Source organism: Ceratotherium simum, chromosome 11 (assembly GCF_057802395.1).
Source record: "Ceratotherium simum simum isolate JZ-2026a chromosome 11, ASM5780239v1, whole genome shotgun sequence".
NCBI lineage: Eukaryota > Metazoa > Chordata > Mammalia > Perissodactyla > Rhinocerotidae > Ceratotherium > Ceratotherium simum.
This window is the reverse complement of record NC_141910.1, coordinates 38,855,938-38,977,833: the sequence shown is the minus strand read 5'-3', so window position 1 is coordinate 38,977,833 and position 121,896 is coordinate 38,855,938. Positions and strand designations below refer to the sequence as shown.

Sequence of the window (121,896 nt, the reverse complement as noted above, 5' to 3'; positions counted from 1 at the left end):
TCAAATACATGAACGTACAATTACATATCGAACGCTATACTTTCCAAAAGTTTATGGTGACGTTTACTTCTCAGAATTAGCTGTTTGCTTATAATTTGTCTAAAATGTATTACTGACTGCTACTATAATTATACTCTCTATTTCTATTTATTTCAATTTCACTATATTTCAAAGAGCATTCATAAACGCACCTAGAATATACAATTATTACATTTTGAATATTCACATTCAAAAGGGGAAGCCAACACAGTGCTAAAGATATATGACTTGATAGTTCTTTGTTTATACATGTAATACAGTTAACAGCCCCAGCCTGCTGTTCAGAATGCTAGATGAAGGATTTGTACCTATTTCCTCTGCCCTACACTCACATTTTATCAGAGTCAACATACAAGGCTCGCTTGGAGTCACTTCATGCAAATGAGATTGTACTCTCAGTTTCCCCAAAGATAACAGGGAAGTCCAGATCATGCCCCAAGGGTATGCTACATCTTAGAGACCTACTTCAATGAACATCAATCAAACTTAGCTCAAGTAACTTACGGTTGGCATAACAGCAAAAAATAAGGCCTGCTTCAGTGGAATCACTAATGGAGTGAGCCTCATGGCAAATCAGACAATATCAAAACTACAACATGTACGGGTCCTGCACCCGAGGAGTGCACAAAGGAAAGCTGCGTTAAGTACTCTAGGCTGGACTTGGAACTGGCCAAGCCCCCTGATTCCTTAGGGCTAAGTCTACAAAACAGAGATGAATAAAAGCATGGCCAATGCCACGATGACATTTCTTTCTTGGCTTCCCTCCATCGACCCTCCCTCTTACGCCATCTGCGGGCTCCAGATGCAGGATGGCTGGTCCCACAAGACACAGGTTAGCAGCACAAACAGCAGGAGGCTGGCTTACTCCCCCAAGGCAAGGTCTCCCATCAGGTGAACAGTGGGAACCAAGTAAGTCGTCAGTGAATCCACAACAGGAGACACTGGTTTCAAATGGACAAGGAATACACCCAAATGGGGATAACTCTCAGATAAAATATTTTAAACTTTTTTTTAAATTAATTACCTAACCCCCAAATAGGCCAATATTACATATTAAGATACTTTTGAATGGTAAACTGTTTTGACTACCCATCTTAAATTCTTTTATAGTAACTACTTACAACATAGATATTAACAGGCATAAAAGTCAATTTAGGGATAACTTCTATAAAAGTGAATAGAAACCAAGATTTCACTCCTTCATATATTAAATCACATATTCATAGGATATGAGTATAAAGTAACAAGCCCAGTGTAGGGTGTAGCTTGTGCTGACAAAGATCTAAAACCAAAATGAGAGGAAATGCATTGCTCTACTTCACGATCCAAGCCATGACTAAGACTCAGTTTTAGAGACTTCCATGAACAGAGGCTCACGGAAGCCACCGTGCTGGAAGAGAAAGCATGGCGAGGAGCCTCCAGGGCTGGCAAACGGCACCCTGGTCAAGGGCAAGCGACAGTCTCTTTGAGTCTCTGCTTCTCACTGGAAAAAGATGAGCGCTGGATTTGATGCCTTCTAGCACCAACATTTCACAAAACTGGAAAGCCATGCAGGGCTTCACACATGTAAAGAACTGTTATATTATAAATAGAACATTACACATGAGAAAGCTCACTGAGCATCATTTTGCCCAGCTCCAAAATTTTTCAGATAAACAATATTAACAAGCAAGTCTTAAATAAAGGAAGGACCTTTTTATGAAAATAATAAACAAAATAGAACACGGGACCTGAAGAGTCAACTGGGAGAACCACCCTGAAAAATTATGGCTCCACACATCAGGAGCCTCAAAGAAAATGCTGTAGATTTATACTGCAGGCAAAACCAAAGAAGTCTAGTAACTAAGTGCACACAGTTCTTGTCAATAAGATGCTGAACATATCATATATTATGAATAAATAAAAGTACATAAACAAGTAACTTTTCATTTATTTATTTTGTCCTCTCAAATACATTAAAGAATAACATTTTAGACACAGAATTACAAGTACACACAAAACAAAGTAGTGGTTGCTTGTTTCACAAAGGGTTTTCCCTTAATTCCTTTAGCTGCTTTGCATAAAATTCAAAGCTTTCCTGTTAAGGAGACAGAAAGGGAAGGAAGTTACAGATAAAGTTACCAGCAAGAGGTGATGGTACAAAACTTAAAAATAGTAAAGTACTGCAAACTGGTAGCAAAGACTGCTGGGCCCACGGCAGTTGCTGTCCCCTCAAGCTTCAGCACTCCTTTCTGATTCATGAAATCACCAGTTCAAGGGCCCCAAATTCAGAGTTAAAGCTAGCACCAGGCGCCTGTGCTGTGTGCAGGCATGTGCGTGTAGGTATTTACACCTGGGTTTGGAAGGCTGAGGTGTTTGAAATAAACACGGTACAGTGACTTTTTAGTTCAATGACCCAATAAAAAGAAATTTTGCCCATACAATTTTTCTTATTAAACACAACAAAATAAAATAAAATTTCCTAGGCAACCTACTGAATGAGAAAAGATACTTGCAAATCATATATCTGATAAGGGGTTAATATCCAAAATATATAAAGAACTCATACAATTCAATATTAGCAAAATTAGCAAAAAACCAAACAATTCAACTAAAAAATGGGCAAAGGAACTGAACAGAAATTTTTCCAAAGAAGACATACACATGGCTAACAGGCATATGAAAAGATGCTCAACATCACTAATCATTAGGGAAATGCAAATCAAAACCACAATGAGATATCACCTCACACTGTTAGAATGGCTATTATCAAAAAGACAAGAAATAACAAGTGTTGGTGAGAATGTGGAGAAAAGGGAACCCTTGTGCGCTGTTGGTGGGAATGAAAATTGGTGCAGACAGTATGAAAACCAGTAAAATTAAAAATAGAACTATCATATGATCCAGCAATTCCACTTCTGGGTATTCATCCAAAGAAAACAAAAACTAATTTGAAAAGATAAATGCACTCCCATGTTCATTGCAGTATTACTTACAATAGCCAAGAGATGGAAACAACCTAAATGTGCATCAATGGATGAATGGATAAAGAAAATATGGGTGTGTTTGTGTGTGTGTGTGTGTATAGAGAGAGAGCGAGGGAAAGAGAGAGAAAGACACACACACACCGGAATATTATTTAGCCATAAAAAAGAATGAAATCTTGCCATTTGTGACAAAATGGATGACCCTGAGGGCTATGCTAAGTGAAATAAGTCAGAGAGAAAAAGATAAATACTTTATGATCTCACTTACATGTGTAATCTAAAAAAAAACAAAAACAAAAACAACACACAAAGGAAACTCAGCTCATGGATATAGAGAACAGATTGGTGGTTGCCTGAGGCGGGGGTTGGAGAAGTGGGCAAAATAGGTGAAGGCGGTCAAAAGGGACAAATTTCCAGTTATAAAATAAGTCATGGGGATACAAGGCACAGCACGGTGACCATAGCTAACAATGCTGTATTGCATATTTGAAAGTAGCTAGGAGAGGGGATCTTGCAAGTTCTCATCACAAGAAAAAAAAAATTGTAACTATGTATGGTGATGGATGTTAACTGGACTTACTGTGGTGATCATTTTTGCAATACATACAAATATTGAATCATTATGTTGTACACCTGAAACTAACATAATGTTACGTCAACTATACTTCAATAAAAAAAAATTTCCTAGATGAAGAAATAAAAGCCAACGTATCTAAAATGAACAACTAATTAACGGTCACATAATATACTTGGCTATTGAAACACAGGCCATTAAATCCTATTTCAAGTCGAAATGATGAGAGAACCGCCCCAAGGACATTTGATAAATTTATATCCATAGCTGAAGGTCTGAGACTGACCTTCTACTTTAAACCTCAGCCCCAGAGGGCTATGTTCTCACACAGCCAAATCAAGGCACGGCTGTTCAGTTCCTGAAGCCCTTCCCTGAGGGTTCTTCACAGAGATTTAATCCACATGTAATTAAGTATTCGACTTATTTTTTTACACATTATTATGAAGCATTCATAAATCCGTGGAGGTATTTTTTCCCCTTAATTAAGACATACTCACAGGGGGTTCAGTGAAAGGGACAGACTCTCCAGCATTCTTCAGAAAAACTGCATAACGTTTTAGAAACAGATCATTCAATTTTATATTCTTTGCAGTCAAATTTTCATATAGCGCTTTAGCAGACGCGACATCATTGTCCAACACTGAAGGAAAAGATATTAATCATAGATAAACACAATCTATCTTCCTCTTTTCCCAAAACACTTAGCTGTTCAGGGACTCCTGGATCCCTTTATCCCATGGCAAACAAATACTTAACTACCTTTAGCAAAAGCCACATTCAGAATCTACAAGCTCCCTCACTCCCTCCCCACACTTCTCTTTCAGCATTATTCACTATGAAAGAGAAGGAAAATGACAAATATGGCTATTTTAAAAGACCCATGATAAAGTGACCACAAACTGAAGTTCTCAAACAGACTGTGCACACACCATTCAACCCTCTGCTTAAAACCACACTTTGAAATCAAGCTAATTCGGGGACTGCTGTGGTGAGGGGCATGTCAGTTATGTGCAAATCTATATCTACATCAATATCATCAGCTAAACAACACCAAAAAGACTTTCAGTATATTCTCCTACTGTAAAATAAGCAAATAGGAGGAATATAGTTAGCTACAATGACAAAAAAAAAATCTATATACATTATCAATATACATGAAAACTATATACACATCTATCTAATATGAACAAGTTATACTAATATTTCACTTAACTGGATGAAGTAGCCTAGAAGTTAAGTTTAGCTGGCTGTCCACTTATAGCTGATTCGCAGAAATTTTGTTTTTAAAAGTTTGTTGAGATTACAAGGGCTCTGCTAACAACGGCTGTTGGTAATCCAACTCTCTAATTTTGCATTAGATTGATATCTAAGCACCTAACAACTCATACCCTACACTGACGCCGAAGAACCAATCCCACCTCTAGCAGCACCAACATGAGGCTCCAGGATGGATGTGAGAAGTTTAGGGATCAATCCAAGGATCTCCCAAAAGGTAATGAAGATGAATCACTCACAAGCTCTCACTGGAGTTGAACAGATCTTCACAGTTTGGGTGATGTCAATTTCTTCTGTGTAAATCCTTTGTTCCCCTCCCTAAGGGACCAAATCCTCCAGGAAACTCAGAAAACTCTCCCACCTTCCCTTTCACTACTTCCTGATCTCCCTGCTCCTTTCCTTCGCAATTCCCAAGAGGGATCACACAATTTAGTAGTCATTTTGTGCTGTCTGACATTATTTCATGTTATTTAGTTATTATTTAACATCTGCCAATTCCCCAAATGGAACTTTGAGAGGGTTTGTGATTATAGCTCTATTTTAAAATACATCATGTTCCCCTCATAAGGGTGGAAAAATGGAGACCCAATTTACTAATTCGATGGCTGAGTCTGTTGTCCTGCCAATAATAAAATCAACAAAGCAATTCTTTAGTTATATCCGCCCCCCAACTGAGCAAATGAGTGGGTGGCAGATGGACAGGTGATCACAACTTAGAAATGCTAACATTTATCTTAATTACTGAGGAAACTTGAGACTGGTTCTCTTTCATATGTGATTGCCTGGCAATCAAGGAACAAATTGTTTAAAAGAGTGGAATTTCAACCGTGACTTAAGGTAAAACCTTGGGGTCCACTTTTTAATTAAGCTTTACTGTTTCAAAGGAGAAGGCAGGCAGGCAGGGAGGGTACTGAAGGAGCAAGAAGGCAAGTTAAGCAATAGTCTCCAGTGTGCACCTATTTCATGTTCTATTTTAGGTGGCAGAGCCTTAGGAGACTGGACTGGTTCCCAATATGTAAATCCAAGTGAACTTCCAAATCTTTCCAGGAGCCTGGGATCCTACTCAACATACCCTCTGAAGACGATACTTTTTTATGTTCAAGTTACATGAATAATTTCATATTTTTCTTAAATATAGTTTTAAAACATATTCTAAAACTAAATAAATTATTGTATCATAAGTAATTATCTGACATTTAAGATTACTGCCTTTGAGCTGAAGACTTAGTAGACTATGCTACAAATATTTAAATCATTTAAATAATACAGTCAGATTCAACTTATTACCATAGCTTTTCATGATGGAAGTGTATGCTTCTTCCTTTTCAGTTAATTCAGGAATCAATTCTAATAAAGATTTCAGAGTTGGTGCCTAGGAAATTAAATACAGGTAACATTACCACAACTCAAAAGAACAGTGAAATATAAGGTCCATTTATAAGTGTTCTATCAAAAAATCTTGATAATAATTACAACAGAACTGCCTATTCAATGGACTATTTTCCCTTCTGTATATCTTAGTATTTGATGTCGATTTAATAATTTATAGCCAAAACAAACCAGCATTTTTCAAAAGTTAATGGAATGCCATTTATATTTCTATGAATATTTTTCTAAAATATTATAAAGATTGCTTCTTTTGTGAACTGGTAACCATACCAAGAAGTTATGTGATCCCAAAGGGTAAAAGACATAATAACTGTATCTCTAGGTGCCAAAATTTTTAGATGAAATGTGAAGAATTCAGTCAAACATTCCGAAGTTTTCCCTACTCGGTATATAAACAGAGCATTTCAAGGATCTCACTGGAATTTTTACTTGATTGCTTTCAGGGGGTATCTAGACACAGTTATGGTTTTATTTCCTGTAGTGAATACACACCCGCCATACCCCTAATGAATAACCACTGAATATTTCCAAACACACTCCAATATTGCTGGATAAATCAAAAGATGGATGTTATATACATTTATGCCCTGTTCCCATCTCACCAAACAAAGCTAAATCTGGCTTAATTATTCTAATGTCAAAGAGCTAGATACTGTAATAGGAATTTTTAAAAACTCTAACTCACTCTTTAGCATGTTTATTCAGTCAATCTATACCTGGACCTGCATCTTTCCAGGACATCCCGCAATTTAAAGTCTCCTGGGCAGAATGTTCTAAGCAGATATATTACTGTACATTTCCTGTCCCATCTCCTGAGCAAGGCAGTAGGTACCTGGCACAGCCACACATGTGAAGTGACAGGTGCTTTTTAGATTTCTTAAATTTTTTAATCACAAATCTTAAAAAATAGTCTCTTTGAAAGGAAAGAAAGGGCAACTAAATACTCTTAAAAATTATTTGTTGTAAATAAATACATGACACAGATAAAAAGTGCAATCAGGTAAATTAAACAAAAAAGTGTGTGTACATGGCGGGGAAGAGCATGGAGATTAAGGAAAACCAGAACTCCCACCCTGGAAACAATCTAAATGTTTCACATAAAACAAACATTACTATTGGCACTAAGTTTGAAACTTCATAATGTGCCCAAATAAACTAAGAATGGGCTTTCTGGTGCTCAACAGGTAAAACTGGATCTAAAAAAATTTTTTTTCAAATATGCTTTTATTCTTTTTTTAAAAACATAAAAAATAGGACTAGGTCCTATTTTACACACAGACACACACACACACCTTTTAGCGTAAATAAGGTAACTAGAAAATGAGAACATTAATTTGTGGCACATAACAGTTATAAAGCCAAATGGCTCATCTACCTGTTGGTTTATACCTGACAAATGGTCAAAAGTAGCCACTTGATGGGAGATGCTCTGCAGTGGTAAGTGCTTCTGCACTGTTGAATGTACCAAGTGACCTAAGCAACAAGATTTTTATCTTCCATTTCTAAGGGCCCTTTCTTGGGGCTCTTACTGCACAACTACAAGCATAGAGAATTCACTGCATAAACTTGCCCTTGTATTTCCAGTACAACTAAGGAGCCAGAACTGACTCTGTAGCAACATCTGAAAAAGTAAACAAGCACAGACAAGCAAGTCTGCAATCTCTAGAGTGTTTTTAGATAAGGTCCTGAACCAACAAGCTCTCATGTGACACTCAATACCTTTGAACAAGGCTGGCTTACAGCACCACTGACTTGTCAGCAAGTAAAGCACAGTACCTTTCCTCGTCTCCGAGAACTCCTAATACAGAACACCACGAAAATTGGGGTTTGTTCAGCAATTGCACCACATCTCTAAAAACAGAAACATTATTCAATAAGTGAAAGTTCTTGATAAACAAGCAGACCAAGGTGAATATTTCCAATTAAGAAAATTCACAATAATACAGTAATGTATCATTACCAACAGGAAGGCCTAATAGTCCACCAATTTTTTAAGGCAAGAAAAAAGAAAACAAGTGCAAGCTATGCTAAGCTTTTGTGAATGCTGTCCTTGGCATCACAAGTATAAAGTTTGTTTAAAAAGAAAAGGGAAAAATTAAACTAATGCTTCAACAACCACAGCATAAGGTTTAGGACTGCAAAGAAAGAGGAAAAAAAGAAACACTATTCCTCTCCAATTATACTGCCAAGCATTCACAAGTGAGCTAGGGATCATAAGGTTAATTATACATTTAATAAGGTGTCAGGGAGATAACTGCTCGTTTCTTTATAAAAATTAAAATGTACAAAGCAAGTTCTCTTTAAAGTATAATTACCTACACTTATGCATACAAAAGGACTGATTTCAATCTCTCTATTTTATAAAAGGCTTTCATTGCAACAGACAGCCAGTGCTTGAGAAAGAGACAAAAGTTAAACTCAAAAAAAAAAGTTTATATGACAGACCAGATAAATCAAGTGTCTATCCAATCTTAGATGCTATAGTAAAATCAAATATGGCAAGACAGTATTTTAGTTTACACTCATCATGGATGTCATTCTCTTAAGTTTCTAAAAGCACATTCCTTTTTCAAAGATTTAAAACACTGTCAATACTAAAATGAATAAGATAAAAAGAACTTTTGGGGACACACAGAACATTTACATTATAAACTGATGTTTTCGACATCTGTGAATAAAGTATTCTTCACTACAGCGAGAATAATCTTTTACTGTTTGACAAGCAGGTAAAGGATGGGTAAAGGGTTTATCATCTGAACCTCTGTCTATTGAAGGATGAAAACGGAAAGACTGCTGCTGTTGCATCAACACTCAGCTGTCATCCAGAGCCCCGACAAGCGGCTGTGGGTAAATGGAGCTCTGAGGGCAGCAGGCAACATCCCTGCTGTCTCCCACCCTAGGCTGCTGTCAGTTGTGTTCTCTAAGAGCCTTGAAAGGTTATAGCTCAGAACAAGCTGGGAGATGAAGGAACAAGTGCCACTTTCTAAAGAACTATCAAAATAATGTGCTTAAACTGAATGAATACTATCACATGTATAATTAGATATACATATACCCCTAGTAGGTACACTTAGATACGTACACACAAAGATAAGCATTAGAGTTTATTCCTTTCAAGATAGAACTTTTAACACTAAAGGCAGCAACATAAAATAATGAAGATTCCTGAAATCCCTACCCTAAGTTGCCTTTTCTGTTAAACAAACAAACAAACAAACAAAAAATTCTCAATTAACTGGAATTTCGCTCTGTCCAGGAACAAAAGTAAAAAAGGCCTTAGAGGCAGTGCCAATTTATACTTTTTACAAAACTGTTAACACAGAGAAGAAATTTCTTAGGAACTCCTTTTAAAAGTGGCTTCGATTCTACTGTCAAACTAGATGAACTTGAAGGATCCAAACTAGAGCCGGAGCAAATGGGTACAGGTTCACCTCCCGGATCTACGACTTAGGATGTTTTACACCTTGAGAAAATGTGAGTGAACTAATACTATTTACTCTCAGACATTGGTCCCAGGCTTCAATGTGACACAGGGAGTCTACACAAACACAGCCGTTGGCGGGATCACGGTGACTGTTTGACTGCCACCTGCTGGGAAGGGGCTCCCTGGCGGTGCCTGTTTGTGTACATTGCCAGTGGCAGCTCTGATCACCCACCGTTCTGTTGGCACTTGGCGCAGCTTTATATTTAGTGCTGTTAAAATGGCATGAATGCAGTTGTCTCCTTCCCTGAAGATTGCTAATTTAACTGAGAGTGCGGGCCACAGAGACCTGCATTTGTCATTTAACGTGTCTGTGACACACCAAGTGAATGGAAAGCAAATTCAACTCCTAATAAACCTTGAATAAGGCACTGAGAATGTCTGAGTATTCAAGTGAGAAGCTGTACTTGAAAAGCAAACATTTCCTACTTTTTGTTTGCCAACTGTGTTGCCATGGTGATGCACAGTATTTAGAGCATTAGAGAAATTAAAGTAGGAAATCAAAGGAATTGTTTTGCATTACCTATCTGCACAGAAATATTGGTCATTAAATCATTTCAGCAAAACACGTCTTCCCCAATCCACCTTAAGTCTAAGGACATTTCTAGCCTGATTTGGCATCTTTAAAACCAGAAATCTACAACTTACAATCCAGTCCTTGTCATGCGACCTTGATTCACAGTGAATTTAAATGTGCTAGCAGCACCACACTTCATTTCCGGTATCCTACCACACACCTATGTCCAGTAATTTCTCAATTTACTTCTCACAAGCCACAAGCCCCACTGCTCCACGAGTGGTGGGTCATTACCTGTAGCAGAGCTCTGGCATCATCCACCTTGCCTGAATCCACAAGCTGAAGGAAGAGATCGGTGACAGGTTTGTAAACTGCAAACTGATTGGCCAATCTCTCTGCCATGATGCTTACTGAAAAAACAACAGGTAAGAAAAATCTTTCGTTTAAATAGTGTTATAACCCATCCTCCAAAGAAATTGAGCCCAATCTCGCTAGAGAGAAATGTGCTTCTATGATCTTTAGCAAGAAGAGCTAACTTACTCTTTTCAACTGCTGGTTCCAGCTGCTCCTCTATTACTTTTCTGAATAAGTATGCCAAGCCAAAGTACTGGGGTTCCATGGTTTGATTCCCTGAAGTAAGCATATTTTCAATGTTTTCTATTGCAACATCTATGTTATTGCTGTAAAAGAAAGGAAAATAAATTATAAAGAAATGTTTGCTTTTGTGTTAATATTGCAGGCAGTTTTAGCATGAGAACTTACTTTGCGATTCACACATACAAATACTTAAGGAAAAAAAGGAAATACATTTATAATTAACCGGATTAAAAACACTATGCAAGTTGAACCCAATCACATTTAGGTAGCAAAAGCAATCACTAGGTGGTTTATACTACAATAATTGAAGTAGGTGCTGATTTTAAAACACTGCTCTAGAGACAAGATCAAACAACTATGTATAGAAGAATTAATGATGATAACTTAAGAAAATATTATATCTAAATATTTAATTTGATTTTTCAGCTCTTTGGATATAAAATGAAAACTTGCTTAAGTACTATAACTTTCGCTTTATAATCTACAACTGGTCACTCCTGCATCAAGTAAAGATAATATATAACATCTCAGGATTCTTCAAAATGTGATGATGTCTTCAAAAGGTATATTTTCATGTCTCTCAACCCACAGTCACGACAATTTTTTTTTCCAGATATTATACAACACTTAGAAAATATTCTGTGCCGGCCCCATGGCGTAGTGGTTAAGTCCGGCACACTTCACTTCGGCGGCCTGGGTTCACAGGTTCGGATCCAGTTGTGGACCTATACCACTCGTCAAGCCATGCTGTGGCAGCAACCCACATACAAAATAGAGGAAGACTGGCACCAATGTTAGCTCAGAGCTAATACTCCTCAAGTGAATGTTGCTCACCAAGAAAAAAAAAAAATTCAACTTATACTAAAATTCTCAGAAAAAAGTATCTTCATACTTTATGTTCAAAAAAATCAATTACATGGCTTTATTTAACAAGTTAGAATAAAAATTATCTTCATGATTATCTTTTTGGTTAAGGGACTCTTTAACTGACACTTTACAGTTATGATATGGCACTCCAAATCCAAATAATCAATTTTATCTTGAAATTATGACCTAAAACATAAGAATTCTCTAACTAAAAATGAACACCCTGTTATAATAAATTTTTCTTACAGGTTTTAGAGAATTATTTAATAGTGATTAAAAACATTCTCCACATCATATAAAATTGTAACATTTTAAAATTCATCCAGATCTTACTTGGATAATTTCCTTGATCTTCCAATTTAAAATAATCACATTTTCTTATTAAAAGGAAAGTTGAAAGCTCTATTTGGGGAAATAGTTTTAAAAGGCAAAAACGAAACAAACACAACTCTTCTCTGCCCAAAGAAATAAGAACAAAAAACCCTGCAAAAACAAACGCTACATTTTAATATCATGATCCATTAAACATATGTAAGATGAACTACTAAAGAATATATTTCTTCAAGAGCAGGAAGTGTCAATTCTCTAATTACCTCCATCAATCTTTAACTTGAGCAAAGTACTGTGCTAGTGAGGTTAATAAAAATCAAGTTTTTATTTGCTTCTACAGTGGTGATTCTCGACAAGCAATCTAGAGATGGTGGTAAAAGAATCACCTCTAACTCCCTCCCTTCTTCTGGGTGTGTGTCGACAGGAGTGGATGGGTAGGAGTAGGAGAGTGGGGAAAATGGAAATTTCTATTTGTAGCAAGCTTGCTGGGCCCTCTGTTTCACCATGTTCTAGTAGAGTGTCACCCTCAAGTGTTGCTAACAATCAAATAAACTCATTTTTCACCTCTGTAACAAAGTGTTTTGACAGTAAGGGTCTGGCATGTATGAATGAGAAAAGTTACCAACGGTGGAGCAAGTTTTACGAATTTGAAAGATTTTACAAATGTTGTTTATTCTAAGGTTTAATTGAAAGCTAAAATACATTTTGTAACATATAATTATTCCCTAATAAGGAATAATCAGCAAGTGGCATCAGTATTTCCTGAGGTTTCTAATAGCCTAAAAAAGTTTTTAAAAGGTGGTATTTGAGATAATGCTCCTTCCAGTATCCACTGGAGGAAAAGAAAGCTTGAAAATACTCACTTCTTTATTTGTGCCAAAGCAATGTTATTGATGAAAACCATATTTGAAAGTCCAATGGACTCTTCGAGTCCATTTACCATCTTCTGAATCTCTTGTATGCTTTCCACATCACCTTTCAAGGCACATGCCTGAATAAGGCGGGTCACTGCTATCCTGGAAGGTATCTGCTCCAGATCCAAGGCGGTTTTTAGCGTTGTTAGAGCCTCTACAACAGAACAGCAGGCAACAGAGTTTTTCTTATATGAAAGGTACTGACTTTAATGCATTTTGAAAGCCAGCTTTTAAATATGAGCACCAGATGGCTATACACAAAAAGTTATCAATAATTTATTCCAGACTACAGAAAATATTAATGCTTTATGAGAAACCTAAAAAAAAAAAATGATTTATTTGACTATAAGATATCAGAGACCAGAGAAATTTCTTCTTTAAGTCACAGAGAAAATACAAATGCTACTAAGAGAATGTGGGTTCCATTCGGGAGTAACACTTAGTGACTATTTTCAAGGAAGTTGACAAGTTCAGAGAAATATAAATAAGAAATAATTTTAAAAATTAAAGAGTTTCCAAAAATATGCGACTTCTACCCACATTCATACTTTCCCAGGTTTTATTACACTCCAAGATTACATGATTATCAGGATCTTCTAATATCCCAAAGATTCTTTCTTAAAAACAAAGTCTCTCTTTAATCTAAACAGGATCGATCATACAGGAGCACCCAAACTGTCACATTCAACTTTCACACTAACAAATTTATTTCACATGATTCAATACCTTGTAGATATTTTCTTGCACTCATTTTTCAAAGAAAATAAAGCTCATCAGATTCTCATGGATACAGCCACAGGAGTTTTTTGTTTTTTTTTTGTTAAGTATCATCCTTACAAGTACTTGATTATGGATAAATATGGAATATCCTTCTGATTTACTGACTCGTGCAAGTGTAGTGAAATCACTGTATTAAATAAAGTGGTGGATTGGAGGGAAAAGGTAATACTTAGCATAACAATCACCACTATCGCTACCAAAGAAACCTTCATGGCTTTAGAGCAATTAAAGCCACGTAACTCAGACAAGACTAAGACTCTCAAAGCAGCCTTCCAAATAAGATCAGTCTATCCTTTACAGAAGAATGGGGAAAGGGTAATAATTAAACAGTCTATTAAAAGTGATACAGTAAAAGATAATGAATTCAGTGTTTATTACTGAATAAACAATTTATAATTAAATTGATTCTTAAATTGGGAAAAGGGAAAATAGGTAGTTTTAAAAGGCATAGTCGGGCTGGCCCGGTGGCTTAGCGGTTAAGTGCGTGCGCTCCGCTACTGGCAGCCCAGGTTTGGATCCCGGGCGCGCACCAACGCACAGCTTCTCTGGCCATGCTGAGGCCGCGTCCCACATACAGCAACTAGAAGGATGTGCAACTATGACATACAACTATCTACTGGGGCTTTGGGGCAAAAAAAAAAAAAAAAAGTAGGAGGACTGGAAATAGATGTTAGCTCAGAGCCGGTCTTCCTCAGCAAAAAGGGGATGATTAGCATGGATGTTAGCTCAGGGCTGATCTTCCTCACAAAAAAAAAAAAAAAAAAGGCATAGTCAATAAAATTTTATAAATACACATGTACATATAGGAGACAAAAGAATGCTATTTATACTATCTTAATATAATCTATAGAAAATAAGTTTGATAAAATCTTGTTAACTGGTGGTCATACACAGGTAATCAACTTCGGAATATGCTTATTAAGCAAGAACACTGTCAGCTAGGGAGGATCTTCCCACCAGTGAATCAAAATAATAACCAAAATAAGACAACGACAGTGACCACAGGTAACTGGCATTGTTGGAGCTTTTACCACACTTGTAGAGTAATTACTACGTGCCAGGCACAGTAGTAAGAGACTACCCTTCTGAGGTAAGTACCAAATTTATAGGTGAGAAACTGAGGCATGGAGAGTTTAAGTAATTTGCCCACGGTCTTATTGCTAGACACCAACCCAAGAATCTGACCACCCCGGAGCCTGCATCTCTGGATGCAAGTGTGCGTGAGCGAGTGGAGGATCGAGGAGAACAGATCATTTTACTAGGAGCATGGGACCTTGGAACCTAAATCATATTTCCATGCAGAACTTGCCTTCTATATAGTTTATGACTTAAGAGACACCAAAAATGGTACCCACCCACATCCCTCCCCCGAGTCCTTTTTACACTATCACCTAATTTACTTGTAATATTGATTATATTGCAATGGTGCCATGTATCAGCTATTAATATTCCAGAACACTATTAGCTTATAAAGTTAGATTAAGATTGAACTGGCTTTGTTTTTCTTCCTGCTTTAGATAGGATTGAGAATAAGAAACCTGAAAAAGAGAAATGTTAAAAATCAGGAGCTCTAATCAGCCATGGAGTGTACGTGTAAGGAGATGGAGATAGTGCCAACACCATGCCCACCCTCGCCGACGATCACTTTAACAACAGGTTAGTTTGTGGCGAGGCACAGGAGGTGGCATGTGGGGATGGAGGGGTAGTGGTAGTGGAGGAACAGTGAGCTAGCTCGTGGCTCCTGCTCTTAGCCCATCTCCAATTGAGCTGAACAGCTGAGAAGAACAGATGTGAAATCATATCATAAAGTTTACTGCAGTTTTCACAGGGTACCTAACATACAGTAGCAGTGAAGTTAAATTCAGTTCAGATTCAGCTCAGAAATTAACCCCTTGAAATTAAAAAAGTATTTTATTCCTGTCTCCACATCTACAGAAATATAAGCTATTTAGGAAAATGAGCTTATCTATATGGGGAGCAAGTTTAGTTTTTCAATGTTTTAAAATTGTTTATCATTTCTACATAAAATATCAACTTGACAAAAAACCTTTTTTATTGAAAATAAAATGAAAGCTTTTAAATAACCAGCCCTACATCACTCAATTATGACTTAAGGCTGTCCAAAAAGACTGTCTAGATGGTCTGGCCCTTCCTGTGGAATGCTGAGGTAGAAATTTTGCAAAGGGAGAAATCATCACTTACATACTCAGTCCTAATGAATTAGGAAGACATCTAAAGACCGGCACATTTAGGTATTAGAGGCAACGTTAAGGCTGCACAATTAGCACCTCTCTCTCAGGGACGTGATTTCTGTTTTATAAACATGCACGTGAGGAATAACACCACTATTACAGACTGAGGAATAAACAAGGTAACATATTTAACAGTTAGAGCTTTTTCAACCTTGCTTAAAGATTTCCTAAGTGGGTTTTGTTGTACTGGCAAAACTGTGGTGTTACTGAATTGACTAATTCAAATGTAAAACTAAACATGAAATGATGCTTACCTAAATTTAAGCAATTCATCATTTTTCCCCTCGGGAGCTCATTCACAGACCCCTAGATCCAAATCCATCCCTCCGCAAACCCATAAACAGCCTCCATCCCAACCCTCCCCAAAGTCATCTCCACGTCCTTCTGGTCTTATCCTCTCAATATTAATTTAAAAACGCCAAACAAACACCATATTTTATTGCTGTTGGTGTTACGAACTATTAAAAAAGTATTAGATTAAGTTTTAAAAATCAATATTATAATCATTTGGTGCATGATCCCGCACATTTAACACTCAATTTAACTCATTTGCTATCTCACACACAACCAACACAAAACGCAAGAAACAACTGCTGGGAATTGTTTCAGATGCTCTAAAGTATGTTAATTTCCAAAGCAAAATGACTTGTGCTGTGAATTTTAACGCACTTGAAAGCCTGTACTTTCTCTCGTTCTGGAACACAAATTTTGCATGTCTGAAGAGCTGTGATTCATCTTAAGAAAACCCATCTTGTGTTAAATGGAATGGAAACTGGACTAAGTGGTCAAATGACAAGTACATTCATATTCACGCTGTATTATAAATGCATGTACAGTAATTTACGTCTCTCAGCTACCACAAAAGGCTCTTGATAAGCAGGTAATTTGCTAAATGGACTCCTTTATCCAAGTATTCGAAGGGCGTTACAAGAAAAATCTGCAGAGGCATTAATGTGACGTAAAGGTCAAGCATTGTGACATACCTTTCAAATAATCCCGCCTAACTTGCGTTATGATGAGGAGGCTGTTGGCAGCATCGTTCAGTGTGAAGCCCTTGATGTGGGTCTCAGCACTAAAAGAAGCAGACATTTAGAAAGGAATTACTGACATGCTTCTGATACGATAATAAATGGTTGAGCACCAAGGTGAAATTATAAAAACTACTGTTCGTATGTTAAAAATATTGCTGCAAAATATCGACCTGAAGACAGCTTTTGTGTTATCCTGTCAATGGTTATAGAAGGATAATTTTTTTTTGCATTCTGACAGATGACAAAGTTGGAAATGAGCAACAAAAGAAACAAAGTACAAGATTTTTTTTAAACAATCGGTTCAGATTCTTGAATGCTGACATATTAGATGACTAAAATAACTGCATGCCCTGTATTGTTCTGCTGTATCCTAAGCTGGATACTTTTTCCTCTTTTTTCTACATTCACCATAATTATAAAATGTAAAACTATTCTTTCGGCAACAAAAATGAAACATTTATTTTCAGCACTGTATATTTTAAATATAAACTAACGCATATTACTAACACCATATCATTTGGTTGATTAATTTTCAAATTTCTGTCATCTAGATAGGTACAGTTTTTAAAGGTGAACATACTACAGAACTAAAACCACTGTTACAATAAAATTAAAAATTTCCCACAACAATCTTGTCTCAGCCTTAAATTCGAAACGAACCTCACCCCCCAACTTTTTAAAACTCAAGAGCAACAAATCGCTTTATTTATCACTAAAACCTACAGGATAAAAAAAAAAGAAAAACACCCTCGCCAGAGATGATTTCTGTTTGCTACATTGTTTGCACATCTCCCGTGATGAAATTTCAGCATCCTTAATGCCCCCAGCATTCATCTCCGGATTAGGAAATCTCCACAGGTCAAAGGAGCAAAAGCAGTTGCTGCCATTTGCCTTATCAAGCTCAGTGATGATCTTGCTGCCAGCCTCGGCCCGCCGACATGAACATCTAAGCTGAGCAGATTGCGAGGAAAGCAGGGTGACTGCGAAATTATTCTCATCAATCCCAAGAAAATCCTCCAAAGACACCGTGACATGCCCACGCTCTCAGTCACTTTCAGCCTCTGAGGTTCGCCCCTGTAGTCCTGGGCGGTACAGGATTTTCTTATCCCCCGACCGATCCTCTTAATCCCACCAAAGCACCCATTGCTCAGTGTGACTTTTTTCCTTTGTCCCATCTGTCAAAGCTCTTAAGTCAACAACTCGTGCACGAGACTATAAACTGCATAAAATAAAGGATTTACTTTCTCAATCTTTAGCATGATTAAATAAACAGTAAACACTACTAAAAAAAGCTCACTTCTTATGCAAACATTATTACATGTATTATACCATGTTTACTTGAAAATACTACCTAATATTCATTAAAACCATGAAGTAACACAACTTCTCTTTTAACTGACAATGTTTACACTTATAAACCTTTCGAAAACCTCAAAACACAGAATATTTTCTTTCAATAATCTGTTCCTATCTCAAGAAGCTGCCTATTCAAAACAAATATGAAAGTGGGCATAAATAGCAAGAAACAAATTCTCCCCAGATTATATACTGAACATATATATTTTAGATACGTAGAAACTGACCAATAACAACCAAAATGTATTCCAAATTGGCAAAAGGTGAAAAACCACAAAAAGTTACTAGTAGAGATCCTTGCATTGGACTCATTTGTACAATACAATAAAAGAAGTTTACTCCTAACCCATACTTTTCATCTTTCCTTTTGGAAAAAATCTAGTCCAGAGCTGTCAAATCAAACTTCCTGTGATAATGGAAATATTCTTTACCCATGCTGTCCAACAGAGTAGCCACTAAGCCACATGTGGTTATATGGCTACTGTGATGAAGGGGTGGAAATCTTAATTATCTTTAATTTTAATTTATTAATTTAAATAGGCACATATGGCTAGTGGCTATTGGATCGTACAATACAGATTCTAGACATTTTCTTTTCATTTTTAGAAGTGCTAAAATAAAGGAAAAAATTACAGAGGTAAAGGGGTCTCAATCTTCTAACTTACAATCAACTGTGAAACTTAATCTGTCTTAACCAAAGAGGATAGCATTACAGGGGAAATTTCACATTAGAGATTTCAGAGCAATGACCGGTCTATGGATTGTACTTACATAACATGCACATAGGACATTAGTCGGTGTTTATAATTTATCTTACTTTGAATAACAAAAACTGGCCAATCCAGTAAAAACCATCTGTGATTGATTTAGCATTATTTCTAGATAGAATGAAATAGGACGCTAGTAGGGACAAGAGAAAATGAAGAGCTATTCTTAAAAGGTAAAGCAGAGCTATTGTTACATGATTCTCAAATGCCCTAAGAACAGTTTATTGTTATCAGAGATTTAAAATAATTTATATCCCTTACTGCTCTTTGAATAAGCAATTCCCCTCCCTTGAAAGAATTCACCATATTTAAATTTTTATTTTGAAACACGAGGAAATGTTGTAACTCTAGCTAAAAATCAAAGAAAGTTAGTCTCTTTAAAAATTTTTAAAGGCAGTTGTTACTATTACTTTTGACGTTCCCTTTCTTGTTGGGAAGGTTAAATGATCTTGTTAATAAAATTGAGGAAATCTCAGTAGAGGTCAAGTGAATCTGCAACACTAGAGACAGCACAGGTATAGCTAAAACAAAGACTGCATGTTTTAGTTCATAGGGAAAACTATTGCTCTTAAGATTGAACAAGTGGCATCACGTAGGTAATTCTAACAACCCACTGCTTTTTATGGACCAAGTGTAATAGTGCCAGAATAACACTTGGGGGTACAGTCACTTGCTACAGTGGCTCATTTGGTCACACCATATTATACAATAAGGACGCCTATAAAAAAAAGCAACAATTCTTTTCTACTCTGATCACTGATACAGAGCTGGAAGGGGGAGAGAGGATTTAGTCTAATACTGGCAATGAACTAGGAAATGAATCCAGAGAAGCTGGACGACATTCCTCCAGAAACACAGGTAATTAGGTGGAAAACTGAACTCCAACTTCCACTTCCGAATTCCCCGTCCAGAGTTATTTTCAAAAGTACCCAATGTAGATCTAACCCAAGATACAATTCCTCATAGTTAGATATAACATTTTAGTGGTTCAAGGGAAAGGATGTACATCCAATCCCCAGATTAGGTGCCTCTGGGCACTCTAAGGCTTTGCATCTAGGATTCTCTTGGGCCCACACAGCCACATGAGGAAGGCAGCTACAAAACACTCCAGGAAGGACACCACAGCTAAGATGAAGTGCCCTCAAGAGTACAGAAAGGTTTCATGAAGATCTAGAGAGAGAGGGAAGGAAAGAAGATAAACCTACATTTTACGGGTTGTGGACAGAAGGGGAAATAAAAGGCCTTTCACACAGTCAGACATAGTAAGAAATGATGTTTTACAGTACATACCAGTGCACAAATATATACATGCTTATATAGCTGAAATAAAACTTTCACAAAATAATATCTTTACTACATGAAGTACTTTGATATTTTCTATTCTATTTCATTTAAGAAAATGTTGTTTCTGTCCCACTAAAAAGATTCCATGACCCACTAATTGGTCACAAACCGCAGTTTGAAAAACTACTCTAGATCAGTGGTCTTCAATGAAAGGTACGCACACTGCATGAATGCTCTAGGGTGAGACAAGAAAACATTTAAACCTCTATTTTTAAATCTTATCTTCTGAAAAATTGCTATTTTTTGAGTATGTTTTACAACACACTTATGTGTGATACATTAGTACAATAGTACAATTCACTATTAATGTTATGTGATCAAAATGTTTAAGACGTGATTCTTCAATCACCTGGGGTGTTTAGTAAAATGCAAATTCCTGGGCCTCACACCAGATCAGCCCAATCAGAACCTTTGGGGTGGGCTATAGGGAATCTTTTTATGCTACCAGAATGTAAGGCTCACTGTTGTAGAACAAGCCTGATTAAAATGAAAAAATTATCATCGGTACTTTTGGGAAGTATTTCAGAGGTCTTTGTGACCAACCTCAGTATTAAAAGTTTTTAAAAGAATTTTCCTTCTTTGCTTCTACCCCCTCACTTACTTATACCCAATTCTGAACACAAAATGTTCCTCTCTTTTTTCTGCTTTTCTTTCCTCTGTTGCTTCAGAACATCTTTGATTATTATGGATAATGTTGGAATAGGGTTTAGATAATAATTGTCTGAGAAAAGTAATTTTAGGGAAAAACCCACACCCCTTGATGACTTCAGTGGTTACAGATGACAGGATGCTGTTCAATGTCAAATTTTCTTTTTTTTTTTTAAAGATTTTATTTTATTTTATTCCCCCCCAAAGCCCTAGTAGATTGTTGTATGTTGTATGTCATAGCTGCACCTCATTCTAGTTGCTGTATGTGGGACGCGGCATCAGCATGGCCGGAGAAGCGGTGCGTCGGCGCGCGCCCGGGATCCGAACCCAGGCCGCCAGCAGCGGAGCGCGCGCACTTAACTGCTAAGCCACCGGGCCGGCCCTAATGTCAAATTTTCCAAGTCACTAATTGAGGGGGCACTGAGTATTCTAGGGATAGGAAATTTAATTAGCAACTGAGTAAACACACAAATGAGACACAGAATACATTAAAAACCTGAACTTAAAAGTCTTAGTATGACTGTCCTATATCAAGACATACAAACAATGATTCAAGACCATGAAGAGAGACAGATATATATATAGTGTGTGTATTTATATAAATCTCCATATATATACTGTACTTATATTTATATTGGACATATATGCATATAGATGAATATATGTACTCTGTGTGTGTGTGTGTATATATATTTCCACAAATACACTCATACACATTTTTCAAATGTACTGAAATACAAACAATAAATATGGCCCTATAGTGCATAACTTTAACATAACACTAGTATTAACACCAAATCTTCCAGCAAATTGCAAGAATGGCAAGCATGCATTTTCTATTCAGGATTCTAGTATTCCAAAAGTGCTGTGACTTAAAAATTCTAAAAGCCAAAAATTAGCCAAGAGAGATTATTTCAGAACTCACAATATACTAGGAAGTGGGTGACCTTTGCCAATGAAATAAAGCTACTGACTCATCACCAGAACAAGCATACGTTCCAGAACAGGTGTCCTTGATCTACTCCTTTCTAGGCCCTTTCTTATTAATAACTCAACTTTTCAAGATAACTCCTTGAGAATAAGACAACAGAGTCAGTTAACTGACACACCAGGTAAGAAAACTTTATTCTTATTCTGATTTACAAAGTACTTTACTCTAGGGAACTAGCCAGAGACAAAACCACTACCACCACAACCAAACAGATTAAAAAAAAAATCCAAAATCAAACAAAAAAACAACAGAAGGGGAAAGACAAAAGGCATTTACAATGTGCTGAGAACCTATATTTTTCTCTACTTCACTCTATCTCCTTCAATACCTAGAAGAAACCCTTGATGTATGTTTTATTAACATCCCCTCATCATATAGAAGAAAACTTGAGGCTCAGAGAGAGGAGGAAATTTTCCCAAGGTCATAGAGATTTCAAGTAAGACTGAAACCCTTGCTGTCTTCATTACTTCAGGCTGCTCCCATCACAAAACGTACATGGGTCTAGCTGCTGAATAAGAAACACGATATAAAAAAATTACTTTCCCGTATATGGACATCATAAATAAGTTGCGAGGTTATACAAGGTAAATAAAATGTACTGCATTGCGCAGAGCCAGTAAAGGTTGTATTTTTTATAGTTTAAAAAAAAACCCATAAAATTAGAGAACCATTTCCTATGATTTTTCTGGGTAGCTGAGGATAATTAAGCAACTGCTATACAACACATCATCAGAAAAATCCTAATGATAGCCGACATTTTTTTTAAGTGAGAGGTTTAATAAATGGACTAATACTTACAAATCTTTTACTTGCATTGCTTGTGTAAAAGTATCCTTTGTCAACAGTAATTTTATAAGACTGGTATAAGTTTCACTGTTAAACACAACGTTTCGCTTTTGTGCTTTTAGGAAAATATGATATGCATCTATGAAGAAGAGAAAAACAACAAAAAATGAGATGACATTATTCTGAAATGGCAAAAGGAGGGAAAAAAACCCTAAAACCAAGCCCCAAACCTAAATATTTGTTTCTTTTAATACTCACCCACTGTACCACTCTACAGAGACACACACTGACCGAGCAAGTAGATGCTGTCACTCTTCTAATCTTTAAAAAACAAAGTGACAGTTTTGGAAACTACTATTTAATCCAAATGGATGGTCCCTGAAAGGGCTTCCTTTTAAAATTATGTTTTATACTAGCTTTCTAAAGTCAATAAATTATTTTCATGCCAATAAAAGCAAAAAATAGCTCTTCTGAATCTGTTCGTTAAAAGATGGTACCAGTTTCAAAATAAATTGCAATATGTGTGCTAAAGTCCAAATAAACCAGAGGTATAATTTAGATTGAGGGGAGCAAAAGATTCATTTTCAAGCAATCTTTAATCTATAAGTGGGTGGTACAATGGTTAACATTTCAACACAAAAGCATTAAAGTGAATATAGCCTATAATTCTAAAATTAGGAGATCAAATTATTTGGCTTCGACAGGACTTATACAAAAACATACAATTTTCAAATATACAGATATCTAACAAGTAAACTAAGCAACATTTGTTTGACTGATTAACAGTTTTATTTCACTTGTTCACAATAACTGTCAGTGAATGAAAAGATGTTACCAAAAGACAAGTAAGTACACTTTTCAGTCACTTACTTTTCTCAAATAAAACTGCCTGGCTATAAACATCCAACTGAAACTACAATCCACTCTCTGGTGTGTATAAACAAATTACAGTAAAGATGGGGCACAAGTGAACTATCACGTACAACCTCCTAAGGATATAAAGCTCAATGTAAGGAAATACAGAACATGCACCTAGGAATGAACATAATATTAACGCTCAGAAGAACATTCTGAGCTACTTTAAAGGTTTCTGAACAAGCAGAAATTACGCTTGTATATACAAGTTAGGGGAGTTTGCATTAGCCCTCCAATTAAACTGCAGTGACAGTATCAAAAACTTAAGTTATCCTTTCAAGCTAAATGCAGAGAAAACGAGAAAGAAAAAATATGACATTAATAATTGCATCTTAACTAAGAAGAACAGACAGAATCTAGCATTCAATACAAATGCAATATATTTTCCTTTTAAGGGAGCTAAGAAGTTAAGATGTAATGCAATTATTGTCTACTTCCCAACAAGCATATATAATAGTTCACCAGTTTGCTGAATGAAAATATACAGTAAGCACAATTTGAATATTTCAGATCAAGAAAATAATCTAGAAAATCTTACTAGTTGTTTTCTAAAATTGTAGTCTTCACATGAAATTGGTATGGCTGTGTTTACTATTCTCTGTTTTTAAAAAAATGCTATTGTAATGTACCAAACTCATTCATTCACCACAGATTTGTTTCTGGTGCGAAAGTTACAACATCCTTTTGAGTATACTGAACTATAAAAAATTTGATAAAGTGCTAATGCAAGCCATTCAATTTTCAAAGTATTCATAATTTGCTAAGCATTCAAATCATGAGATATACACAAAAGTAACTAAAAACTCTGAAGAATTAACAGGATGAAACCAATTTGATAAATGTAAACTATATATTAAAACTAGAATCGGGGTATATCTCTACATCTATAACAAACATTGCATTATATTTAGTTAGTTAACTGGTTAAATGTTTTTATTTAAATAAAAACAAGAATTTTAAAAAGGCAATATATTAAGGAGCTCTGGAATCTTTAAACACAAACTATATACTAACCTTATATTCATTTCAGTCAAATCAAAATTCCACTAGAATATTTAAACAGTATTGATAATGATAATTTTTATATTTAGGTTTAACAGATATACGGTAAAAGACTCAAGGATTTTTGACTGAATACGCAGCAAAGGAAAATAACTCAGAAAGAATAAAAAGTTACTCTGCATGATAGAGAAAACATAAGAGCTTAGCTTATTCTTAGTTCACACACTTTGTCAGTGTCACAAAATTTCTAGTTAAGTCAAGAAATTAAGAGGTTCTACAAATTTCTAAATTGATTCTTTTCTATTGAACAGAGCACAAAATTGTCAATGTTAAAATGAAAAAAAATCTGCTGCATAATGGTTAAATTCATATAGTATACATGAAAATCCACACAAAAACTGAAGGAATAAAAGACAACGGTAGCATTCTATGCAGAAAAATTAACAAAAATAAAGGAAACAATAGTAATACATGATTTGGGGACAGAACAACGAAGTCTAAATGAAAATAACTAGAATGCAATAGGCAAGCTTGTAACAGAGGGTTCAAGATGGTCATAAAAATTTTCAAGTAGTCATAATAGAGGTAGGCATGCCTTCAGGAACGTTTACCACTAGAGAAAGGGAAGAAGGGCAAGAAACAGAGCTCATGTCCTGCCTCCGACCTTGAGAGAGAACGCTCGATCATTTCAACACTCCCTAGGATGGTGGTTAATACCCTCATCACTTTTGCTTTCAAAGAAAAGTCAAATATATAATAACTATATTTGCCAAAACACATTCATGATCATGCTATTTTCAAAGAATAATTTTTGAGAAAATACACACCTCTTTTAATTTTTATTGTGAAAAATTTCAAATGTACAGAAAAATATAAAGAATAGTGTAATGAACCCCTCCATATACCCATTATCTACATCTGATAAATAATATTAACATTTTGCCAGATTTGTTTTATCTTTGTTCTTTATGGCTTAAGTATTTTAAAACAAACTACAAAAATATTGATTTTTTTCCATCTCTCAACACTTCACTATAGATCTCAAAATTTAAGGATATTTTCCTATAACTCATAATATCATTATCATATCTAATAAAAAAGAGAGTAATTTCTTAATTTTACCTGCTAAATCAATACTTAAATTTTTCCAATTGCCCCAAAATGTTCTTGTAATTTAAAGAATGAAAGAAAATAATTAATATATACAATTTAAGTTCCAGATCTATCCTAGAGCACTTCTAACTCATCGGGCTTAGACTCCATGCTGCTATGAGAAAGAAGACCCCAGTGGATCTGTTTACCTTTGCTTTTTTTCGATCGGCAGGCATTCAGTAGATCTTTCTGGATATCAGTTTCCTCAGGTGAGGGTGATGAAGAATTCAGAGAACGTTTTTCATCCTCATACCACAACTTAAAAAGAAAATTATTCAGTTAAAACAAAAACTGGTAACAGTGATCTTTCCAGTATAAAACTGGGCTAATCTATGACCTGAAGTTACACTGATAAAAAGATCTTTTATCCTTACACTTAAAAACAAATTACCTCAGGTACATCAAATGGAACCTCCTGATTACTGTTTCTAAGGATTTCTGCTAATAATCTTAACGTCTTCCCACGAGGAATAATATTCTCTTCTTGCATTTTATTCCAGACAGCATCAGCTCTTTGCCAGTCACCATTTACTTCTGCAAAATTGGGTTAAACAGAAATTAATGAACATACTAAGTAGAATTCATGAAACTATTTAGAACTTTTTCTTATTTGATATTGAAGGAAGCATTACTCCAAATATTGCCTCCAGGGAAAGGAACAGGGTGACTGAGGACCAAAGGTGAGAAGACTTCTTTCTGTGTACCTTTTTGTACCTTTTGAATTTTAAACCATAGAAATTCTTACCTATCAAAAAACAACCAAAAAAACCCCCACACTTTATGAAACACTTTTGAAATCACGTTGACGAAAATCTGTCTTTTTAAAGTAACTGAGAAATTGCCCACTGCTGAAATCAAAATGAGAAATAGGTAACAATTCAACTATGCTCGTTAGCCTTTGGAAAGATGATGGATACACGTATATGGTATGATACACAGCTGAAGGTCTACAATGAGCGAAAGTGTGGAAATGTATGATTTTCTTCACAAGTGACAAATCAACAAAACATTTTCACTTAGTTGAGTAGGGAGAATTCTGTCTCTTCTGCTGACTTGAAGAATTTCTATGACAATGTGTGATAGATTTCTTATCTCAACAGATAATGCCATAAGACTAAGTATTACAGAGCAACAGGAGGTTTATTGGAAGGAAATAGGCAGATTCCCTCATACTGAAAAATCTAGTTCCTTCTATGTGGTAACCTAGTCTTCACAAATAGCAAAAACCTAAGAATCAAGACTTTATTTTTAAACATTCCAATGGGTTTTGAAAAGAGAAAAGTCAAGTCATTTAATTTAATAAATTTCTGCTTGTGAAAAACTAGAGCGAAACATGAAAAATGTCATATGACATTAAGTTCAATACAACTATTAAGCACAAAGAAATACTGCTTTAAATGTGTTCTTTTTTAAAGTTTGCAAATATGAATAAGGAATATCTCGATTGCATATGGTCAGCTCTAGGAAGCGCTGTTTGTTTCAGAGCACAAATGTTCCAGAAAACAGGAGTATATTTGTTTCTCAAAAATACCAAAATACTAAAACAAATGGGATTTTCCTAGATTTCTGCCCCTTAAAATTGAAAAGCTAATTTGATAACTAACGACTCCTGGAAGTAAAACACTCACAGAACAAAAACAAAACATTCACACACTGTCAAAACTTACAATCAAGAAAAGGTAATAAGTAGGAAAATTTCCCCAGGTCATACATAGATTGTAGCCTGAACTCTAACACAGAATATACTAAAAGGTAGCCCAAATAGTAGAAATTAATCTAAAGTTCAGAGTGATTTTACACATACTTAAATAATAAAATCAGTCTAATCTTTAAATTTACAACAAAATTTCAAAACAAGACTCTCATGAACTAATTATGCTTTTTCTTCATTAAAATGTTCTCATGTAATGTAAAATTCAAGAATAATTTTTCAAGTATGTGAATGCATAAAACTATCTGATTAAATAAATTAAAAACAAAAACCCAAGCCCCAGAATCTTTAATTGTGTAGAAGGGGAAATATGGAATACTTCTGTTCCCTGCCAAAGGGTACTATGGACTGTGGAAGACAGAGTTAGGGGAGGTTTCCAAGAGCTGGTAACAGCACTGCTAAGGCGCTTTTTAAAGAGATTAATTTTTAAGCTAACGTAACTATTCCAAACACTGAAGAGAAGGTGGGTGGATGATGTACAACTCGGTGCCTTCAGACTAAAAAAACTCTGGGAAGATAATTTTCTTCTTTTAAAAAAGGCACAAAGTACATGAAAAGCTTTTACTTTGGGAAGACAAGATACTACAAAAATTCAAATGGACTAGCAACTTATAACAAGAAAATATTTCAAAATACAGGTGAGAATTAGACAGTATATATAGCATGAAACAACTCATTTACATATATATACATATATATATTTTATTTTTAAGGGAAAAAATTTCTTGGAACTGTACCTAGAGCACAAAATACATAAAAATGTGAGGTAATCAAACTAGTTAGTGTGCCAGAATCTGCGGCTGCGTGAAACCTCAGACAGGCACAGACAGGCCAGGCCTTTCTTTCATAATATCCCTCTGGGACTTAGAATTCCTCTACCAAGACAACAACAACCATACTTGTTATTTGAAGAATCAAAAAGCCACAAACCTGGGCTGTGACCAGGGAATGGACACTCTGCCTCTATAATCCCATCACTTTCCTGGAACTCTTTAAAGAACAAGAGTGACTACCAAATGATCTCTGAGAACTCTTAAGCTATAAAACCAAAAAACTTTGACACTATTAGTGAATTTCACAAGAACAGACACAGTTGTGGGGCTACATTTTATAGCTATATGACTAGCGTGGAACAATAGTTGGCGCTTCACACACAGTCTCGCTGGTATTAAACTAAGAGATTCTGGTTCAGGGTTTTAATTATAAAGCTGATAAGTTTTTACATATTACTGATAAGACAGGGCAATTTCCAAATTCCCCATTTGTCAATCAGCTTATATGGTCTCTAAATATCATGCCCCTCTAAGATAAGCACTACAGGTCTGAGACAGGAATTATGCCACATAAGCCTGGACTGACTTGTTTCGCCTGGAAACAGAACTATAGAAGGCTAATGGGGTGTGTCAAATGATGTAGGAGCCAATGTGAAGGAGTTCCCACTGCCAAAGATGGGACAATTTGAGCACCAAAAAGAATAATGATTGCAACAAATTAAAACACAAATACAAATTAAAAAAAAAAAAAATCAACGATCAACTTTGGAGGCGCCAAGGACACCAGCACTTTAAAACTGGTAATTAAAGGGAGAAAAAGCAAGCATTTATCTTTTCCTGTGAATTTATTTCATATTAAGTAAAAAAGAAAGCCACAGGACACAATGTAGGGTATGAAACATACAGAGTATAAGACAATCAAAATAATAGGTAAAAAATACATGGATACCAATGGAGAGACAGAGAATTGGAAGCATGGCCAATTGACACGTTACCTCTGAGGGATGGACACAATGACAATTTCACATTTTGCTCTGTACACTATTGTACTGCTTGAGTCTTTAGTAATTTAGAATACATTCACGTTTTGTTTGTGTAATAACGGAGGGGAAAAAAAGAGCACACCGTGTGAAAAGAAATGCCAATGGCCAAAAGTACCTGAAGAACGTAGCACATAAATAAACTTCTGAGGTAGAATAAATGCTAAGGTTGTAAACGCCAGGTTTTTAAAAATAGATTTGAAGAATTTATGAATGTAAGGCAGCTCTATTTTTGGATAGAGTACCTTATGTATAGAAAGAATAAACTATCTTTGCTTTGTACATGTAAAGAAGAAGTTGAAGTGTTTAGAATATAAGAAAATGTTAGGTAAGAAGCTAAAAATATTGTCATTCAGAAACAATAGCATATTCCTTTTGCAGGTGAGGGAGCTGTTTCATTCATGTAACGTTTGTTGTAGGTCTTAGTAGCTAATTTGGCAGACTATCACAATGAAAAAGGTCTAAATGTACTAGAAAGGATAGAACTGAAGTTTGAATTATGACAGATTCTTGTAACAGATCACCTATGAACATCATACTCTATAGAATTAAGTAAAAAAACGAAAGCAGATCCAATATAGCTAGTATTTAAAGGGTGAAAAGAGTTATACTTTCTATTTCTTAATGTAGATAAGTTACATGAATGCTGGCTGTCGTGAACCATTGAGCAATGTACCTTTGTTTCGTGCATGTTTCTGTAGTACAGTGTAATCATGACAAAATTGAGCGTGTGTGTCAAAGGCGCTGTTCTAAATCAACAAAGCAAAACTGCTCTTCAACAAATACCCCAAAATAATTAAGGCAACCCGTTTGAAGGGCTAAAATTATATCACGAAAAAGAACGAGCTCATAAAAAATTCCAGTAGTCAAACAAATTATTTTCTCAGAAACCCACAATCCAAAATATGGACTTTTCAAGTATAATAGGACCACATTTTATATATCATTCCATACCATATGTTCCTTTTCAAATAAATTGAGTCCACAGTGCTTTATAAATTATTTAGCATATTTAACTAGTGGTCCAAGTCAGAGGGCAAAAAAAGAAGAGAGGGGGCCGCAGAAGACGACAGCTTGCTTTTTCTTTTGAAAAAGAAGGATTAGGGTTATCACAACCACACTATTTACAGCACTACAGAAGGTGGGAAGTATATAAACTGGGTTAAAAAGTATACTTCCCTTAAACGATTCCTCAGCCTCATAAGAAGCCACCCTCACGCTATAGAGCGCCTCAAAATACTGGGCTCACATATAGAGCAAGAAATTGGAGGGAGGTGTCCAACAGAACAGAGAGGGGATTGAGGAGAAGAAAATGGCAATAAACCTCAGAGACTACTTATCCCTAAAGGAAATTTTAAGATGAAATTAAAAGTTGTTTTTCTTTTCAAAAAAACGACAGCAAAAGGTCATCTGCATAGGAAAAAGAAGTTTGTGAGGCTGCCACCTCCCTCTGTCCCCTGCAAGACCACTGTACCTTGTACGTTCTTACAGTTGTTCTCTCACCCTGTATCCTCAGCCTGGGTTAGAGTCTAACTCTTTCTGCAGAGCATGCCTCTATATCTGCAGTGCCTACCTAAATGGCTAGCACAGAAAGGGCTTCAGAGAGATTTTTTTCTGACTGCAAGTTTATATAGTCTTCTATGGGAACTACTTTAAATGTGGAGACTCATTTGGATACATAAACTCACTATTTTTTTGTTGAAGTTTGCATAAAATTAGAATTTAAGCATGAAATAGTTTTTCAAAAGGAAGAAAAAGCGAAGGAAGGGGGAGAATTAGCACTCGAATACAGGTTATAATTCACAAATTAAGGACTAAATGCCTAAAACATAAGTTTTTAAATTCCAAACATTCAATAACAACTTCAGTAATGTGTGCCAGAATTTGACCATCATTCAAGCCCAAGTTTTAAGAACTACCTTGTGAAGTGTGTAGTTCAATGCAACCAACAACTGAAACGTAAATTTTCTACCAAGTTTTATTTTACTTACACCATCAAGATGTAAGAAAAAGCTTCCAATGATAATAAATAAATACAAGTTCAAAAAGGCAAGTGAATTAAAACTTATTCATTGCTGCCTATGTTTGGTGAAGAAAAATTTCCCATGAGAAAAAGAGAACAATAAATCTAGATCAAACATCTAAGAAGAAAATAAAAAGAAAGCATTGTTCTTCTCTACCCAAATACCCTAAAAGAGACTGCAAAGTTCCCAGACGTGTAAGCTGGTATAAACATATTAGAGCACTGTTTGATAATAGAGATAAAAAATTTCAGAAACATCAATCACTTTTAACCCTGAATACAAAAATCAGTCTAAGGAAACAATTAAGAATGTGAACAAAGATTAAGGTACAAAGATGACTAATGCAGTGTTATTTTATAATATGGAAAAATGGAATCTAGTCACATGTCTAGCAATAATAGATTGGTTGAGTAAATTCTAGTATATCCATTTAATGTCATCATCTGTAGGTAAAAGAATGTAGAAAAATGTTTGTCATATAGAACTGAGTCAAAACTATATTATAATATGATCATATTAAAAATAAATAATTTAGCAATGAGTTTGTATATCAATATGAATTTTTCTGGAAAAAGATCTACACAAAGGAACATGTCGATGGTTACCTATTTAATAGAAGTGACAGATAAAAAAATCTACTAGAGGATTTAAATAAAAAGAATAGTCTCTCCTCAAAAAATCCTATTAAATTCTGTGGCTCTGATGAAGATTTTGTTCACCTTCTCATTACTGCAGTAAGAATATAGGAAATTACAAGGATTGTACAACGTCTAGTGATATAATATAATATTTTGTGATAAGTTCATTTGACAATCCCTGGAGCTTCCTCAAAGCCTGATACTCCTTTCCTGCCACTGCCTTCAACAGCATAAATGCCTCAAAATGAAAACATGAGGAATAGTCAGATTACTTACTATATAGTTTCAGAAGATTGTAGTATAGCTGGTCTCTATCACATTCAAATAGCTTCTGTGTCAGCTCCACTAATTTTTCTAGAGTTTCCACCTTAAAAATAAGATTAACAGATGGATCTAGATTGTGTAAAGGAAATATTTTATAGTTGACAAATCTTAGTTGAATAATCCTTCAAATTAGCTTTACCCAAAGGGCAAATTAACTTCATTTCAAAAGTTACAGGGCTGAGCACAACAATGTGAATGTACCGAACGCCACTGAACAGTACACTTAAAAATGGATAAAACGATAAATTTTATCTTATATGTGTTTTACCACATAAAAAAAATTTATTTTAAGTTAAAGGGCTAAAGGACTCTTTGGAGGCAAGAACATAACATGAACAATTACCTAGTTGAGGGAACCTCCACAAAGGTGCATTTTGGAGAATTCAAAGATATTTGGGGTGGAGGACTCAGTGAGCATATCCTATATTTATTAATAAGAATACTTCTCCACCCAAACGTTATAGTCCTGTTCCCCTGTGGCTTTTACTTGGCAGGATATGTGTAAAGATACCTGCACTGGAGGAGAGGTAACATAGAAATTCTACTGGGCTCCCATCAAGTGACTCCTCTGGTCACTAAGGACTGAGGCAGATTTAAATTGTCAAGGAGACAAGGTTAGCCTGCTCAAACCAACAACTAGGATAAATCAAGCTAAAATCTTCAGGGCTCAAATTAAAATTTTTAGGGACTCTGCTGCACCTCAGGAACAAAACTTAAGCTATTGCTTATATTTGGAAAACAAACAAAATAACACTGCTTCTTAATAATGCTGTATCTCCTGAAATCCCCAAATGCTCATATGACATACAGGACATTTACTCTCTACTCACAGTTTGAAGTGCTTGAGACCAGAAATTAAACACAAACCTGATTACTTGAAATACATCTATCACAAAACCACTGAAGTCTTGTAGACCGAGCTCTAATGCCTGGAGTCTGTAAAATACAATAACCAGACAGCACACAAGGTAAGGCTTTAGCTAAACGTTAACTTTACCTCAAAGACACATAGTTTTCCTTCTAATGAATTTGCTGCCTCCTTCCCAAACATACATACTAAAAGAAACCTATAGCTTAATCCCACAGTTATCAAAGACCTGTAGGATTAGATTAGAGCATAAAACGTAACCTATACTTAACCTGTGTCTAGAACATTCGGTTTTTTCAAAATGCTGTCTTGCAGGTCAATTTTCATTCCATAAATTTTAAATCATTAAAATGGCTAAGCTTTCTTTAGTTCAAAAAGAAACCTTGAAATGATGAACTAAATCAACTCCAAAATATGTCAAATTAAATACAAACATATATTTCAGAGATCCCAATAGATTCCATAAGCAAAAATTATTAATAAGTTACAGACTTATTAACAATTTAGAACAACAAATTAATGGTTTTTATTTTTAAAAGAAACATGTTTTATAAAATTTAGTGCTAAGAGTATTCTAACTACCACAAATAATTGCTTACTATCTAAAACTAAATGTTTAAAGAGCTAAGTACTTAAAACAAGCCAAGTACTTAAAATTAGTTCATAGTCTTAGTTTATTTCAATAATTGAGATGTATGTTACATCCTTAATTAGAAATTACTACGGTTTAGTCAATAACTCTGGCTTCAAAGCAATTATTTTACCATTTTGGATACTGAAATAAAAGACAAACTGCTTCACACATAATTCCAAGGATTTGTCATTCCAACTATAGTATTTTCATCATCTGTAAGAGGGCTTTACCACTAAATACTACATTTCAATCACAGCATTATGAGGAGAAAACTACATGCTCATTAGCCCCGGCTGCTCCAGTCTAGAGGAGGTACCTTGACTGCTTTCTCCACTCAGTTTTGTCGACTAAACCAGGTACCCCTTGAATCTGATCTCTTATTTATAAATCCTCATTATTTTTTATTTCCTAAAACAATATTGTAAAATGTTAAATTAAGAACTGAAGCAGAAACTAACATCTCAGAGCTCTGGTAGAATGACAGAAAAATCAGTAAAGTAGAAGATAAGTGTTCTCATTCTAACCGCAAGTATCCACATTTTGAGATACAAAAAATAAATGTCGAATAAATTAATTGTTGAACTATATTCTCAAATATCATTAATATTTACATTTGCACACAACTTCTACTCAAGGGTTTTCTCACATTATCTGTTTTGTTTCACATGCATTACATTGAAAATGAAACCAACATTAACTGTATACAAAAAGCCCGTGAAAAAATACTAGATAATCCTCTTTAGAACACAGCAAAATGTAAGGGCTACAATTCACTCACAACTTTCAATATTATTGCTGATCCAAATGCCAAAGATCTAAATAGCACAACTGTATGACAAACTCTTCCTTTTCGTGGCTGATTAATCTGCCTGTCACTGACAGGACAGGTGATTTATACGGCAGATATTCCTATGTTTCATTTTGAAATTGAGAACAGTTTTCACATATAAACCTCAATCATCAAAAGAACATCTAGGTCAGATTAACTAAATCTCCTAGGCTTCTGTAATAGTCTACATTTCTGGCTTATCTCTTAACATCTTATTGAATTTTAAACACTACGAGTTGAAAGCAAAAACAGAAAATGTAATAACAACATGGAGAAGAATAGACTTCTAATTGGGATGTTGAATATAACTTATCAAAAACCAGTTAATGCTTAATTAAAACTCACCTCTAGTTTTTTCTGGTTTTGCTACATATAATTTATTTAATGGACAGTGAGGATAAAATAATTATTTTAATTAAAAACCTGACATGTTTGTTTCCACCTGGGTTACTGTGCTTCAAACCACACTTCGTGCAGCTCCAATTTAGTACTAGGTTCAGTTGTATAAGAAAAAAAAGTAATCCAAAACCAAAAATAATTTCCATTACTTTAATTTCATTACATTACTCTGATGTAAACTTGCTATTATCATAACAGACATCTATGTATACTAGTAAAAATAGATATCAAGTAATTACTACCTTTAACGTGAAAATAAAGGAAGATTCTTCTACTTCAAACTCTATCTCAAGAAAAACCATCTTAAATTTAACTCAAATAGAAACATTTACCTGTTTTGATTTTTCTTACCATTACTGCAAGAAATGGAAAATGGAAAACAAACACACAAACAACCACCCTAGCCTCATGTCCTCTAGTCAGTACAGAGGGAGGACAACCCAGTGCATGACAGGGCGGCACAAACAGAAACAAGAACCCTATTATTTATCCCCACAGCTAGGAGAGCAAGGGAGGAAAAAGGGCTCATGGAACTTATTAAACCTTCAATATTTGTCCTTTTCTCTAAAATCTGCAGAGATAGACTTAAAGACCATGTCTAGTAAGGAGGAAAACATGGCTGAGCAAGTCAAACTAACAGTCTCACTATCATAAACTAAACACAATCCACTTACCCAAGTGTTACAGGAGATACTCAGGAAACTAACTCATGGGAAAGAGGGTATGAATTGGCATGAGAACTGACATCTCTTGAAATCTGGGAGGTCAGGGAAAAAAAAATCCCTTATGTATATCTATAAGATTCCCTCTGGCTTATTAAGGAAGGCAAATTAGGAGAAAACCCTGAATTTGATCTGGTGAAGAACAAAGGGAAGAGTAACAAAGATTGGGAGATCGCTGTAATCCAAACTTTTGGTCCTAAGCACAAAGCCATAAAAAGAAGGGTTTCACCCCCTGACAAGACAGCAAATATACTCTGGCTGCAGCAGGACCGAAGGATAACAGCAGACAAGAAGAGAGGAAAAACTCAAGAAAGTAATTTTGGAGAAAGGGTAAGTTGTTTCGGTGGTTCAGATATTGAGGGGTCAAGAGATCATGGAGGTCATCTTGCAATATAAAAAGACATCAAATCAATACGTTGTACACCTTAAACTCACACAATGTTACATGTGAATCTTATCTCAATTAAAAAAAGAAAAGAGGGGGCCGGCCCGGTGGCATAGTGGTTAAGTGCGCGCACTCTGCTTTGGTGGCCCAAGGGTGCGCAGGTTCGGATCCCAGGTGCGCACCGACACACCGCTTGTCAAGCCATGCTGTGGTGGCGTCCCATATAAAGTAGAGGAAGATGGGCACGGATGTCAGCCCAGGGCCAATCTTCCTTGGAAAAAGAGGAGGATTGGCATCGGATGTTAGCTCAGGGCTGGTCTTCCTCACAAAAAAAAAAGAAGAAAAGAGAAAGAGAGATCATGGAAGTAGGAATGGCGTAGAGGAACCAACAAAAAATGTGAAATCAGGCCCAATTTCAAATTCCATGACCAATACTAACAAACCCAGCTCCACACACACTCCGAACTCAAGTGTCTTTGCCCTGATTACTTCTCAAACTTGTTCTGTGAGGCTCCTATGAAGATGTACAGGAAAATCATTTGAGTGTATAAAAGTGGTACCAATATTAGTTATACTGTTTAGCTTGTAATCTAGATCTGAACCTCAAGGGAAGAGGTTAGAATATGAACTGCTAACTAAGTTTAAGGCAGACATCTTACTGATCTTTATTTTTGTACCCCAGGACTTAGCAGTGCCTGGCACGTGGCAGGCACTCCGTAAGTGATTACTGAACTGCTCAAAGGGCTGAGAATAAAATTAAATAATGTATTTCTTTACGGAAACCTTTAATATGGTTAACATTTCATATCATTATTTAACTTTTCATACTTGTATGTATCATCTCTCCCTGGACTTAATGTCCAGCCTTAAAACACAAAATGAATTATCCAAACAGTGTTAATTTATTTAAATGACCTACAACACTTCCTTCCTGGGAGGTGACTAAAGTACCTTAAAAGATACTTGACTAAAACAATGAAGCCATTTTTTTGTTCACAAAGAAATACCATCTTATTTTATTATAATTTCTAGCAAAAGGAGTGTGGGACTAGAACTCAGGAGGCCTGGGTTTTAGTCTGAATCTCTGCTACTATGAACCATAAAAGAGGTATCACCTGTAAGCACATAAAATTTCTGTCTTTACATATCAGGGGATTTAAAAACAGTAATGACATTTGACTCACTTCTGAGAAACGATCCTAAGTAAATAATCTGAAAACCAAATATGCCTTTATGTAAAGAATTTTGATGATTACTTATAATAGTGAAAATTTTGCTCAAAGCAGAAATGGGCAAATAAACTTTAGTTCACTTATACAATGGAATGACGTGGCCATTAAAATTAATGCTTAGGCGAGTTTTTAATTACATGCAGGGAAATGCAGAGACAGTGACATGAAAAGGTATTAAATACATTAAATACACTATATCATTCAATTCATTTTAATTATATATAAAAGAAATATGCGTTGAATAAAAGGACAGAAAAACCACAAAGATGACTAGATAAGTAATGAGATTAATAGTGAGTCTTTATATTTGGCATATTTTAAACAATAACATGTGTAAGTTTTACTTGAGTCTATACACAGGGAAAAAAAATCAGATTGGTCATCATGACTGGTAAGACACAATACACTTCACAAAATATATTTACCTGATATTATTATGTAAGGTTGTAAGAATAATTTGTGAACATTTCCCCAACGGCATATTTCATTAGAGATTGTGCCAGAGGAATGCTGGAAGGAACTAGGGAAAGTTAGCCTGCAGAGCATGAGACTGCAGAAGAGAACAAAAGGGATGACTTCAACACAGGAAAGAACATCACATAGAAGGAAGGGAATAAAACTAACACTTACTAAGTGTTTAATAACGTCCCAGACACTCTAGATGTGACCTTAGTAGTGTTATCTGATAGACTCCTAACAGACAGAACAAGGATAAATGATGGAGCACTTTCCCGCCTCAGGGCCTTTGCACAGGCAGTTCTCTCTACCTAAAATGCTTTTGCCTCCACTCTCTATGTGGCTGGCTTCTAATTCATCCTTTAGTTCTCATCCCAAACATCACTTCTTCAGAAAGATCTAGTCTGAAATAGGTCCTTTTTCAGCACTTTTCTCTTACAGCAATTCTTGCATTTTATAGATTCATCTTTTTAAGGTCTATCTCTACGACTAGACTGGAAGATGTGATCAATAATTATCTGCTGAAGGAAGGGAGGGAGAGAAAATTGGTCAAACTGGGAAACCACTGAAATGTTATCAATTACCTTAGTTAAAGGGTTTCATTCAGGAAGTTTCAGATGAAGAAATCCGCCAATGCCAACTCTAAGGGTTCACAATGGGAGATGCTGTATCCGATCTAAGCCAGAGCTTAGTTTATCTCAAGTTAGAGCTTAGATGATCTCATGCCTCTATTAATTCACCCTACCTTCTGCTAAGGTCATTATCCTTCAATTATTAGATATCATTTAAAATGACTGAGTAGGGCCGGCCCCATGGCTTAGCAGTTAAGTGCATGTGCTCCACTACTGGTGGCCCGGGTTCGGATCCTAGGCGCACACTGACGCACTGCTTCTCCAGCGATGGTGAGGCCGCGTCCCACATACAGCAACTAGAAGGATGTGCAACTATGACATACAACTATCTACTGGGGCTTTAGGGAAAAAAAAGGAGGAGGATTGGCAATAGATGTTAGCTCAGAGCCAGTCTTCCTCAGCAAGAAAAAAAAAAAAAAGGATTAGCATGGATGTTAGCTCAGGGCTGATCTTCCTCACATAATAAATAAATAAATAAATAAAATGAAATGACCGAGTAAAGTATCTTAAAAATCACAACCACTATCCTAATTCAGATCCTATTAATCTCACTGCCTCAAACCCCTTTTAATCTATCGTATACACTTCTGCTAGTATAAGTTTCTTTTCAGCACTGCTCACAGTCGATTGTCTTCTGAATGAACTCCAACTTGCTTATTCTGATAATCGAGGGTCTCTGGGAACAATCTACCCTTACAAAATATTTCTCTACAAATCTTACACCCAAGGATAAAAGAACTATTTAGAAAATCGGAAAAGAAGTAAAATCATCTTTGTTTGCACGTGATACGATCTTATATATAGAAAATCCTAAAGAGGCCACCAAAAGACTGTTAGAATGAATCAACAGATTCAGGGGGACTGCAGGAGGATACAAAAGCAACATACAGAAATCAGTTTCATTTCTATATAACAATGAAATATCTGAAAAAGAAATAAAGAAAATAATCCCATTCACAATAGTATCAAAAACAATAAAATACTTAATAAATTTAACCAAGGATATGAAAGATCTGTACACAGAAACATAAATAGAAGACATAAATGGAAAGATATTCCATGTTCATGGATTGAAAGAATTAATACTGTTAAAACGTCCATACTACCCAAAGCCATCTATAGATTCAAAGCATCCCTTTCAAAATTCCAAATAGCATCCTAAAATTTGTATGGAACCACAAAAGATCCCAAATAGCCACAGCAATCCTGAAAAAGAACAAAGCTGGAGGTATCATAGTTCCTGATTTTAAACTAGACTACAAAGCTATGGTAATCAAAACAGTATGGTACTAGCATAAAAACAGACACATACGCCAATGGAACAGAACTGAGAGGCCAGAAATAAATGCACGCGTATATGGTCAACTAATATTTGCCAAGGGAGCCAAGAATACTCAATGGGAAAAGGATAGTCTCTTTAATAAATGGTGGTGGGAAAACTGGATAATCACATGCAGAAGAATGAAACCGGACCCCTATCTTACATCACTCACAAAAATTAACTTCCAATGGATTAAACACTATAATGTAAGACTTGAAATCATAAAACTCCTAGAAGAAAACACAGGGAAAAAGCTCCTTGCTGTGGGCCTTGGCAACGATTTTTTGGATAAGACATCAAAAGCACTAGCAACAAAAGCAAAAATAAACAAGTGGGACTACATCATACTAAAAAGCTTCTGCACAGCAAAAGAAACAACCAACAAAATTAAAAGGCAATCAACAGGGGCCGGCCCCGTGGCGTAGCAGTTAAGTTCGTGTACTCTGCTTTGGCAGCCCAGGGTTCGCAGGTTCAGATCCCTGGCTCGGACCAACGCACCACTTGTCAAGTCATGCTGTGGCAGTGTCCCATATAAAGTACAGGAAGACGGGCACGGATGTTAGCCCAGGACCAATCTTCCTCAGCAAAAAACAGGAGGATTGGCAACGCATGTTAGTTCACGGCTAATCTTTCTCACCAAAAAAAAAAGGGGGGGGGGCAATCAACAGAATGGAAGAAAATATTTGCAAGTCATATAGCTGATAAGTGGTAAACATCCAAAATATATGAGGAATTCATACAACTCAGTAGCAAAAAACAAACAATCCAATTAAAAAATGAATAGACACTTTTCCAAAGATGATAATATAAATGACCAGCTCTGGGAAATGCTAATCAAAACCACAAATCACCTCATACCTGTTAGAATGGCTATCATCAAAAAGACAAGAAATAAGTGTTGGTGAGGATGTGGAAAAAAGAAAACTCTGTGTACTGCTGGTGGGACGATAAACTGGTTCAGCCACTATGGAAAACAGTATGGTGGTTCCTCAAAAGATTAAAAATAAAACTACCATATGATCCAGGAATCCCACTTCTGGATATATATCCAAAGGAAATGAAATCAGGATCTCAAAGAGATATATGTACTCCCATTTTCACTGCAGCATTATTCACAGTAGCCAAGACACGGAAACAACCCAAGTGTCTGCCTATGGATGAATGGATAAAGAAGGTGTGGTATACTCATACAATGAAATTATTATTCGGCCATGAGAAAGAAAAAAATCCTGCCATTTACAACAACATGGATGGACCTTGAGGGCATTATGCTAAGTGAAATGAGTTGGACAGAGAAAGACAAATACTATATGATAAAACACTTACATGTGGAATCTAAAAAAGCCGAACTCCTAGGAACAGAGAGTAGAATGGTGGTTGCCAGGGGCTGCGGGGTGGGGGAAATGGGGAGATGTTGGTCAAAGGGTACAAACTTTCAGTTATAAGATGAACAGGTTCTGGGGATCTAATGTACAGCATGATTATTACAGTTAACAAACTCTTATATACTTGAAAATTGCTAAGAGAGTAGATAAATGTTCTCACCACAAAAAAAGAAATGGTAATTATGTGAGGTGATAGAGGTGTTAACTAATGCTACTGTGGTAATCATTTTGCAATATATAAGTATATCAAATCAACAGTTTGTACACCTTAAACTTATACAATGTTATATGTCAATTATATCTCAATAAAGTTGGGGGGAAAAAAGAACTGTTTAGAGACTTCCCTTTTCTACTTCTTTGCTCTACCTCTAATACACTTCCCAACCCCATCAAACTCCCAAATGTTAAAGTACTGCCACAACTATCAAGCCCCACCTCATACCCCATTTTCTCCAGAAAGTCTTGCCTAATTTCCTACACTGGAAGTAAGTTCCATTCTCGAACTCTCAGAACTATTTGTACTTTTCTTACAGCAGTTAACACTTCTCAGTCTTATACAGCAGTTATCTTCACACATTAATCTCAAGTTCAAGGAGCTTCACATTAGCTCCTTGAAGGTTGTTCTTAAGTCTAATTTCACTTTTCTCTCTTACTCTCTTTTTTTGGGAAGAAAATAACACTTTTTCTGAATATAAGAATACCTACGCTTATTATAGAAAATTCAGAAAATATAGAAAAGTATAAAGCAAAATACAGCTATAATTCCACCCTCTTGCAATAATCTACGTGTAGAAATAAAATATAAGACTATGTTAAAATGTATTATACATGATACACGTACACCAACTCATTTTAAAAACAACATGGGTCATATTATACACTGAATCTTGCCTCTTCTTTCTTCATTTAATGTGAGCATCTTTATAACTGGTTTATCTTATTTCCCACAGTGCTTCAAAAACAAAGAAGCTTCATTGTATATTTTCTTTGGAAATTCAACCCTAGTGAATCTACCCACTGATAAGACATTATTGCATTTTGGGGAATGATAAAAATGTTGCACAGTATTTATAATATTCTTTCATATGCTGATACAGTCCCAGTTTATTAATTTTCATTACTTTTTATATTTTTAATAATCCTTAGAAAAATATACGAGAGAACTCCAGGTCTTGAATTTTAATAGTGAAAAAAGCAAATTCCCACTTTAACTTCAATTAACCATAAAAAAAAAAAAACAACTGAAAATGTGCTTCAGTATAATCTCATATATTACATACCTTGCTGTCCTACCCTAGGGTACTGCAGGGGTTCTGTAAAGCTATTCTTTATCCTTTAAGCAATTTGTACACATCTAGTATGAAAATTCTGTCATCAGTATACAGTCATTTCTAAATGATTACACTCAATGATGTCATACACTGGCAAAGCTTTAAAGTAATTAACAGGCAGCCTTCTCTTGCCTATTCTTGTGACAAGCATGTACCTTATGCTAAGCATCATATGGTGAATTATGTGAGGTAAAGAAGACAATACAATCCCTACCTTTAAGGGGCAAAGAGAATTAATATTATTACTATCATAATCCAGAAAACATGTAAGCTGCTTTACATACATTCTGTGATTGAAGCTTAAAGAAAGATATTATATTTCCTTTTATAGATGAGGAAGCTTAGAAAGGTTTAGTAACTTGTCCATTATCACACTAGCAAGCAGACGGCAAAAAAAGAACTCACTCTTGGCTCTTCCTATTACGTTTTGCTTATTACATAAAGAGAGGCACACGATTTCCTAGTGTAGAACGTCTCACAGCTACTATCTGAAAATGTGAGCTTCATTTCTACTCTGATCGGTGCCCTGCTAATACTGCTACCATGCATAGAGAGCAGGAGAACTCAACAGGCAGACAGCTCCCCTCATTTTCAAATACAGCGTGCACTTTCAATGAAAGAATTTATACCACTTTCTAGAAAACACAAATGAAATACCTGAGCTACAGAAGCACCTGTCCAAGATAGCAAGTCCCACTGCCCTCTAGACAGGAGGATAGATTGAGTTATATGACAGAAAGAGAAGAAAGTTCTGAATTAGTTTCACAGTTCTCCTTTTTCACACTAGACTTTCCTCTTCTCTGAAAAACATCAAGAGAAAGTAATAATTTTCTGGGTTCTATGCCTACATCTTCAATTTCATGATAAGCAGTCATCAATATACAAACAACGAGGCCAAACACCACCTTTGTGTCCTGTCCACCACGGGCTCTTTTGGAAAAAGACATGAAGTGATGCCAAAGTATGATCTGAGAGAATGTGATTATTGATGTATTTATTTTAACTATATTAAATAATTTTTCTTAAAGCGAGGGGTCCATGTTCTGTGGAATGTTTTTTTTGTTGTTGTTTTTTAGTGGACACAGAATCATTTAACAGTAAAATTAATCACAATTTGGACAGACTTTACAGATGCCCTTTGACTTATCAATTTCAGCAAGCAAAATTTCAATCAAGCCTAGATAAAATATACTAATCCTAAATAGGCCAGGTTTGTCACCTACCATTTTCCATAAGCTGCTTACCATAGTAAAAAAAAAAAAAAGAGAAAGAAATTTTAAATTAAATGCCAAACAGTTGCAGACAGCACTTGTTTGGCTGATTAACTTGTAGACAAGCATTACAAATAAATCTGAGCATGGTCTGCAGCAAATTAAATTCCACTGCTTTTAAGAACAAAGAATTCCTTGGCAAAGAGGATTAGCAACTTTATACTCAGGAATGCCAGTTTAATTTAATTGTTCCACAATCCAAGATTTAATATGCAAATATCATTTTGATATATAACAGTGAATTTAACAAAGTGAAGAAACAAATTCAATATACAACCAGGCTGCATTTTCTGAACTGTAATTATATACAATAAAGAACTGGCTGAGTTTTTCCCCCCATTATTGGGATTGAATTATATTAACATGAATCAGAACAAGTGTAATTAAAGGTTAAAAATTTTAAACATATTCTAATTAAGAGTCTAAATAGCTGTAAAATTAGAATACTGTAGGTAAAAATCACACCTCAATGATCTTCTTGGCCTCTTTGTAATTTCCTGTTTGTAGAAAGGCAAAGAAGAGATCATAGAGCATTGTCATTTCACCTTGTTCTTGGCTCACAAAGTCCATTGCTAGAGAGAAAAGAAGCAAATATATTAGAAGAAAAAATATAAAGAAACACATTATCACTTGAAGTTCTGGACAAATACAAGAAAACTCTAAAATAAATATTTAGAATAACAAAGATTATAGCTGTATCAACTAATTTTCTGTCATATTCCTTATCTAACAGCATACATCTATGATATGAAGAACCTAATACTAGCTTCAAAGAGAACTGGTGAGGATAAGGGTAAAAAATCCTCATAAAGGCAGATCACCAAGAAGTAGAGCAAAAAATAATATAGGGAGTTTCAAAATGAACACTTATTAATATCAAGGACATTTATAATACTGAAAATGTACTTGATATTTTTCTTTGCAATTTAAAAGTGTAACAAAGCTTCTCTGGATGTGCTTGCACTCCTGTTCAATCTTCTCTTCACAGCAATGCAGTAAGATTAAATAAGCAAAAGGGGAAAAACAAAACAAAACAGCTACACCAAGATATTAGAAGGTGACTAACCTTTCTGAATTAGATCAGTCTCGCCTTTCTCTATCAGCTTACACAAGACATCATGAATCCTTGGTAATATTTTATACTTCTTATGGCAGTCAATGGCAACTTCAAGAGCAGCAGGTACGTCATCCCTTGGAAACAATCAAAATATTAACAATGAATAAAATATATCTAATTTAGAGAGATATACAATGACCAGTCAAAATGTACACAACTGAGCTTTATTTAAGGTAAAAAACCACGAAGCCAAAATGGAAAAAAAAAAGTAAGAGAAACAATCCTTATATACACAAAAAAAAGTCCAGAGTACAGACATCATTAGCAGTTCCATTTTCCCTGCTTCATCTTTTATTATTTCGATGGCTACACGGCACTTTTTTTAAGTCCAAATAGAGGAAGGCATTCTTTGAGATTATTATAAATAAAATCCAATTTTATATCATAAATTGCCACTAAGAATGCATTATTTCTTAAAACAAGGACTACTATCAAATATTTCTTCCAACTACTGATGTGTTGTCCTCAATAATTCCAGATTTGGAAAACTTTATTAAATGTCCATCAATAGCTATCAAGGAATTTTCAAGCACTTTCAACTTTATCATATTTTTTATACTGCCTCCTCTCCAGGTAAGGAGGAAATAACTTCAGGATATATATATACAGAAACTTATTGTTACTAAAACCAGGATCTTCTTATGGTTAGTGAATTTTAGGAGAACTCTGAGTAAGTTTTTCATTAGACGGTAAACTTTTAAAAATTATTGCCAATTATAAAGTCAAGGTTTCTCTTTCTTATGTGATAATAAATTAAAATAAAAAGATATTTTCATTAAGTCAGAGTTTCTTAAACAAGAGTGTGAAAATATACATTCTTGTGGGTCCTCAAAAACTACTTTTTCCTTTAAAAGGAAAATGACAGTATGAGAAATATGTAAGACCTTGGAAAAGCTACAGAGATTATGTGATCCAATTCTACTTGCCATCTCCTTTATTTTTAACTAGATGAGGAAATTAAGGCATGTAGAGACTGACAGATGAGCCTAAGGCTACTAGGTAAACAGAGGAAGGGGACTGTCATCCGGTCCCTGGACTTCCCACTTTCAGTTGAGTACATCTAATTATACATCATGCTCTATGAAAAGCAGTTGTTTATTTAACCTAACGGGGTGCTACAATTTGGAATAAGAAATTAAAGATTTTTGAAAAGTATGAAATGTATAAAAAAGAGGCATGGCTACAGACATGCAGCAAAGTACAACTAGTGACAGTTAGTGATAATCTTTGTGGAGAAAACACATTTCTCTCACACGCAACAGTTTTCAAAAGGAAGGAAGCTTTTTTTTATTTTCTGCTGAAGCCCTAACATTTTGGTCCATTATACAAATGTTATTTTGCCCTAGACTGAATTACTATTTTATCTAGATTAAGATTTTAAGATGTACCAAAAAGTAAAATACCATGAAGAAGCGTTAATTTCATTGCACTAACACTGACACAGTGAAAACGAGCCTATCCTGACAGAACTCTACCTTATCCCCTTACTGAGCCCTGTTTACAGTGCATCTTCTGGCACCCCACAGAGTCATTTGAATTTTTGTCATTTGGGGTGAAGACTAAATTACAGGTTAATTTCAAAATCACAAGTAGATGTTGCAGGCTAGATTACTGTCATACAAGAGAAATGCTATAGTAGCTACCACATATGATATAAAGCTTTACATAATCAGTATTTTCTCTTGCTTCAGACACACGTTCAGTTATTACCTTTCTACAATTCCATTTCATGGAAAACTACTAAAATATTTTTAAGAGAAAAACTAACACACACTGGTTTTCTTAAAGCAGTATTATTTGCTTTTTCAGATCAATTCTCAAACTACAATAGTATTGTCTCAATTGTATTTCCCCTACATTAGGTCAAAGCTATCAATAAATGAATGAATAATTGTTCTGTCAATCAAAGAGACACGTTAATAGTCTTTGGTCTCCAAATATATACTTCTGAAGATTATACATGCTCAGAACAACAACAGAAAAGACAAGAATAGCAAAATGGAAATAATTTATATATTTGTTAGTAATTTTAAGTACCAATGCTACTGCTCTCAGGTTGCCAAAAAAATGAATTAGAAATCTATAATGAAACATTTTGTACAAAGTGTACTGACAGAAATAAACTGATGACTAGTTGGCTCTTTTTAATCCCTATTGTCTACATTCTGATTTGAGGTTGGATCATATCACTGTAAAATAAAGAGATAAAAATGTCCATTCCTCATATAATTGGATGTCATCATTAATCTTTCCTAATAAAGCTTGAAAATTTGAGTGATGGAAATGAAAAAGTACCTAAAATTCACACTGCTATGAAAATAGTTGTATACTCATAGGACTTTCGAATTTCAATTCCAATTGATAAGTACTACATGCAGCTCGGCTGCAGCAACACGATACGTTTCTAAAAGTGGTGATGAAAAGCAGATTATCACAACGGCTGAACTCAAGGACCTTTGGGTTCCCTCTCAGTTCTAATACTCTAATGTGAGGTGCTACAAATTTGAGCTTATTAGGTTCATCAACTCAAATGTTTCACACCAGCAGAGAAAATCATCATGTGAAAATACCACTTTTATTAGGCAGGATAAAATCAGTAAGAGCAGTAAATACCAAAAGGTAAGAGGTAGAAAGTGCTTTATACCCAAAATGTGGGACAACATTTTACCAATTAGTGTACCTCTAGTTTCTGTGACCTAAAATGATTCTGTGATTTCCTTTGTACACTTTAAAACACTAGAACTGATTTAAAACCTTACTCTAAAATAACAATAATCCTTTGAAGAAATCTTGTTGGTAACATTAATTCTGGATTCCTAACTTTGATTCCATGCTTATTTCAGTATATATGCATAATTCCTAAAGCTTTATATACAACAAATTTTTAAAAGTCCATTCCTGATAGAAATTTAGCCACTGCTTTCACAAACCTCAAATAATACTAAAAGAAAAATCAATTCTATAACATACTATTATCTCTAAAAAAAAAAAAACCCACTGTGATATTTTCAATGACTAGATCCCCCCAAAAAATACTTCAATGAAATACATAACGTAATTTTCATGAATAAAACTACATATGCTAAGAAAAGCAATCACTAAAAAATATTTTGATTGATATAAATTAACTTAATATAAGCTTTACCAAAATTCTGTGAGCCTATGAATAAAGGCAGAACAGAAGAAAGGAAGATTCTATAATTCTGAATTTTAAGAATACGCCTACATATAATAGGCTGAGTCCAGTAAGCAATTTGAACACTTAAAAGAAAGCTTTATTTATTAACTTGGATGGACTCACTTGGAGCATATTAAAATTCATTCTAGAATCTCTAATTCACTTTTTAAGGGAACATGACTGTATATAAAACTACTACAAACTGTAATTTTGCATTATTACTTGGAGGAACATCCAAAAAAGGCACGCTTGAAGCTCATATAGCAAATCTGATGTTAGTCTTGGGTTCCTCTTACGAAATTTAAGTATGCTATAATATCACTGACAGAAAAACAAACATTGGACATACATTCATGAGGCATCCACTGATCATAAAAGTATCTACCTAAAAGTACCAGGAAACAAAGTACTCCTAACTCAAATTCCTCACTATATACAACTATAAAATCACAAATTTGTCTCATGTGATCTTGAATGGTTAGAACAAGACCCACCAGTGACAACTATCTATTCACCTACCAGTAGCTTTAAACTTAGTCTCCTTACTTATAGTAAGTAACTTTCCAATCCTGAGAGTATACTTAATTTAAACAACAAAAATGACAAATATTGATTCTTAATTGCAATAAGGGACTTAAACATTATGCACAAAGTGTTAGTGAAGTGGCAATTTACCTAAAGGGCTTACTGACTGAAAAGGTCTCAAAATCTGAAATCACTAGAGAAAAGAGGAGCTTTGGGGAAAAAAAATGTTTAAAACAACGGAGGAAAAAAAACCCCTCAACACTCTAAAAACAAACTATTCTATAAATCTTCAGCAGATATTCAGTGTGAAGAGAAATCAATTCAGGAGAAACCATCGTCGTCACAAAAATTATTCTGTTAAGAGAACCAGCCCTTGAAAAAGCTAAATGTTTTTTTCTGTTCATCATCTATAAATGAGGAATCTTCAAGGAGACTGGTGTTGCAATTACAACTAATCCTCCCCAAAAAATTAACTGTGTTGAAGGCTTTGTAATTTCCCTAGGTACAATTTAGCTGTCACTTACTTTAAAATTTACTCAAACACGCGTTCCGAACAGCACTAACTTCACATGTCAAGTGCTTTCCAGCCAATTGAGTTTAAACTGGAAGTCGGTGTTAAACAACTGAATGATTAGACAAGATAGCTCATTTCCCTGCTCTTTTGTTCAGAATAAAATGCCACATTTACATTATCAGGCTCAACAGGATTTTCTGACAGAAGGAGAAAAAATCCTACTGAACACTGTCCGTACTAAGCACATGAAGCCTGTCATTTACCAATCATCCTTCAAAAAGCAATAGCCATGAATGTAACTTAATTACGACCCAATGATCCTTGAAGAAAAATCATCTTATCACTGTCCTGTCCCCCTAGGGCAAATGAACTACTTTTGTCCTTTGGCTCTGATGATGCTAAATTCTTAATTGCAATAATGGAGTAAAAGGAGTCAAACCTCCTTAATTTCCTTTCAGCACATAAAGAGTTTTACTCTAGAAAGCAAGCATTCCCATAAATAATAAAAGTATCCAGTACAAATGAAGATGCTAAAATTGAAGGGAAGTGTATATGACAGAATAACCAGCTTTTTAAATAGTGTATTTCCCATTTATATAACATATTAAAGGGTTACAGTGAGTTTATAAACTTTAGGTTCATCTTACAGAAATCGTGAACTTTATGAAGAACTCAAGATTAACTTAACAGGAGTTCTGGAAGGATTATATATACAAAGTCCACGATTCACTTAAATGAAATGCATGTGGGCATATACAGATTATAGCACAAATCAGCACAGAAAAATCCTTAATGGAAAGCAGAAATTAAAACCTTTTTGGTCATTTGCACTAAATAATCCAGTTAAACAGCTTCAGATATTTTTCATATGCAACGAAACCAAAATGGAACAGCTAGAAAACAAGTGAATCTGAAACGGCATCATGCAAATTTTTATGCTTTTAAAGCTAATGACCCAGATTTTATTAATTTCATTTCCTTTACCATTGTATAAAGACTAATCAAAAGCTCTTTTAACCTATTTTAAAGCGTTTCTTTCTTCCTTAATATGGAGGATCATCTTCCAGAATCAGGCATGATTTCAATTAAAAAAAAACATTTTTTTTTTTTAAAAAGTAGTTACAAAAGAAAATGTTTAAAATAACATTCATTTGGACTACATGTAGGCATGTGGCTTATGGAACATGAAAATTTTGTTCAACTCTGCATTTTTCTGTTCAAGTATTATCATTTTGTTAATACAAAAGCAGATTAGTTTACCAACTTTTTAATAATTTTGCTAATTTGTTGTTGTTTTGGATTTCCCTTGGCAAATGAATAAAAACAAAATGTATTATTTTCCATACTCATAAAGCTTTTTATACCCTATCCAAGTAACAAACTGACAAAGTATTAATTTCTCCTGTGTTTTATCCAATGCTGGAAAAGTCAGTTCAAAATTAAGATCTACTGAATCTGAAAGATCATCTTTCTAAGGAATTCAACTTCATGGATTTGTTCCAGAACTACAATATGTGTTAGCCTCTTCAGAGTCTTTGCAATGACATTCCAAAAAAATGCTCGTCTTTGAACGAAAGGATGAAGATTTTGTACCAGGTTCTGAAACGTTTTTCATAATTTTATCTCAAGTTTGAATAAATAAGGCTCATTCTCCAGATGAGCTCATACCTGCTGAGGTCAACTACATGATGTTACTGAAGATTAAATATATTTAATCAAATCAAATACATGTGGACTTTACGGCAGGCTAGCGTAGTTAATCCTAGTACTGCACTTGTCATGATTCTGAATTAGTTATTTTCCATCAGTTGGGGAAAATACAATTGAAAAAATGTTTCAAAGTCAATTTTTTCCTCCAACTTATCCCTGACTAGGAGTGCTACTACTGTCTTCTGCAATTTTATAAACATGAAATTGCCTTTATCTCCTTTTTATTATTCTCATGACTCTAAAACAGTCAACAAACCTTATTATGATAGATGAAACTGAAAGATCTTGTCATGGAGACCACCTCTGCAAGGCAAAGATAGCCAAAAAAAAAAAAAACCTAGGCAAATAAAAATAGAAGGTAATAATTTCTCTATGTATCTGAAAGTACATAGAAATCATAAAAGAAAAGATACTAATTTAGATTTCTGTAGCCCAATTAACAGGGACAGCCAAATTTTACAGAGACATACAAATCTCTGACTATACTGTATAATCAGAAGCACAGAGCATGCTCCAGGTTAACATCTGAATCCCATGCTATTTCCCTTTTCCCTTGGGTAAGCTCTCCTTGGTTCATGAGCCCCATCTGCAGACCTCTTTCAGAAAACTTTTCTCTCCTCTTTCTTCACAGTATTTCTATGTGTAAGATACTTTTCTATCATGGCCTCGTTTTCATTGTTAATTATTTTATTTTTTGCCCAGTAGTGGAGGAGGGCCTAATTCTTCTGGGCACCAGGCCCATTTCTTTCAAATCCCTATGCAGAGAGCTCCACATACAATTTGCAGAGATGGGTCTTTCAAACAATCAAAAAAATTCTAGTAGGAAGCATATTAATTATAGGATTTCTATATAAAGTTGGCTGTGAACATGAGAACTCAGTAACACAGTAATTGTTTGAATCACAATTTCTTTAAAAGGATGTAATGCTGAGATTGTGGAGGTTAAGATTTGGCCAATCATCAAACTGCTTTTTGATTGAATGGCAAAGGAATTATGTCATAAAATATGTATATGTGTGTGTGCATATTTATGTATACACATTTTTTAACACAGAACTAGTTAAAAGAGAGGTTTTTTATTCTCCCTTTTAAATTCAACACTAAACCATTCATTATATTCAATTAACTATACTCCCTAATAAGTAAAGAAAAACTACCAGAAATTTGGGAAGAATCTGAGAAGCGTTAAGATATATCTTTTATTTTTTCTCCTGGCATTGATAGGGCAACATCCACACTGAAATCAGAAAATCCCGATCACAAAATATGCAGATTAAAAACTGCATTAAGCCATGGAAAAGATGACAAAGAAGTAAGATCTAAGAAATTAAAAACAAAACAAAAAAAACAGAAAAGAAAAACAAATGCAAAAGGAAAAGATAATAAAGTGTGCTTAATCATCTTACTAAAATGTTTCACTCATTACAAGAGGGTAGGTTGATTTTATGATTTGCATCGCAAATAATACCTTTAATTCGGCACCAACATGAGCATTCCAAAAGCAAAAATTTTCAAACTCCGTAAATCTTTCCCTACCAACAAAATTCATCTTCTTCCCACAAGGCACAGAGACATCTTCTACAATATTTAGCAAAGCTAGCATAACTGTATTGGTACACGCAATTAAAATAAAACACCATATGGAGAAAGGAGCACTGAAGAGATGCTGCTACATTATTACCTGAATAACAGTCATGATGCATCATCAAAAGCCCCAGAGAATCCTTCTTTTTTTTTTTTTTTTAAAGATTTTATTTATTTATTTATTTTTCCCCCAAAGCCCCAGTAGATAGTTGTCTGTCATAGCTGCACATCCTTCCAGTTGCTGTATGTGGGACGCGGCCTCAGCAGCGGTGCATCAGTGCGGTCCCGGGATCCAAACCCCGACCGCCAACAGCGGAACGCGCGCACTCAACCGCCAAGCCACGGGGCCGGCCCCAGAATCCTTCTTTCTTACATTTATTAATAATTAACTCTTACAAGGCTCAACAATGGGAAAAACTAGATTCCATTTCATGTAATATCATCACATTCCCCACAAAAAAAATGACCACAGACCATTCCACTGAGAAGTAATCCATAGGACCACAGGGTTGCTGGTGATTTTAAAGGTCACCTAGTCCATATAAGTCCTCTTATTCTGTGGCAAATAACCTCCAAGGCTTCCACGGCACCACAGAGTATTTATGAAGTATAATCCCAAATGATTATTCTCATTCTTTTATGCCAACATTTAAAATTCAAAATTCAATTAACTTACTTTTCCAAATAAAGAGTGACCAATGGGGAACTTATGGTGGTGGATGGTTTCGCTAACCCTAGAGTCACGATGGCTTCATGCAACTGTTTTACTGTTTCAGTTTCACCTCTTAAAGCTGCACCATTTAGGATGTGGAAAAAGGACAAGACTGTTGCATCTTTGATAAGAACATCCTTCTCTTTCATCTCCTTTAGAATGTTAATAGCATCTACAATGAAGTAACACAAAAGACCCTTAGGTAATTTCATGTAGGGAAAACAAACTGCTATTAAAACAGCATTTCAAACCCAGCAGGAATGTAAATTCTAGTGTATAATGCCGATTTCAAGTTAATTACTACTTGCATTTCTAAACGAGACTACAATTATAAATCCACAATAGCATGGTTTTATCATTTCCCTGCAACTTTGACTACAAATTATAGATAGGGACTGTGTGCCCACTCTGCACCACATAACCCTGTATGGTCTGCCCTATAGCTGTAAGATCCTACTAAATGGATGCTTTTATCGTTCAGAGCTAACATCTGCTAAATCACACCATTGTTTCTTCAGCAGATGGCTTGTCAGGAGGCCAGATAATAAAGATGTGTTTACACTGTATATACAGCCAGACTAATGGTCTGATACCGATAGGGCCTGTTTGCTATGTCGATACTAATTAGCCAAGCAGAGCCAATGAAAGCTTTCCAAAAGACTGCATGTTAATACATTAGATTCATTAAGCTTCATTAGGAAGGCAGAAACAAACATTTTAGGATATGGAAAAAGTGCATTTTTATAATGTTGTTCATAATTATTGCACAGACAAAATGTTTTGACCGCTTTACAAAAAGTGATTTTAAAAAGGCAAGCTAATCCTTAAAAAGAGTTTTCTGTGTTAGAAAGGCTTCCTAGCAAAAAATTCAATGTTCAAATCAAATATTTTCTCTATACATTTTTCACTGTAAAAATTTTTTAAAAATCTTCTCTAGGAATAAAAGGAAGAGAGGAAGGCTAAAAAGAAGTTTCAAAATAAAGCACAATGAGAAAGTTAAGAAACAAGCAAATAGTAAGACTATATTATCAAGTGTAATTAATTATATTAGGCTCACCATTACCTCAACAATGAGAAAATACAAGTATGCACATCAGCTATATAATCAGCTAGGCTTTTCCTGCAAACTTCTAAACAAACACTTATTAAAGTATACATTTTGTTAATGTTATTAAAAGTTAAGACAAAGACTACTGCAAAATTCATGTTCTTAAATAAGGTTATGTTTATAGGTTTTATGTTCAGCCTTCAGACATTCTTAAGCAAAAACAAAGCCATTAGTGCAGGCATATAAGCAAATTGTGCCATAAGTCATGATCTTCAAGCTCAATCCAAACAGCAATGCTAATAAAAACTAGCTACAGAAATGCAAAAAGCAGTGAGCTGTGCAAATGTAAATGACAAGCTTGCCAATCCATTAAAACTAATGGCCTACACTGTCCAAGCAGCTCTGGTTGGATTCACATGCAAATTTGTATGCAAAGTGTTCAAGCACTTTGCAGGACATGATATACCATTAACATCAATTCACATGTTATTCCAGTGGCAAGATACTTGCATCATATATTTCCTTTACGTGTTGAGGCTTACCTTGGAGCTTGCCATGTTTTCCCAATACTTTTACAAGGCCTACATACTTGTTGGTGTCAAGGACAGCAGATGAATCTAAACGGTCACTAAAAATTAAAACCACATTTACGTTAGGTTCAAAGCTGATGAACTATGAAAAGGACTGCAATATCCATCTTATCATTTTTCAAAAACTCATCAGACTGTCTGAGTTGTTATTAACATTGGCTTCAGTTAAGGTTTATTTTTGAAGCCATATATAAACTCACATGTAATTATATTAAAAGTGACATAAGAAGTAAAAGTCTAACACTACATATATATTGCATCACACCATCTGCAAATGATCCTAATGAAGGAACTCTTACGCCTCATGCAGTTTAGGTGATTCTAACTTTGTCAGGAACATTGAAATACCCAAAAGACATATTTTTATTTGATAAATCTAACAGGACTGGGAAACCAAAGATACTTGAGAAATGGACAAAATTTTGTTTACACTATAGTATAGAAAGGGGAATGTGTAACAAGCTGTATAAAATAGTTACCATCATTACTGTTGTGATATGCAGTGGTATAATCAGTGGGAAAAAAACCTTGGCTTTAAGGAATAGAATGTCTTATACTTAAACAAAGACTCCTTGCTGAAAACAGGCCATAATTAACCAACCAGTCTCATACTATGAAATTTCAAAAACACTGACAAAAAAGAACTTTTAAAAATTACATTATATAAGAGAGTAATATTCAATCTACGTGATCCATCAAGGGCTGTATATCAGCATAAATGCTGATGATTTGTTTCAGTGCCAAGGTACTCACAATTCTTGTTTCAGGTTCAATGCATCTTCTGCATTATCATGTCGACAGCACAAATTTATTAAAGCTGCATAGCCACCGACAGCCATGTCTGATTCATATTTTGCTTTCAATTCAAGAGCTTTTTGCATGTTCTAAAATAAGGGATAGAAATGAAAAAGAAAAAAGAAATGAATATAAAAGAAAATGTAAAATTTCTGGTTTTAATGCTCAGAGTGTAGAAAAAGTTAATAGTACTTTAAAAATAAATGGATTCATGTTATTATTAACTTTACCTTGCTGCTATTTTTATTCACCTTTTAAAAAACAGGCAAGAGACACATGTAGGGTTTAAAAGATTTGTTACCTGTAATGCAAAACAGTCCACCATGCCAAATTTGATGTTTTAGCTTTGGTATTGTATTATAAAAAAGACTTCTAGATTAAATATGTACCAAGTCAGCTCCTACATAATCCAATTTCCATGCACAGAAATATATATCATTGCAAAGTTCCTCACAGTCTAGTTTAATATCCAAGTAATGTGAAGAAATATTTTAGAATTTAACAGTAGTACCATGTTATAATCTTAAAGTCAATTATATTTTTCCCCCTAAAAATACAGGCATACGAACAAATCATATTGAACCAGAAACTGAAAAAGTCTAGTGATATACCACAAATTGCAGGCACACACTAAAATGAACACAAAGTACAGCTGGATGCCTGCTGAAAAAAGGCAAGAGACCCTTTATCTCAGAAAGGGCTTTTTTCCAGCAGGAAAATGGAATTTCAATCCCTGCATTAACAACCTAGTAATATTTGACTTGCAAATGACTACTGCATGTATCAGTTGCTTGACAATCTAGATATAAGAGACCGGAGCCATGGCTTGAAAGGACATTTGGCATGTATGATAAACCTATCACGGCTGTTACTATCATTCACTTTGCAGATTATCGTAAACAAACTACAGCAACCAGAAAACATGCCATTCAAGGTGTACCTGAAATTAGTTAACCTTTCATTTAATTGCATTCTTCACAGCCATGATGTAAAATAATCATTTGTAAAAATTACAAATATTATATTTGGCTTTGCTTACTTTTAACTATAAAGAATTTTTTACCTTAATAGCATATTTTAAATATTTAAACGAATGTTACCTCTTCTGAACAAAGCATTAAGATGAGTTGCTTTAGGACATCTCCTACAGGTTGATTTTCAGCTTTCAGTTTTTCAAGTGTGGACTCCAAATCCGATGATGTAAGCTGCGTAGTCTACAGAAATGGAAAGAAAAAAGAAAAGAAATTTACTACAGAAAGAAAATGTACCCCTTGTCACTCTTCCCTTTAAACTGACCTTTCCTAAATGTCATAAATGCTATCAAGGATATTAATCTGGGGATCCGTGGATGGACTCCAGGAGTTTATGAAGCTCCTGAGATTGTATGCACATTTCTTTGATATGTTGATTTTTCTGAGATGGGGAATAGCTTTTACCAACTTCTTAGAGGTGTACCATGGCAAAAATATTAGGAACCACTGGTTTTATAAGGACACACTTTAGAATCCTCATTAAATGTAGTTATTATAGCATGTAGAAGCTACCCAAAAAATCTACTTACTTTTCGAGAGTCGATCTTCTCTCTTTCGACCAATATGTTAACATCCTAAAATTAAGATTTAAATTAGAATTAGAAAACACGTGGAAAAATATATTAGCAAATGTCAAAAGCAAATTTTGGAAGTCTCATGTCATTTTACTGCTATTTTTCCATCTTTCCAAAATTTTCCAGAAATTCTGTTCATACTTTATTAACTATTGTAATAAATGTTTTAAACACATTCTTCAATAAATAAAAAGTATTTACCAACAATCAATGAAAAGCCTTGTTTTAATGGTTGTCATTTAAATAAACGTGTTTTTGGTCAAAAGCTCCTATTTAAATAAAATTTTAACACGTTTTTATATATAAATTAAGCATTGATTATTATTTCAAACACACCTTAATCAACTCAGGAACATGGTAGCTATCCAGCAGATTACGAATGCCTCTGTAGATATTTTCAGGAATTTTTACATTCTGTGCAAAAGAAAGGGAGGAAAAAAACTCTGAGTTTTAGACAACCAAACCGAAATTTGTCTAACAGAAATTATCTCAGACATAATTTAAGTCTCCAACTCGTGTATGTCACTGAGGAGTGGTCTGGTTGTACTTAAAAAGCAGCAATTTCAAATCTAATAGATACATGTCAGCCAGGACAGGCATTATATAGCAAAAAATGAAATGGTACCATCTCCTTCAGCTGATGGAAGTATTGTCTCAAACGCTCCTCCTTGGCCTGTACCTCTGAGTCACTCATGCTGTCAATCAAGTTATAAAGAAAATAGCCAACAGCTTCTGTGGAAAAAAACAAGAGAAAGCATTCCACTAAAATTACTGAGACTGTCATGTTATCAAGATTAATTTATAAGAAATCATTTTGGTGTGAGATGTCACCCTGATGAGAGGCTCTGAAATGGCAACAATGATCACTGAGGCATAGAGATTATGTGGTTTGGGAGCACATATCTAACTGGTGAGTGAAAGGAATATTAATTATTTTCAGACCGAGTGACAGCTTTTCAGTACCAAATCTTACTTCAATCTATTTTTTTCCACTACTCTGTGACAGAAGTGGTCCTGCCCAAGGCCCTACCCCTTTCCTGTCCAAATCACAAGTAGTGAGAATAAATAAATGCCTGTACACATTTCTATACTAATTTTTTTTGTGGGCAATATTTAGGGAAACACATAAAATTAGAAAGGATTATTAAATGTTGAGTATAGAAAGTTAAATAATTTTAATAAGCAGACACAGTAATCCTGCAGAGAGCTGCCTATTAGCCAATGAAAAACCAAGATTAACAAAGATGTTTTGTAACAACAGTAATTTTCCTATGCATTCAAGCATAAAATGTATAGGGCCATGTGTTAATACCTAGGATAGAAATTTTGAACTTTCAAGAAGAGTATCTTCTTACAGAAAACCATATATTCTAGGCCTCATTATATGAAAAACAAAAATTATTAAATGTCAAAATAATGTATTTGGGGTAATAAATTACATTTAAATGGAAAACAATCCTACAAGATCTCTTTACTATTTTATATGTTTAAAAATTAACTCACCTGCAAAACATTCAAATTACTTAAACACTAAGGATTACTCATTTTTAAGCCTATTTCCATAGGTGCTATAAGAAGCATTTCCTCAATATCTGAAAATAAAAAGCCTCCCAACTCTGTCTTTAAAGAAATAATTATGATAAAACCAAACACCTCACAGATCTCAAAATGCTGTGGTTATCAATATAAAGATTTATAACCAAATGTTTTCAAATTTCACTTTCATAAAGAAAATGTTTACTCCTGTAATCCTTCTAGCCCATCATTACACAGAATGGATTTGCGGATAAGTTACAATCATCGAAATTGAAACGCTACCCGTTGGTCCTGGAGGCTCCTGGCAATAACGTCCATTCTTATACAACAGTTCTGTTATCTGGTAAGACAGAAAATGCGTGCATTGCAGCAAGAGAAGCAAACAAGAACAAATACAGTCTGAAATTGAATTCTTGAAACAATAAAGCCTCTCCCCAGTAAGGTATTATTCTATATCACAGTAATTCAACACCACCCCCACCTGCCAAGGAGATTGTTTCGTTTTTAAATAATAGGTTTGTCTTTTAAAAACAAAAACAAAACAAACCCATGTTGACGGATAACTGCAATGTTTTATGAAATGTCACTAAGAAAGCCTCTACACTGATTTGTTTATATATCATTTTAAATGAATGTTATAGATAGGAAATAGCTTATAGGAATTATCAACCAATATTATTTCTTATCATATTGTTTTTGGTCTTGTTGAAATTGGACCAGTTTCCTCCTTGTAAATGAAGTATTACAGAAATAATAAAGTAAAATATCCTGAACCACTAAATAACTTAATTTTTTAGGTTTTCAATGATATTTTTCCAGTCATTTTAATGACATTAAAACAAAAGGGATCAAAAGTTCTAACGTGTTTGTTCTCAGATTCTTATCAACTGACTACACAAACACTAAAAGACATACGCAATACTTCAACATTAATTCTGCCAGCAAAATTTTAATTAAAAAAATCTAAACATGTATTTTTATGATGAAAATCAATACAAAACCTATAGTATTGTCTTGTAACTTTTGAACACAGTATTTGACTATATATCCTTGGGCTGAAGACACTAAGAACAGAAACATATAGCTGTTTTCCAAAGTGATATGAGTTAGGAATTCTGAACTACTGTTTTTTACAAGTGAACTTATTTGCTCTTAAAATAGTGCCTAGCACATATTCTAAGTGTGAACAACTCGAACTGCAGTTACTTCTACTACTATTTATTTGCTAATACGGAAAATTAGGCAAGATTGACCATATCCCACTTAACGCCACCATGAAAATCATGCTGCAGTTAATGGCAATTCAAAGGATAGTTAAGGTAGAAACTGCTAAAAAACAATCCTCATTTACAGACTATTTTTTAACCAACACAAATACGTGCAGAAGATAGACAATAAATTCTACCAGAAGTTGTAGCTGTACATTAAATATCAGACAACCACATTTAATACCAAATTTTGAACAAAGACGCATTTAATGAATAAATCAATGGAAAATGTTTCTAGTCAAAAAATTACTTCTAAATATAAATATCCCAACCATATATTATAATTGACTATATAGTTTCAAGGCAATATAAGTAATACTAAACAAAGAATTGAATGTAATTTAGATTTTAAAATATTTAAATTAGGAATTCCAATCATTGTGTATTCTGATTTTATTAAACTACAAATATTCCTTACAATTTAGCATAAGGATAACTGTACTTCCTGTATAAAAACAGTTAACTTCTTAAAAAGATAGCAATTTAAAACTGTATTAAAATCTATACATTCATATAAGGACACACACAAACACATACACACGTACATAGTTTAAAAATTTAATTATTAAATCTGTATGGCCAAATGTCAATGCAAAAATATTAACAACTGTCCTTTGGAAAAGTTGAAAACCTTATGAAGAATTTAGGACTAAGTCAAGGATAGTTTCAATGATAAATTTCATGCTCCAAGGAAGGCAGTTTTAAAACTACCAACTTCAAGATTCTCAATTCATTAACTTACAATAATACATCATAAATGTGTGAAGCTATTATAACTTTTGCTCTTAATAGCTTTTTATACATGACCTTATGATTTCCAATATTAGGATTACTTACCTTGCTCCAAAGATTTATATTCATAGACCTGCAGAGGGCAGCAAAGGATTAAAAATAAACCAAGAGGTCTAAAAAACATTTTTTTTAAGTTAAAATGCACTAGCAATGATGACATGCAATGCATACAAATCAAAGTCTTAAAATAAATATGTAAATAAATGTTTCCAAAATAAAACGGAATTTTCAGGACAAGGTAATTTAGAAAGGTTGACTCTCACTTACTCTGAACCCTCAAAACAGATTAGTTTGGGCAAGAATCATTAAGAACCATCCCTAAATCTACAGGTCGAAATTTGATGGAGCAGGATATTTGCATGGTCTCAAAGTGTCTGCCCACAGATTGCTTATTACTTGTAATGGTAAAGATAGTAACCATATAATGGAGAAATTGAACAGTATCTTCACTGGGTGATCAAAATTAACATCACTAATGAGATACTGATGGACAATGTGTATTCTCAGATTTAACTCCCTGAGATGGACAGAATATCACTTCTGCAGTATTCCAGCCAGGGACGTATAACCTGAATCTAATCATGGGAAACCATCATGAGCAACAGTCTATAAAATAAATGGCCTGTATTCTCTAAAAATGTTAATGTCATAAAAGACAAAGGCTGAAGAACTGTTCCAGATTAGAGAAAATTAACGAGAAAAGACAACTAACATCCATCCCTGAACTGGATTCTGTACAGAAGGAGGAAAATATGAAAAAAGAAAATAATTGATAAAACTCGAATATGAACTATATTAAACAAGAATATTCCATCAATGTTAAATTTCCTGAATTTGTTAACTATGCTGTGAAATATGTAAAAGAATATCCTTGTTCTGTGGAATTACATACTGACATATTTAAAGGTCAAGCGTCATGATATATGCAACCTAAGTCCAAACAGTTCCAAAAAAATAAATTTTATATATCTATATATGTGTATGTGTATGTGTGTATATACAGATTGACAGACAGATGGGAGGGAATGAATAATGATAATGTGGCAAAATGCTAAAAGTTAGTAAATGAGGCATACAAGAGTTCCCTGTACCATTCCTGTAATTTTCTCTAAGTTGAAATTATTTCAAAGAAAGCAAAAAGAATGGCTCACCCAAATTTTGCCTATTTAAATGAAAAACGCTATACAATGAACTTACAATGAACACTGGTCTTACACTATTTTTAAGCTTTGTAAACAATGTCTATAAGCTTTGTATATTTAATTCAAACATATAATCTACTTTAAGACTGTGTTTTACTGGTAATTTTACAGTGTAAGTATATTATAATTATGTCTATATATTATATTAATAATTGTATAATGGTTAATTATAATATAATAATTATATAATGGTTAATTATAGTATATTTACATTGTAAAATGCCCACAAAATTTATAGGCCTTTTTAAACCTATACCCACATGGGCCGGCCCCGTGGCTTAGTGGTTAAGTGCGCGCACTCCGCCGCTGGCGGCCCAGGTTCAGATCCCGGGCGCGCACCTACGCATCGCTTCTCCGGCCATGCTGAGGCAGCGTCCCACGAACAGCAACTAGAAGGACGTGCACCTATGACATACAACTATCTACTGCGGCTTTGGGGGGAAAAAATAAATAAAAAATAAAATCTTTAAACCTATATCCACAAAAATTCACAGGCTTTTTTAAACTTGAGGTTGGCAGTTTTGGGTGGACTGAGTTTTGGCATAGTGAGTTAACAGGGTACTTATTTTTACTTTCAAAACATATTCAGAGTGAACTACTGACACAACTTGGATGGATTTCAGGGGCATTATGCTGAGTAAAAAAAGGCCAATCTCAAAATATGATATATTTTATAAGTCCATTTATATAACCTTTGCAAAATAACAAAATTATAGATATTGAGAACAAATTAGTGGTTGCTATGGGTTAGGGATGGGGGGGAGTGGTATGAATATAAAGAAGTAGGGTGGAGATGGATATTTGTGGTGATGGTATAGTTCTGTATCTTCATTGTGGTGATGGTTATCTGAATCTATACAAATGATAAAATGTCAAAACTATACACACACATTGTACCAATGTAAAATTTCTGGTTTTGATAATGTACTATGGTTAAGATGTAACCATTGGGGGAAAATGGGTGGAGAGTACACAGGCCCTCTGTATCTTATCTTTGCAACTTCCTGTGATGCTATAATTATTTCAAAATGAAAAATAAAAACATGTTCCATGCCCATCTAGAATCCTCTTCCTTACGATAAAATCATCCTTTTCACTGAAGCACATTAAGAAAAAGTTTTAAAAAAGAAGATGGAATCTTACCTATAGGGGAAAAAATGTTTATGAAACCCTGTCTTTAGTATAGCATTTATTCTGATTTGGGAAAATTTTTTGAGAAATCAGTTAACAGAAGAAATGATAAACTGACCAAAAAATCGCATCTCTAGGCTGTAGCAGAAAACAATCTCTCCACTATTACAAGAGAGTTTTCATCTTACCCGTCCACTGATTACAGGGCAGCCTCCTCTGACTACTTGACATTTCCATATGCAAAAAAAAAAAAAGATTTTTTTTTTTGCCCAATAATAAGTGAAAGAAGAGTGAGAACCCAATATACGAAGATAAAATGCTACACAGAGAAGGGTAAGATACACTAAAATTAATCTACATTGATAAAAAAGTAGGCATCATTTTTGGTTAGGGTAGAATCAGCTTTAATTCCAAGTAATCTTAATTTGTAGATGCCTACCACAGCTAAGGAAGTCGGCGGGGCGGGGGGGGGGGGGGTCAAGAATCAGAGTTTGCAAAGAAGTGAGAGGCCCATGCACAATATTAAGTGGCAAGACTTGCAGTGCTTTGTCACCTTTTCTGTATCATGCACCCCTCTGGGAATTTGATGAATTCCTCTTCTTAATTACTGTCAATTTTGTCAGGTGTGATATTACAAGTGGTTATATTGTTTTATTTAAAATGAGTTCTGAGATGTATACTCAAGTATTTATAGATAGAAACACAAAAGCTCTGTAATTTAAACTAAGTCCAGGTAAAAAAAAAAAAAGGGGGGGGGGCGTGGTGGTAGCGGGGCAGGAGTAGATGAAACAAGATTACCAACATCTTAACTGTTGAAGCTGGGTGATCTGGACTTGGGAGTTCTACTTTTGTGAATGTTTGAAAACTCCATAATAAAAAATAAACACATACTATCTCTGGCCTAAATTCTGCATCTCTATTCCAACTCTCAACATTAAGCTGGGCTTCCTTTTTAAGAAAACCTACTTTACTCATAATTTTCATCAAAATATCAACTTAATGTAGAATAAAAAATTATTGCCAAGAAATTAAATTGCCTTCAAACCTGGCATGAAGTACCTAGAGAAGGCATGGAGATACACTTTCAAAACTGTACATATATCCAAAACAACTGAAAATGACTACAAGTACTACCTGGAATATGAAGCTTCAAGACGGATGGCACAAGTTCCAAAAAAAAAAAATAATAATACACACAGAATCTTTTAAAACTAAGCTTTTGTAAAAGAATAGTTAACACTTCTTCACTGCACGTTCACTCCCTAATCCATGGCAATCTGGCGTCAGGCCCCAAACTTCCAGTGAAAGTACTCTTGCTAAAATTACCACTAATCTCAACTCAAAATTCAACACTTTTAGGTCCTCTTTGACTAAGTTTTGAGATTTGTATTGTTGTTCATCGTTATCTGCCAGTCTCCCAGTGATGCTACTCAATCACTTTCAGAAATTCTCCTTCCCCATCTGCTGCTTAAAAGCCATCCTCTATACTAGGTTCCCAGTGATTATATTTTTTATTTTTAAGACAATTCTGCATGAAGATATTTAAATTCCTTGTTTCTCAGAAGAGGAAGCAGATTTAGAAAGGCTAAGTCAAGGGCCGGCCCCGTAGCTTAGCGGTTAAGTGCCCGGCGTTCCGATACTGGCTGCCCAGGTTCAGATCCCGGGCGCACACCAACACACCGCTTCTCCGGCCATGCTGAGGCCACGTCCCACATACAGCAACTAGAAGGATGTGCAACTATGACATACAACTATCTACTGGGGCTTTGGGGACAAAAAAGGCGGAGGATTGGCAATAGATGGTAGCTCAGAGGCGGTCTTACTCAGCAAAAAGAGGATGATTAGCATGGATGTTAGCTCAGGGCTGATCTTCCTCACAAAAAAAAAAAAAGGCTAAGTCAAGTATCTTCACCTGAAGTTTCACAGGCACCTCAAACGGCACCTCAAAGGATCCCACAAATTGTTGACCATTTCTTCATATTGTCTTGTTCCCCCATCTACCCTTCCCTGCATCCTCTTCTCCCCCACTCAAATATCCACCTTCAGTCTTATCTTCATTATGTAAATCTTTCATTATGTAATCTTTCAGTGGCCCAAAGCCATGACTCAAGGTCCAAACCTTATAACTTAGAATGAGATCATTTATGAAGAGCCCCGGGCTACCATTTTGGCTTTATTTGTTGCCATTATTTCTGGTTTCTTGGGCTACCATTATATTAATCTACCTTCAGGTCCCAAATGCACTGTTCTCTCAGCCTCAATGCCCTGCCTAGAACACCATTCCTTTCCCCTGGACAAATTCTTACTTATCCTTCAAAGCTCAGCCCAGCACCTTCTCTGCATATCTTGCCCTGACCCATCCCTCCCTTAACCTGGGCAGAAAGAGACAGTCCCTTCTCCTCTATACATCCATAATTACCAAGATTGGTTTGCAGATGCTTTCTTACCTTCTGGTTTCCAGCTATAAACAATTCGGGGGCAAGAAGTTTCCTATTCATCCTTGAATTACCGACTACCTCACAGTCCCAGCCTTTGCACACACTAATAAGACCTAATATTATCTGAGCACTCACAAATTGCAGTTTATCAAATACTTCCCCTTCCCCTGTAAAAATGTCACAAGCGGAGCCTCACTGGCTGACTGAAAACAAGATCTTAATATCTGGCATTTGACTTGGCGGCATTTCGATAAAGCTAGCGTTAGGAACTTGATTTTTTTTCAACACATGAAAAGCAGCACCACTTCAACGGTACAGACTCCCACTTGCCAAGTTCAGACTGTTGTCACTGGGTCAGAAAATCCCTCCTTATAACTTTTCCTGTGGACTACAAAGACGTAAATGCCTCCAGGCCAATTCTGAAACACTTCTCTTTTTGATATGTTATATTCCCAGCCAAGTTTTAAACTGGCTTTAGTGACATTTCGTCTCTTAGAAGTGACTCAATATTTCTGGTGGTGGTGTTTTCAGTAATATATAAAATGTATACTGCCCTCTTTTCATTTGAACTTTGTTCAGCTGGTGCTATTGTTAGGAGGAAAGCAAGTCTTATTCATACTACATCTTCTTGTCCTGGATCTTTTTTATTGCAGCATAATTGACATACAATATTATATTAGTTTCAAGTGTACAACATAGTGATTTTACATTTTTACACATTATGAAATGATCACCACGCTAAGTCTAGTTATCATCTGTCACCATACAACATTATTACAATATTATTGACTATAGTCCCTATGCTGTACATTACATCTTCGTGACTTATTTCTTTTATAACTGAAAGTTTTTATTCTTGCCCTGGATTTGACATAAGAATTTACTAACTTTATTAGTCAGATCTAAATGCCTTTTAAAATACTCTTAAAAGTAGTCTTAGTTTTTTAAAAAGTTTAAAAGTAAAAATTCCCTAATAATCTTGAATAATCTCACCCTAACTAAGCAGTATTGAATTTAAATAGTTTTCTACAGGCGATTTTGCCTATATATGTTAACGGACAATTTGATAAATTGGAAAACTTTCAGAACGAATTACACTTGATTAGTAATCAATGACCATTTCTTGAGAATATCACCTTACAGAAATACCAGCTTGCCACTTCAACACTACTCTCAAAAGGCATAAAGAAAACAGTGCTTGTTTTTCAAAAATATTGTGGAATAGCAAAAAAAATTAATCTGGGCCAAAACAGATTACAGAACACATGCTAGGAACTATGCCTCATAGACCCTGGACCTACCTCCACAGCAGGCAGGTTATACTAAATAGGGTAGATAACTATTCCAAAAATTGCATTCCAATACTGAAAAGCATATTCAACTTTCCCTTAGGATCAGCTAAAGTGACTATAATCTCATTTAATGTTCTGTAACTTCTTACATATCTGATAACTATGAGTAATTATTTTCGGTAAAGAGTAACTTTAAGCAAATCTCCTATATGTTAATCTTTATAGGAGTTACAGGTAGGTTTAACTTGAAGTCTAGTGGGAATGCCAATCAGCACTCAGTTTTTTCCTCCTCAGCCAATTCTAAAGTTGCTAGAATACAACAGGGTCCTAAGAAGCATGTGATAGGTGACTATTTCAAGTCATACTGAATATACTAACAAAGGGATTTTAAAATATATATACTGCTTGATTCAGCACTGAATGAAAAAATAGAAGGTTACGTTAATGCCAAGATAATGGATTGTAACAACAGCGGATTGTAACGTTGGTTACGTTTTGAATTTTTAGTAGTTTCGGGGGTGGGAGGGAAAGAAAGAAAGCACCTCTAGTCACAAATGCTTCAAATTATGCACATATTCTTACAGATAATGCCAAATTACTACAACCTGAAACTTTTCTTTATCTACAGTAAGAAAAATTCATCAACATAATATAGTTTTAGAGCCTACAGATTTAAAATACTTTCCTGGAAGGAACTAGTTAAAACTTATTCTCACAGGGCAGAGTATCAGAGAGGAGAGACCTTGACAAAGAGAGCTCTGGAGATCCACAGAGTCGTCCTCAGTCTTTAGCCGAGTACTGATAAGGACACGGGAGTGAGGATCAACTTCATAGTCCAAGTGCTTTGTTTAAGAAGTCTATAACAAATGACATTCAAACTACCTAAAAAATTTAACGTTAGTGAAGTTAAAGAAGGAAATACCCACAACCTAGACGTTTATACGAAAAACTTTTTGAAGTCTTTTTTCAAGGACAACTATATGAAAATGTTATTATATTTCACTTCATAATGCATTATAGGTTCTTTCTTTAAAATCTGGTTCTACCAGCATTTTTTATCCACATGATTATGTATTCTGTATTTTTCAAACTTTATTTTTAAAGGCACAGACATTGGTTTGTTTTTTTAAACTTCACAAAAAACTGTAATTGAAAAGAACGGAACTACCCTGGCTAAAGAAAAGGCAGCAACACAGAATCCCACCTACTTATTCTGCCTCTTCTTGACTGCAACAGCAGTTCTGGAGACGTTCACAGAAAACCCTAGTGCTCCCACCAATGAAGAGACTAAAAATTACTGAGATTAGTATCAGAAGTCATTAACTTTATAAATGCAGAAAGAATGACAAAATTAGAAACTCATCCTCTTGCAAACACGACTGTTAGCAATTGATTCAACAAGGACTACCAATGGCTGCTAAAACCACTGAGTGAAAAAAGATGCTGGGAAATAGGATAGAGAGGCTGTCTCCAAGTATCACCCCACAGACTTCTTACTAATTACAAAGAGGGTGAGGTTACCTTGCAAGGGAGAGACATAGGGCTACCACCCTAACCAAGTGATAAAACTTAGCTGATTGGCACCAATTTTGGACACCTGACAGTGTATCTCTTGATGCAGTAAGAAATGTCTATCACCTATGAAGTATTCTTGCTAAAAATGTTCCATCTGAGTCTGATCATGAGAAAAAAATCAAATACAAAACGTGGGAGGGACATTCTACAGAGAAAGTAGCCTGGACTCCTCAAAAAAAGTCAGTGTCATAAAAGAGCAAAAAAAGGGGGGAATTGTTCTGGATTAAGAAACTAAAGACATAGCAATCAAATGCAATGCATGAACTTAATTGAATTCTCAATCAAAAAGTAAAACAGCTATAAAAGAAATTTTTAGAACTAGGACAATCTGAACATGGACCATGTATATTAGATGATATTATAGTATTGTTAATTTTTTAGGAGCGATATTGGTATTACAATTATATAGATGATGACCTTATTCTTAAGAGATTTAAGCTGAAGGACCCAGTATCATGATGTCTACAACTTCAAGTGGTTCAGCAAAAAAGAAGAGAAATTGTGTTTATGTACATGCATGTGTGTGTATACATATATGAGAAAAAGTGTATGAGAAAGAAAGCAAGTAAATATGGCAACACATCAACAAATCGTGAATCTACATAAAGAGTATATGGGTGTTTCCTTTACTATTCTTTCAACTTTTATGTTTGAATATTTTCAAAACAACAAACTTGGGAGGGAAAGGTCATTAATATTCCCCGAGCACACAGAGGAGGAGAGCAGTATTATACTGAATAAAAGTCACCTTGTAATTAAATACTCAAAAAGTATAAATCAAACATATGTGCAAATTTATCTATAACCCCAACTTGCCAATTTCGAATAGTGCTTTCTTCTTTGAAACAAGACCTATACCAAATTTATGTGTATTTCTTGGAAAAGGTGATATAAAAGACTACCTAAACACAATTCAACTACTTAGCAGGAAAAATAAAAGGTTATTTCAGGTAACAAGTGCACTGTCTCTTTCCTCATATAGTAGGTCGAAAAGGAAGGAGAAATCAGTCCATATTCAGGCAAAGAACATTATATAAGGGGATCATCTTACCTTCTAAAGCCTAGAATTAGGCTGCCTCTCAAAGAGTTAAATGAGAAAGGCAATGTATTTGATTCCACTGCAAAAGAAAATAGCCACCATTAAATTCCAGACCAAAACCAAAAACACTTAAATTATCAACTTATTGGGAAACACATTTATACCAATATGCTTTAATTTTCATTTTGGAAATTTCATTTTTAAAATGGAAATGTTTTCATACAAAAGTAATTAGATAATGCAGTTATATATATTTGCAATAGAAGCTACCTTTTTAAAACATTTTTACTTCATTTTCATGAACATATACAATTAACGAATTTTATAAATATTCTTTTGTAAAAATGGCAATAACTAATCTACCAGCATACTCTGAGTCAGCCAGTTACACATACCGAGGCTGTATGTTATTGGATATGTAGCACTACAAAGGGAGAGACTGTAACTACCCTACAGGACTTCTGTCCTTTAAAGACTGTAGATGGGGGCTGGCCCGGTGGTGTAGTGGTTAAGTTCGCGTGCTCTGCTTCAGCAGCCCAGGGTTTGCGGGTTTGGATCCTGGGTGCAGACCTATACACCACTCACCAAGCCATGCTGTGGCAGCATCCCACATACAAAATAGACGAAGACTGGCACAGATGTTAGCTCAGGGACACTCTTCCTCAAGCAAAAAGAGGAAGATTGGCAACAGATGTTAGCTCAGGGCCAATCTCCCTCACCAAAAAATAAATAAATAAAGACTGTAGATGAAGGGAAAAGTTTTTTTTTCTGTAAGTGGTAGTAGGTTCTGTTGAATCATTCACATTTTCTCATTCCATTTTCCACTGTGATTAATGACCTGCATTCATGCAAGTGACAACCTAAAGTCATAATAAAATAGGTCTTTACCTGTTATGTAGCTGATTTATATTGATCTTTCACTTTTCTGAGCATTTGTTTGCTCTACTGCTCATTCTGGCATTTAACAGTCTACAACCTTGTATGTTTCAATGCTGACATTGTGAGCCTGATTTGCCTTAGTGCAAGAATCAGGCCTTAACACACGAGGCCTGATACTTCACATAACCCTTGCTGTAACTAGCAAGGGAAAGAATCAAAGTAGGCGTTTTTCCTGAATTCATTTTTCCCTGTCATTGTATTAAAATGGTCCCATAAGTAATTGATTTAATCTTTTCAGTATATATGTCATGTGGATACTGAATGATACAAGATGGATGGAATTACAGAGGAATTCTTAGTGGAGGCAAATTCTGAAGACAAAATTAATAAATACATTTTAGGTGAAGATTAAGATACCTGGCTAACTTAAAAAAAGAAAACTCATGGGAAAAGTCACAGTAGATTTTAAGACTATTTGCTCATCTTCCCTAAATATGAATAAAAATTTAACACACACACAGGAGAATTATTTTAGATCAACTGTTATATCCCTTGAACAGGGAGCATAAGTTTCTGAGTGGTTTTATACAGCATTTGAAAATCTAAAAATCTTTTTAAAAATGACCTGCATTTAGTCACCCAAGGAATTTGAAAGCAGACACAACTACAGTCGTGTCACCTAACGACGGGGATGTTCTGAGAAACTCATCATTAGGTGATTTTGTCGTTGTGTGAACATCATAAAGTGTCCTTACACAAACCTAGATGCAACAGCCTACTTCACACACCTAGGCTATACGGTACTAATCTTATGGCACCACCGTCATATATGTGGTCCATCATTGAAACATCATTATACAGTGCATGACAGCACATGCCTTTCAGTAACCTTTAATTTTGCTTGATCAAATCCATTTTCCATGCCTACAAACACAAGTGGGAACATGTTTCCTACTACTCCACAAACTCGATTAAGATAAGCCATTTACTCTTCCCTACTACCTGCCATTCCTTATGATGTAGTAACCAAAAGTGCATACCTACGAGCTGCCTACATCAAATACCAGCAATTATAGAACTAACTGCTCTTCAAAGACCTGTAAATCAAAGTGGGGGGGGGGGGAGGCACTGACAGGAGAGAGCTGAAATACTCTTCTGTCTTAAAGTTCCTGGAATTTTTCTTTTTCAAATTTAATAAACAACCTCTTGAAAATTTACTTTTATACTATTCAAATTACTATTTTACAGAATATTGTCAAGTTTTTATTCATTAAAAAGGTGACTAGAAATATCTCAGCACACTGAAGGCTGCTGATAAAAAGCATCTAGTTTCCTTAGCAACAAACAAGTCTGAAAAATCAAGAAGTTGACAATGAAGTGGAATGGATGGTATGATAAAGGGAAAAGGCAGCTCTCATGTATGCACCTTCTGTGCCCAGATTCCTCTGCTAATGCTTCTACGTTTTCACCTTGTCAGTGTGGAAAATCTATATATTATACAGAGTGAAAGGCAAAATCAATACACTCAGATAGCAGCCAGCATTAACACTCAACATTCAACTCAAACAACTACACCTCTAACAGTCATCACTTTGCATACTGAACACTTTGCCTTTCCCTTACATTACAATGATCTATTTTAAATAACATATACACAGGCAATATGTACCAATCATCTGGTTTTTACAAGGCTTCCACCCATACAATTTGAATACATTAATCAGAGCTTAACTTTTAACATTTAGGGGGCTAGAAACTGATGTTCGTGTTTTGTTTTTAAATATCTTTTTCACAAGATCTGAACAACTGTCAAGTATAATGTCATGGATACGTTCAAAAATGAAGACTTCAAGAAATATCTTAAAGACACCGATGAAAAGAATAAGGTTAAAGTGAGAAGATCTTGGTTCTGGCTCAATCACTAACTTTGGGCAAATCATTTAACCTCTCTATGCCTTTCTTCATCTATCAATGGAGGTAATTTTATTAACATGCAATTAACACTGTAAAGCACCCTAGCATTTTTAAGTGTTCAGTAAAAACATTTGCTGTGTTTTTGTAAATGAGGACTGGAAGATGGCTTCATGTAACTTATGGTTATGATAGGTATTAGTTTAGAAAACACTTTCAGAAACACTCTCTCATTTGATTTTCACAACAACTCCCATAAGGTAGATAGATAGGTAATACTATCTCCATTTCATGAAATTGAAGTAAAGAAAGGTAAAGACTTGTTCCAGGTCCCATAATCAGCAGCTTAATTAATTGTAAATAGGATACAAGTCTTCTGGGTCCCCAGTCCAATCTAACACTGAAGTCCTTTTAACTTCAAAATTACTTCCAAATTATCTATATAAGTTCAACTTATAAACTGTCTTAACAGTCTGACTTAAATAAAACATATAAAAACTTTCTTGCTTTCAAGGGAGTTACCTGGAACTACCCTGAGGTAGGCACTGAGGGCATGAACTACCCTGTGTGCCCTCAATAGTAACTGAAATCAACACCTGCCAAGTTTACTGCTAATGTTGCATACTTACAAAATGATAAAACATAGTCTAAGTTTCCATTTACTGCTTCACTTCTCAATTCAGCTTGAGAAAATATATTACTTTCAGGTAGACATCCATTTTCCTAGGGATAAAGCATATTTCAATGATAATATGCCTGAGCTAAAAATATTTTGATATGCCATTCAAATTTCCTATTTTCCCATTTATTTATATCACTATATTCTCTGATAAGCCTTCATTTTAAAAAATCATTTTCCAGAACAATACATAAACTGAATAATTGAATTTTAGCAAAAGCTATGAGATGGAGTTCCAACGTTTCAAATTAAATGCTTACCTTCAAATTCAGATAATCTGTTACCCTTACAATGCCTTCCTTCTATTACTATTCCTTCCTTACTATTGAAGACACTAGAACAATTCTCTTATTCACAAGGAAATAAAAATTCAATGCATTAGGGGGCTGGCCCCATGGCTTAGCGGTTAAGCGCGTGTGCTCCGCTACTGGCGGCCTGGTTTCGGATCCCAGGCACGCACTGATGCACCCCTTGTCAGGCCATGCTGAGGCAGTGTCCCATATACAACAACTAGCAGGATGTACAACTACGACATACAACTATCTACTGGGGCTTTGGGGAGAAAAAGGGGGAGAAAAAAAGGAGGAGGATTGGCAATAGATGTTAGCTCAGGGCCGGTCTTCCTCAGCAAAAAGTGGAGGATTGGCATGGATGTTAGCTCAAGGTGATCTTCCTCACCACAAAAAAAAAAAAAAAAAAAAAAAAAATTAACACATCGATCTAAAATGGTATTTTGGGGTATATAGTGAGGTAAAGATCAAATTTAACTTTAACTTCAAATGGTTAATCATTTGTCCCAATATCATTTAATAATTTAAGTATATGAGCCAAAATTTAGCTCAAATATATTTATTGAATCACTGTATTATGGGACAATATTAAAAACCAACTAATCAATAATAAGCAACGAATAAAAATAAATTATGGTATATCCAGACAACAAAACAGCATGCAAGCATAAAAAATAATTTGTGGAATTACATACTATAATAGAAAGGTGCCAAGTGAAAAAAGCAGGTTTTGGGGAAATAAAAATATGTGGGAAAATTACTTTTTTAACAGTAAAATATGTGTAGCGTAGGCTCAAAATACTCTGCTAAATATTCAGTGAAGACAGGTAAAGACACTAAAGACGAACTCTACCTTTAAGAGGATTGTAATTACGTAACTATTTCAAAGAAAGAAAAAATACTCCATTAATATCAGAAAAAATCAAGGCATTATGTGAATAACCACCTAGGAAACAGATCTTTTGAACAAAATATTTCTTATTCAAGTATTTGGCGCTCTGCCACGTTGTTCCTAATTGCATAGCACTTTGTTTTGAAAATGGAAAGTGCAACCGTTGCTGATCCAATGCACTGTCCAAGTTGATTTCTTCATATGCCCCTTCATAAATGCCTTGCCTATTCTTGTGTGGACAGGAAGTATTTGGCAGGAAAATAATGCTTTGGAGTCAAACAAAAGATTATTAAAAAAAAAACACCATAGAACAGTAAATACACAATGAGTGTATTATGAAAATTCACATAGAAGTGAAGAGTAATATTCAAAACATGAAAACTGCAGTTGCATTGTAGAGTGGGATTAAGGAGTGAATATTGTTTCATTTAAACTTTTTCTATACTGACATATTGTCTTTTGAACACACAAGAAAAATGCTACTTGAACCTTTTTACATTTTTTAAGTTTACCCACTACAGATGTTAACACTAACCAATATTTTTACAAAGCTTTAGAAAATTGTATATAGACAGACCATTTTTAGTCCTCCATGACTTTTTTTGGTTACCATGAAACGTTAGGGAGGAAAGATACTCTCTTCAATTAGGAAATTAAGACAACACTTGTACTCACCTGCAAAACAGCATGAACTGATTTTACACTATTAAAAGCTGGAAACACGTAATTTACGTATGTCTCCTGATCAGGATTTACTCCCATTTCATGCATTTCTTTCAGGATTTCAATTATACCTGTAAGATAAAATTTAGAAGCACAGTGATGAAGAACTTGAAATAAATTAACAAAAGATCAGAAAATTCAGATCATTTACTTTCTGAATTATAATGTAGGAAAAGTACTTAGCATTTTGTTTGTCTAAAAGAGAAAGCAGAAAAGCAACAGAGTCAGGAAATACGACGATAAATGAAAAAAATAAATTGCTCTTTTCTTCATCTCTCTCAATTCAGTAGCGAGTACTAAGGAAATATCCTAGAAATTATAACTATAAGAAAACTTAAGACAATTAAGCAATATGCCTAACATTTCTGGTACCCCAACTGAACACAGATCATAAAACATCATTGCTATTACAGAGCAGTGATGGATCTACACAGTGAAACTCGACAAGAATAAATACTGTAGAGAGAAGGCATTAGAGGAGTAGGGTGAGAGGGGATCTGTCAAAGACAGAAGTGTTTTTTTAGGTTAAGCACTAATGTAAAAAATTTCCTAATTGTTACTAACTTCTGATTTCATATTTCATAACATAAGAATAAAAAATGAACCCAGAACAATTGATTATAATAAATTACTGTCTCATTACATTTAGAACTATAAAAATCTAGTAAGTTGTTTGTTCCTTCCCTTCTCCCACTCATAAAAATCTTTTAACTTCTTAAAAGGACATTTCATGTTTTCCAAAGCTATAGCTAGCTTCAAACAGATTTGTTTATATCAGATCAATTAATTCTACAACTGTCAAACTACTCAGGTGTTACCTAATTTGACAAAGTTTAATAAAAGAAAAGGACTCTCTTGTTTTCCTCTTTAAAACTTACTTCTTTAGCTTCATTACTTTCACATTATTAAAACTTCCCCGAAATAGTCCGTTTTTGCCCTATAATATCATCTACAGAAAAATTACATTTCTATAAATCTGTTATGTAATGCACTCTAGTACAAAAACTTGATTGTAAATTCCCACTGAGTACACATATAGGCAAGTCTGACTACATTATGAATATCTGCACATTTGTTTTAGATAAAACTCAGATTATGGATCAAAATGTTTTAAATTTAAACAGTTCATTATATTTCAAATTACCTAATATCTTCAAAATCTTAGATGTTTAAATGTATTTTTCAAGATGTAAAAATTATAGAGAAAAAATTCCAAAAGACAAAGCATGTGCTTACTTAATATAAATTTCGGAGAACATGCATGTAGAGTTAGTCCATACAACACACACAAGCATAACAATACTTGTAAGCAAAATTTAGAACTATTCCTCTAACAATTCACTGGGAATTAGTACTAATAACCTTTATAATTACCATAAAAAATGGCAAATCACACTGTGCTCTTCTTCATATGCAAAGATTACTAAGCACTTGAAAGTAAGACATAGCCAGTTGCTTTTCAATTACTAGTAACAGACTTGTGCTAATCTAATGTCCTTTCTGACCAATAATGATTGTTTACATGACCACTGTTTAAAGTAAATACCTAAGTTTCTGATAAGACACTCCAGTGAAATGACAAAACCAAAACAGGCTTTGGAGTTTAAAGAGACCTAGCTCTCAACCCTGGCACATAACAGCAGTGTAAATCTAGGCAAGTTACTTCAACTTTCTGAGCCATAATTTCTTAGTTTACATACTAGGAATGGCAATATGCCAGGAACTTTGCCTTCTAAACTGTGCCTTGAACACATAACGCTTGGCTTAATCCTTCTAACAACCATACATGGATTAAGCAAGGAAATATGTGTCAAGGCACTCGATGAATGGGACAATTTTCTGCATACAAGAAGAGTCATGGTGAAAGAATCCAGGCCTATTGAATGGATGGAAGAAAAGTACCAAGAATTATAAATATTACCCACATGTATAGAAGAAATTCTTGTGGTCTAGACCTAGAGGAAGATTGAGGACAACAGGAAACACAGAACATACTGAACAAAAAGAATCCCAGTATCACAACTTAGTTTAGATCAGTTAATCAAGCTCTTTATTAACAGGGCCTTCAGCTCACTCTATCAAGGGAGTGTACTTCTGTATGTAAATAAAGCTGGAAGTGCCTTTATGTGCCTTTATTTTTTTTTTGGTGAGGAAGATCAGCCCTGAGCTAACATCCAGGCCAATCCTCCTCCTTTTTTTCCCTTTTTCTCCCCAAAGCCCCAGTAGATAGCTGTATGTCATAGTTCCACATCCTTCTAGTTGCTGTATGTGGGACGCGGCCTCAGCATGGCTGGACAAGCGGAGCGTCGGTGCACGCCCAGGATCCAAACCCGGGCCACCAGTAGCAGAGCGCGTGCACTTAACCGCTAAGCCACGGGGCCGGCCCCTGGAAATGCCTTTAGAAGTCAAATAATCTTTATATTAACAGAACTGTTAAAGTAAATGATTTCTTCAGGATCAAAAGGATATCTTGAATAAAAAACCACAGTCTCCTAATTGCTGGCAGGTGCTTGTAACACCACAAAATTGCAAAAACCTACACTTTTTCCTGGAATCAGAAGGACTTGGGATTCAGTCCTTATTCTGCCACCAAAAAGTGTTTGATTTTTAGCGGTGCCATGTCTGTAATATAGCAATGACGACAACAAATTTCCCTACTTACCTCTCAGGGTGATCATTAAAATTAAAGGAAATAATATGTGTGAAACCCTAAAAATATTAAATAAATGTTAATAGTAACAAGAATGATTTAATTTTTTTAGCTGTCTTAAAACTCATTTTTTTAAATTTCCTTAGATGATACATAGAGTAAAGGTAGCATAATGAGGTAACTATGTTTGATTTTCTAATGTCTGAAAATAGGCCAACAAATTGATTACAGATAAAAGATTCTTATTCCTGCACAAAACACTTCACCCCACCATCTATGCCTCCAATACATTTTATTCTCTTATTTTTTCATTCTTCCAATAATGTTTATCAGAGGGGGAGTGCATTCTGCTCATTTAGATGATCTGTGTTGCTAGCAATTTTAACTTACATATCTTTCTAACTGAAACTAAAGCAGGTTTAAGAAAACCAGGGTTCATACCCTCTGCTAGGAAAAGTTCAGTCACTCCCTCAGGAATTCTGAGGGAGCATACAAAGATACTCACTTCAATAACTTTAGTCAGATGGGAAGACAGAAACACTTATCAATAAGGAGAAAAAAGGTGACTAATCTGACATGTCTACCCACATCCTCCTAAAAAATACAATTCATATTTTCCTTTAAAATAAAAAAAGATTAACCATATATTAACTTAGATAAACATGGATCCCAAACCTCTGTGAACTTAGAAAATCTAAACTAAGACTAAATAAACAATGAAAATCTAAACTAAGACTAAATAAACAATCTAATAAAGATATTTCAGGGCCAGCCCGGTGGCGCAGTGGTTGGGTTCGCGAGCTCTGCTTTGGCGGCCTGGGGTTTGTATATTCGGATCCCGGATGCGGACCTATGCACCACTCATCAAGCCATGCTGTCGTGGTGTCCCACATATTAAAAAAAAAAAAAAAAAATAGAGGAAGATTGGCAACAGATGTTAGCTCAGGGCCAATCCTCCTCACAAAAAAATTTAAAAAAAAAAATTTCAGATGTAGTCACGAGAAAATTTATGAATCTAGAGGAAAGTCTCCATTCAAAAAGTTTTATAAGAATTAAAACAGTTCTGGGGCCGGCCCCGTGGCGTAGTGGTTAAGTGCGCGCGCTCTGCTGCTGGTGGCCCGCTTTCGGATCCCAGGTGTGCACTGACACACCGCTTGTCAGGCCATGCTGTGGTGGCGTCCCACATAAAGTGGAAGAAGATGGGCACAGATGTTAGCCCAGGGCCAGTCTTCCTCAGCAAAAAGAGGAAGATTGGCGTGGATGTTAGCTCAGGGCTGATCTTCCTCACAAAAAAGAAAAAAAAAAAAAAGAATTAAAACAGTTCAAACTTTTGGGAAAGATATATGGTTTACCTGAACAACTTTCACCAACTATGACTGTTTACTCCACATGATTTTAGACTCTACCCAGAGCACTCACTTTATTAGGAGGCAATTTCTTACTTCTTGAAAAGTACCCTCTATCCAACTACTTCACTCAACTAGCATTTAGGCCTTCATATCGGCCCTTCCTTATATATTTTACCCCTTCCATATTCTTATTTTTATGTTTTCTAAGTATACCAAGGGATGTAGATCCTCAATAATTCTGGGTTATTTCCTCTCATTCAGGCCAACTTGCTAAAAGTCTAAGTGGTAACTTTTCCATTTGTGCCACAGAGAAAAACACTAGTAAGATGAGCCATGAGGAAGTCATTATAAGAATCTTTCCTAGGGGTTGGTGATGCTAAATTTGCAGCCAGAAAAATTCTAGAATTCAATAAAAATGTGATCATGCTATTGTTGAAAACTCTTTGTTCAGTTTGACACCTTTCTTTCTTTGATTTCCTGAAGGGTTTTATATATTCCTTATGAAACACTCTTCTACATCCTCCATTGCTGCAGCCATTATTTTCTTCTGTTATTCCTACCAGTTTATATATGACTTTCCCCAGACAAAGAACAAGTTCATTGCACTAAGAATGTTACTTTCTTACCTTACACTAAAGAAAGTACATAGAATACATACAGCCATTTCCCTGTTACTTGAAAGAAGATCATAGAATATATACTTTACTATATTTCAGGACCCCCTGGCAAAGAAGAAACTAGTTTTTAAAAACTGTAAAACTACTAACAATATCTGGCATTCTCAAGTTACCTTTCTCAGCTTTTGTGTTTTTCCAGTTAAAACCTTCATTGATTAAAAAACTGGGCACCACTTTTTCAAGCGTCCTTAATGCAAAAATTGGTACCTAATTTTTAAACAGCCAAGAATTTTTATAAAACAAATACAGCATAAGACTTACAAATGTCTAATATGGAGGTGTTATGGTACTAAAAAAAGTCTTTAAAACAGGAGGACAGAAATGCCCAGTTCTAGTCCCGGCACTACCAACAGCTAGATGTGGATCCTACGGTCAGGAACTGAAGCCCTCTGCGGCTCTCAACGCCTTCCTTAATATAACAGGGCCTGTCAACAGGCACCTTTGAAATCTGAATTCTAAGATTCTAAGAAAAAATGGATTCAAGATAGAGCCCATTTTTCTACCAGCTTGCGCTACAACTCTAGAAAGAAATTACCTGAATTCTTTTATGTTTATTAAATAGTAAAAACGTGGGAGTCAATTCAAGTCTAGATATAGTGATAGGGTTGAGGAAAGCCAATTTACCTGATGAACAAACATCTCAACAGGGGTACCAAAAGCATTTTCATAGCTATGTAAAAGTGGACAACACTAACATGCCCAAAGATTTTCATGGAATAATGTAAACTTTCTGTGGTTCAGAAATACTGGCTTAAAGGTTACTTCTTGGAGCTTTCAGAACTGGAGGATATGCAAAGAGTTAATCAACAAGCATATTGTTTTCACAAAGATTTTTCTAAAAAGGATTTAGAGACTTTTATAGCCAGAAACAATTAGGGAATACTTGTTTCACGAATTCCTTTAAACCAGACAACGGTTATCTACTTAAAATAAAATTGCAATATGAAAGTCTGCTAAAAGCACTTTTTTTGTTGTTTGTGCATTTGTTTGTCACCCAATGTCATACTAACAACTCTGCATCTCATTCTAAAGCACATTATACTTCAAGATAAAGTGAAAAAGACTATTTTTTGTTTCCCCAAGGGGGAAGTACTTCTGTTAAAAGCATCTTTTTATGAGACTACTCTTTCTGAATTACCAATAATGTAAACCAAAGAATTAGATACTGTACTCTAAAATTTAATATTTGCTCAATTCTTATTCATATCCTATAGACTTCCCATGTGTACAAGGGAAAAGTAAGCTAAATGCTTAAACGTACTTAAGAACCTGAAAGATTGAACATTTCTGTCCTTCAATCAGTAGGCTGACAGGTCATGAGCACTCATTTTGCAATAAAAGTTTTCCTGTCTTTCCTATTAGTATAACTCAGCTCAGTGAAGAAGAAACAGACTGGTTCACAAAGAAAATGGCCTGATTATTTATAACTTTATCTTTAATAAGGCTAGACAAATTAATTTCAAACACTACATGTAAAATCAAGAACTAATGAGTTTTTTGAAAAACTTAAAAAAATAATGAACTGTTTCAAACTACACTCACGTTTGAATATCAAGATCAGAGATGAATTAAGAAATGAAATTAATGAAATTAAGATGAAAGAAATCCATTACATTTTTTTAAATGCTTACCTAATACTTGACTATTATGTAAATTCTATTTTCTCAGAAAATCTAATATTCAGGAATAAGTATGTATTCCCAAAGAATTCAATTAAATGTGTATAGAAATTGTTACACTGAATCTCAGAACCACTACAAATCTAAAAGGCAAAACCTAACCTTGAACATTTTTCTCCTTCTGATGTCCAACTAGCAACGGCCAGAAATAATGAGTTCTGACAGGAAAACCTTCTTCCTTCAGAGCTTTCATTAGGGCTTTTGCCAAATCTGAAAAAGATACGATAAAATATTACAAAGCTACCTCAGCAAAACTTACTTATGTCAGTTTTAACTATGGGAATATAGTACCGGGCTTATTGGCCAGTAAAGCACACTGGAGTGTGAACTGCAAAGGAGATGTGTGCATCTGAGCTTCCTTCAACTTCTTACAGTAGTCTTTCAGCTTCTCTACAGGCTAGAAAAAAAACGCACCACATGAGCTAGATCTGCAAATATCCTATCATTTGACCTTCTGCAAATATTCTACCCCATTTAAGATGAAAAATTTGAACCTCTCATCCTCTTTCTATCTAATAATCTTGCAACACAAAAACAAAGTTTTCATAATGTTTATAATTGGACTAATTTCCTAATATGTTCTTATATTTTAAAGAGTCTTATTTCACTGCTTATTACACTGTCTACAAAGTAAAAATGTACAGAATACCGTATTCATAGTCACACAGTGTCGTAAAAAGAAACTGCCAAAGTCATTCAGACCGTCTTCCCTTGATAGAGGACATGATAATAAAATCTGCAATGCCGTATCTTCCAATTTTTCAGTGACTAAAAGCAAAATGAGATTCATTGCATCTGGGAAGAAAACAAAGACATCTTTTGTTACTGAACTGAACAATATTTACAGTGCAAGCAACATGAAAGACAAACTTATGAACTGTAAACACAAGGATATATCTGCCTAAATAGTAATGAAACACTTCCAAATCAAAACATTCCCATGTATTCACTAACTCAAGCTTTTTTTAGCTTAATAAGCTGACTTTAAAAGAGTTCTATGTTCATATTGTTAGAGAATGCCCTTTCCATCATGTAAGAATAGTAATTCAGATTTTTAGAAAAATCATGAAAATAAATTTTTTAAAACTACCTGGAATATATCTTCTTTCATATGTAATTTTTTCCAAAATTTCTGAGACATATTGAGGATACCCAGCTTTACTGAAGCTAAAGATAATTTGCAATAAATCACGGTCCATAAGGTAAAGATCGGACTTCTCCACCTTCTCCAGAGTCTACAGACAGTTCCAGAAATTAGAAGAACAAGTTAGAAAGCGGCATTTTTTAATTAAAGCCAAATAAATTAAAATACCAAGACGAAAAAAAATTAGGGAAATAGACCATTTAAAGTTTTAGGACTTTTTTATAAAACAGAAAATATTCTATTTCAACAATAACTGTTACATTAACACCAAGGTACCAAACTATAGTAAGAATTTTCCTTCAGTACTACTGTCTATAAGAGATATCTTTAAAAACAGATGTAAACTACACTTTTCTGCTTCACGCAAAACATAACACAAGTTCATACAAACGATTTTAAAGTATGTTTATTTATGTAAGTCATACCTGCTTAACATGGTCAATGTCACCCTTCTCAGCATATGCATTCAATAATGCTAGGTATGTGTCTGGACCAGGCTCAATTCCAGCCTCTTTCATCACTGGGAGAATATTTTCTGCATTCTCCATATCTCTATAAGTTAATTCAAAGAAAATAAAACAGATTACTATAGTACTGCCAAATTTAATATTATTGTTCAATCCAAAAGTACTACCCAGGCTTATTAAAATTAAAAATTCTTAAGTACCATTTAGAACCATAACGTTAGAAAAAGATAAATACATATTAAAGTGGTTATAGGTTTCTGAAGTAATAAAGATCATAAACATCTTAAATTTTAACAGGTAACTTTTCCAAAAGAGAAACCAAATTGTATACTAATTACATAGACATTGAATAATGTGCCCTCTTTCACCAAGGATGTTACGACTCAAATTTACCATTTTATGGAAGAATAATATTTAGTAAATTACTCTTCAAAAATAAATATATTTTCCAGCGCACTAGCATAGCAGTTAATAAACTTTACATAGTCAGTAACTTTAGATCAGGCCCAATTTTTAAAATTGAAAATTTTCAAATAAAAGTTTTATGAAACATAAATTTAAGAATAAGTTCTCTAAAAATTTGCATGTTCTACCTCACACACTCAAGATTCTTTCTGAGGGGGTAAATAAAAATGGTTTACTAATTTTCTACAATAATTTTCTATAATTAAACCTCACTAAGAACAAAACCTTAGGTTGAACATTACCCAGCTCTTGCGTGCCCTGTAACAAGGGCACTGAATACTGCCTCTGTGACTGGAAGATCCTTAGTTTTCATAAATCCAAGAATCTTGCTGCAATAAAAGAGAAATGAAAAAACTCCTTGGAAATATACTTCAAAAATGTTTTACTACATGTACACACAAAATCTCACTTCCTCAAATTATATCAACAGTCTTGAAGTACGCTTGTTAAAAACAGTAGGTAACTATTAAAAATCTCACTGTTTCATCTACACTGGTAATTAACCTTTAAAAAGCATGAAGTTTAATAAGATTCATTTAGTCAAAAATGAAATAGTACATTTCAACTCATCCATTACTTCCTAAACCTTCCATCCAAAAGTAATAATAAATTTTACACAGCAGAGAAATGTCATAACTGATTTTATATGAATCAGCGAGATAAAGGGAATATTACCAGTTTTACAAATGAACAGTTTAAATGGCTAATAACATTTCCTTTAGGAAATATTAATAATAAAAAAAGTAAAGCCAGCTTTATACATCAACAATTTTAAACCTCTGCTCCAGTAAATCAAATTTTTAATTAAAAAAGCAATTTTCACCCATCTTTCCCCTCTTACATAGTTTTATATTTTACCTAAGTCATATTACCAGATTTGCTAGATTAAAACACTTCTGAAGTAATTTTCCTTACTAAGAAGAAACTTCTTAGGTTTACAAGACTTACAAATTTGTTTGCTTAAACACACATTTATAGAGCTCCATACCTGGCACCTTCAATATCTCCTACATTACAATAAGCTGCAATCAACCTCTGGTAGGTCACCTGTCAATGAAATGAGGCAGTTAATATTTTTTTAATAATACTTTTTCTGCGTAAAAAAAAAAAAGTGATGTGACCAATAAACACGTACAATAGCAACTACCTACTCGATTTGGTTGAATGTTTGCTTCCTCCATTTTTGCCAGGAAGGCAGTTGGTGAAAATTTATATTCATTTTGAAGATAGACTTTAAGTAAAGCATTATAGTGACTTACATCATACACAGTACCTACAAATGAAATTTAAATCAAATTTTTAGAAAAGCACTTAAAATCATATCCATTACCACAACTAAAATATCTGCAGTTAAATTTAATAAACACACAAAAATGGTAAAATGATCACTTCAGCATTTCACCCCATACTTAGACCCATCTCTATAAAGTCTTGTCAGAATAGAGCAAGGTAAGCATATAAGACAGTAATTACTGAGTTAGTGTACAGTTATTAACTGCCTATTCAGATAGTAATAGGTCTCTTACTTATGAAGCACAGTATTCCCTTTCTGTTAGAAAATGCTGACAATACCCTTGTATTTGAAGTTAATGAAAGATTTTTCGATATAAAGCAGTCCTTGTCACATTACAGACCCACTGAGATGCAGAGATTGTGACTGTAGTTGTTTTATACAGGTGGGACTGTACCGGCAATTTTGCTTATTTACTAACCAGGCTACTCAAAGTCTTTGTTTGAAGGCTCCATTTCCAAGCTATTTCCTGTTGCTAACCACCATTTCTAGTCTGCTATTGTTAATTACCTGCATTCCAATGCCCTTTGTTTTCTTTCAACGTCCATCTTGCCTATGGCCACATCGATTAAGGTTATTACTCAGCATTACTCTACCCACTCCTGACATGGTCATCATATCAATCTAGTGCTAACGTGTTTTACTAAATTTTCATGTATTAAATTTCATATCTTTATTCAACTGCCTGTGGCCACGCAGGCCTGTGGTATCTGGTGTCAGTTTGAGACTCTGGGCAGCAGACACTTATTCCACTAAATTAATATTTGTTTTTATCTTAGTAGACACGTAGAGTGCTTACTACATCTCGGGCACTGTGCTAAACAGAGGTTCAGTTTCTTCTCACAAACAGCTTTGAGGCAGGTTTTATCATCCTCATCTTACAGATGAAGAACACTAACTCTTTCGCTCGTCCAAGGCCACATGGCTAGTAAGTGACCACAGATTTGAATGTAGGTGGGGTGCCTTGAGCGCCTAATCACTTAACCACTGTAACATTTTATACAGGGCCTTATAGGGAACCATGTGTACTTCAACATCTGCAATATGATGATGATGCAACAAGGTTACCAGATAGTGTCTGAAAGCTTCTTTTAAAAAATCAACTCAAGCAGAATTCTAACAATGGTTGGCTATAGCTCTAAGGCTGAAGGAAACAATATTCTGTAATTTTGTAAGGCGCTCACTCTAGTTTGTTGGAGAAGCTGAGAAAGCTGCTCAAAACCCACATAAGTGACATCTATTCTAGTTTTTCATATAGATTTCAGTCAAGATCAATGTTCAACATAACTCTACCAAGTTTCATTTCTTTATTTCTGTCACACTGATGTAGTTCTATGGATGACAAAAATGTTTCCGTGAACTTCAGTAAAATTTTTATCCTCATATTTACTATGACGTCTAGTTAATTTCATGGGTCATTTCTTGAAAAAGATAATAGAGAATTTTTTTTAAAATATATATTGTACCCTTTGTAGTACGAATTAAGGAAGTCTAGAACTGTCTAAAATTTAAATTAAAAACTCAAAAGTTTAGGGATATAATCCTAAAACATCCTACTTTAATAATCAAAAGCTTTAAAAAAGCATTTCCTTATGTATCCTACCTTATATCCTTATACCTTTAAACCTTTAACAATAATTTCTCATGTCTCTGGCTCTGCTGTCCATTACTTTTAATGTTTTGATAGCATCTTCTTGTTCAATCTCTTTGCATAATAATTTTGTATATTACCATCCACTTGCACTTATCTTATACTTATTTTGTTCAAACTCAAAGGAATATTCTAAAATACAACTGTTTTGTACGAAAGCCAGGTTTCCTGCCTTGATCAGAGCTCACTCTTCCATTGGTATAATTTGCATAATTACTCCCTCCTCCATGTATCACACTGTGCTTTCCCACAAGATTCATTTGCCATTTTTGTCATCTCACAAAGCTTTCAAAATTATTTCTAGTTATGTTAATCAGCTTGGCATTTTACTGTTCAAGAAAAACGTGATGTCATCTAAAAACTTTAAGATGTCACTATATGGTTCCCCTTATCAAGATAATAGATATATGACTATACTAAATATGGACCCGTCCTAATACCAATATTTAAGAACACATTTGCACTTTTTTGTTCAGAGTTGTCTTTATCCCTACCTTTGTCTCTAAATCAGAGTGCTACTGATCAAAGGTTTTTTCAGTCCCAAATAAATTATTTTAATAGCGTTTTCTAAGAAATTGTTTTCTATAACAATTACTTTTCCAAAGTAATTAAATCACTCTGTAAGTAAATTAGTTTTCCACTCTTTTTCAAAATGTTATAATTCTCTTAGAGAAATTTTTTTTTAAGTTAGATTTGACTCACTGCCCCCAAGAAGTGGAACTAGGTGGCTGGGGAACATAGATTGAAGCCTTACCCTAAAAACTTTATTGAACCTTTTGAATTTTGAACCATATTAATATATTTACTATTTAATGAAGTAAAATTTAAATTTTAAAAAATCAAGTTAAATTTGCCTGACCATTTTCTACCATTTCAATTAATACTACTTTAGTATCCAACATGTGCAAAACACTGAAAAGTTCATGGGGAAGATCCATATATGAATAAGATATAATCATTAGACTCCAAGAGAAAATTATCTATCAAAAACACAGGTACACAACTCTAATACAAGGCAACTGATGATAACCAAGGGGAAAGGAAGAGACACTAATTTGGACTGGAGATAAAACTCAGAATGCACGGATTTAAACCATGGCTTGAAAAAGGGATTGACTGAAAGAGTGAGAAAAAAAGAACATTCCAGAAAAGATGAACAATTTGAACAAAAATAGTTAAGGTGACTTAGATATTATCATGGCATGGCCAAAGAAGTACAGAAGTAATTTTTTTTTTTTTAATATTTATTTTATTTATTTTCCCCCCAAAGGCCCAGTAGGTAGTCGTATGTCATAGCTGCACATCCTTCTAGCTGCTGTATGTGGGACGCGGCCTCAGCATGGCCGGAGAAGCGGTGCGTCGGTGCGCGCCCGGGATCCGAACCCGGGCCGCCAGCAGCGGAGCGCACGCACCCAACCGCTAAGCCATGGGGCTGGCCCTCTAAATTCTTAAAAATAGAATTACTTCTGTACTGGGCGGGCTTAGCAGTTGGGTACGCGCGCTCCGCTGCTGGCGGCCCGGGTTCGGATCCCGGGCGCGCACCGACGCACCGCTTCTCCGGCCATGCTGAGGCCGCGTCCCACATACAGCAGCTAGAAGGATGTGCAGCTATGACATACGACTACCTACTGGGCCTTTGGGGGGAAAATAAATAAAATAAATATTAAAAAAAAAAAAAAGTACTATTTAAAAAAAAAAAAAGAATTTAGCATATGGCAATATTGAAATGAGATTCTATCATTTCCAGCATTTCCTCCAGAACCCCCTTCAGTCCAGATATCTCAATTCCAGTCTCAAATCTGTCAACAGCTCATTCTATAACTTTGGACATGTTACCTAAGATAAAATATTTCTTACAACTTTACAAGTCTGTGAACAAGAGTCACACTGGCAATCTACCAGGCTTCTGGCAACATTAATTCAATAAGTATCTATCAAGTGTCATAAGTACAAAGCCTTGTGCTACTGGCAAAGAGGAAAACAAAGAAGTTATGGATTCCACCCTCACAAAGGATAAACATGGAATATTTAAAGGAAAAATATGTTTGTGAACAATGAGAATAGAATAGAATACATGTCTATCTTTCACTGAGGTGTTAACTGCTGTGTAAGGGCTTTTCTGTATTTTAGAATATAACCTTTTTCAAAAGTATTTCTCCCAGTTCAAATGTCTTTTTCAATTATGTGACTTAATGACATATACAAACTTCTAGTATTTTTAAGTCAATTCTTTATCTTCACTTTTCTGCTGCTTTTACACTTAGAAAACCCTTTTCTATTCTGAAATCCAACATTTATCTCTATTTTTAAAAACTTTAAAAAAATGAACTTGTCATCAAAATTAATTCTAGATAAATTCAAAACTGTAAAGTGAGGCTATCTTTATTCTACACTTTTCTTCACACAGGTCCTACACATTTCTTGAAAGATATTCCTAGATGTTTTATGCATTTGTGCTATACTTAACTGGATCCTTTTATCCATTTTATTTTTTAACTATGAAAAGTTATGGATTCTTGAACATTTAGTATGTGCAACTACCTAACTGGAAGCTGATCTGGGATTTTAAAGGTAAACCATCACATCACCTAAAAAATAATAATTTCTAGTATTGTTTCACATCTTATTTCATTGCCATTATACAGGATATTAGTTATTGGCTTTAGATTTTAACATGTTAAAGAGGCATCTTTCTATTCTTTGAAGAGATTTTTTTAAATCAGGAATAAACATTGGATTTTATCAAATGGTCTTTTAAATTACTTTTTTTGAACAGGTACTATGTTTATATGGTTCAAAACTGAAAAAGCATTAAAAGGTATAGAGTAAAAATTGTATCCAGTTTTTATCCTTCAAGAAATATTTTAATATTGTATGCATATACACAGACATTTTTCTTCAAAATAGTAGCATACTATAAAAACTGTTCTGCACCTTAACTTTTATTTATATTTTGGAGAACACCCTCCATCAGTGTATGACGAGCTCAAGCTCCTTCATTTTTTAACAGTTGCACAGACTCCATTTTATGTACAATCCATAATTTATTTTTCCAATCCCCTAGTGAGGAACATTAGAATCTGTCCCAATGTCTTACTATTACAAACAAGCCAAAACAAAGAATATCCTTTTGCACATGGGGGTATATGTTATCTAAATTCTAACAATGCAACTGCTTGGTCAAATGGTGTGTGCATTTATAACTCTGACAGACCAAATGCCTTTCTATTTTGTTCTTTTTCTTTTTAACTTACCATAAAAGTAATACTTGTTATGAAAAATTATTTTGTTATGAAAAATTATTTTATTCTTAATGCCCCTAGATGTCACTATAATTCACCAAATAAATCATATTACAAAAAAATGACAAATCAAGTAGTCCTTCCATAAAATTGAATTACAGCATTTATGTAAAGAAACTCTTTTTTACTAAAAGAAAAAATATCTACACCTTTTATACACATCATATATTCAAACAATCATACCCAATTTCTGAAGTTTGTCCCATATCCTATGAGCAAATTCTGTTCTCTCTGAGAGCTCTAGTTCAGGCAAGAGAGAACCACAGCTGCGCAGTAGAAGCAAGGCTTGATTACCACCTGGGCTGCCTACGAAAAAAGGTGAATGGATAACAGTATCAATATCATACAGAAAAATATCAAAACTTAAACTGAAATCTGTAAATATTCAAAAATCTCCCAACTCACTAAAGATAATATGGTATTAAGAGTCCCTGTAAACTAGAAAAATCCTATCCTAGTCCACAAGATCATTTACAATGTTATTGAAAGTTATAACTTTTTAAACTTAGTCTGCCTTCTTAAGAAGCAAAGGGTATGAATCTATGTAACCTGCAAGACTCTATAGAATACAAAAATACAAAGAATCTAATTTATAAGTAGCGTTTACTGCAATTTAAAGACTAGGCTTCTCAGGATCTTACGAAAATAGTACAAATCAGTATAATTTGAACCCACAGAGGCCAGCTCCGTGGCATAGCAGTTAAGTGCACGTGTTCCGCTGCTGGCGGCCCAGGTTTGGATCCTGGCCATGCACCGAGGCACCACTTGTCAAGCCATGCTGTGGCGGCATCCCATATAAAGTGGAGGAAGACAGGCACAGATGTTAGCCCAGGACCAGTCTTCCTCAGCAAAAAGAGGAAGATTGGCTTGGATGTTAGCTCAGGACTGATCTTCCTCACAAAAAAGAAAAAAAAACCCCACAAATATCAAACGTAGGTTTATAATCAGTTATAAAATAATATAAACTTCCTTCTCCCTTTATCCATGACCTTTAGCTACATGTCCCTGAAAGCTGACTTTAAAACAAAAACAAAAATAAACCACTTATTGCATGATCCATTTATATGAAGTATCCAGAATAAGCAAATCTACAAGGACAGAAAGTACACTAGTGGTTTCCTACGGCTGGAAAGCATGGGGGTTCCGGAGCTGAAGATAGGATGTGGAGTTTACTTTCTGGGGTGATAAAAATGTTCTAAAATTGATTGTAGTCATAGTTGTACAACTCTGAATAAATCAAACAGAGAAAATAATAAAACAGTCTTTAAATGCACTTAATGATAATTGATACCTCTTTGGTGTCCCTCATCATTAGATTCTAAAGCTTCTTAACATGACTGAGGGCCGGCCCTGTGGCTTGGTGGTTAAGTGCGCGCGCTGCGATGCTGGCGGCCCGGGTTCGGATCCCGGGTGCGCATCGAGGCACCACTTCTCTGTCCATCCTGAGGCCGAGTCCCACATACAGCAACTAGAAGGGTGTGCAGCTATGGCATACAACTATCTACTGGGGCTTTGGGGGCAAAAAATAAAATAAATAAAATCTTTAAAAAAAAAAAAAAAAAATGACTGAAATTCATGGACAGGCTTTAGGAAGCTAGGGAATGCTCCGAAACTACACGCAAAATTATGTGTGTGTTTGCATGTAGGCTTTTGGGGGGGGCAGTAGAGGGCTTACAAGCTTCCAGCAGATTATCAAAGTTGCATAAGTGACTCAGATTTTAATAGCTACGTGAAAATGAAAGAGAAATAATGATTATCAGTCTTTCTAGAAATCTGTCATATGTGAACATCTTAGGGAAAGCTGACACTATACAATGGAAGATAAGAAAAACTACTATCTTCCAATACAATTTACCACTGAAAGTGACTGTTTTATGAACTGTGGAAAGCAAAAAGACAATTTTTATTTGCTGGCTTTAAAATAAACACCTGAAATGAAATGTTTTGGTTACTCAAAACTTTTCCCTGATGAGTTGGAAAGACAGAAAGATCACAATCATAACATAAAATCATGATCATTAATAGAAGTCACAAACAAAATTAAAACTATCAAATAATAGGCTTTACAATGAGCTTGCCCCCAAACAAGTACTTATTAAGAAGTTCAACTTTTTGAACAGAAAATTGTGAAATACCTGAGTGGCAGGTGTTATCAAAGACTTTTTGTAGAAGAGTCTTAGGGATGCGGCCAGTTCTTCTGACAGAATTATCTAGTCTCATTAAAGCCCAATCAAACTGACTGGCATTCCCTCTATGCAAAGAAATGGGCTCCTCTTGAAGATAATTCTTTTTTTCAGCAGCAATGGCATATAGCCTGGCTTGGCTCAGTAGCCCTCTATAAAATGAAACACAATTATTAACAAACTAAGTCAACGACTATCCATATAGGTCATCTTTTTGAGCAAAATTTACACAAAGGTTTTTTTATTAGTTACCAAATCCCTAAATTCATAGTGCAATAGCAAAAATGCTGAGAGAAGTATAAACTGGTAGGAAAGAAAGTTTTGACTTTTGCTTTAAATAAAATCACATGCACACACAAATTGTATGCAAAGTAAATCTCTTGAATAACTCTGTTTGACAGTACCGTGATAACCTTCCACATGGAATCATTTCAAACTAAGACTATAATACGGCACGTGTTTTTTTATCTCCCTTAACCAAAACCAGGTTAATGAAGGAAAATAAAGCAGTTTATGCTACAAAGCTCTTCTCATCTCTATAAATGAGATGAGATCTAAAATATACCTAAAATTCTGATAACTACCTTCAAATGTTTTCTAAGTGCAAGCTTATTATGAGTTTAAAAGAAGACCAACGTCCAAGTTAAAATTACGCAGTTTTTTAAAGGATCATTCAGGACAAAAGAATTTCCCATCTGTCTAAATAAATTTGAAATGTTTTATAGGGATAATGTTTTAGCTCTCAATTCATATCTGCTTTCCATCCGTCAAAATGCTAGTTATATACTTTTCTAATTATTTTAACAACTGCAACCATCAAAAATAAATTTAGATTTCTGGTGTTAAATACCATTAATTTTCAAGAAGTCAAAAGGAAAGAAAAGTTTATAAACTAGGTAAGGTCAGACTAGTACGTGTATATTTATAAAGGGCAAACAACCTTTCAACGATTCAGTATTTTAATAATACAGACATGCAAACCAAAGGCTCTAAAACATGAAATCAGAGGTAATCCACGCTGTAGAAATACAGGCTGTACGTGATTTACAAATATTGGACTTAAAAATAATCCTTACGTGTGAAGGAAACCCTGTCATAAATCTCTGAATTGAATTTAAACTTTCTTTGCATTCAAGTATCACTTAACACAAAAAATTTCTAACTTGCAGATATCTACATATTTACTCCAAAATACCTTATACTTACTGGCTGCTGTTGAAAAGTTTAACTAAATAATATACACTAAGTATCTATTAACTAAGGATAATGTAAAAATACTCTAATTATTAATCCAGGAATGCCTTTAGGATGACAATCACATTTTTCTGGCACATGCACATTTTTACTGCAGTCAATTACCAAAATAAATATTTACATACTAGTGAGTTTAGAAATAAAACCGTTGGTTTCCTACCCTATTGTTATTAACCTGGAAAACCAGTCACAAATTGAATGATTATGTGATGTAACAATAAAGAAAGCTACACCAGAAGTTTCACCATAAGGTTACGTAAAACACGGAGGCAGTAATTGGTACTCGACTAGATATTCTACTGGGACAAATCACAACCACTCTGGCCATCAGTGATGCCACCTATGTAAATAGACAGAAAAACAATGGAAAACATCAGGATACTAACAAAATAAGACAATGTCTTATCTTTATAAACCTAATGATCAGCACATTGTGGATGGCTAATTGACTAAAGTTTGTTAAATAAGCTGAATTAATTAAATGCTAGATTATTACCTAAAACCACAGAAGATACACTACTACATACATTTATCCTTTATTTTCAAAGGTTTTCTCTTATCATTTATCTGGCTACAGGATCGGTTGTTACTAAATTATGCCCTTGTTAATCAGGCAAACACAAAATAACATTACTGTAAATCGGCCAGAACAATGTATCAAGTTCAGGTGAGTGTGCAATAATATTATTCAACAGCAAAAGCTGATTAACATAGAGATTTCAAAATCGTAGTGAAGTACATTTGCCAAAGTTTTTTACACAACCCAAATGTGATAAACTGTGAAAGACCACAAAAATAAAACCTTTGCTAAAATGCAGTTTTAAAATGTAAGATCAGACAAACACAAAATTCAGGCAGAAGACAGACATGTTAATAAACCAGTACAGCATTCTAAACATTCTACAGCATTTATTTTCTTACAAATAAATCTTTAACACAGCCAAGTCTCCTTCACACAAGCAAGTTTGGCTTTAATTACAGTCAGGTTGAAATATGAATCTACTATAAAGTAAACTGGGGTGGGGGAAGGGTTACATATTTAACTAAAGGATTCTTCACTCTTAAAAAGGATTCTCCAGTGCTTCCCCACCTGGCGGTGCTTTCTCATGTATAATTTGGCCCAGAATTTTTTTTTTTTTTAATTCATTTGAACACATCCTGAAGGAAATAAGAATTTCATAGCCTGGAACAACAGGTATGTTGTGATAAAAAAGAATGAAAAGCACAAGTCCAGGGGTTAAGGTGGGTCCATGCAAGGTAAGCTCCTACCCATCAGGCTTGCACAAACTGGAACGCACTTCCTCCAAATTCTGATGACCAACACTGACATAACCACATAAGGGAAAATTATTTTATCATCTCATCAAAGTGTCATAACTCATTTTTGAGTTAAACTTCTCAGGTTCCCTCTTGAGACTCCACACTCACCACTAATATTCAAGTTACTCATGAATTTTCTCCGGCAAAATCTGGCATTTAAAGTTATTTTTCTTAGGTTTTTTTTTTTTTAATTGGTGACGATGGTTTTTATTTTAAGTCTTTAGTACAAAAAATACTGATTTTATAGTTGAATGTCCATATTTCAAAAAGGTAAAAAGACCAGATCATTATAAGCAGGCTTCCGTGGGACTCTGCTCTTAAGCCTGTACTTTTTAATTAATACTTTACTTTTCCAAAGCATTTTCAGGTTTACAGAAACACTGTCCAGTAAGTACAGAGTTCCCATATACCCACTTCCCCCTCAACCCACAGTTTCCCCTATTAACATCTTGTATTAGTCAGTACATGTTACAAATGATGACCAATACTGATACAGTATTATTAAGGTCTATAGTTTACAACCGAGTTCACTTGGTGTGTACATATCTATGGGTTTTGACAAATGTGTGACATGCATTACAGTACCATACAGAATAGTTTCACTGCCCTAAAAATGCCCTGTGCTCCACTTATTCATCCCTTGCCCCCTCCTCCTGAACCCCTGGCAGCTTCTTACTTGTCTCTGTAGTTTTGCCTTTTCCAGAATGTCATATAGTTGGATCATACAGTATGCAGCCTTCTTCAGACTGGCTTCTTTCATCTAGCAATATACATTTAAGGTTCCTCCATGTCTTTTCATGGCTTGATAGCTCATTTCCTTTTAGTGCTGAATAATATTCCACTGTATGGATGTACCACAATTGATTTATCTGTTCACCTATATAAGTACATATTGGTTGCTTCCAATTTGAAGCAATTATGAATAAAGCTACTATAAACATTTGCACGCAGGTTTCTGTGTGGAGGTAAATTTTCAACTCATTTAGGTAAATATCTAGGAGTGTGACTGCTGGATCATATGGTAAATTTATGTTTATTTAGCTTTGTAAGAAACTGATAAACTATCTTCCAAAATGGTTGTACTATTTTGCATTCCCATGAGCAATGAATTAGAGTTCCTTATTGCCCCACATCCTCACCAGCACTTGGTCCTGTAGGTGTTTTGGATTTTAGCTATTCTAACAGGTATGTAGTGGTATCTAACTGTCGTTTTAATTTGCAATTCCCTAACGACATATGATGTAAGCATCTTTTCATATGCTTATTTACCTTCTGTATGTCTTCTTTGGTGAACTGTCTGTTCAGATCTACTCATTCTTCGATTGGGTCATTAAGTTTTCTCATTGTTGAGTTTTAAGAGTTCTTTGTATGTTTTGGATAGTCTCAGTGTTTATTTTTTCAAGTAAACTTTTTGCTGAAGTGTTACTCATTCCTTTTTAACTTCAAATATACACCAAACTAATTACACATGTTCTTAAAACTCTCTCTTCCCTATTCTCTTCGTCACTGCTATTATGAGACAATTTAGCATCACTTTGGAGCTACCAGAGTTTAAAGGATAGAGATATATGGTGGATAAGAGTAATCAGTAGTTAATGTTTACTATGCATTTAATAATACATGCTAGGTAACAGAAAATAATCCCCATTTTACAGATAAGAAAACTGAAGCAATTTGCCCAAAGTCACAGTAAAAGCTAGTTAATGACAGGATGACAGGGCCAGGATTTGTACTTGGGTAGTCTCATTCTGAAATGAGCTCAACGTGGCAGAAGGGCATCGAGGAAACTAACCTGGCTGCACTAGGGGATTTACACACTGAAAAGTGGTAAAAATTAAACCTAGGCAGGGAAGGTGAGACTAGATAATGGAAAGCTTCCAATGGCTGATCAGTAAGGGATTTGGATTTTATGACATAATTATAAAATACAAGACTGATTTCCATAAAGCTGCTTTCTCAGCTTACTTTGCTGTACCATTCTGTAGGCAATGGGGATCTCAAACTTCTCTCTTATGTTCTCACCAATCCCTTATTTTAACTATTCCACTTGAGCTTTCTTTAGCCCATTGATATGACTGATTACACTGACTGATTTTCAAATGCTGAGCCAGCCTTGCACACCTGGAATAAACCCAACTTGGTCACTGTATACAATTCTTTTTATACATTTTATACATATACTGATTCCACTTAAGGTTTAGCATGTTAAAAATTAAAAAAGATAATGACTCTTCCTAAAAGTGGTTGGTACACCTTTCAAATTTCTCCATTGCTACCAACTACATCACCATTACATTGTTCCCTCAAGCTCAAAATCTTAGAACAATTATTTTATTGCTCAATCCGTCTCACTCTTCACACCCCATCTGTCGAGTCCTCAGATATCTATTTCTCAGTCTCACGCTCAATCCAGAACACATGGATTTTTGCAACAAACCCCTAACTAGTTTCTCAGGCTTCACCTTTTCTTCATACAACTGCCAGATCAATCATTCCTAAAATCATCCTCATGTCATTCCCTCTTTAATGCGTCACTTAATGACGGGGATACGTTCTAAGACATGCATTGTTAGGTGACTTCTGTCGTTGTGCAAACATCACAGAACAAATGTACTTGTGTAAGTACAGAGTGTACTTACACAAACCTAGATGGCATAGCCTACTACACACCTAGGCTACATGGTATAGCCACTGCTCCTAGGTTACAAATCTGTACAGCATGTTACTGTACTGAATACTGAAGGCAATTTTACCACAATGCTAAGTATTTGTGTATCTAAACATATTTGAACATAGAAAAGGTACAGTAAAAAAAACAGTATAACAGATAAAAAATGGTACACTTGTATAGGGCACTTACCATGAATGGAGCTCACATGACTGGAAGTCGCTCTGGGTGACTGAGGGAGTGAGTGGTGAGTGAATGTGAAGGCCTAGGACATTACCGTACACCACTGCAGACTTTATAAATACTGTACACTTAGGCTGCACTAAATTTATTTAAAAATATTTTTTTTAACTTTCTGACTCTCTTCTAATAACACTTAGCTTAAAACACACATTGTACAGCTGTACAAAAGTATTTTCTTTCTTTATATCCTTATTCTATAAGTTTTTTCTATTTTTGAATTTTTTTTTACTCTTTAAACCTCTTGTTAAAAACTAAGACAAAAAGACAGGGTCAGGATCATCAGTATCACTGCCTTCCACCTCCACATCTTGTACCACTGGAAGGTCTTCAGGGCAAATAACATGCATGGAGCTGTCATCTCCTACGATAACAATGCTTTCTTCCGGAATATCTCCTGAAGGACCTGCCTGAGGCTCTTCTTGAGGAGGTATCACTCTTCAGAAATGCATCCATGGTGGTTTGCTTGGTTTGTTTTTTTTTTTTCATCATAGATTTGCTTGTAAGAAGATAATGCACCATGAACATTTGTGTTTTCAAACATTTTAAGAAGCTTGCTGAGGTCTGTAAAAGCTTCTGCTAACCCTTAACTGTGAATTTTCTTGGCGGTTCTTCTTCTCCTGCAGTTCCCTCTCCTCTGGCCTCTTCTTCGGCTATGTGTGCCTATTCCAGTTCCAACAACTCCTCATTAGTCAATTCCTCAGGAACCACCCTCAGGAGCTCATCAACATCATCCTCATCCACACCCAGTAGAAAGCTGTAATCCACCGTCATTCTTGGGGTCCCTCGTTGACCAACACGTGATTATGTGCCACACTGACTGTAATTGTTCTTTACCTTTATCACAATGAACCTAAGTAATTTCATTTATTAATTCAAAAAATATTGAGCACGTTCTATGTATAAGGCACTGTGCTAGGACCAGCCCTTCTACTTATCTAGTGAGTAAATTTGATAATCAATTAGTTAAACTTAAAAAAAAAAAGCTGTGTTAAGTACTATGAAAGAAACAAGGGACTCTGATGCAAGAATAACAGCAGGGTTCTACTACAGATAAAATGTTCAAGGAAGATGACACTTGAAGGAGCAGCCATACAGACAGCAGGGGATGAGTATTCCAAAGCAAGGTAGAACAGTCAACAGGCCAAGCGAGTGAGCAACAGATGGGATGAGGATGGAGAGTAAGAATGGGCTAGATCATGAAGGATTTTGAAGGTAGGAGTCTAGGTTTTATTCTAGGTATAGATTTTATTCCAGGTACAAAACTGTATCAGAACCCTACTGAAAGTTTATAAGGAGCGGTTGTGGCATGATCTATTTCTGTTTTGAAAAGATCAGTCTAGCTGCTGGGTGGAGAATAAATTAGAGGGCAGCAAGAATTAAAATAGAGATACCATTTAGGAAGCTGTTGCAATAGAGAGACTGAGGGAAGCTTAGACCAGGGCACACAGTGGGGAGGGGAAAGAAATACATATCACCAAGGACCCACCCGATTTAACTGCAAATTCCAGGCAACAAGTCTTACCAATACAATTTAATTCTCACACCCATGTAATAAGAAAATTTCATGTAAAAGTACCCTAGTGAGGCTTACTTAATCTTCCGTATACATCCCACCCTATTGTGTATCATTTTCATAAACACTTGATAAGCACAATCTTAGAGACAACAACAGGAGGCTCCCTGGCATGGTGGAAACACACAAGCTCTAAGAGTGTGGGCTTGAATCCTACAGACCAGCCTGAGTTCAGGCTCTGCCATTTACAAGATGTGTGACTTTGGCCAAGTTACTGCAACTCTCTCTAAGCCTATAAAATCTGGGAGAAAAGAGTATTTACCTCACAAGGATATCACAAAGATTAACTGAGATAATGCAGTGTTTCCCAAAATATCACACTCCTGCTAGGCAAGATGATTTCAGGTAGCATTTAGAAAGATTTTCCTTTTCAGGAGTTTTTATTTTATTTTATTTTATTTTATTTATTTTTTTTTTTTATTAAAGATTTTATTTATTTTTTTTTATTTTTTCCCCCCAAAGCCCCAGTGGATAGTTGTATGTCGTAGCTGCACATCCTTCTAGTTGCTGTATGCGGGACTCGGCCTCAGGATGAACGGAGAAGAGGTGCCTCGATGCGCACCCGGGATCTGAACCCGGACCACCAGCATCGCAGCGCGCGCACTTAACCACCAAGCCACAGGGCCGGCCAGGAGTTTTTATTTTAATAAATATTTTAAAATAACTATCACTTCAAGCTCTTTATTTTATTAGCATTCTTGCTTAAGACAAAATTAAGTTATAAAAATGTCAGTTTAAACCTAAAACCAATGTAAAGAAAAATATTAAATATAAATAATGGTTTAGATAGTACTCAGATTTGGCAAAAAATCTGAAGGCAGTACACAAATGCCCAAAGTTTGGGCAACGCTGAGAAAGTGTACATAAAGGACCTGGCAAAGAAAGCATAATAGGGGCCGGCCTGGTGGCGCGCTCCGCTGTGGCGGCCCAGGATTCACCGGTTCAGATCTCGGGCCTGCACCGACGCACTGCTTGGCAAGCCAGGCTGTGGTGGCGTCCCATATAAAGTGGAGGAAGATGGGCACGGATGTTAGCTGAGGGCCAGTCTTCCTCAGCAATAAATAAAAAAAAAAAAAAAAAAGAGGAGGATTGGCAGATGTTAGCACAGGGCTGATCTCACCAAAAAAAAAAAAAAAAAAGGAAAGCATAATAAATATTAACTATGGCTCTACTAGAGCATTTTCTTCTTTCTAAAATGTATTAGCAGGGCCGGCCCCGTGGCTTAGTGGCTAAGCGCGCGCTCCGCTGCTGGCGGCCCGGGTTCGGATCCCGGGTGCGCACCAACGCACCACTTCTCCGGCCATGCTGAGGCTGTGTCCCACATACAGCAACTAGAAGGATGTGCAGCTATGACATACAACTATCTACTGGGGCTTTGGGGGAAAAAATAAATAAATAAAATTATAAAAAATAAATAAAATGTATTAGCAGAAACCACAAGACTTATTTTAAAGGCCTATTCAAATCCCTGCTATGCTATTTAACAGCTATGTGACTCTGAGAAAGGTTGGTCTTTCTAAGCATTAGTTCCTTCATCTGAAGAAAAATACCTACACCTTGTAAAGATCACATAAAAAAAAAACCAAATATCAGATGCTTAACAAAACAGGACTCAACAAATAGTTCTTACTAGAGAAGGTACTCAATAAATATCTGTTGATTTTTTTGAAAATCTTTTGTAAAGCTGTCACAAGTAACTTTTTCCCTGAACTATTTTGCAAGACCTCAACTCTCCAAAAGTCTTGTCCAGTTAACCAGTCCCCCAAACACAGGTTTATGCTTTATGTTAAGACAAAATTTTAGACTAAAAAAGCCAGTTGCAACCTTTCTCTTGACTTGAAACACCAATGCCCCTCCTTTCCACCTATTCAGATGCCCCCTTCATCCAAAGGGATCTCTTCCTTTGTCTCAGCTATGACAGGAAGTGACGGAGAGTCAGTTAACCAGCTTGGGACCTATGATGTGATGTTGAGCAAGATACTCTTTAGCATCTATGAAGTGAGAGTAGAATGGACTAAATTATTCTAAAGATCCCTTCCAGAGTTTACATTCTGAGATCTTACCATGTGCTTACATAATTGTGATAGTCTTTAATTCCTAAATTTTTAATGTATCATGTATTACCTTTTTAAAAAATGTTTTTATGTCCATAAGGAATCCCTTCAGCACCTACAACACAGCATACTCAAAACACTTCAAAACTAGGAATCACAGTATCTTCAGTTGAATCCCAACTGGAAATCCTGGATAAATTACTTCATCCTTCTAAGCCTCAGTTTCCTAAATTGTAATATCAACCCACCGGGCCGGCCCCGTGGCTTGGTGGTTAGGTGCGCGTGCTCCACTGCTGGCGACCCGGGTTCGGATCCCGGGCTCACACCGACGCGCTGCTTCTCCGGCCATGCTGAGGCCGCGTCCCACATACAGCAACTAGAAGGATGTGCAGCTATGACACACAACTATCTACTGGGGCTTTGGGGGGAAAAAATAAATAAATAAAATCTTTAAAAAAAAAAAATAATATCAACCCACAGAAGATGAAATGTATGTGTGATGTATTCATACAAACACAGCTTGAAAATGGTAAAGATCTAAACTAAAGGTACTATTGTTTATTGTAATCTCCAAATCTATTCTTCCTAATTCTGCTAACATCCTCACCAATCTCCTGTTCTCTCTTTTTTAAGAAAAGGAAGTATCTTTTCTTCAGTTCTGCACCACCTAGTTGAGGCCTATTAGCCCTAATCTGTAGAATCAATGTTGTTCCTAACTGGTCTATCCATCCCCAGCCTGTCTCTCCTATAGTCTCTGTAAACTTTGTCAAGACCTGTACCTCTCAAAATCCTCCAAAGGCTTCCAACCATCAAATGAACAACTTTCTAACCAACCTTGGTAGTTTCAAGGAATCACCTGGCCTTTGCAGTATCAACTTCTACCACATCCCACCCTACACAGCCACACAGGATAACAGTATAGCCTCCAAGTCTCTTCATGCTCTTCTCTTCCCCCGGGAACACTCTGACTACTCATTCTCATGGGTCCTCTTAAATCCAAGTGATCCTCTACCACAAAACAAATGTGACTGCTCTTCTCTCTGAAATACCACACTATTATATTCCTCTCTCATGGACAGCACATATACAATAGTTGTACATGTGCCTATCATAGCTCTCTGTAATTGATAAAACTTATACACACAGGGAGCAGAGGCTGAATCACAACCCCAAATGACCCAGGTAGACTCTTTAATATTTTTTAATGAGAGGTAAACAAAGGAAAGTTTTCTTTCCTTCCAACTTTAGAAGGAGAAACCACGCATTCTGTCATAGTGCAATATGTATCTTCACCTTTAAGCGAATCATCAACCTAGGTCCACTTCCAAAGTGATTTAGCTCAAAACTTCTCCTTCCTCTGAAGCACACAAGTATTATTCTAAAAACTCTCACAAGACACATATAAGCAGCTTCTGATCCAGAAGTGTGAGAAAAAAAGTGTGTGAGAAACCAAAAGTGTTTGCCTCTCAACCTCCCCACAGAGGATAGGGTAACAACTGGTTTTTAAGAAAACCATTTCTTTAAAAAAGAAAAAAAGTCCTAAAATGGGAAAATGAAGAGCAAGACTAAAGAATATAAAAGAAAAGTATACACTTTTTGGTGCTTCAATTTTGAAAACAGATTAATAAATTCTAATAACGTCACTCAACAATACTCATCCGTCCTTCTCAGATAGGACATTCCTGGAATCAAGATCAGGATGAATTTGTGGAGATTCACTGCACTACATGAATGGGGTAAGTATCCTTGCAAACTTCTTTGCATCTCACAATATTCCTTCTTCAATGTCTAAGATTTTCTCAACAAACATTTGACACCTACTATGTGCCACAAAGTCAGACATAAGGGGAGGCAAAAAGAATAAGACAAAGTCCCTGCCTTCAAGGAACTTACAGCCAAGTCTGGAGGGCTGGTGGGTCCACATGTAATCATGTTAATGGATGCTTTAACTGGATCTTAGAGAAAGCACAAGAAAGGAGCAGTCAATGGGAGAAGCAGCCAAGAAAGATTTCATAGAAAAGGGAAACACTTGAGTAGGGGGAGGGGAGCCACATCTCAAGAGTGAACATCACATTCAAAGGGAAGGAGATATGCAAGATGGCCCATCAGAGCCTTGCTGTCCAGAGACCAGCAGCACCTTTATAACCTGGGGACTTGTTAGAAATGTAGAATCTCAATCCCCTGCCTAGACCCAAAATCAGAATCTACATTTTAACAAGATCTCCAGGGAATTCTTATGCTCATTATAGTTTCAGAAGCCTTGCTGTAGAGGACTTTGAAGTAGTAGTTTGGTATGGCTAGAATACAGGATGCCCTGGGAAGGAACTCATAAGTGAGGCTCCAAATCACAAAACACCTTATCCTGGAACTATGGCAGCCACCAGTGTCTAATTATAAGTAGGAAAACGACAAGATCAAATTATCAGGGAGACTAAAGAATGATGTGGGGGTTGGAGGAAGAGGGAATTCATACCAGATGAAGTAGATTTAACAGGATTACGCATTTGTGCAATTAATACACAGGGGAAGAATGGGGGCAGGGAGGTGTCAATGAAATACAAACGAGAAATCTCGAAGCAGAAAGAAATAGCAACATTCACTAAAACAAAGAATACACGAGGAACAGATTAGGGAGGGAAGACAAGTCCAATTTGAGATCATGGGTTTGAAGTACCTGTAGATCAACCAGTGGAGACGTCTAGAAGAAATAATGCCATCATCAGACAGGTAGGTAGGAGCTGATGCCCTGCAAATGAATAGAGGTGCCCCCCGGGAATGAAAAAGTGACAAAAAAGGACTAAGGACAAAACACCCAAGGACATCAGTATTTAAGAGAGGAACACAGGAAAAAGTAAGCAACAAAGCAAGCGAGAAAAACCAAAAGAGAAGAAAACTAAGAGTAGTGTCATCAATACCAAGAAAAGGGTCTCATGAAGGGGGAAACTTGGGACAGTAATATGCCAGAGATCAAGGCCTTAAAAGTGGTAATTAAGAGGTCCCTTGGAAAAACTAAACGAAATAAACTTACATCTCACACATACATAAATGATTAGAAGACTATATATATCCTCCTAATTGATATATATATACATATATCAATGGCTCTCTCCAGATGATAGAATTAAGGGGGATTTTTAACTTACTGCTCTGCCCCTGTATTTTGCAATTGTTCCTCAAGGCACATGAGTTTCATAATTTAAAAATATACAATAAAAAATTAATAAATAAAACAACGATGGCTTTTGCCAGTGATGTGATTGCAGTGGGTGGAAGAGTGAATGTCAAGCGAGGAAATGAAGGAGACAGGAGTACAGACAAGGAAGAGAGACTGAGAAGCACCTAGAGTAAATTGAGAGTCCCGGGAAAGGTTTTCTTTTTCAGGTGGGAAAGAGCTGGGCATGCTTATAGGCTGTAGGACAGGAAACTGTATAGAGTGTTCAGAGTCCAGGAGAAACGGGAACAAATATTTCTCTATTGCTTGTTATGAGCTGAGCACACAGTGGTGAACAAGACTGAGTTCTGCTCTCCTGCAACTCACTTTCTACTAAGGAAACAGAGAACAGACCAATATCAGACAAGTGAGACGTGCCATGATAAAACTAACACAGGGTAGTTTTTTAGATTGAGCGTTGCGCTAAGGCTTCTCTGAAGAAGAGCAATGAATGACAAGAAATCAGCTTTACAAAGAAGGAAGGACGGCCTTGTTACCTCTACTTTACAGATAATGAAACTGAGGATCAAAGAAGTTAGGTAAGATTACGCAGCAAGTAAATGGAACCCAGGTCTGATGAATACCAAGACCAATACCCTTTCTATTAGACTGTGCTGCCTCTATCATTTTTCTCAAATGCAATAGCGCAGAGTAATGATAACATCGACCCTCCTCTGGCCTCACAGGGACGATAAAGACTAGAAAAATAAGAGTAATTGGCACAAATTTCTCAAAACAAATTCTTTGAAAGCCAAGAGATGTAGTTTTGCAAAAGCAGAGGCATGACTTCTGAAGGTTAACTGTTCAGACCTACTGAGAAAATCTAGGCCGGCTCCAAGTCACAAGTAGGCTACATTGCAAAGATTTATAACTAAGTCGTTAAGAAGTCATAAAACATTTCCTCCATATAAAGTTATGCAGAAAGTAGGTTTCCAGGCTGGTCCACAAAGATCATGTAATCACAGTTATTACTATTAAAGTAACTAATAAAGCACTTACTAGATACCTGGCCCTACATTAAGTGCTATATATAGATAACCTCATGCAATACGACCAACACTATTATTACTCCCATCTTGTAACTAAGGAAACTGAGGCCTGGAGATGTTAAGTAACTGATTCAACGCATAATGCAAATAAACAGAGAAGGCTGCAGTCCCGCCCTTGCTTATTCCAGATCTTTAGTTCTTAGTCTTTATGCTATCTCCCAAAATACCTTTATTTATAAACATTAATCTTTCAAAACTAGTTTTTGTCTAATTCTAAAAGCTCAGCCCCATCTCCCCTTCTCAAGTGGTCTAAGAACATTACTCAAATTAACACTTTCATCAGGCTTCTTTCTCACTCTCCCCCAAAGTCTATACCAAACCTAAATTCCTGATAAAACTCAATCCATGAGGGCATTTATTCACACATTTGACACTCACTGAGAATTTAGCTTGCCTTTGCATCCCCAGATCCCACGGAGTGACTTGCACGTGTTCTCTTATTCATTCATTGACACTTACAGAGCCTACTGTGACAATTCCCAACCCACACCACACCCTCGTAAACAGTGAGGAAAACTCCATTCGAGAAAATGTAGGCGCAAGCCTAACTGACCATAATTGAACATCCATCTCTAAGCTATTCCTAACTCACCCCAAATTCACAACCTATCCCCTACTCCAAAAGTAAAGCTTTCGAAATCTATGCCCTAGCTGGAGAGTGACCACCCAAAAAGCTTGCACGTGGGACAGCACCCAAGCCAGTCAATCCTAAGAAGAGTAACACCTGACCCCGGCAGCAGCCTTCAAAGCCCCCCTCAGCTTCATAGGCCATCGGTAGCCCGAAGGCAGGAAGACCCAGTCGCAGGCCGCGAGAGCAGGATCATAGCCGGAAGCAAGCCATGCGCGCGGCCATGACCTTCTGAGGACGACCCTGTCATCCGAAAATCCCTAAGTGAGGAGCGTGGTCCGAGGCCCCGGGAAGCTTGGCCCTGGAGCGGCGAAGACAACGTGAAGAGAACACAGGGAGGACCAGGCCCTCACCAGCGTCAACGACCCCGGAAGACGCCCGCGCTGCAGGCGGGCTGGAGGAAGCGCAAGGGCACTCACCCAGCGGCGGGCCCGGGGCGAGCGGCGGGCAGACAGAGGGCGGCGTGCGGCCGGCTCGGGCCGCCCGCGAGAAGGCGCAGGGGCAGGGGGAGGCGCGGGGCCGCCCCGGCACGGAGGAGCCAACAGGCAGGTCTCAGCAGGGCTGCCATGGCCCGGTCGTCCCCACAGCGGGATGCACGTTCGGCTAGAAGGACAGGGGGAGCACGTGACCGCGGGGTCGCCCGGCGCGGGAGAGACCAAAGGCCGGACGCGCCAGATGTAGGGGGAGGCAATTGTTGTTTTACCTTGGGAGATGAAAATAACTATTTCTCTGGGGAGGTATGGGCCCCTTACCGTGTTTAAATAAGACTATGGCTTGGTTTATTATGTAAGGGAGCTTCTATTTCCGTCATACATCTTTCATCTCAGTACGTTCAGTCGTTTCACCCCTGCACTTTTCAGTTGGTAGAGTCGGAAGAGGTCGACTCCTCCCAGGTTAGCGTGGGGGCTTGCCGGGAGGCCAACTAGCAAGAACACCTGGGAACTCTCGCGAAGAGCCGACTATGAAGATCCCAGGGTGTATGGGGAGGATTCTTTGCCGACTGCAAATGTTGCCTCTGAAGTTCAGCGCTTCCTGTTCAGCGCTGAAGTTGCCGCGCTTCCTGATAGGAACATGCTGTAGCCCAGAAATGTGGGACAGAAAAAACGTTGAGGACCTTTGCACTGTGCTAGGGGCCTCCAAGGCTATATATGATGTGATTATTGGCCTGGGGACCGTGTAAAGGAATATGTAGATCCGACCCTAAGTCCATAAGCAGTGCCTCGCTTTATGAAATAGACGGATTCTAACAAAGGTCGTATAGTTTTAGAGCTGGAACTGAATTCATTATCTTTCCCGATTCCCACCCCGCCTCTTCCTTCAGTAAATGCACCAGCATCCATGGTAAGATAAGGATATGATTAAGAGTCTGGAGCCAAATCTGAGGACAAAACAGGAGGCCCTTGCTTTCGCAGGGTTTACAGTCTGGGAGAGTTCCCTGTGCACACGTGGGAAGTAAGGAACAGGCTTCCACTCCCTCTTCACCCAACTGTATCCCACCCATTCCCGGGTGAACGCTCAGAAGTTTCCCCTGGAAGCCCTCCGTGGTAATTTCCCGTTTGGCTGTTTATCTCTCTGGTCATCGAGCTCCCTGAGAGCAGGGACTGTGACCTTTTCTTGTAGCCAAAGCACCCACCCAGTGCTAGGCACACAGAAAGTTACATTGAATATTTACTGAATAAGTGTGTATTTTGAGACTATCTAGCTCATTTTTCCTTTGAGAGAGGAGGAAAATTAGATCCAAAAAAGGCTAAATGATTTACTCTGGGTTATACTACTAGGCATTAGACAAGTTATTTATTTATTCATCCATTCAACACTGATTTATTGAACACATATTCAGTGCCAGGCACTATTTGAGATGGGGATACAGCAGAGAACAAAACACACCAAGTCTGGACTCTGATTAAATGCTCCTAAGTTTAGTTTGGGAAGACAGATAAGAACTGTGATGTAAAATAAATCAGGGTAAAGGGATTGAGGGTGGCATGTTTAGCCCCTTCAAAGAACAGTAAGGAGGACTGTGTGGATGAGAGGAGAGAGCAAGGCGGGGCGGAAGAGACTGGACCATGGGCCTGGAGGCCTGAGGTAGTTGGGTGTCAGATCATGCAGGGTATTATAGACTACTGTAGGGACTTTGCTTTTTATTCACAATGAGATGGGAAACCATTAGAAAGTTTGGTGTGTTGCTGTGATATGAAGCTATTTGCCTTTTTAGAGGATCACTCTGGTTGCTCTTTGGAGAGGTGATTTTAAGGGAATGAGGGTAAATGAAAGTAGGGAGACCAGTGAGGAGGCTCTTGCAATAATCCAGACTAGACATGGTAGTGGCTTGGACTAGATGGGCGGCAGGTGAGAGAATGAGAAAAGGCCAGGTGCTCATTTTATTTAAAGAGTAGAACCAAGAGGATTTACTGTGGATTGACTACGGGGTGTAAGTCAAAGATGACTCCAAAATTTTTGGCCTGAGCAATCAGAAAGATGGAGATAGCACTGGTAAAATGGGGAAGACTGAGGGAAAAGCAGATTTAAAAGGTGAAATCAAAAGTGATCTTCTGGAATATGAAGGTTGAGGTACCTGTTAGACCTCCGAATGTCAAGTTTGAGTAGGGGGTTAGCTATATGACATACAAGTCCGGAGTTTGGACCTAGAGATATGTTTGGGATTCTGCAGTCTATACGCAGTATTTGAAGCTATGGAAATGGATGAAAGCATCTAGGAAGAAAATACAGATAGACAAAAGGTGAAGTCCAAAGACTGAGGCTTGTGACATTTCAAAATTTAGAAGATGCGAAGATGAAAATCCAACACACGAAACTGAGAAAGAACAGCCAGAGAGGTAGGAGGAGAATCAAGAGAGAGAGTAGTGAGGTCCCAAAAAACTGAGAGAGAAGTATTTCAAAGAGGGAGTTATCAACCACGTAAAATGCTACTGTTAGTTCTGGTAGAATGAGCACTCAACGTTGATCATAGGATTTGGCAACTCAGAGGTCCCTGGTAATGCTGAGAGGAGCCATTTTGGTGACATGTTGAGTCAAAAGATTGATTGAAGTGAGGTTAAGAGTACGTGAAGGAAGGGGAAGTGGAGACGGGGAGTCTAGACAAACCTTTTGTAAAATATGCTTTGAAAGAGGGAGCAGAGAGGGGGGTGGTATCTAGAAGGGAGTGTGAAGTCAAGGGAGGTTCATTTTTTTTTAAGATGGAGGAAATAACAGCATGTTTGATGCTGATGGGAATTATCCATATGTAACCATTTAATTGAAATTAAATAAAAATTTTAAAATTCAGTTCCTCAGTGATTAACCACATTTCAAGGACTCAGTAGCCACAAGTGGCTAGTAGCTACCATATTGGTCAGCACAGACAGAGAATATTTCCATCATCTTAGAAAATTCTATCAGTCGGTGCTGCAGTAGGGAGTGAAAAGTCAATAACGCATGAAAGAGAGAAAGAGTACGTTGAGTAGGCAAGAGGGGATGGGATCCAGGACAAAAGTGAAGGGGTTAACTTGAGCTAAGAATCCAGACAGTCCAGCCATTGTCACAGAAGGAAAGACAAGGTATGTGGTTACAGATGCAACACGGCTGGTAGAGATAGTGGCAAGAATGAATGGATGGGGACCAGCCCCGTGGCTTAGCGGTTAAGTGCTCGCGATCCGCTACTGGCGGCCCGGGTTCGGATCCCAGGCGTGCTGGGCGTGCACCGCTTGTCCGGCCATGCTGAGGCGGCGTCCCACATACGGCAGCTGGAAGGATGTGCAACTATGACATACAACTATCTACTGGGGCTTTGGGGAGAAAAAGGGAAAAAAAGGAGGAGGATTGGCAATAGATGTTAGCTCAGGGTCGGTCTTCCTCAGCAAAAAGAGGAGGATTGGCATGGATGTTAGCTCAGGGCTGATCTTCCTCACAGACACACAAAAAAGAATGACTGGATGTTCTCTTCTAATTGCTTCTATCCCTGAAACCCTTAATCCTCAACCAACATTCTCTCTGTTACTGTACCAGGCTTCCTCTTGAAGTATGAAGCAACTACTGATGAAATTTGTCTAGGCGTTCATTTATTCACTCATGAATGTATTCACTGTTTATTGAACACCTAAGATCTGCCAGGCAGCAAGTTAAGTGCTAGAAAAAATATGGGCTAAAGCAAGAGTAGTCCTTACAGTTATGGAGTTTACATTCCAGAGGGCAAGGCAGGTATTAATCAAATAATCACACAAAATGAATTACACACTGAAACAGAGGTTCTGAAGGAAAGAGACATGTTTCTGTGAGAGAGTATGCCTCACCTGGGAGTCGATAATGTTCTCAGGGAAGGGATCCTTAGGGTGAGGTCTGAAGGATCAAGAGTTGTCAACACATGCAAGGTGTGTGCACACGTGTGTGAGAGAAAGGAAAAAAGAGTGGTGTTTGCTTATTTTTTAGTTCATACTCCCCAAGTTCTTCTCAGATTTGTTTAGACTCCAGAAGCTGTGAAAAAGTGGAGGAAAAGTCCAGGTTGATCATCCTTGGTTTCTTCCTGAGCTTATTCTGAACTATGAAGCTGATTCAAATGTTGGTTAGAAAATTAGTGAATGGAATAGCCTCTGAACAGAATCTTATTCGGAAGGACAGCTTAGAAGCTAGACTTTGCAAAAGTACCTCACAGCTTGGTTTCCTTATATATAAAACTGGTGATACGTATCCCATCCTCCCAGGATTTTTAAGACTATTAGATAAAATAAGTAAAGTACTTACAGTACCAAGCACATAGGAAGCTCTGAAAAATAATGCAGCTACCGTTATTGTTGTTGTTGCTTTTCGTGATCAAGTTTAAACCTCATGAATCTGGGTTCTTCTCCAGTCTTGCCTTGGGTTCTGATTTTTGACATCAACATCTTCACTGCTTAATAACATCTTGCTAGTGTCTCAAACTTCTAACTCAGTTTATTCAATTATTAAGTGCTTAGGATAAGCAAAACACAGAGAAAGTTATATCTCAGGGCAAAGAAGTTGTGCATACTACACTTGATGAGCTTAATTTATGAGGGCAGATAAAACATATTGTACACAGATACCATTACATAAGGCAGTGTGATGAGCGCACTGAAGAAGAGGCAAACCAAGTGACAGCTGGGCAGGAGAACAGAAGGTGCCGTGGTGGGAATGACATTTCAGCCCTTGGAGGCTGGGGAAGAAGTGAAATAGTAGACATGGTGGTGAGCGGAGTTCTAGGCAGAGGGAACAGCAAAAGCAGAGATACAGAGCTCTCCTTCCTGTACATACATCCCTCCTTAAACTGCAGAAAGTGTTCTTGGACACAGAAGTCTGCCCAGAGCCTGTTGAGTAAAGGAGAGGATCGCTAGACCAGTGGCTGTCATGCTTCTGTGACTGTGACCAATGGTAAGAAAATACATTTTATGAGTGACACAAACATATACAAAAAGAAGTTTCATAAAACAGTAATGAGCCTTATTACATATGACGCCCTTGGATGTTTCCTAATCTATTTTCTTCTGTCTCATCTTTTTAAAAACACTGATTGATCCTCATTCAAACAAACCAGCTATAAGAAGACATTTTTTAGACACTTGCGGTATATTGCACAATACCGAGAATTATTGCCAACTTTTTTAGGTATGATAATGGGCTTTGTGGTTATGTAAGAAAATATTTATATATTTTTTAGAGATACATACTGGCATATGTAGCAGTAAATTAATATGCTGTCTGGAATTTTCTTTAAGATACTTCCCCAAAGAATAAAAGAAAGGACAAAAGGATATAAGAAGCAAATGTGACAGTATCTTGATAATTGTTGAATCTGGGTGATGGGTGTATGGGAGTTCATTTTACCATTCTCTTTACTTTGTGTATGTTTTTAAATGTACGTAAAGAAAAAGATCTTAAATGCTGGTTGTATTTTGATTTCACTACTCATGAATACAGCATGACTTGAAGTTTGAAAAACACTATACTTAATCAATATTAATGCAACGGAAACAGCACCAGGCAGACAAATGTGGCAGGCTGTACCTCTGCGAGCTGGAAACCTGTTCATGGGAACAACATGGCTGATTGACTTCTCCAGCAGATAGTTGCTCAAACATCAGAACTTGCTGTTGTTGTTAAATCATTTTACATAAAATATGAGATATCTGAGATAGTAACCATTATAATCTAAAACAAAGATTTCCATTTAAGAGCAAATATTTTTGAGAAAAGAAACATTTATCTTCAAAATTCTGAGCTGAAAGTATGGTACTCAACACTCTGAATGCAAAATTTACAAGGCAAAGGACATTAATCTCCTTTCACTTTGGTCAATTAACCTTTTTTTTGGCCTCATAACAATTTAAGATGAATTACAAAGAATCAGAAAATAGAAATGATCATTCGTAATTGTTTGTCAGCCTTTTTGGAGTCTCCTCCAATTTTCACACAAATACATTCAAAATAGTGTGAGCGAAGAACCAAGTGATTGCCTTGAGTTAAAAAGCCAATTTTGCTTAAAAGCCTTAACATATTTTAAGCAGCAGATTTAATGTTTAGCTATGATTGTACTTCCTCTTAAGGCAACTTGTCTGATGAATCAAGGGCTTCTTTCATCTGTGACTGCATTTTTCATATCCAAATTTATTCATGTATGTAATTCCCAATTATTCAAAAAGTATTCTGCTCAGACCTTTATTTGCACACAGCTGTGAGATTCTCATTGTAAGTAGAGGTCCAATTTGTCATTGTTACACCCTTCAGCAACACTTCTGTCAAACAGTAATTCTTTCATAAGCTCACAAACCAGGAAGACAGATGCAGGGTCATTTACTATCAGAAAGTAACCAGCACTGGCAACAAGGAGTTGTTGCTGATATTTTCCCAGTGTTACCATGTGTGAAGGCTGAAAGTTGATGTGTTTCCCACAGGGCAGATAGTGTCTGGATAAATCAATATAGAATAGTGGTCAAACATAATTGGCACTTCAGTGTACTATACAATGGAGTCCCTTCAAGACAGAAAACAGTTATAATCCTTGTAATAGCTGAACATAAACTTTAGGAAGTCTTTATTAACAGTCATTGTTAATTTCTAAAATGTGATATGAGTCTCTTAAATTTCCTGGTTAATTGATGTTTTTTGTTTGTTTTGTTTTTAAGGAACTAGAAAATATATTTAATTTTCTCTGAGCAACAGGTAATGTGAAATTTCTGTTTTAGCTTGTGTCTCTGTAAGGGTTGAGAATAATTTATCTTTTAAAAGTTGGACTCTTTTATGCAGCTTGCCTTCTAATAATTTCAGTTTAATTTGGAGAGGGAGACTAGAGTTTACTTGGGCTTGGTAAAGAATATGTGGATTTTCCATTGCATTAAGTTGCAAAAGACAGTGCTGTGGCTCTTGTTCTTGGCTGTCCATCTTGCTTTCCAGGCCTGATTAGGAGGAATGCAGATCACCTGGAAATATGGTACACAGAGCAGGATGTAGAAATGATGTGTGTCTGTGTTTGGGTTGTCTCCTCTCCTATGAGAGAGTGAGGGGTGTGTTTTCAGTTGAGTGTGGGACAGTTGAATTATGTTAAAGCACTTTTTGAATTATATATGAGAAGAAAGGTATGTGTTTATTGCTGCATGTTAGGGTAGACTATGTTAGCATTTTTTTTTCTTTTTTTGTTTGTTCCACAATGTTTCCCTTACATACATACTTCTGATTTCCAATATCTGCCCCCAACTCTGGTCACAGGGATCAGCATGTGACCCAGGCGTAGCCTATGAGAGAATCCCATCCTTTTGGCTAGAATGTTTGTTTGGGTGATCCAAACTAAGGCATTTGGCATAATATAATGAATTTTACTAAATGCAGCTAGTAGGAAAGATGTCTTATCCTAGAGTCGTGAGCCATGAAAATGTGAATCAGTCATTGCTGGTGGCCATTCTCCTTGCCCCCTGAAGACACCTGTATGTAGTAGGAGAGAATAAGAACAACACATAGAGAAGCAGAGCCAAGGACTGGAGAGAGGCTGATGACTTCATTGGCATTTCTATATCCAGTTGTTCTTTTTTCCTTCTTTTGCTGGGAAAGATTCGCTCTGAGCTAACATCTGTTGGATCTGTTGCCAATCTTCCTCTCTTTTTTTTTTTCCTCCCCAAAGCCCCGGTACATAGTTGTATATTTTAGTTGTAAGTCCTTCTAGTTCTTCTGTGTGAGCCACCGCCACAGCATGGCTACTGACAGACGAGTGGTGTGGTTCTGTGCCCAGGAACTGAACGTGGGCTGCCGAAGCAGAGCATGCTGAACTTTAACCACTAGGCCATCAGGGCTGGCTCTTCAGTTGTTCTTGAAGGCAAATTTGCCCCTGGACTTCCCAGTTACATGAGCCAATAAATCACCTTTGTACTTAAGCTACTATGAGAGAGGTTTTTCTATTGTGCTAGAAAAAGGCTCAACTTAATGCATGCTGAGTTTGGATAGGATCATCATTCTGCCAAGTTTTAGGTTTAATTCTTTAACAGCATGCTTCCTCTAAACATGAATGTGTTGATTCTTTTTTATTATTATTTAAATGTTTTAATTCATTCTCTGTGTTCTCATAATTTCTTCTTTTTTTTTTTTTTTTTAAAGATTTTATTTATTTTTTGCCCCCAAAGCCCCAGTAGATAGTTGTATGTCACAGCTGCACATCCTTCTAGTTGCTGTATGTGGGACTCGGCCTCAGGCTGGACAGAGAAGTGGTGCCTCGATGCGCACCCGGGATCCGAACCCCGGGCCGCCAGCATCGCAGCGCGCGCACTTAACCACCAAGCCACAGGGCCGGCCCTCATAATTTCTTCTTTTATCATTTTGTTGATAATAACTTCATTACATTTTTTAAAAATATTGCACTGAAAATGTTGAAAGATTAAAATATAACCAAGTTTCACTCCAAAGTTTCAACAAAAGGGAACAAGTCAAGGGTAATTGAGTTTTTTAAAAATCAAATATACTCCAAATGGAAACTAACACACCGAAAATATTCCACAGCAAAATAGTGCCAGAGGTTGAGAAGAGACACCCTAGAGCAAAGGTGAAATGGCCTCTGACCAAGTGGCTTGGAAATAAGACTGTCAAAGAAAAAAAGTCTCAATTAAATTCTACACTGCACACTGCTACCATCTCCCGCAATATAATTAGCTGCTCTAGGGGCCTGAGTTTCTTCAACTTTTGCAGATCCCATGACAAATATGTTTTACATGAACTCCCCAGGTGATTCTGATGCACACCAAATTATAAATTTATTGAGTGAATTACATAAATTAACTCATGTAACTTTCATAATGGTTCTATAAGGTGGATTCTATTATTAACTACATTTTATAAATGAGGAAACTGAGGCACAGAAAGGCTAAGTTGCTCAAAATCATACAGCTAGTAAGTGGTTGAGCCAGGTTTGAAACCCAGACAGGCTGGTTCCAAAACCAGTGTATTTAACCATTACCCTGTACTGTTTTAAAATAATGTCCTTAATGCAAAGGCATGGCAATAATGGTGACAATGGCAGGCAGGCCAGTAGAAGACATATTTGGGTTCATTTGGGATCTTTTGCTACTCTGCCTCCCAGGAACTCTTCCACCGCAGCCAAAACTGATTTCTCTCATTTCGAACTTCTTATACTCAACTCACAATCAGTCTCTCACACTTTGGCATTTAGTTATATCCCCTTTCATTCTGTTAGTCTTGCCTTCTCGACTGTATCAGAAATTGACTGAGAACTCAGGTCCAGTTTTACTTCTCCGCTTGCTTGTAGCACTGGTACAGTACACCATTATTTGTTGACCAGATTTGGAAGTGCTAAATTGACGTTAGAAACCTGTTACTTGTGAATTTTAGTTTCATTTAGGACTAAATTAATGAGATTTTTCATTTAGGACTAAATTAATGAGATTGACCTTACATTGTATCAATTCCTACCCTTTTGCAGTTTTAGGTGTTTAACCAGATCTTTCTTTCCTTCAGTTACGTCAGCTATCCTTTTGCTGATCTGCACTACTCAAAGCCCACATTTATTTTGCTAATCAAATTGGTGCAGGAACATTCCCTTCCTGCGGCTGAGAACGGTTCTTGAAAGATTTTCCTTCTGAGAAAGGTTCCAGCAAGCTCTTTCCTCTTTGACTTTTGTTTGCTTCCTAGAAATGCCCATGCTGGGACAAAATTACTTTATCCAGATGGCAGTGATTGAAAAGACATTCTAATTATCTGTCGATGGTAAATCATAAAACTTGTTTGGAAACCCATTTGTTGAGCTTGTGAATGTTCAGAGGAGAGAGTGGTTTACCTAGTCCCGCTGAAATAAGCTGTATTTGGAAATGCTGTAGGCTTGATTGCATTGAATTATAAATTGAATCGTTACTAACTTAACCTCTGGGAGGTTTTCCATGATTGTTTTATTCAGCTTTACTGACTACACTGCCCATAGCAACTCTGGCAATGATTCCCTTAGCGGCGCAAAGGGGCTGCCTAGCTGCAGAAATTCATGACGGCTGCATTTGCCTGCAGAGTTTGGAAAGATCTAAGGTCTTTGGAGACTAGAAATGTGTTTTTTCCTTGTCTTAACTGGCAGTATGAGCCTCTGGCATTTCAAAGTGCAAGTCATTAGTGTCCACCGGGGTAATGTTAATCTGTCTGTGTTTCAGTCTCAGGACATTTTCCAGTTGCTTCTGCCACAACAATCTCTGCCATCTCAGTGCCTCCGATGCCCCTTGTGAATTCAGGAAGCTCTGCAGTGCCGGCAGGACTTCACAAAAACTGGTTGCTACCCCATCCTCTTTCTCTTCTGTCTTCCATCTTCATCTTTAAAGAAATCTCAAAACTTGTTTAAGAGGTGGGGCTCCTGTTTGGCATTTTCAAATTTGAGCTGAGAGAAACCTGGTATTGTTTGTTTTATAATTCTCAGTAGGAAGGAGACTTTCTTTTATTTAGAATTTAGGGCTTGAGTCATGCAGTCTGGGGAACTTAAGCTGATGTTGATCACATTCAGGAGAAATATAAGACTAGAAGATGGAGAGGAGGGAGACATGAGAATTGCCAGAAAACAAACAAAAACAAAGCACTTGAATGTTGGAAGGGACTCAGGAAAGCCAGAGGGTTCAGGTGCTGCTTGAAATGGGTGTGAGGGGTCAGAATTGTCAGGACATTCTATCTTCCTTCATCCTCCTGTAGTGGCTAAGCTGAACCCGTTGCCGTCTGAGCTATGGTTTGGTGGAGGGCCAAAAGGGGGGAGAGTGTTCTCTTTTCATCAGATAGGTCCAGACTTCCCAGTGTGTTAATATGACGTGGAGCCAAACCAGACCAAAGAGCTAGTTGACAGTTTTTAAGAGCCTTGGCCTTTTATTTAATCATCAGAAGAACCAAGGCTCCTAGCTGCTGGTAAAGTGCCAGATTAATTATTCAGAAACAAATGCCTGGGATTGGACCAAGTGTTGTCTCATTAGCATGCAGTGTCCATGCTGGAGTCTGGTTAGAAAAGCCACAGAGACTGCAGGAGTCGATGGGAGACAACTAGGAGAAAAATAAAATTAACTTCCCCTATATTGTGGTGTGAAATCTCATAGTAATAGAATGCCACCCTCCTCAATATAGTATACTCTCCAGTAATGTGCGCTGGCCCAGGCCCTGTTCTGAAATATGCAAGACAATTATTCTACCAGCTTCCTGCACCTGTGCCTGTAAATTGGCCTTCGTTCCTCTTATAATCCATTGTGTCTAAGGCCAGTCCTCCCACTTAGGTTCAGATCTCGTCTCCTCTTGCCTACTCAAGGACTTCACTTTTGAAATTCTCTCTTCTTTCTCCTGCACCATTAAGTTCCCCTCTCTGCTAAATGATTCCCATCACCAGGCATTCTAATATATTTTCCATCTTACAAGAAATCTCTAGGCTCTACTTATCACTCCAGCAACTCCTGTTTGGTTTTTCTTCCCCCTTTACAATAAAATTCCTGAAAAGAGTTGTCTATACTGGTTTTTCCTCTACTTCATCAGTTTCCATTCACTCTTGAACTTATTCATATCAGGCTTTTGTCCCCACCATCCTACTTACCACTACCTTTGTGTAGCCAAATCCAGAGGTGAATATTCATCCTAAGTCTAATTTACTGGATTTCCTCCTTTTGCCAACCTCTAAACATTACAGTGCCCTGTGCCTTGTCCTTGGGTTCTTTCTCTCTCTGACTTGGAATCTCCTCTAGTCTCAGGGCTTTTTATACCATCTTTATGATGATGACACCCAAATTCCTATCTCATGTCTCCCCTGAGGTCCAGTCTCCAGTTCCCACTTGGATGTTTAATAAATATCTCTGACCCAAACTGCTTCTCCCACAGTCTTCCCTGTCTCATTCATGGCTATTCCATTCTCCTAATTCCTCAGAGCAAAAACCTGAAAATCATATTTTTTCCTCACCTCTCCCCTACACAATGCATCCAATACATCAACAAGTCCTGTCAATTCCACCATCAAGGTATATTGCACTTCAGAACACTTCTTGGGCCAGCCCCAGTAGCCTGGTGGTTAAGTTTGGCATGCTCCACTTTGGCGGCCTGGGTTCGGTTCCCAAGTGCAGACCTACACCACTCGTCGGTCAGTGGCCATGCTGTGGCAGCAGCTCACATATAAAAAGAGGAAGATTGGCAGCAGATGTTAGCTCAGGATGAATCTTCCTCAGCAAAAAAAAAAAAAGAAAGAAAAAAACCCACTTCTTGTCACCTGCATCATCACCTTCCACCCCATCAGCTCTCACGTGGACTACTGGAATAGCCTCATAACTGCTCAACTACAGTCTGTTTTCCACACAGCAACCAAAGTCATATTTTTAAAACATAAATCTAATCATTTTATTCCCCTAGTCAAACTCTTTATGGCTTTTCCATCACAAAGAACAAAAATCCAAAGTCCTTACTGTGGTTGCATGAGATCCTACATGATGTGGCCTCAGCTCATTTCTCCAGCCTCACCAACTTGCTCCCTCTTGGTGCCTCTTTCCACCCACCGTAGCCTTCCCGTGGTGTCTCCAACACCTAAGTTTGTCTCTCAGATGTCATAATCCCAGGTTTCACTTATATTCACAGCATGTCATTTATTGACCTCCTACTAAGGCAAGCCACTACACAAGGCATTTTACATATATATTTTTTTACCCTAACCATGACCCCTCAACTTAGATATTATCATCTTCTCTTTACAAATGAAGAAACTGAGACTCAGAAAGGTTAGATAATTTGCCCAAAGTAGCAGGGCCGGACAGTGGTAGAGCTGGGATTCACGTCCCTGTGAGTCTGGTTTTAAAGTCTAAACTCTTTCCACTGCATTATGCTACTTCTTTGTTACCAGGATAGACCCGTGTGGGCTTAATGCCCTCAGCAAAATGGTACTTTTTTTTTTTAGGGGGGTTGTGTGTGTGCTGATGTCCTGGTGCTCATTATAAAACTGGCTTAAAGCTTTTGAAAGAGGTTGCTGAGGAAATTGATCCTGTCTGTAAACTCCTTGGCTCTCCAGAAGAAAAGAGGTGGGGGTGGGGGGTACAGCATCTTCCCACCTAAGTGATGGAGCCTACAGATAGGGCTGGGGAAACCAGCCCTGGGGGGAACGGCTTCAGTGAAGGCTCTCTTTTGTCTCTGAATGCTAATAGTTCTGGATTCAAAGTCTTTTCTCTCTTTGACTGGACCCAGAGATAATAAAACAAAAAACTTACAGCGTATAATTTGGCATTTTACTGGTATGGTAGGCTAACAAAATTTTGTTCTCCCTGACAAGGCTCAGATAATTCTATCAAAATAAATCTCTGAAGGAAAAAAGCTTTCTTTTAAAGTCTATAAGAAGCCTTTTCAAGAACAAAAATAACACTTAAAACCGATATTCTGTGTATCTTCTTTTTCTTCTCTTTTTCAGAAGAAATTCTGCCCTCTCTGATAATAGAAAATAAAAAATGTCAGGGGGAAGAATGTCAAAATTTGGCATGCTGTAGAGAGTGGAAATATCTGCCAACACTGTACTTTGAATTTTAAAGAGTTTTGGGCACAGGTTGTTCAGGAGTCAGATTTCCGTATTCACGTATATTCTTTGCCAGTGCCCGTGTCGGTGAATGGCTTCACGGTATTTGCACTCATTCATCAGACCTTGACTAAGAACATCACTGTATTAGTCAGGGTTCTTCAGAGAAACAGAACCAGTAGGATATATATAGATATATATAAGAGGAGATTTATTATAGGAATTGGCTCATAGGATTATGGAGGCCAAGAATTCCCACAAACTACCATCCGCAAGCTGAAGAACCAGGAAAACTGGCGGTGTAATTCAGGCCTAATCTGAAGGCCTGAGAACCATGGGAGCCAATCCTAATCTGAGTCCAAAAACCTAAGAATCGTGAGGCTGATGGTATAAATCCCAGTCTAAGTCCAAAGACATGAGAACCAGGAGCTCTGATGTCCAAGGGCAGGAGAAGTTGAATGTCTCAGCTCCAGTAGAGAGCAAATTCACCCTTCCTCCACCTTTTTGTTCTATTCAGGCTCTCAGTGAATTGGATGATGCCCACATTGGTGATGTTGTTCTTCTTTACTCAGTCTACTGATTCAAATGCTAATCTCTGCGGGAAACACCCTTACAGACACATCTAGAAATAATACTGTACCAGCTATCTGGGCATCCCTTAGCCGATTGAGTTGACACATAAAATTAACCATCACAGGGCCGGCCCCATGGCTTGGCGGTTAAGTGTGCGCGCTCCGCTGCTGGCGGCCCAGGTTCGGATCCCGGGCGCGCACCGACGCACCGCTTCTGCAGCCATGCTGAGGCTGCGTCCCACATACAGCAACTAGAAGGATGTGCAACTATGACATACAACTATCTATTGGGGCTTTGGGGGAAAAAAAATAAATAAAAAAAAATTAACCATCACAATAACCGTTTCAAGAGCCAAGTATTTCAACATCTTCTCCAAATGTTCCCTCATATGTTTGCTGTCTCATGCTTTGTGGACAATTTTCTGGCCAAAATATGCTTGATCAGAGATGGCCAGCTTCTTGCAGGTGGGTCACACGGCAAGAAAAGTAGACAAGTAGACAAGCTGAGTTTTGTATACATTTCAGTAAAGCCACAGTTGCCATGTGTTCAACATTGTGCTAGGTGTCATGAAGGTTACAGTGGGGAAGAGGAAGAGAGCAAAATCTTATTTATTAAGAGCCTATTGTGTGTCAAATAATTTATACTGCATATATATTTTCATAATATATAGGGTAAACATTATTCTTCATGGTTAGAAAAGAAGTGAGGCCCCAAAAGGTTAAGTACGTTACTCAAGCTGGGGAATGGAGGAGCTAAAATTGAAATCAAGAATTGTCTGATACTAAAACACATGGCTTTCCCATTGTACTACATTGGCACAGCATTGAAGTTGAGATTGCCTTCCAATGTGCTGTGGTCCAAGATGAAATGCCAAATTTACCAAATAATAAATTCTGAAGTAATTTGGAGAAGAGGAAGAACGATAAGTACTTGGATTATCAAGGAAGTTTTCATGAAGGAGGCAGGGTAGGACCTGGGCCTTGAAATCTGGGTAGGGTTTTTATGGGCAGAAAAGAAAGTCATAGAAGGTGAGGGGAGCTACAGTCTGGACACCAGAATGAGCTAAGAAATAGAGGGGAATGGCAGAAGCATATGAGAGGTGAAGAGGCAATTGCTCTCACTGTTGCTGAGAATATGTGCTGAAAATAGGAGATAGGGCTATGCAGGTATTGTGGTCAGGTTGTAGAGTACTTTCAAAGCCAGATAGAGTTATAAAAAGAGAGATATGGGGAAGAGTGGATAGTCCATGTGCCTTCCAGAGGGGGGAATTTTGTAATTAACTGAAACATGGTAGAACTCTCAGTGTATGTGAACTGTCTACTTGCATTGGGATACGTAAATCATAATTTTGTTCTGCGATATAGTAAAAATTAAAGTTACTCTTCAGATAGAAAATAAAATACACACAACTATGACCATTTTGATATAAGTGTTCACAAGGACCTTCAATTCACCATCATCAGCGTCTCAGAATTAAGAGAGACAACCATGTCTACTTAGT

The 121,896-nt window shown here is 36.1% G+C and overlaps 1 protein-coding gene across 1 annotated transcript; it reads right to left on the bottom strand.

Annotated features, from left to right (window-relative positions):
• Nucleotides 1-1,957: 1,957 nt before the first annotated feature.
• Nucleotides 1,958-106,420, bottom strand: LRPPRC (leucine rich pentatricopeptide repeat containing). Its single transcript, XM_004436705.3, has 38 exons — nucleotides 106,252-106,420; nucleotides 91,785-91,984; nucleotides 89,833-89,955; nucleotides 84,557-84,678; nucleotides 84,394-84,452; nucleotides 83,648-83,734; nucleotides 82,899-83,025; nucleotides 82,420-82,564; nucleotides 81,979-82,124; nucleotides 81,621-81,726; nucleotides 81,432-81,539; nucleotides 74,927-75,045; nucleotides 73,020-73,113; nucleotides 69,613-69,679; nucleotides 60,969-60,996; nucleotides 59,146-59,203; nucleotides 57,953-58,059; nucleotides 57,664-57,741; nucleotides 57,283-57,327; nucleotides 56,822-56,935; nucleotides 55,680-55,810; nucleotides 54,879-54,964; nucleotides 53,253-53,460; nucleotides 45,015-45,139; nucleotides 44,414-44,520; nucleotides 33,351-33,419; nucleotides 32,436-32,526; nucleotides 26,365-26,507; nucleotides 26,123-26,231; nucleotides 22,917-23,043; nucleotides 16,965-17,053; nucleotides 12,899-13,103; nucleotides 10,782-10,921; nucleotides 10,536-10,651; nucleotides 8,020-8,094; nucleotides 6,142-6,226; nucleotides 4,077-4,219; nucleotides 1,958-2,116 (listed from the first exon to the last, which is right to left on the bottom strand). The coding sequence occupies exons 1-38, from the start codon at nucleotides 106,398-106,400 to the stop codon at nucleotides 2,060-2,062; spliced, it is 4,188 nt and encodes a 1,395-aa protein (XP_004436762.1). The 5' UTR covers nucleotides 106,401-106,420; the 3' UTR covers nucleotides 1,958-2,059.
• Nucleotides 106,421-121,896: the final 15,476 nt, after the last annotated feature.

Bases quoted from the DNA above. Each gene is read 5' to 3' on its own strand.
- LRPPRC (XM_004436705.3), bottom strand. From the start codon at position 106,400: ATGGCAGCCCTGCTGAGACCTGCCTGTTGGCTCCTCCGTGCCGGGGCG. The intron at 89,956-91,784 runs GTATTTCACAAT...CTTTTTTCGTAG, and splicing joins TGATAACACCTGCCACTCAG to GCAGCCCAGGTGGTAATCAA. The intron at 82,125-82,419 runs GTAGTTTTAAAA...TTTTCTTCCCAG, and splicing joins TGAAAGAAGATATATTCCAG to ATGCAATGAATCTCATTTTG.